Here is a 144,179-nt window from a genome sequence, read left to right as displayed (position 1 = left end):
TCAGCTGTTACCACCACAGAAACGTAAAACTGGGGGAATCCGACGCAGTCTGCGGTTTGTGCAACAACAAAAAGGATATCTGGAAAAGGTGTGCAAATAAATGGTGCAAACAGAATATCGCTGTCACTATTTAATACAGCTTATTACAAGTGGTAAGACATTTAAATCAAATTATAGACCATTAACCCCAAAGCACGTTCATGTGATAGCAAGGCGCACTCAATCTCATCTGCAGTTAGCGGTTCAACTACTAGGCTCACAGTATAGCTGCAGTTCAGGGATAAAGAATCCTCAGGGTAGCATACGTAGAACACATGGTGTACCATCATTTTCAGGAAGACCGAGCATTGTAGGGCCTGATTCAGGCCCCATCGCTAAGCTGCAAATTCACCACCCTAGTGATAATCGAACTACCGCGCATGCGCACGGTTGACAGTGTGCATGTGCGAGCCATCCATGCGAACAAAGCCAGCCATGGATACCCATGGCTGGCCTTTCGCAAGTTGAATGACAGGCGACAGACTTATGGAAGCGGCACGTCGGCGGTTTCTGAGAGCGCCCCAGAAAACACAGACGTTGCCTGGCTGTTGACGTCAGCAGTGGCTTTTTTCTCCCCACAACCATTGCAGTGCAATTTAAATTTAGACTTGGTGCTGCGAACAGGGCAGAAACCATTTGTTGGTGACTGATTGCGAATTGTTTTCCCCGTGTGCATGGCTGGGGGGGGGGGGATGGACACTCAATGCCAATCTCCTTACAGTGCCATCTACAACCCCTCTCCCAGCAGCCCCCTTCCCCTTTGTTTGTAGTGTCCCCCAGACCAAAGGTTCAAATTTCTATACTAGGATGCCGCTCTCTACACGAGTGGTTCTAGCACATGCTGATCTGTAGCTCAGCCAGAACCAGACCAGAGTGTGCAAGAATAACTCAAACAGCGAACAAACCAGGCAGGAAAGAGATCCTGCACAGTATGTGACAGGTACAGGTTGCTAGGATGAACATCACTCCACTTACAAGAAGACTGTATGGAGTACATATAGAGATACTGCACAGTATGTGACAGGGACAGGTTGCTAGGATGAACATCACTCCACTTACAAGCAGACTGTATGGAGTACATATACAGAGAGAGAATCAGCTGTAAAACCTACCGGATTCCTCAAAATGTCGTCATCCACATCAAAGTTGGATGTGTCGGAAGGACTGCTGACATCGGGAATATAAGGAGCTTCCATATTCCTGATGTTCTCCCAGTTGATTCCTTCAAAAAACGTGTGTGTTTTAAAGTCATCTATCCCATTCTGTCCGAGCCTGCGCTCTCTGCTGCAGATCAGCCGCTGGATCAGATCCTTCGCCGATTCCGATACATCAACGATGTGCGAGGGGAACTGGAACCTCTCCTACAAAAGGGATTGTACACAGGAGACCTATCGGTGAGTGTCAGCTCTTCAGGTGTGCGTGGTGGGGGTTATTTAAAAACAAAATATTTCCTATGGATGCATTTGTGTCCTTGTTTTAATACTAGTGAATTAAGAAATAGACTGTCTAAAAGAAGCTTGCAAACAGAAGTGTTAATAAGTTCATCAATGCAAAATGAATGGACAGAAGAGAAATGGTCGCTGGTCACCTTGTGATTCATGATCTTCCCATAGGTTTCCACCAGAGACTCTGCGTAGAAGGGGGTCTCGCCGTACATCATTTCATACATGCAGACGCCCAGAGACCACCAGTCGCACTCTGGGCCGTATTTCCCCATTCCGTCTTCCATGGCTTGCAAGATTTCAGGGGAAATGTAGTCAGGGGTCCCCACGGCCACTGAGGACTGCACCTAAAAAGAAGCAGGTGATTGGATAAACGGAGACGGTAACCTTGTAAGATCTGCAGTGAGCCAGTAAGACAAATATTGACCAGTAAGATTAGTTTCGCAAGAATGACTTATTGGTTTCCGAGTGTAATTGGATACAAACGGGGGTACTTGTGTACAATCACGGCTCCCACGATGTGCATCGTACAGGGAAAAATCGCATCGCATGCGATCTGATGCGATGCAATGTCATTTTTCACACTGTACCACCCCCACTATCAACGCCAACCCGAAGCGTGGCGAGCGCAGCGAGCCTGCGTGGGGCAGCGGTACGCGTCCTACAACCTTTTCATACCCCCACTATCCACGTCGGCGTGGAGTTGAGAATAGAAAGTGTGGCGAGCTCAGCGAGCCACCGAGCCCCGCGAGGGGACACGGATACCTGTGAAGCCCGCAAGGGGACACGGATACCTGTGAAGGTATCCGCGTACGCTCACCACGCTTCGGGCTCGGTGGCTCGCTGCACTCGCCACACTTTCTATTCTCAACTCCACGCCGACGTGGATAGTGGGGGTATGAAAAGGTTGTAGGACGCGTACCGCCGCCGCTCGCCACGCTTCGGGTTGGCGTTGATAGTGGGGGTGGTACAGTGTGAAAAATGACATTTGGGGTGCATTTTACATGATTTCAACTCATGTCCATAATTTCAGTGAAAAATGACATTGCATGCGATGCGATTGCATGCGATTTTTACCAAAAATGCATAAAACCACGGTAAAATCGCATTGCATCGCATGCCACTACATATGGCATGCGATGGGAGCCGTGAAAGTACACAAGTACCCAAACGGGTTCAGAAACTAGGGTGACAGTAATTGCCAAATGTCTTTAAATGATAACATTTCTGCATTTGAGCATGCTACACGGCAGGATATCTCTGCATATCCAGGAACACAAACTTACAGTTCCGTCGTCGTTCATCTTCAGACACGACCCGAAGTCTGCTAGGCGGATGTGACCGTTCATGTCCAGGAGGACATTATCCGGTTTAATATCCCTAAAAGGAGCAAGAGGGAGACATATTGGTGGAATGATAGCCATACAGTACAAAATGCATTAGGAAAATGGGGCAGATGGAAGTGATAAAGTTGTTGGTGATAACGCAGAAGCCACTTTATCACTTGACCAGGCTTAATAAATATACCCATTAATAAATCTGCCCCTTCATAGTACTGGGGCATTACAGGAGGATGCTGAAGATCAGTAGCAAAGCAAATACATGCTTCCACATTTCAGACCTTCCGAGGCTACACCAGGGGGACTGGCCAGTCCCGGGTGCTTGTGCGAATCATTGTAATCAGTATATGATGCCCAATAAAAAGGGCTCACCCCTTATCGGCTCTGACATGGGCCGGGTCAGTATCTCCACTTGCCTTGCGGGTATTCCTGGAATGCAGTGGTTAGTACCGACCAAGGATGGACAACGGGAACCGGCACTAGAGTCATAGGCAGCCAAGGCTCACTGCTGAGCAGAAGAAGCAAAGGCTAGCCTCTCTGGTCCTATACCATAGAAGTATTACAACTTGTTGAAAGTTAACGCTGGGTATGAGGGAAAGACATCAGAACACATCGTGTATCCCGGCTTGTTGCGTATGGGGCTGCAATGCAACAGACCAGTCAGAGTACCCATGCGGACCACTGTCCAACACTGAAAGCACCTACAATGGGCCCATGAGCATCAGAACGGATCATAGAGCAAAGGTGGTTTGGTCTGGTGGTGGTTTTTCTTTTTACATCAAGTGGACAACCAGGTGCATGTGCGTTGTTTACATGTGGTAGAGATGGCACTGTGATGCACTATGTGGAGAAGACCAGCTGGAGGAGGCTGTGTGATGCCCTGGCCAATGTTCTGCTGGAAAGCCTTGGCATGTGGATGTTACTAGGACATCCCTTCATGGCAACAGAATTCCCTGATGGCCGTGGCCTCTTTCAGCAGGATAATGCACCTTGCTACACCAATAACATTGGTCAGAAATGGTCTGATTAACATTACAAACATCTCAAGGTGTTCACTTGGCCTCCAAACCTCTCAGATCTCAATCAGACAGTGGACGTGCTGGAGAAACCATGAATACATGGAGGCACCACCACAGGACCTAGAATATCTGCTGCTACCAACTTGGTGGCGGATACCACAGGCCACCTTCAGAAGTCTTGTGGCACCTAAATCTAACAGGCCCAGGTTTCAAGTCCCAGCATACTTGGATATAGCATAGTGAAAGTTGTGGTGCCACAACGGTGCTACCGATAAGACATAACGCTGCCTGTTAGATGCCAATAATGACCACTGCTGTATTTGGCTTAAGGGTGCCCAGGATGGATGGCGAACATTAGGTCTCAGTCTGACAGGATGACTGAGCCCGGGCTGCATTTACTGCTTCCCAAAGCCTTGAACTCATGTCAAAAACAAAACTGTACAGAGTGTTCTTTTCTTTCCGCTGTAATTTCCTAACATGAAACAATAGGAAGGTTTAAAGTCAAAGAAGAGTGTACCCAAAAGTGGAAATGCCACCAGCACCTTATTACTCCTTACAGTTACAGCACAGACCCCCCCCCCCCCCATCAGTCGTAATCCCATCCCAGCTCTCTGTAAAGAATAATTATGGGTGCAGTGATCAGAGAGCTGGAATGGTATTGCAACTGGAGGGGACTGTGCTGTAACTGTAAAGAATAATTATGGGGTGCAGTGATCAGTTACAGCACAGTCCCCTCCAGTTGCAATACCATTCCAGCTCTCTGATCACTGCACCCAGGGCTATTTTTGTGCAGGCTCCAGCAGGAACTGTGGCCCTTATTCTAGTTCACTCTTTCTGACAAAATATTTCTTAGATGGACAAAACCATGTGCACTGCAGGTGAGGCAGATGCAAAACCCCACCCAAATCTAATTATCTCTGCACAAGTAACACCTGCCTCACCTGCAGTGCACATGGTTTTGTCCATCTAAGAAATATTTTGTCAGAAAGAGTGAACTAGAATAAGGGCCACAGTTCCTGCTGGAGCCTGCACAAAAATAGCCCTGACTGCACCCATAATTATTCCTTACAGTTGTAGCACAGTTGTCCCCCCACCAGTGGTAATACCATCCCAGCTCTCTGATCACTGCACCCATGATTATTCCTTAAGCCCCGTACACACGGGGGGAGATATATTGCTCAGCAATATATTGCCCAGTGTCTCCTTTGCATCAGCAACTAGATCTGGTCGCTGATGAAAAGGAACCTCTGCTGGCGGTGCCGCAGAGGTAATTAGCTGGTTAGAAAGGGGCTGAAAACGGGAGCGCGCATCCGGCGATTTATCGCCAGGGCACACTCCCAATCACTGGCAATATGGTCACCAGCGATCATATTCCCAGCGATTATAGCCCCTATCGCCCCCGTGTGTACCCAGCATTACAGTTATAGCACAGTTGTCCCCCCACCAGTGGTAATACCATCCCAGCTCTCTGATCACTGCACCCATGATTATGCCTTACAGTTACAGCACAGTCATCATCCCCACACCAGTGGTAATTCCACCCCAGCTCTCTGATCACTGCACCCATGATTATGCCTTACAGTTACAGCACAGTCATCATCCCCACACCAGTGGTAATTCCACCCCAGCTCTCTGATCATTGCACCCCATAATTATTCCTTACAGTTACAGCAGTCTGTCCCCCCCCCCCCCCCCCACCAGTAGTAATGCCATCCCAGCTTTCTGATCATTGCACCCCATTATTATTACTTACAGTTACAGCACAGTCGTCATCCCCACACCATTGGTAATCCCATCCCAGCTCTATGTAAGGAATAATTAGGGGTGCAGTGATCAGAGCGCTGGGATGGGATTACCACTGGTGTGGGGATGATGACTGTGCTGTAACTGTAAGGAATAATTAGGGGTGCAGTGATCAGTTACAGCACAGTCGTCATCCCCATACCAGTGGTAATTCCATACCAGCTCTCTGTACACTGCACCCATAATTATTCCTTACAGTTACAGCAGTCTCCCCCCCCACCAGTAGTAATGCCATCCCAGCTTTCTGATCATTGCACCCCATAATTATTCCTTACAGTTACAGCACAGTCCCCCCACACCAGTGGTAATTCCATCCCAGCTCTCGGATCATTGCACCCATAATTATTCCTTACAGTTACAGCATAGTACCCCCCTACACACGGTTCGAAGGTGGCCTGTGCATTTTGATTACCCTACGATTTGAGTTTCAAGTATATGAAAAATAACCGGAATGTTTTGATAGCTGGACTGTTTGAAATTGTATTTCTCCCAGTCACTCCAGGATAACAACCTCTCTCAGAGAGGACATCCATGACGGGAGACCCACGGTCAGACACCTAACACGTACAACCAATAGTTCTCCCACATCAGAACAAACATACAATTAAAGTTTTAATTCTAGCTCGGCAAATAATCATGAAGGACACCTATCTCTCCTCCATACAGGAGCAGACTGTCTGTGTAATGAAGTGCTAAGTAAGCCTAGGCCAGGAGCAGGCAAAGTGTTAAATAAGTCCATGAGGAATGCAGTCCTGGCAGGGACGAAGCCGTCTCAACTGCTTCTGACATTGCACAATAATAACAGCTAGTGCAAATATTGATGGTAAGGTCTACAAGCGGAGGCTCCAGCGTAAGCAGACGTGGGTGTTACGGTGACACAGCGCACTGCTGTAATAAGGAATGGCAGGATTCTGTTTACCATCAATATGAAAACCCTGTGGGGGTCATTGTTTTCTCTTTCGCTAGTGGAAAGAGAAAAAAAACAACCGCTGGTTTACCCTGAAGCGCTGGTTCGTCCTGGCGTCATGAATGGGAGTATAGGGGAAGGCACTAGACTATGCACCCTAACTACAAGCAATACGAGATGCTGCTCTGCTGAGGCTTGTAGTGCCACACACAAAGAAGGAATGCAAGTGCGTTACTCAAACATTACTACAGGTTGAGTGTCCCTTATACGAAATGCTCGGGATCAGTAGTATTCCGGATTTCTGAATATCTTTATTTTATTTTTTACTCACCTGGTCCTCAGCCGTCCCCTAGCGTATACGCCAACAACCGTGACTACCTTTTGAGGCATCCCCGGTCCCAATAATGCAGTGTGTGGGTGCGCTGGTGACGTCATCATTGGAACCGGGGATGCCTCTGAAGACAGAAGCTGGGGGACCCGGGGAGTATGAAAAAAAAACAACAACTGTTTTTGGATATCAGGATAAGGGATACCTTATTTGGATCTTGCCCAAGGTTCTAAGCTTACACCCCACATACAGGTAACCTCCTCATCGGGGAAGTCCCTAACATTCTAATGGTTCAAGTCTAGGGTGTGGGGCTCACCCGAGGCCAGTTCAACCAAACAACCCCAAAGCTGCATAGATAGCAAATAAAGTGTTAAATAGTGTTAGATAAGGGAGAGCAGCTATTGTGTGTCAGGAGTTATATATCCCTTTCACACCACACCTCGGACTCCGGTAATTGCCGGGTTGGTGTCGTGCCGACTCGTTGAGGTGCGATGTGAAAGAACCAAAGCTTATAACCTGGGTAGACCAACCTGGCAATTTGAGGCAGGTTATAAGAAGGGTTAAACGAAGGTCACCCTTTGTATAACGGGCGACTCGGACCCGGCATTGCGATCTGTAAGCGGTATTACAGGGGTGGAAATGTTACATGGATAAAAACCAAACAATCTTGAAAGGAATAGGTAGACACCAAAAGGCACATTCATGCACTAAGTCGACCTTATGTCGATGGTGAGCTACTGCATGTCGAACCAATGACATGATCAACCAAGGGTTGACCCCCCATAAGTACTCAGATAAGTTGTAGGACAGTTTGGAGAAGAAGTTGGTTGGATACCTGTGCACATAGTGTAGCTGATGTATAGAGTGTATGGCCAACACCATCTCCGCGAGGTAAAACCTGGCCATGTCTTCCGGGAGCCGGTCTTCAAACTTACTGAGCAGCGTCAAGAGGTCCCCTCCCACGTAATAATCCATGACCAAATACTGCAAAATACAGGTGCAAGGGGGTGGGAGAGTTATTACTAAAATCAGGCCCATAGCAACAAAAAAATTACATTTACTTAAAATAAAGTTGAAATTGACAACCAATACAACAAATGGCTGGACAATATCAGGGACCAGTTCTGCTGTCAATAGGCCTAGGATACATGGTGAGCAGGAAACTAATATACCATAGTGTCCAGACCATCATCTACCACACGGGGTGTGAAGATATGACCAAATCTACGTTACAGAACTGAATGTTGTGTGATTCTTCTGTTCTAGCAATTAAGATTAATTTTCATTGCTGTATTAAAACGGAAAACGATTTTCTAACAAAGAGATATGGGGGCAGATGTTATAAGCCTGGAGAAGTAGTCATTAAGTGGCGGATGATAACGCAGCAGCCATCCAGCTCTCATATGTCATTTTTCAAACCCAGCCTATTACTTGATCATTAGGAGCTGATCAGCTGCTGCATTATCCCCGATCCACTTTATCACCAGACATGATAAATCTACCCCAGAGTTTTAAAACTGTGACCTTTGTGAGCCGGTTGGAGCTGAAAATTGCTGCGATTTACGGTAATTTTGGGCAACCTATAGACTTGTCCCATAAACCTCTGATCAGGTTCTGTAAAACAAAAAATGGCTGCATGGATGAAGGGGTTAAACAGAACATAAATAAACTGGAAAATATACCAAATAGTTTTCATCCTGAAAGGCGTAGTGTAATGTAGTGATCCACTGGCAATCCCCATTCACCAGGACGTTCCGTTCTTCTCGGAAACAGGCAGTCTGGGGATTGGAGAGGAAGGCATTAAGTACACGCAAACGCCAGAAGACATTGTTTCGCCAGTAGAACAGTTTCCCCATTACACACATATGAACGTACAATTCTGCTGTTTACCCCACTTTCCAGATAAGCTGAAACTGTGCATCAAATCTAGGGCGGGAAGGGAAATGATGGACCTGGTGAGATATATGCCCAGTGGGGTCTGTCACACTTCGCTTCATCAAGCGTGCTGGCTGCTTTCAAGTAAAACCCCCCTAACGTTGGTTATAAAGGGGAGGGGGTGGGGTGGGGTGACTTACTTCTGCTCTCTTAAGCATTTCCCACTTGTTTAGGATTTTCATGGCATAAATGCGTTCAGTGCTCTTCATTCGGACAACAGCCACCTGAAAAGACAATGAAACCGTTCGGGAAACAAACATATTACAGAGATTCTGCTGGCCGCAAATACTACAGCTGGGGTCTAGCTAAAAATCGACCCAGTGTTTGGCTGCCGTGACCGCGCGAGAGATCCGTATGGGATGGTTACGATGAGGAACATAAATGGCCCTCTTGATTACATTGGCATTATAAGTCGACTTCGTTGGTCATTAAATCTGACACAAAGGGGACAAACGGAACAATTCTACACAGCAACAGAAACAGAGCTGCCAAAACCATTGTGACGGAGCGCCTGTTTACAAAAGGCCAAGCTTCAAAAAGTGACAACGTGGAGAGAGATAAAGTACCAGCCAATCTAGCTACCATGTTACAGGCTGCGTTTGAAAAATGATAGTACGGAGCTGGATGGATGGTACGTTATCTGGGTATTGGTAATAGGGTGGACACTATGAAGGCTGACATACTTACTATAAAAGTCGACATGGCCAACACAACAGTGTACCGCTGCGCTCGCCATGCTTCGGGCATGGCGCCTCGCTGCGCTTGGCACACTATTATACAGTATAGAGTTTTCCCCTCTGCACTATCCCACATCACTTGTTTGAAGCTTAGTACATCTAGATCCTTGACACTCCAGCTGTTGTTAAACTACACATCCCAGCATGCTCTGTATCAGATTTAGCATGGCCACATAGAAAAACTGAAGCAAAGCATGCTGGGATGTGTAGGCCAAAAACAGCTGGAGTGTCAAGGTTAGCCATCAAGGATCTAGTCCAAAGTAGGGAAACCAGTCACAATGCAGAACATGAATGCAGTATGGACTATGGTTATAGTGTATTAGATCTACAATGTCTAGGTCTACAGTCATATGGTCAACCACTAATGTTAGACAGTCACAAGGTCGACAGGCTTAAAAGTAGAGATGTGCGGTTTGGATTTGGCTCGGATTTCAAATCCGACTCTTATTCGCTATCGGCTGTCACATGTTGTGGATAGCCAATAAAATATTGGGTTCTTGTGTATTATCACGGTGCCCATCCCCGCGGATCGCATGTCATATCGTATAGCAAATCGTATGAGATTTAAAAACGATTCGATCTGCGATGCGATTTAGCACACCACCACTATCCACGTCAGCCCGAAGCGTGGCGAGCGCAGCAAGGCCCGCGAGGGGACACGTTATGCATCCTCCCAACCTGTTCATACCCCCACTATTCACGTCTGTGTGGAGTTGATTTTATTAAGTGTGGTGAGCGCAGTGAGGGGCCACGTAAAACGAGTCCGAAGCGTGGCAAGCGCAGCGGATTACTTGCCGTGTATTCTGCGTCCGCTCGCCAAGATTGTGCTCGTTGTACGCATCCCCTTCGGGCTCGCCACACTTTATAATAATAACTCCACGCTGACATGGACAGTGGGGGTATGAACAGGTCGGGAGGACGTGTGCTGCGTGCGCTCGCCACGCTTCGGGCCATGACGCGGATAGCGGTGGTGTGCTAAATCGAATCGTATGCGATATTACATGCGATTTGCATACGATTCGATCTGTGATCATGGGCGCCGTGATAATACACCAAATATAGCTTTGAAATCCGAGCCAAATCCTAACCGCACATCTCTAGTTAGAAGGTCTACAGGCTCCAATGGTCGACACTGAAAAGGTAGACAGGGTTTAAAGGCCGACAGTGAATGGAGTTTTCCCATTTTTTTGGTGTCAACAGAGCTCTAAGTGTACCGCTGCACTCGTCATGCTTCTATTATATTCTCCCACCGCGCCGTAGTGGACAGTAGGGCATGAAAAACCGCCTGTCGGCTCAAAATTTTGTACAAAATTGCATGCCGACCTACTGACCCTGTCGACTTATTTTCTGTCGACCTTTAGATCCTGTCGACCTAGTGTCAATCTATGATCAGTCCGGATACAATGGACTATACAGTCCGCCCAATGAGCCTCAGAATAAGGCCGTCCAGTAACACTCCTTGCCTGGGCATCCTCATCTGCACAAGTACTGCGCCCATATTCCGTGTGTTACGTTAGCTGCCTCCGTACATTCATACACGTGAGACTGCGGGAAACAATGCCCTTTGGAAAGTTGGCAAGACCAACACGTTTGTGGGTGTATTATCGAGCTAAGTGATAAGGAACAAGAACAAACTTTTTATGCATGTTGCAATTACCAGAGTTTACAGTAAGTGTCGCCTGGAACCATCCTCACGTCGGACAGGCGTAGACTACAAGTGTTTGTTTTCCTTTTCCACTTGCATTCCTACTTTCTAATACATACACGACTGAGGTTCCCTATCACCGTAAATGCCAAAGTAGCCAGCGGTTAACTTTTCATAACGCGAATGGGGACGTGTGCGATGGGTGGTGCAGAGGCAAACTGGTATTTGAACTCAGCAACCAATCAAAATGTATCACTGGACAAAGAATACACATGGCAGGATTCTAATGGGTCACAGTGCCGATTCCGTAACCGCCAGCTACTATAAATACGTGATCTCATCTCATTGACCTTCCTGCCTTGTTCTACACAAATCAAGATGGAATACAAGTGATCAATAAAGAGCCGGGATGTCTGCAACTAGCACACCAACGGGGTTGTACAACATGTTGCAAGGTGGTGATTTGGGTAGTTAAATCTACAATGGATCAGTCACCTACATCAGAGTTAACAGTAAAATTCCATTAAATGCACCAGGACAGTGATGCCAGGGTCCACGTAAAAGGGAAAGATCTATATTCTCTTACCTCTCCAAATGCTCCCCGTCCTATGACTTTAATAATCTCAAAGTCCTCACGGTGTAGCTGCATTCCCTTCAGCAGCTGAGTGAAAGGCTTTGCTGTAACAGAAGGAGAAACGATATCAATGAACAGAAGGACTCAGTCGCCAATTCAGCAACAAACCAACTTTGGATATTATGAAGGTCTGGATTTTAGGCCCGGGCAGGGCACAGTGGTCATTAGCACAGCAATCAGTATATTCCTGCAGCTACATGCGGACTGTTAATAAAACAAAAAAGACCAAGTAACCGAGCACCTGGGTGAAACCACGCTGTGCTGCAGGTGGGGTAGATGCAAGATGTGCAGAAAGTTAGATTTTGGGGGAGGTCCGAACTGAAATCTAAATTGAAACATAACAGTACAGCTGTGGCTACATGCACAAGCAGCCAGACCATCGAATGATGTGGCCGTTCCCCTGCATGCTGTGAATGGATGTCTATGCAAAACATCCATTCGCAGCCAGGGTGAAGGAACGCACCTTGCAAATGGTGGGCCGGCGTACCAAGGTGGGGTTAGGTGGACCCACAAGAATGCGAATCAAACAAAGATACGCTTGGGGTGTTAATGCTGTGCCTAATGGGGCCTACACACATAGCGAGTTGCTGAGCGTTCTGAGCGCTGCTGGATTGTTGAGCACGCAACGATGTGTCAGCGCTGAGCGATCTGTTGGGGCCTGTGTTCTCCGGTGAGAACCCCGACGACTAACTACATTTATCCAGCATGCTGGGTATTAATTGACCGGCGATAGTGATGTGCGGGGGCCACACATCGCTATGGCCTCTACACACGGAGCAATGTAGGGACATATTCTAAGTGATCTAGTGAGATTGCTTAGAAAATGCCCCTAAATCACTGTGTGTGTGGGGGCCATTACACTGGCAATTTTATCACTATGATGCGATCGCTTCTGAAATGGAAACCACGGCGCAATGACATCATGCTGAATCCTGTCGCCACATCGGGAAACGTTGGATTCCGGAAATCTGTGGCAACTGAAGAAAATGGCACTGGGCACCAATCCCTAAAAATAAAACGTGATTCCACTTTATACAGACTCCGGGAACGTTTATGGTTCTCTTTACTAGTACAGGGAGATAAAGTGAATGAGGAGGGTAAAGGTTTGTGAATAAATGGAAGTAAATTAGAACTGGTTCTCGTTATATTTGATGACTGTCCGTAAACCCTTCTGACTGATGATGCATGTGGACTGGAAGGTGCTTCTCATTGTTTTACACGGTGCTGTGCAATGAGCAGTAACTGGACCACTGAGTTTAGATCGGACTCGAGCGAAATCTGTGGGCCAAAAATCCACCAATCAGGTTGAAAGAAAAGTTAGCCAATTGGCTGCTAGAAATTAGCCTCCATTACGAATACCGCTTTCCAAAATAAAATCCCGTCTTCCACCCGGCACGTACCTGGGAAACAGATAAAGGGTTGTAGCCAGGAACTATCGTTTTCATAAAACGGTGACACTGATACCAGGGTCGTACCCCTTTCACACCAGATAGCGCCTGGTGATGATCTCATCTCTCATTGTACGGATGTAGACCTGTTTGCAAGGCTGACATTTTTTGTAGATGGACAAAACTATGCTGCGCTGCAGGTGGGGCAAATGTAACAGGTGCAGAGAGTTACAATTTGGGTGGGGTGTATTCAAACTGATATCTAAACTGTAAAAATAAAGCAGCCAATATTTACCCTGCACAGAAACAAAATAACTCCCCCAAATCTAACACTCTGCACATGTTACATCTGCCCCACCTGCATGGTTTTGTCCATCTGCAAAAATTGCAGATTTGCCGACAGGTCTGCTTTAAATGCTGGAAATCCCGGGTCGCTGGATAACCCAGGTTTTCCAGCATTCAGATGAGATCAACACCCACTGCTGCTTTCCCCAGCCTATCAATTTTAAGTGTTATCCGGGTCATCAAGACCCAGGTTGCACCTTCTGAGACCCAATCTGGGTAATCTACTGGTTTGATAACTCCGGGAAAAACTATGCTTGCTAGCAGAGTCATGGACCCGAGACTCTCAACCCTCGGATTTGGGCTGATGTCCGAAAGGGGAGTCACTGTACCCCATAGCATATAATGCTCCATTTGGAACGTCTGGGTGGGTCTCAATTGGCCAATGCTTTGTGGACAGCTCAGTGCGTGTCATAGGCAGCCAGAGGCGCTGGTGTAGGGTGAGCCACACTGATCAAACGTCACCCACGGACACCCTGCAGAACAGCTAAATGCATTGCCAACAGACAGATTTGTTTTAGTAAATGCATGAAAACAAATAAAACACTGTATCATATCAGATCCTAAGAGGGACTGGGTTAGCCTTAAATGATGGATTTAATAGTGTAAAATAGTTCCCTCAGAACACAATGTTCCCGTCGCCCAATGACCATACAGGGCAGGATGGAGCAGTTATCAGATTTGCAGGATGTTATGCAATGTGTAGAACTGGACATCACAATCCCGTGTGTTGTGCTGCAGAGCTCTGCAGTTTTCCTGTGCAGAGCAGGTCGGGGAAAGAAACGCTGCTCTGCTGCCAGTGAGAGCGGCACACAAGCCCCTGCACGAGGCAGCGGGTCACAAGCTCTGCCAGCCCTGGCATTAATAAGGACTGCGATCACTCAAGTGTCACAGCCGATAAGGCACGGCACAAACCGGGCAAACCACGATGTGACTTCTGCACGAGACAGCGACGGAAAACAGACAACTTGCCCAAAAAAATGTAAAGTTCCTTAAGATAACATACAAATAAGCTACAGAGAAGGGAGATGTATTCAACACTTTGCTTACTAGTGCAGGACCCTTACAAGGTTCCCTCCTGCCCTCAATCACAAAAGCTCTAACTATTAAAAAGTTTTACCACCCAGGACAAAAAGCTGAAACAACAAAGCTACGCACAACTGCAATGCTCGTTAGAACATCACTGCCCCAAATCCGCAGTATGGATCCGCCAATCCTCTTTGTACAAAACATTAAATAAACGGATTACAGTGCCCAGTGTGATGTAGGATAGAGGAGCGCCACCCCGAGAACACAGAGTATACAGGGTCACTACTCAATATTGGACGCAGAGACTATTCTTAAGACAAATAACTAAATCTGGGTAGGCACTATACGATTTTCCCGAACGAAACGCAGGATTATGATGCCGTTAACAATGTCATTGTGCATATCGTTCATTGTATGCCCAGTAGATCGATAACGATGCAAGCAACAGCAGATTGTTAACGATATACCCAATCCTGCGAACATCAAGGGCAATCCGACAATGTAGTCACTCAGTGACTGCATACTAGGTGGGGGTACGGAAGATGGCACAGAGAGATATAGTCGTTAACGATATTGATTAGTCCTGAAAATTTGCATATATGTTTGCAATTTAGATATAATAAAAAAATAAACTGTATTGCGTGTTTTATGAGTGAAGAAGGCCCACGTGCAGGCTCCATGCAAGCCCCTCTTCACTAGTGGTTTTATAGCACAGTCTACAGTGTAGGTCTCCAGGAACATGGCACCACTGCCTTTCTCCCCTAGGACATCTCTATTGCACATATGCAAATCACAGAGAAAACGGTTGCTGCAGCCATTTTACCTTAGATTCCTGTCTGAGGGCTTGCCTCCGCGGGACTCCAGAGGGCTAAGTATAATTATATGGGTGCAAGGTGTGCTGTGTGGGCCCCTCTGGACCAGATGCCCGTGTGCACCGCACATTTTGTGCCCATTACAGATAGGACTATGGATGGAACCCTTATTATCCTAAAATCCAATTGTTTTGTCTTGAGCAATCTTATTTGCAGATTATTATTCAGTGGGAGATTGTAACCGCCTATGCAAAGAGGATGAGCTTGAAACACAATTCTAAGTTCAGACACCTACCATCCCCTAAAGTGGTTAGCCAATGTGCACTGCTCAAAAAAATAAGGGAACACTTAAACAACACAATGTAACTCCAAGTCAATCACACTTCTGTGAAAAACGGTCGGCGTAGTGGCCAGTGCATGGAGGCGCTACCAGGAGACAGGCCAGTACATCAGGAGATGTGGAGGAGGCTGTAGGAGGGCAACAACCCAGCAACACTACCTCCGCCTTTGTGCAAGGAGGAACAGGAGGAGCCCTGCAAAATGACCTCCAGCAGGCCACAAATGTGCATGTGTCTACTCAAACGTTCAGAAACAGACTCCATGAGAGTGGTATGAGGGCACAACGTCCACAGGTGGGGGTTGTGCTTACAGCCCAACACCGTGCAGGATGTTAGACATTTGCCAGAGAACACCAAGATTGGCAAATTCGCCGCTGGCGCCCTGTGCTCTTCATAGATGAAAGCAGGTTCACACTGAGCACATGACAGACGTGACAGTCTGGAGACGCCAAGGAGATCGTTCGAATAACACAAGGAGAACGTTGCTGCCTGCAAAATCCTCCAGCATGACCGGTTTGGCAGTGGGTCAGTAATGGTGTGGGGTAGCATTTCTTTGGGGGGCCGCACAGCCCTCCATGTGCTCGCCAGAGGTAGCCTGACTGACATTAGGTACCAAGATGAGATCCTCAGATCCCTTGTTAGACCATATGCAAGACAATGCTAGACCTCATGTGGCTGGAGTGTTCCTGCAAGATGAAGGCCTTGATGCTATGGACTGGCCTGCCCGTTCCCCAGACCTGAATCCAATTAAGAACACACTATTGAGCCACAATATGACTTGTTTTAAGGACATTTCATCAAAGTTGGATCAGCCTGTAGTGTGTTTTTCCACTTTAATTTTGAGTGTGACTCCAAATCCAGACCTCCATGGGTAAATAAATGTAATTTCAATTGATAATTTTTGTTGTCAGCACATTCAACTATGTAAAGAACAAAGTATTTAATAAGAACATTTCATTCATTCAGATCTAGGATGTGCAGTGTAATTATCCACCTTCTGCCCAGAATGACCCAATTCTATGGGGGTACCCAGGAAATTTTAAGTATTCCTCGATGTATCATGTATCAGTTTTAGGAACGTACGTAATCTGGGTATTTGGAGGCATACCTGATAGCTACTAGGAATTCAGGAACTAGGAACACGTTCATGTTGGAACAAGGTTCTAAGCATTTTCTTTTTTATATATATATATTTGCAAAATGACTCAGCCAGTAATAAAGTTCAGTGCCGATTCGCCGAGACAGATTCCACATCTATAGCCGCTACCGAAAGGGGCAGTCATGCAAAAATATGGGTGGATTTAGAGGAGCCAGAAATATATATAATAAAGCTTACAACATGTACAAGACCCAAACCTCATTTATACGATCGCTGACATAAAAGACGGAGCAACAGCGCAGACTTTGACTCCCTCGCAGCCTAGGTGTGTCTGCACCGGCTGGTCAACCTGCTCTGTAAATGTCAATATATGACATGCACACACCCAGTTATAGTATAAAGCCATTTTCAGGGAACAAAGAGGGTGGCAAGGCCTTCATTGTGTACAGATGTGTGACAAACATGTTTGCCGACAAGGTAAGGGGAGCTGACTGCTCTTTATACCAATAGAATTATGTCAGAGGACATTCCCGCTGGCAACAATGTAACTATGAAGGAGAAAAGGATTGCGATAATATATATATATATTTTAACGTGCTTTCCCTACGTCAACAGACAGGAAATAGGTTGTAATATTGGAACAACATGTTAAAAGGATCCCATAAAAAAAAAAAAAAACGGTACTTGTTTCCTAGCACGGCCACATATCTTATGGATCGTGTACCTTTAGTTAAGGTACACGATCCATAAGATGGACCCGATTTCCTTTGAAATCAGGTCCATTTGGCCGGCTAGGATAAAATATCGGGGGCATCGCGTCGGTCGGGACCGTTAACAATGGTCCCGACGCGACCGACGCGATGCCCGCGATTTCCCCATAGGCTTCAATGTTAAAAAATATTTTAACATTGAAATCGTGTCGGGAAAGGTAAAACATCGGGGGCATCGCGTCGGTCGGGACCATTAACATAGGTCCCGACGCGATGCCCCCGATTTTTACATAGGCTTCAATGTTAAAAGATTTTTTAACATTGAAATCCTGAAAAAATGTGAAAAATGTGAAATGGGCCAATATGACCCATTTCACATTTTAGATGTCCCCGTCGTCACCCCACGATAGACGCCAACCCGAAGCGTGGCGAGCGCAGCGAGCCCGCGAGGGGCGGCGGTGCGCGTCCTCCGACCTTTTCATTCCCCTACTATCCACGTCGGCGTGGAGTTGAGAATAGAATAGTGTGGCGAGCGCAGCGAGCCACCGAGCCCGAAGCGTGGCGAGCGCAGCAAGCCCCGCGAGGGGACGCGGATACCTTTACAGTTATACGCGTCCCCTCGCGGGCTTCACAGGTGTCCGTGGCGACGCGGACACCTGTGAAGTCCGCGAAGGGACGCGTTTACCTGTGAAGGTATCCGCTGCGCTCGCCACGCTTCGGGCTCGGTGGCTCGCTGCGCTCGCCACACTATTCTATTCTCAACTCCACGCCGACGTGGATAGTAGGGGAATGAAAAGGTCGGAGGACGCGCACCGCCGCCCCTCGCGGGCTCGCTGCGCTCGCCACGCTTCGGGTTGGCGTCTATCGTGGGGTGGGGTGTACGCCGTGACATTTGGGGGGGTTGGGAATATTTTACATTGAATCCAATGTAAAATCGGGTCCCAGGGACCCGATTTACATTTAATAAAAAAAAAAAAAAATCGGGTCCAAAATCGGTCGGTCGCGACGATCGCATCGCATGCGACCAAATCGCATGCGATGCGATCGACCCGATTTTTCCGACACGACCACCCCGATGTAAATCGGTGTGGCCGTGCTAGGAAACAAGTACCAAAAAAACACACAGATCTATATATTACGTCAAACGTGGTCTTCAAGGCAACTGTGCAGGTTTAAAGACTATCCATGCTTAAGCAGGGATGATTTAACTTAAGCTGGCCATACACTAGAGCGAGATCATGTACAAATGCACGATTTTTACGGGCCATGTGCACATCGAGGTGTGTGCGCTTGGGGGGGGTGCAACAGAGGTGGAAAGGTACGTGTTACAGTTGTGTCCAAGCTGCCAACGTGTGGGGCTGTTGCATGGCCTGCAATTGGATATGGATATTCCCAGGCTCTAAAAGCAGCAAGTTTATCATTTAGTTAAAATCCCCTTCCAAATGACGGTTTAGTCCATATCTGCCCCTCCCTCCAAACTCTGTTTTCCTCTCTCATTATACAGCAAGTTTGAAACAGAGCGTTTGGTATTACTTTCTGTTAAGGTATAATTTGGCCCATCGAGTGGCCTCTAGTGGCAACTGGTGGTACTTCACCTCAAAAAGGTAAGGAGAATTTGGCCTTCTACAATAGTCATTAGACACTGCCACTGTAGTATTTACAGTACAGAAAATGAAAACAAACATCTTATTGGTTAATGGGAACTTAGCACCTTTTTGCCACAGTCATCTATGGAAGTGTTTTCATAAAAGTGGCAAAATGATCTCTTATATAATAGCCCAGAACTGTCAATATGTGAGTGTGTGTGTATAACGCTGGGTGGAGTCACTCAATGACTCCGCCCAGCAATTGTCACAGAGTGACAGATCTGGCCAGTGCACTCGCTTCCCCAAAACATTACAGAGTGGCTACCTGAAGGAGCAGAGGTGGGACGACACCCTGCTGCTGCAAACTTGTAAGATTAATAAAATGGAAAATGAAATATTCATTTTCAGTTATTTATGTAGCGCACACATATTCCGCAGCTCTTTACAGAGAATATTTAGCCATTCACATCAGTCCCTGCCCCAGTGGAGCTTACGATCTATATTCCGACCAATTTTTGTTGGGAGCCAATTAACCCACCAGTATAGAATTTTGGAGTGTGAGAGGAAACAGTAGTGCCCTGTGGAAACCCATGCAAACACTGGGAGAATATACAAACTACACACAGATAGGGTCATGGTGGGAATCGAACCAGTCACCTCAGAAAATATTCAAATTGCCAATCTCTATGGTTAAGTCCAGTGAAAACTTCAGCACAAGCCTCAAGTGACTTTCCACAGATGACCATAACTTGTATGCAGGTGAGATGTACTACTTGCTCTTCCTGTACAATATTCAAATGGAGCACAGTACCCAACATATGAAGGGTTAAATCTCCACGTGAGTCACGTCCAATGCACAATCACACCCTAGCTATGTGCCCGGCTCCCTATCTGATGCATTTCTGGAAAGATATATAGCTACTTCCTTGCAACACATGTCCGCATCCTGTTTGCTCCCTGGTCCGCAGCTGTACGTTGCGTTGCACAGAGGTCTCGGCTTCCTCTCCTTCCTGGCTATTATGCCACGGCACAGATCAGGAATTTCCTCCCCTGAATACGACACCCCCATCTAGATGAGATATAAAACGTCTGCAGATCTAGCGCTGCTCTTTAAACTGGCCGAGCAGCAGTAATGACCCGCCGCAGCCTATCTCAGCCGCAAACCATTAAATAAAGTTATTTTTCGCCCTGTTATACTAATATCCGCCGCACGCATGCCAGGAATCCACTCAAAAATAAACTACATCTCCAAATTAAAACAAAGACAGAACACTTATTTTCTCAAGAGATCAGCAGTTGGTGACTAACCCATACCATATTTCCATGAATGTCTGACCCTTACAGGAATACACTGGGGTTTATGTGTGAACAGCTCAGCATATCAGGCATAGGAAGTGCTGCAACATTCCAAAATTAGATTTGGGTTCCTGGGTGGCATCTGCTTATTGAACATGGACTTTACACCCCTCCCGCGCACAGATGTAAGAAATCCATCATTTTTCCATTCATTTCAAATAAATGTCTTGCTCAATCTCAGAGTAAATGAATCAATCATGTCCGGAGGGAACGGTATATGTGCAGACATGTATAATTACACATGTGTACACTTTATAAATGACACAATAAACTGGATTAGTAGCCTTTCAGACAGGTAATGTACTGTAACGTTAAATCTGCTTTGCTTAACACTGCCAATTATACCCCTTTTACACCCAAAATCCCGGTTCTAACCCAGCATGGGACCGCTGATCGCCGTGCTGGGGGGCAGCCCAGCACCAAGGTAAGCTGCTGGGCTACCCGCAGTAGTCATCTGTGAGGTGAATTGTTGCCGCACACAGGCATCCATTCACCTCCTCCGCTGCTGCCACTGCTGTCTGCAGACCACAGCGGAGGCGGTGTGCGCCCCTCCATACAACCTGCGGACGCTGCGGTCCGCAGGTTCGGCTTCCCCCGTTGATGTAAACGGGAGCCAGGTCGGATGACCAGGCATACAAGTTTACACTGCCCTCTACCCAGGTCAGGACCTGGGTAGAAGTCCTGTGTAAAGGGACAAGGGGTGACCCATTTTACACCGCCGCTGACCCGGGTTTTTGGGGCGGTGGAAAAGGAGACAGTTTAAGGTTAATAATATTATAAACAAAATGAATGAGCCATATCCCACAGTCCTTTGCAGACCTAGTCATGCCCCCAGACAGCAGACCCAAAGCATACCACCTGCCCTGTAGGCTTATCATACTTGAATTAGATGGTTAGAAGGATCTCTAGGATGAGAAAAAAGGCAACTGTACTGAGGTGTTGGGGAGGTAGACTTACCAGCATAATTATGGAAACTAGGGTGATGTCCTACACATTTTTAATTATTTCGCTGGGGGACACAGCACTAAAAAAACTCTGATCGTGCGGAATCAGGTGTCAGCCACAATCAAATCCTCATTCTATCGTCTAAGGAACATAGCCAGAATCAAGCACTTAATTCCCTCAGAAGACCTGCCTAAAGTCATACATGTATTTATATCATCATGCCTAGACTACTTCATTGCTCTCTACCTTGGTCTCCCAGCAAAATAATTGCACCGCTTGTAGCTGGTACAAAATGCAGCCGCCAGACTATTAACTAACCAGCCCCGCTCCAGCCACATAACTCCCATTCTCTACGCCCTTGACTGGCTACCTGTAAAATGGCAAATCGTTTTCAAGATTGGCTTACTCACTTTCAAGGCCCTACATGACCAGGGCCCAAGGTACCTGCAGATTCCTTACTTTCGTACTCGATTACTACGATCCGTTGAAGGACTAGTAACAGTACCTAGAATCTCCCTGAATTCATCTGGGGGTCGAGCTTTCAACTTTATTGCTCCAACTCCATGGAACTCTCTTCCTCGCACAGTGCGAGAAGCCCCCACCGTAGAATCCTTTAAAAATAGACTAAAGACGTTCCTATTTACTCAGGCATTTCACTGACATCTACTGTTAAGCTTGTTGATTTGAGTTGTAAAGACAATGGTGAAGCACTTTGAGTCCTATTGGGAGAAAAGTGCTATATAAATATCATTATTATTATTATTTCAAAATGTAATTACATCTCTAGTTAAATGCTTTAGAAAAACAAAAACATTTTCAATCATTTCAATACAAAGTTTTTGTAAAAAAAAAAAATCAGCGTATGTCGCATGGATTGTTTGCTCATACTTTTAATAAATCATATACTTTAATAAGCAAAAAAAAAAAAATTCCCTTATGTCAATCACACAAAAAAAAAAAGAAAAAAGAAGAACTTTGCCAGTCTGAAGCTGTAGTAGGCTGCAGTTGCGGATGGAGGGGTACATTTACTTAAGGTACCCATACACTGTGCGATGAACTCCGTGCTTTTAGTACTAGATTGCATAGCATCTAATACAAAAAGCATACAATGTGCTACAGCACCGTGCTTTTTGTACTAGATAAGATGCAATCTAGTACTCAAGTGCACAGGCAGCACAGACTTTATGTGCTGTGTGATGGGATGTGCACGGGAACTGCCCTGTCGCACCTTGTATGGGAACCTTTAGATGGGAGTTCAGCTAAACATGGGATGTTACCCATAGCAACTAGATTCCATTTCTTATTTAGCACCTTCTACACCAGACCTGGGCCAAACTGTGGCACTCCAGCTGTTGTGACACTACACATCCCAGCATGCCTTGCCATAGCTTTAGCATTCCCTAGTAGCAAAACTGTGTGCAAGGCATGATGGGACTTGTAGTTTCACAGCAGCTGGAGGGCCATAGTTTGGCCATGCCTGTTCGAGAAGATACAAATATAGCAGTGCTCATCTACAATGAAAACATACTACACAACAATGTGGTAATAAAGATTTTATATCTAAGAACATATACATAAATATTACAATAAAGATAATAAAAACTGATCAGCTCACTCCCAGGACTGGATGAAATCGTGGAAGTTAATTGCTTAATAAAGAATAAATTGAAGGTAAGAGCACAGTGTCCTGAATAGGTGCCGCTGGAGGAATCTGTGGAGGGTGTACCCCAAAAATGGGCACCCTCCTACCACATCGCCCAACCACATCTCCTCCAGCTGTTTTTGGGGTACACTGCGTCACCAGTGAGGTCATTTGGGCAAAGTTGGGGTCTCAAACATCCTGATCCCTCCACAGATTCCTCCAGCGGCACCAATTCAGGACCTTTTGGTAAAGTGCACTTACCTTCAATTTATTCTTTATTAACCAATCCTGGGAGTGAGCTTATCAATCAGTTTTTATTATCTTTATTGTAATATTTATGTATATGTTCTTAGTAATTTTTTATACATAAAATCTTTATTACCACATTGTTGTGTAGTAAGTTTTCATTGTAGATAAGCGCTGCTATATTTGTATTTTTTCTTTGTTCAATCTCATACCTAGCAGCTGCTTTGGAGAACCAACACATATCACAGGCTCCTTTGTCTTTTTCTTTAACCCTTTGAGGTCTGCACCACAAAAAAACTGAGGGTAATATTAACAACAACCAACAACAATCAATAGTTTTTTTAAAATGAGACTCCACAGTTTATGAGATATAGGCCTCTACCAAACGGATGAGAAATCCGTTTATGATACTTTTTTTGGTGCGGACCTCAAAGGGTTAATAGATTGAGATCTTTCCTTTTTCTGTTCTAGAAGCTAATAGAATCTGATTGGTTGGTATACAGAAGATTTAGGAAAATGTAAAGAAACAAACAGCACTAATAACAATCTGCAATGTTTGTTAGAAACCTGCAAAAGTTGGCTTGTTATCAGTTATAAAGCATACACCGGGGTGGTCAAAGCTGTCCTCAAGATCTACCGACAGTTCATGTATATCAGACAACCTGGGAATCTATAGTTGGAATGATTTCAGCAAGTGTGAAAATGTGACCATTGGTAATGACTGCACCTGTGCAACAGCTAGGTGATTTGGAAAAGGTGGACCGTTTGTAGACCTCGAGGACCGGATTGGCCACCCCTGGTATACACATATTATACAGATCGTATTTGGCGTTCATACCAGAACCTGCCCCTATAGATCTTATACACCTATATTTCTTAGAACATGGGTCTTCAAACTGTGGCCCCCCAGATGTTGTGAAACTACAAATCCCAGCATGCCTTGCCACAGTTTTGCTATAAGGGAGTGTTAAAACTGTGGCAAGGCATGCTGGGATTTGTAGTTTCACAACATCTGGAGGGCTTGCAGTTTGAAGACCCATGTCCTAGAAAATGTACACACACACACACACACACACACACACACACAAATTAAATTAACCTGACAGTACTTATTTTTGGGGATTAGGGTTAGAAATTAAGGACCCCGTGGGAACCCATGCACACACAACATGGAAACTCCAGATGGTTAGGGTCAGTGTGGAAACAAACCTCATTTCTGTGATGCTGTAATACTAAAGGTGCCCATACACGTTACAATTATTGTATATAATATCGCATCTTAGTTTTGCGATGAGATCTAGTACAAAAAGTTTGTGCTGCAGATCCTTTTGTAATAGAACTCATCTCACAGCAAAACCGAGATGCGATATTGTATACAATATTGTATAGAATAATTGCAACGTGTATGTGCACCTTAACCACTACACCATAGGTCTTCAACCTGTGGCACTCCAGATGTTGTGAAACGACATGTTCCAATATGCATTGCCACATTTTTCCTATAAAAGAATGCCAAAACTGTCAGGGCATGCTGGGACATGTAGTTCTACAACATCTGGAGGGCCCCAGGTTAAAGACCCATGCACTACACCAACCATGCCTTCCAATGTCTACTTCAGTTCACCAATGATGTGAAATGGTTACAGACTTCTAGAGTGTACTCACAGTTTTCTGAGCATTAGGTATGATACTAAGTAAGCAGAAGGTATCTGGAGGGTAGACAGACAGTATATACACCGATGGTCAATACAGTATCAACCTATTGACGTTTGTTGGTAGATAGATCGACAAAAAAGTCAACAGTTAAATGATTTTAATGGACTTATGCGGACATGTGGTTTATACAAGTTTTGGGATTAGGTGACCGGGGTTAGGCAATTGGCAGAGGTTTAGGCGGTGGAAGGGCACAGATAGGGTTAGGAACTAGGAAAGGGTTACACATCGCGGGGAGGGGTTAGGGTTGGGCACTATGGAAGGGTTAGGCTGTGGAAGGGCACAGATAGGGTTAGGAACTAGGAAAGGGTTACACATCGCGGGGAGGGGTTAGGGTTGGGCACTATGGAAGGGTTAGGCGGTGGAAGGGCACAGATAGGGTTAGGAACTAGGGAAGGGTTACACATCGCGGGGAGGGGTTAGGCATTATGGAAGGGTTATGCATCAGGGAGAGAGCTAGGCTGTGGCAGGGAAAAGTTAGGGTTACACATTAGAGGAGGGTTAGGTTCAGAGTTAAAAGAACAAAAAGTGTCACCCTTCTCTGTGTCGATCATTTGCAAGACCCTTTGGTCCGGTCGACATTTTGACCATGTTGACCTAAGTCCATGTTGACCATTTAACGGTCAACCATCTGTTGTCAACCCATTTACTGACTACGTATGATCGATCTTTTAATCCGCACCCGTTAGCAAAGTTCACTCTGTCAGAAACCAACTTGAGTTTGTGGGATGGCTGTACTTAGGAAGCACCGTATTGTAAGCAGCCCTTGCCATGTAGGTTACAGCTGAAAGCACGCCGGGCGTTACACAGGACCCCAGCGCCGCGTTCACTATTCAGCTCCAATCTAGCAAGAAGCGGCACAAAACTCTACTTCCCCAAGCTCAGCTACCGAGGTGCTGCAACCATCAGTATAGAATGAAAACGGGTTCCCAGCGCGTCAGGCAGGAGAAGCCCTGGACAGGGGAACAGCAAGGTGGCAGCTGGGAAGGACGTAGAAATCATTTCCGGCCTTAACTGATATAATACCCCCGGGTTCTTGTGTATTATCACGGCGCCCATACCCGCGGATCGCATGCCATATCGTATACCAAATCGTATGCAATTTGCATACGATTTGATCTGCGATGCAATTTAGCACACCACCACTATCTACGTCAGCCTGCAGCGTGGCGAGTGCAGCTAGAACCGCGAGGGGACGCGGGACGCGTCCTCCCGACGTGTTCATACCCCCACTATCCACGTCGGCATGGAGTTGATTTTAGTGTGGCGAGCGGATGCATAAAACGTGGCCAAAGCGTGGCTAGCGCAGTGGATTACTTGACGTGCATTCCACGTCCGCACGTCAAGCTTTGGGCTCGTTGTACGTGTCCGCTCGCCACGCTTCGGGCTCGGTGGCTCGCCGCGCTCGCCACACTTAATGCAACTCCACGCCAGCGTGGATAGTGGGTGTATGAACAGGTCAGGAGGACGCGTCCCCTCGCCACGCTTCGGACTGACGTGGAAAGTGGTGGTGTGCTAAATCGCATCGCATTGTATGCAAATCATTTGCGATTTTACATGCGATTTGCATACGATTCGATCAGCGATCATGGGCGCCGTGATAATACACATGTACCATACCCCCTTATTTCAGAGATAATAGCCAACTCTCACAGGCACTTTACTATGGCAACAAAACAGACGGAAATCTAAAGTCTATTTAATGCAAGAAAATAAACATGTCTGCAAACCAGTGTTCCTAGGCAAGCATTGTGTTCTGCCTCGGTTACACCACTGCTCAGTCTGCCATATAAATTATAGGGACACCTGTCTAGACAATGACAGCGACAGAATAAAATCAGCCTCCACAGGCGGCTATCAGAAAGGCTGAGAACCGCGCTACAAAATATGCAAAAATAAAATCTCATTTTCTGACATTTTAATTTGTTTTAGAGATATAGATCATCTCCAGGATAATTGCACATTTGAATAGCTGACAGTACTTGTATTATCTGAGATTTTTCACACTTTTCTATTACAGCTTTCAGCAGCTCTGTACTTGATGCATCTGCTAGATGTTCCATACGTAGCTTACAGGCAAGAATTCGCTATACCCCATTGGATGATCATCTATAGAACATTCTGGGTAATAAACGCACCACCCATTCACCAATACCCTTTTCAGTCTTACAACCCGGGAAATTGCCAGGTCTATTAGCTGTTAAATAAGAGTCTAACACCCCTTTCACACCAGAAGCAAATTCCCGGATTTTCAACCTAGAAATTTGCTGAAAAACTCTGGTTATTCTGTGGTGTGAAAGGGTCAACACAGGTCTTTAATCCCGGCACTCTGACCTTGGTCAAGAGCAGGGCCGGAGTGCCGGGATTTAAGACCCGTGTTGACCCTTTTCACACCACAGAAAAACCAGAGTTTTTCAGCAAATTCCAGGGTTGAAAAGCTTTAACCCGGTAATTTGCAGATGGTGCCAATTGGGGACAGGCTGAAGCCGGCAAAATGACCTGGCGCTCAAAAATGCCGGATAATTGCCAGGGGGCCGGTGTGAAAGGGGTATAAGTCAACCCTGGTTAAGAGCAGGATCGGGGACTGGGAATTAGGGGGTTATCAAGAACGGATCGCACGGCTGTGAATTTGCTGTGGCGATAGACTGCACATGGGTAAAGCACAGAGTACGCATACACTAGGCCATCCTGCGATAAAATCCTAATGCTTAATCACCAGTGGATTGGATGGGCATGTACTCAGGTCGAGGGATGTTTAGTGCCATGATACCCTCTTTTTAGTCATTTTGGGGGCGTGCTCGGCAGCGGGGCAGACCTCCCTACTCCACTCACCCCACTTAATAGATGCCATGTGCATGTGTAGAGCATCTGTTCACTGACCACCAGTTGATCTGCATGGCAGCAGTGACCATTGGCTCTCCCAACTGTCCCCCCGCCCACTGCGACCCATGGGTGGGACAGTGTGCAAATAGCGGGGCTGCTTCGCTGTAATTGGACAGCTAGGAGGTAGGTCTAGGGGTAGAGGCATGATCAATTCTCCATGACATAATTAGTTTTCATGCATTTAAGCCCTAACCATAAAATGAGATGTTGTAAATGTCAACTTTTTTCCACCAGGGATGGGCACGCACCACTGCGTTTTGTCAAAACCAACTTCAAAAATTTGATCGGTAAAATAAATACCAAATTCATAATTTTTCAAAATGAAAACAGAACGGATGAGAGATGAGGGATCATCACTGAAAGATACAGGACGTCTCTCGCTTCTGTCCTCATCCATTCCATAAATCATCTCCGCCCCATGACAGTCAATGCGACAGGACTGAACTTAATCCTGGGGTCACATGCGGCAGCTAATTCATGGCAGCGGTCCTGCATTCTTGGCACGGAACAATGTTTAGAGAGTGAAAATAAAAATAATTCTGCTTTGCAACGGTTTTTTTTCTTACAAGCCTCCCACGGAGCCACAAGTATGGCAGCTAACCTCCTTATTCCAACACATGTCCTACCCACAAGGGCTTTGTGGCTTGTTATAACAATAGAGGTGAAAGGTCGTCAGCTGCCAAAGTGATTCCTTCCTTTTCCTGATCTTCCTACTTCACGGGAAGCCACGGTTAACCCCTTGATAGCCAGTGGAGATTTCTAATGCACCGGCAGGCCCATCAAATGCAGGCACCTAGAACATGAATGATTTAGTGGGTTCCGATGGGAGGTGGAGGATCCGCTGGGACATCTGGCAGGCAGGTCGCAGGCCTTGCCCAATCTCTTTAATCCATTAAGTCAGGCCAGCTGTCAGCAATCTCAGCGTTTTATGATTCTACAGCAAGGGGGGGGGGGGGGGGGGTCTTGGACATGAGCTGGACTCTAGTAATGATTTTCCACACAATTATAAGACTCCATTAAATGTATTTGGAAAGTACAAGAGAAGGGATTAATGCCAAGGCCGGTCTAATGGAAGGCAGATAGCTGTAGTACAGCGTATAGGTGCTCCTGGGATTATATAGATGCTCCTATGCATTAAGGTTTTTCCATCGCAGACATCCAGTCATTGGCCCTTGGCGTGATCCATGACTTCCAGCACAGTGAACAACCCCTCCCATCACAGTGATATTCCCTGCTACCCAGCAATCACCTCTCCTGCGCACAGCGACATCCCCTGCCGCCCAGCACTGCTAATCACCTCTCCCAGAATAGTCACATCCACTGCCGCCCAGCACTGGCAATCACCTCTCCCAGAACAGTCACATCCACTGCCACCCAGCACTGGCAATCACCTCTCCCAGAACAGTCACATCCACTGCCGCCCAGCACTGGCACAGTGACATCAGCACATAATGGTTATTGGTGTGCCCCAGTGCAGCTCACAGCTACCACTTTTTGGTGTTGCTTATCCTTAAACAAGGCACAGAGTTAACCAAAAAGCACTGGCTCATTGCCAGATTGTATACAGAAAACATGCAGTCACCTGGGACTCTGGCTCCCATGACACTCATGAGAGATAGGTTGGGTTCATCTTAAACATAAACTATATAATCTCTTTTTAAAAATCTCATTGGAAACTGCAACACATAGCGGCCAGTCACAGACCCACACCACTTGTGAATGCAAAATCGGGAAAAGGAGGGTAAAGAATTTTATGGTGCTCAAAGGAGACCAATCTCAGAGAGGTTTTCCAAAGCCTCTCTGCTCACAATGTGTCACTTGACTGTGGTTGCTAGGTCAAAACCGATACTGCAGATTGTGACCCTTCCCATAGAGTACAACATGCTCTGCAACTTGATGTAGCACTTCATTTATAACCGCATTCATCTGTGTTGGAATATTTCTAACCATTTTAAACCAAAGGCCCACACCTGACCCTGGATTTGTAACAATTCCAAACTGGGTCAGACCCTTTTTAAACTGTGGTGCTTATCTAGGTTAAGCCCAGTACACACGGGGGAGATATATTGCTCAGCAATATATTGCTAGTAATATATTGCTCATTTTCTCCTTTTCATCAGCGACCAGAGATGGTCGCTGATGAAAGGGAACCTCTGCCGGCGGTGCCACAGAGGTAATCAGCTGGTCGCAGGAGCAAGCTCCTGCGACCAGCGATTAGAATGGGGCTGAAAACGGTAGGGCGCCCCCGGCGATTTATCGCCGGGACACACTCCCATCACTGGCAATATGGTCGCCAGGGACCATATTTCCAGCGATTTCAGCCCCTATCGCCCCCATGTGTACACAGCTTAAGTCCCAGGTTGGTGGAGCGCACACTGTACACAGGTGCAGTGCCAGTAATGCATCTCTTCCGATGCTTTGAATGGGACCTGGGTCGGGTGAGATGGGTGGCTTGTTCACACTGCCACCAAATGTGGCTGCTTTTCAGAACCAAATTTGCAAGCTACCAAGACCACTTGACCCGGTGTCAACCCTTATACACTGATGCGGGAGCCATGTTAACCTGGGTCAAAAGCTTGATGTAAAAGGGGTATTATACTGGATAGATATCAGCACTTGTGACTGAAATGATATATTAATTGGGAAGCCCAGGAGTACTTTGTACTTGGTTAGAGTGGTGACATTGGAGGATACTGGATTGCAGAAAGAACACAGAGGATATCTGTATTACGCATTTATAAACTGGATCAGTTATATATGACAAACCCACTTGACCAGATCTGCTTTTTAGAAATAGATTTCATTATACTATACAACAAATGACTTAATTCTATATATAATGATCTAACAACCACAAACTCCTATTGCTGCAGTTAAGACATTTGTACAGAGCACAACTAGTTCAGTACTGTATAGAAGTATCCGGATGGCTAACATACAATGTTTAAGTCGACTTAAAAGGTCGACATGAACGGGGCCAACACTGACAAAACCAACAAGACAAGAGTGCCCTTAGGCAGCTTCCATAATAGAATATAATTTCTCAGGCCAGTAGAACACTCACACACAGTAATTTGGTCCGAGGAAACAGAATTCACCAATGCAGTTCATTAGTCTTTGTTATATATAGTTATTTGGTGTACGGTCATTAGGCCCATATTGGGACGGCATGCATTGGGTCGACAGTCAAAAGATAAACATGAGTTTCTCACAGGTTTTTTTTTTTTTCCTGAGTCGACATCTGCCGACAGGCAGTATTTACCATCCACTAGGGCAGCAAAACACCGTGCCCGAAGCATGGTGAGCGCAGCATGCTATGCGAGGGGACGCGGTACACTTTGACAGTGCCCATGTCAACATTCAGGACAAAACAACCATGAAAACCTTTAGACAGGTGACCTTGCCATTATCGACCTAATGCTTGCGTCAACCTTCCAACCCTGTCTATCTATTTCATGTGTCGACCTTCAGTGGTCGACCCAAATATAACGATATCAAATCTCCGCCTTCTTCTGGAGTCATCCAATAAAGTCCCACCAAAGTTGTAATTTAAATGACTTGTACTCGACAATTGTATGACCTCGTTACACTATCAGGTACCACGTAACGTCATGTTGCTGACCAATCTCCCTGCAATCTACCATCCATCCAGTCATTTTGTCAAGTCTGCTAATTAGAGCAGAATTAATTGGCTACAAATTACCGTGTACCTGTACACAGATTGATGGGTACAATGTGTTCTTGAGGATCAGGTATCAGGTTAGAAGAATTGGCATAAATCAAAGAAACGTGATTGATTATTAGGGGATTTCTGCTTCTGTTTTAGTAATATTGGTGGCAGTATATTCTATGACCTCATTTATCCCATAAAAAAGAAAAATGTAAACAGTCATTTTTTTTCTAGTTCTACAAATAATAATCTCCTTTTCAAGTACTCTCTGGAGAGAAGACAAACATGGCTGCCGAACAATCTGTTTGCTACACACTTTCAGACTCTCAGCATGCTATGTGATGCGGGGGGGGGGGGGTAGTACAGTGCAACAGGAGCTTAAGAGTGCTATTACAAAAGCTTTTCTTGCTCACTACATCATGTGCCACGTGACAGTGGTTGCCATGACGGTGAAAGATCACTTTGGAAAATCAGAATAGTCCATATTTGTTTTCTTCTTGGTAGTGCTGAGATGAGATCCTATTATTTTCACTAACTAGTTAAAGCCCATCAAAATGACAGCTTCTGCAATGTACTTTTCACTTTGAGCTGTAACAGTCAAGCCCACAAACTCTCTACCTCACCCCCAGTCCCTGCCTGCTCCTACCTCCAATCTCTGTTTTCACAGTACCATCTCTCCATATCCAGCATGTTTGAAGCAGATCAGTGTCCAGGCAAAAATTGCTTTCACTTTCTGATATGACACCTTTTACCACACAAAGGAGTAATTCGGTCTGTCGAGTGGCCTCTAGTGGTCAGTGGCTGTACTTCACCTCAGTAGTTAGACATATTTCAAGAAAATTAGGGGCATTCCTTTAAAAAGGTCAAGAGAAAAATACTGTATAGAAAAATATATAAACCAAAATAAAAAAAGGTCAGAGCTGAAAATAACTGACTGAATTTACAGCATTGTAAATAGCGCAGTGCACACCAGGCCTGCACTTGGCATAGTTACATCGCACTATTACCTGCTGTCTCACTTTTTGTTTTCATGAACAAAGACTACATAACCTTTGCAAATGTTGAGCTAGTCTGTAAGATAAGAGCTATCAGTGTTTCTGCAGGTTTGCCAGACTTTCCTGCACACCCCAATTTATAGGCGTGTTCCTAGATTGGCACCCGCCTGGTAACTAAATGTATGTACTTCATAAAATGTCTTTCATTAACGTATTGAAGAGCAACAAATGTTAATACAAAAACGTCCAAAGACATCCACAGGATCACTGCCAGGGATGGGGAACCTTTGGCTCTCCAGCTGTTGTTGAACTACACATCCAATACTGCCCTGCTACAGTTTTGCTGTTTGGCCATGCCAAAACTGTTGCAAGGCATGCTGGGATGCATAGATCAACTACAGCTGGAGGGCCGAAGGTTCCCCATGCCTGGCCTAAGCTGAAGTTATACCAGTTTGTACAGTACCTGGAATTTAAGTGTGGCGTACCGGTCATGCTAACGGGTATAACAAATTCCCTTTATTCTCATACAGGCCATGATAAAAGAGGAAATGGTCATCTTATTGATGTGATTAAAGATGAACAAGCTTGGACTCAATGGCACATTCAGGGCAGGCTACATGTGAGGAATATGTATTTTAAGCAGTAGCTAGAGACCCAGCCTGAACTCAGGAGCAATTTTGAGTTTACAGCGATAGACTTTTTTTTTTTTTACCTTTTAACCTCTAACCTCACATAAATGAAATAGTAATGAGGAAAAGGGAAAAAACTAATGTCATTCATTTAGTAAACTTGCATCAATTTTTCGAGAGAAACCGGAAACTAATGGGTATATTCAATTAGAGTCAAATCTGCAGTCTTTCCGACAAGACTGATTTAGGTCAGAAGGGGTTACGACCTATTCAATTAGGGCAGTTTTTTTATCGACCGGTCAGAATGCTCCGACCTGTCAGAAACCAGCTAAATTGGCGGAATAGCTGCAGATCCAAGTGCTTTTGTCGGAAACGGGCCAAATCCGACAGGCTTTGGCCCCGTTTCCAACAATCTTAATCCGATTTAAAAAAAAAAAGTCGGATTGAGGCAGGGAGCGGTGCCGGCCAGGTGAGCAGCAGCCAAATCTGAAAGTCGGATTTGGCCGCTGATTGAATAGGTAGTTTTGGATCCATTCCAACAAATTAATGTTGGAATGGATCTGACACTAATTGAATATACCCCTAAGTTTCAATCTCTACGTTGTAGGAAATAAAGTCCATCGTGATACATCTTTAACAGTTTAGGCAGCATAGGCCTTGAAAGTGCTCGGGTGGCAGTTTTTCTTTCACTAAAATCATCACTGATTGGCTCCCTTTTGTCACATGTTAATGCACCTACAAGGTGTAGCCTCCCTTGTCTAATGCTGGCCACACATCAGACCAACTTTCCTCCAACCATCCAACTAGTTGCTTGGATGGAATAAAAATATGGTACTGGATGGGAGCAAAAGACAATCAGAAATGTGCTCACAAACCCAGGAAAATGGACAAAAGCATTCAGTCAAATTGTTTAAATCAAACAGTTTCAACTACAGTCGGTGTCTGAGTGACAGTTTTTGTCATTTTTCCAGATTTTGGGAGATATTTTCTGAAGTTAATATTACATCTGCTCCCATCCAGTACCATGTTTTTATTCCATCCAAGCAACTAGTTGGATGGTTGGAGGAAAGTTGGTTTGATGTGTGGCCAGCATAAGAGACTGAATAAACTATATTCTGCTTTAAGATAGCTAAAACGTGCAATACACAATATGAGCTCAGATATGGATGACTTACACCTTCACTATTGAGCCACATAATTAGAATTCCTACAGAATTCTGGCCAGGAAGACTTAGTCATATAACTCTCAGAATCTCAAATATCGTATCCTACAATTCTACTCACCTTTTAATGGTGGAACCAAATGCCAGCCAGCCAGACCTCCCACTAAGTGACTATTAACCATTCCTGAACTAAGAGAACCTGAAACGCTCGTGTCCAGATGTCATTAGCACAGCAGTCAGATGATGGGTTACTTGTATACTACCATCATTCACCATCAAATGAATTTATAGGAGGCATAAACAGCAAACACACACACATACACACACACACACACAGGTGCGGTGTTAGGGTTTAGCCAGTGATCGTATGTCTAATTAGGTCGACATGCAATTGGTCGACAGGGCTTAAGTGACCATGGTTGGAAGGTAGACACAAGCATTTAGTTGACAAGGCTGATAATAAAATAGGGTACTTGTGAGTTATCTGGACGCCCGATTTTTTGATTGTATGCCTTAAGTTAAGGCATACAATCAGATGCGATGCGATGCGATATCGCATCGCATCGCATCGCATGCGACCATCGGATGCGATGCGATGACCCGATTTTTCCATAGGAATCAATGTTAAAATGGACTGAGTCCATTTTAACATGGAATTCAATGGGAAAAAGGGGTCCTTTTCATACCCCTACTATCCAAGTGGGCATGGAGTTGGATATAAACCTGTGGCGAGCGTAGCGAGCCACCGAGCCCGAAGCGTGGCGAGCGAAGCGAGCCCCGCGAGGGGACGGTATTCCGTGTCCGCTCGCCACGCTTCGGGCTCGGTGGCTCGCTACAGGTTTATATCCAACTCCATGCCCACTTGGATAGTAGGGGTATGAAAAGGACCCCTTTTTCCCATTGAATTCCATGTTAAAATGGACTCAGTCCATTTTAACATTGATTCCTATGGAAAAATCGGGTCATCGCATCGCATCCGATGGTCGCATGCGATGCGATGCGATGTCCCGATCCGACCCGATTTAGAAATCGGGCGTCCGGATAACTCACAAGTACCTAAAATAGTGTGCCAGACACTTGACATGCACCACATTTAGCCGGTGTCCATGTCGACTACATCGACATTCAGGACAAAAATTTGCAAAACCCATGTCAACCTTTTGACTGTCGACCTTGCCATTGTTAACCTAATGCTTGTGTCGACCTTCCAAACCTGTCAACCTTAGCCATGCTGACCTATTGCAGGTGTCCACCTTCAGTGACCTATTGCAGGTGTCGACCCAATGCATTTGGACCTAAATTGGGTCGACCCAATGACCCGTACCTGTGGTGTTAGGCTTAGATGACACTCCTGTACCACAAGACAACTATACTGTGCCATTCACCAAGTGCAAAACCAACTTTGGTCCTGCACCCAGATTCCAAAGGGCCGTGTGGGTGGGAGTGTAAATGGAGGAGTTGGTCGGAGTTATGGTGTTATATGCGAAGTGAGGACGAGGGTTTGCATAGTACTGAAAATAGGAGCGAGCATGGGGTCTAATGAGTCCTCTCCAGAGGGCACACTGCTACTTCTAGCTTTTAGATCCCAAAAACTTAATTTAGCAGCCCCCCCCCCCCCCCCCCCCCCCCCCCCAAGTTCACAATATGAAAAAACAGCACTGCAGAGGGTGACAGTGTCACAGGGAAAAACAGTGAGACAGGGACAGCAGTGGCCCCCTTAGTCCTCAGGGGCCCCAATGCGCTGCACCAATGGTAATTCCGCCTCTGATCCTTCCTGAGCTCACATTAACACTGCATGTAAAGCACCTGACATCCAGTGACAGGAGAAGGACTGAGCACTGTATGTGAAATGCAAAAAAATCCAGAACACATCCTCTATGACCAGAGAGTCTGCGCTGCTGCCCATCAGGAAGCCTGTGTTTTACATTACAGTATGTTCTCCCCATGGTAATGTAGGTTTACTGCCACCGCACATTAATTACAAGGTAGGTTATTTTGGGGGAGTTCAAACCCAGAAGAAGGCGGCTGTAAAATCGCCATTGCCGCAGCTACAGAATCACACATGTGCCCCAGGAGAGTCCTGAAAATCATCAGATCTGATTGGTTGACTATGTCTTAAGGGGCCTACAAATGGAGCAACACTGCAGAGTAATGGAGATCGCTGTGAAAGATCGCCCGGCACACAGCGCTGCACAGCCACGTGCCAGTGCTGTGTGCCGAGCAATCTGTCAGGGCCGGTGTCCTCTGGTGAGAACACTAGCCCTGAACAGCGATTCTAGATTTATCCAGCGTGCTGAATATTAGTAGCCGGGCACTAGTAACACACTATCACTATGGCCTCTACACATGGAGTGATGGCGGGGAACTTTCCATCTATATCATTAGGAGCGGGCAATCACTGTGCTTTGTAATGTGTACAAATTCATATGTTACATATACAACATAAGGGCTAGTCATTTCTCTGTCTGTACAAGGGATATTCACAGATTCTCATTGTAAAAACATGCTGCAGGCATTCTGGTAACTACAAACAGTATCCTGGAAAGTGCTTGGTCTAAATGTCCATACACACTGCGCAATTTTGCCCAGCATGTGTGGACAGAAGTAATCATTGCCATCGCTGGGGGGAATGTAGCTTAGTGCATACACTCTGAGCGGCTTTCCCCCTGCCCAGCGCTGTCATCAAGGGGAGGGGGGCAGCTTTCCAAAGCGCAGCGCTATGGAAAGCCGTCCACAAAACCGCTCACCTGCCGGTAATACCAGCAGGAGAGCAGCAGGTGTGCAGCGACCGACAGGGATGATGTGGGAGCGCGCAGCAGCGCTCATCACTGCCATGTACTTCACATGAATTGACGTTTATGTAATATCCTTTAGCCTGTAAGCTCTCACAAGCAGGGCCCTTCGCCCGCCTTGTTATCCCCATGCATTTTCTAGATCTCCACTTTCAGATGTACCAGCGATCGCATGTAATAGGATACAGGGGTAGTCAGTGACTTTGCCATCCCACAGCTCTGGCATGATGCCGTGATGCCGGATTGCTTCTTATTTTGTTCTATATTTTTCTGTTTGGCTTTTGTCCCTATAGGAGTTGTAGCCAGATCACATTTTTGATTTGTATTGTCATGTATCCTATTGTAATTATTGTACAGCCCTGCATAAACTATGTGGCAAGTCTTGTACCTTTTTAGGTAAACACCAAACTGCCAAGTTTTTAAATAAACTTTCAATATCAACAACCACAGTGGCCAGTTTATTTATGTACAGACATTTTGGGGCCAATTCAATTCACCACAAGTTGGCAGGCATCAGCATGGAAATGCCGGCAATGGTATCTCATCCTGGCCTCATTGGTTTCTGCACACAGCCATATGTGAAGAACACCTGCGTAGCTTACAACATAGGGGGTGATTCAGGTGGGTTTGCAAAAGCAAACTGCTTCTTTAACGGACAAAACCCATGCTGCACTGCAGGTGGGGCAGATGTAACATGTGCAGAGTGTGTTACATTTGGGCGAGTTATTTTGTTTCTGTGCAGGGTAAATACTGGCTGCTTTATTCTAACACTGCAATTTAGATTTCAGTTTGAACACACCTCACCCAAATCTATTTCTCTCTGCACCTGTTACATCTGCCCCACCTGCAGTGCACATGGTTTTGTCCATTAAAGGAGTGTGCTTTTGCAAACCAAATTGAATCACCCCCATAGGCTATGCAAAACTTTAGCACATTTCAGTTAAATGTGCAGATCACCTGGTGTGAAAGTGACAGGTTACATTTACTGCATTCAATTAGTTCCCTTTTAAAAGTGGAACCAGTGACAAGTTTTAAATACTTGTAATAAAATACAGCCCTGGAAATTGTCTTCACAAATCAAATAGATAAAGTGGCTGTTAATCTGGTGATAAATCCAGTTCCTGATAGGAAGACAGTCAGTCCACTACAGGTAGCCAAGATAGAAGAGGCCAGAGGATATAGTCTAATACCACTTTTACACCAAAACGCCGGGTCGCACCCAGCTTTTTGGACCCAGTATCAAGCCGGGTGCGACCCGGCGTTTTGTCCATTTTGTCCCACACCCAGCGCAGGCGCTTCTTGTGCCGCCGCCGCTTGGAGAGGACATCATCTCCAAGCGCCGATCGCCGCCACCGGGACCCGTACCGCTGCGCTGGGGGCAAGCCCAGCACTAAGGTAATCTGCTGGGCTGCCCCCAGCCCTCGTGCACTCCCCCAGCCGTCGTCCGGGAGGTGAATGGATGCCGCACACGGGCATCCATTCACCTCCTCCGCTGCTGTCTGCAGAGTCCAGAAGACAGCAGCACAGGCTGTCTGTGTCCCCCCCCCCCCCCCCGTCCAACCTGAGGACGCTATGTTCCGCAGGTTGCACATCCCCCATTAATGTAAATGGGAGCGGGGTCGGATGACCCGGTGTACCCATTTACACCGCCCTGTACCCAGGTCCTGGCCGTTTTCTACCCAGGAGAGGACCTGGGTAGAAGTCTCGTGTAAAGGGACACAGCTTGTCCCATTTACACTGCCGATGATTCGGGTCTGACCCGCCGCTGACCCGGATTTTTCGGCGGTGTAAAAGTGGTATAATATAGGGTCCTATTCTGGTTCTGAATTTGGCCCCTATCCTGATGGTCGGGATTTGCCCATGCGCATTTCTGAGCATGCGCTAACACCAACTGCCAACGGCTGTGGCGAATTGCTCACTCACCAGGCAGTTTGCAGTGGGGATGGAGGGACGGGGGCGGTAGCGATGGGTCATGGAAACACCCAGCTTTCATGTGCGTCCCCATAAAAATGCTGGACGTTCCAATGGATAAGCAGACGGGCCGATGGATGCCTGCTTGGGAGCAGGTGGCTGATGTCATATGACATTAGCCGCCTGCCCTGTCTTCGTCCTGGCGGCCGCAAAGATATGTCAGTCTCAACTTACTGACTTATATTTGCGAAGGGAGGAGAAATAATTTAATGGTTGGTGAGGGAATATGGCGGTGGGGGGGTATTTGGCGGGGCAGCATCACAAGGACTCCGTAAGCTGCGAGTCAATCAGAATGACCCCCACAGTCCCAAAGCAAACTTCTTTCCTATCTAGCCTTCAGCAAAGACGATGAGTGCCACTAAAGTAATGAGAGGGATTAGATGGAAAAATGTCCTTTATGGCTGCAGATTAAAATGTAGAGCAAAATGGAGAAAGTGCAAAGATCTCTGTCCAACATTCTCAGCCTATAAAACTTCTCGTTAAATTGTACGATTATAAGAACAAATAAGGAAATAAGAGTAACTGGTTACCTAGCTCTAAGGGGTATGGGGCATAGGGCCGACTGTATGAAGGGCGACATATTTTGGTCGACCACTAAAAATCGACACAAGCATTAGATAAACAATGGGAAGGTTGATTTCCTTTCATACCTTCTGAGGTAGAAGAAATCCAGATTAAGGACATTATTCAGGTCCATTCACACGGGTGTTCGTTCACATGGGGACCAATGCTTTGTTACTACGCATGTGCATATGCAGGGTGCGTGCAGCCACTGCGAATAGTCGGATCACTGGGTGCGTGCACCCAGGACAGCGGGCGGAGAGAGGCGGCCCCATCAGCATATGTCAACACCCTGTGTTTTATGGGGATTCTCATGCTAATGAGGCCGTGACCTGGGGCCGGGCAGCTGACATCACCGGATGTCAGCTGCCCGTCCACTTCCTTCCGAACGTGCACGCATATGTAAGGTTGCATCGATGGTCTGCGACCACCGAATGATGTGGGTGTTCCCCTGGATGCTGCGAATGGATGTTTATGAAAAGCATCCAGTGCGAAGGAACGCGGCTAGCGAATGGTGGGCCGGCGTACCACCATTCGCAAGGCGGGGGTTAGGTTGTCTCGCAATGATGCAAAATACACATGTGAGTGAATCAACCAGAAAACCCCCTAAACGCACCTTCAAGACTTACCGCATGCATTAATTACGGTAAAAGCTCCAAACCTAAACCCTAGGTGTGGGCTCTGATGAAATAGCTCTGGGCATTGAATCCAAGAGCTAAAGGCCACATTAAGTACCACGGCAAATTGATTTTCCTATAAACAGGAAATAAGACGTTTCGCGCTTCCAGCTAGTGCTTTGGTCAGAGCATCCGCATAACATCCAGTGTCCAAAACTACAAAGCGCTTCTCCCATCACTGGCCGACGGGAAAAGCCATACAGAAAACTGCTGCGTTAAGTCCCCATACGCCACAGACTAGTGCAGATGGATTAAGCCTGGTGAAGTGATAAATAGGCCGGTGATAAAGCACCAGCCAATCAGCTCCTAACTGCCACAGTACAGACTGATTGTAACAAATGTCAGTTGGGGACAATCGGTTGCTACGTTATCATCAAGTTCCACTTTATCACTTAATAAGTCTGCTCCTAGGTTCAAATAGCAGATACATTCAGAAGGGCTTCTTGAGAACTTTTATAAGTGCTCATACAAATATTTCCCAATCTGACCATCAGAAATGTCAACAATATAGAAGCGTGGGCTGACACCCAGAAATACTTGTATCCACACTGCTACATCCCAACCTAAATTCATACCAAGAAAAGGCCGAATATAAATACGCCAGATACAAATAACTGAGTAACTGCTGGACACAGACAGCAGGAAGATCCCTTCCTTTTCCTTTCTCCCTGGCTTCCTGTAATGGATTTGCTGGGATAAGCAGTGTGTGTATACAGTCGCTGCTATGCTCGTATACATTCCAGAGACTATAGGATGTTCTCCAGACCTGGGATGGGCAGGAAGGAGTACAGATAGGCTGCATGTGATCACAGACCACAGCGTTGAATTACCAGGGTTCAATCAATGTTCTCCGATACCAATGCTAACATTATAACCACAAGACAGTGAAAGTCACTCTCGCCATGTTAACCAAAGCAAATTGTGTCTAGAACATTGTAGGATCCAGCCCTGGGCATGGCACACAGCCTGTCACGGCTAGGCTGGCAGTTCCTGCTAGACTTCAGATAATTGACAGGTCACAAACATCGTTATCAACTGAGTCTGTGCCGGGCTAATACTCAGATCAACAGTAAGCAGAACTTCAGATATCAGTCTAGCACATTCATATTGTCCTCTGCAAGTATGTGCAGTATGGAGACCGTCACAGCCTAGGGTTTGTTATTCTTATTACTCACGGAGAATAAGAGCCACTCCTAGGAACCAAAGAGGATTCCCATCACCAACCTCAAAACATGCAAAAATATTAGTCATTGCCAGCAGGTTTGTTGCCTTGTTTTGCTGCCCACATTATGATTATCGGGCCTAACTAAACGCATCAGATCCTGATGGGGCGATGCACATGTACAGCACACAGATATTCCATACAGCATAAATAAAACAGAAAACTCAATACACAAGAACATTCTGCTCTGTGGCGTCACATTGGTTACATGATACTTAGCAGTGCACATCCTGTACCCCAATATCACCATGTCTCCAGGGTGTGCGCCCCATTGGGTAACATTGCTGGGCAGCACCCCTCACTGTGTTGGTAGATGCTGCACCCATCTCCGTAAAAGTAAAAACTCCCATTCAATGCACCACTGTGTAATGCCACCAACTACACCCCCTGTGCCCATGCATCCCGGTTTCCTGCCGCCAGCTATACCCCCTGTGCCCATGCATCCCTGTGTCCTGCCACCAGCTATACCCCCTGTGCCCATGCATCCCTGTGTCCTGCCACCAGCTATACCCCCTGTGCCCATCCATCCCTGTGTCCTGCCACCAGATAGAACTCCTGTGCCCATGCATCCCTGTGTCCTGCCACCAGATATACCTCCTGTGCCCATGCACACCTGTGTCCTGCCACCAGATATACCCTTGTACCCATGCATCACTATGTCCTGTCAACAACTATACCCCCTCTGCCCATGCATCCCTGTGTCCTGACACCAACTATACACCATGTGCCCGTGCATCCCTGTGTCCTGCCACCAGCTATACCCCATGTGCCAATGAATCCCTGTGTCCTACCCTCTGCCCATGCATCATTGTGTCCTGCCACCAACTATACCCCCTTTGCCCATGCATCACTGTGTCCTGCCACCAACTATATCCCCTGTACCCATGCATCTGTGTCCTGGCACCAGCTATACCTCCTGTGCCCATGCATCTCTGTGTCCTGCCACCAGATATACCCCCTGTACCCTTGCATTCCTTTGTAATGCCTCCAGCTATACCTACTGTGCCCATGCAGCCCTGTGTCCTGCCACCAGCTATAACCCCTGTGCCCATGCCACGGCTCTGCCCTGTGTTCCGCCCGCTGGGCACTCACCCCACTCCAGGAACTCGCTGACATACTTGTCCCTGCGCAGGGTGGAGCTGCTGCACTCCGTATACAGGCACAGAAGCACGTCCAGCAGGGTCTCCACGCTGAGGGCCCCTTCATTCTTCTGGGGCCCGTCCAGCAGCAGCTGCTCCAGCCGCTTCAGCCGCACCTTGGCCGACATGATGCCTACAGCGGCTGACACAACGTGTGATTCAGGCTACACCGGGCGCCGTACTCCCAGGCTGCTTCCCGGCTCTGACACTGCCAGGCCGGCGGAGATCATGGCCGAGCGCCCGCCCCACTGCCTGCTGGGATCCGGGATCACCGAGCCGCAGACCGGGAGCTCTGACCCCGCCCACCGGAAAGGGTAGGAACGTCCGAGGCAACGTCAGAGCGAGCGCTGCTGGGGAGCGCCCTCTGCCTGCTACTTGCGGCACCGCTTATCCCAGGGTAGAGACTAGATCAGATCCCCTTCAGTTTTGATTACAGGATGTGATGTTCAGTGAGGGCGGAAGTTGTTAGATTCCCTAACAACGTTTTTTATTTTATCTGTAAATCACTTAGGTGTAGGTTATTGTGTTTGATTTTAGCTGAATTGTACCCTCGCGGGCACGCTATGCTCGCACGCTTCGGGCACGGTGGCTCGCTTCGCTCGCCACAGATTTATATTCCCCCTCCAGGTATACCTGGACCCAGGGCATGTTGGGAAAATTGTCAAAACTGAAGGGGATCTAGGGGGTTATTCTAATCCATTCGGTCCTCTGTGGATTCGCACGGAGGGCCGATGGTGCACATCTACGCATGCACAGGCGCATTTCTGCGCATGTGCAGACGTAGGGTGCGTGCACCCACTGCAAACTTTTGGTTCGCCGGGTGCACGCACCCATGACGGCATGCGGGGGGGCGGGTTGCCCCATTACCATATGGGAACGCCCATCGTTCCATGGGCATTCCCATGAGAACGGGGTGACACGGGTGCGAGGGGCTTGCAGCTGAAATCACCAGATGTCAGCTGCCCGCCCATATCCGTGCCAGCGGTCACTTTTATATGCGTGCACGCACCACATCTTTTGATGGTCGGCGTCCATCGAAAGTTGTGGGCGGTTACTCGAGGCATGCGAATGGATGTTTATGCAAAACATCCATTCGCAGCCTGTGCGGGCGAACCCGCACTTCGAGGGGGGGAAGGGGGGTGCCACCCATTCACCAGGCGGGGTTTGGTGGACTCGCAAGGCTGCGAATTTGCAGCCTTGCGAATCAACCAGAATAACCCCCCTAGACATTACCCTTATTTTTCCCAGGGAGTACTAGCTAACGCTGGTGTACGGGGAGTGGGGAGGGACATAATACTGCAATGCACGATCACTCTCTTCCTATCACTTATACTAGAGTTCTTCTGGGATAAATGGTAGACAATGTCTAGGTCAACAGTCACTTTGTCGACCATTAATTGGCGACAGTGATTAGGTCGACACCTGAAAATGGTCGACATACACTAGGTAGACAATGACACAAGGTGGACACAAACAAATGGTCGACAAAGACACGGTAGACGGAAAAAAGGTCAAAATGGGTTTTTCAGGTTTTTTGTTGGCTATGTAGACATATGTCTGAGTGTACCACATCCCCTCGCATGGTGAATGGGCACGGTGCATCGCTGCGTTTGCTGCACTATTTTATTCTCTCTCAATTCCCACTGGGATGGTAAAGTATGAACAAGTTGGTTGATAAAAAAACCTGAAAAACTCAGGTCGACCTTTTTTCTGTGTTGACCATATCTATGTTGACATATACAGGGTTCCATGCATACCTACCCTCCAGGAATGTCCGAGAGCTGCCAAAAATCGTGTCCCTCTTGGAATGGTGGACAAGTACCCTGCAAGCCCTCTGGGGAGGGGTCTGTGGGAACCAGATGACATGTTTCATGCTGAAGCCTCACAACAACGGCCTCCATTGAGCCCTGCCCCACCCCACTCCCTAATCTGTCGTGTCCACTGGCTCCTCTCACTGCTTCACCAAGCTGGCATGCCCCATAGTAAAGCATTTAGGAGGCGTGGCTCACAATCGTGTCATTCCCAAGAAGATATACCAACCTTTTGGGCATACGGCACAAATACACTAACAAAAGCCATTAAATATCAGCATCCAGGATGCCTACCATGAGATTGCTGAGATTACCGGCCCCTTATGATGGCGGGAGGGTTGGGGCCAGGGTGCCAACCATCTGGGAGACTAGCCATCTTGGAGACTTGCTTGCTGTCCTGACTTTCCTCACGCACTCACAGAAGAGTGGCAAGATCAACAGTTTCCTAGTGAAGTGGGAAGGTTGGGGAGATATTACTGGAAATTGTGGGTCTGTGAGGTGGGGATGCAACTTATAATAATACAAGTCTGTGTTGCTTAAGATGCACCCCTAACAGACCCAATATTTAGGGGGGGGGGTGTGGCCTAGTGACTGACAGCCCTCCAGATAGGTGACCCATAGTAGGCAACTATGACTTAGCCTAATCTATCAAACTCATATTTGTGTTGGCCTCTCTGATTATCTATTCCCCACTGTGTAGCGCAGAGCAGGGGGGATTCCTAACTACTCCCCCAACAACCACCACCGCGGGACACTGTTGGGACGCAGGAATGTTCCAAAAAACCAGGAGAGTCCCGTGAAAAGCGGGACAGTTGGGAGGTATGATACCTCAATAAAAATAAAACAAACGATGAGACATATGTTTAACTGGTGTTTGGGAGGCTCTGTATTTTTAATACAGGAAAGCACTTGTGAAAGGGTCCATGTTACATGTATCTCATCACCTCTATTCATAAAGATGTGCGAGACATCTCTCACTCCTCCCTGTGTGTGTGGTATGTTGTACCTCACCCTCTCCGACTCACCCTCAGCCTCCAGCGTTTCCACACACTCCCTCCACATAGGACTCTGTAAGAGAGCATAACTACTAAAGGCCCATTCCTACTATAATAAAATATATGTACGCATATTCGTGTAGCGCCAGAATTCCACAGCACTATTTATAGAATGACTATTTAGCTGAGCAAAGGTAAAAATTCAAGTTGCTTCATAGAAAAGCAACTGATATAATTCACACTTATGTAAAAACATTATAGGAGCTTATGAGAAACAGATACGATTTTCACGCACTCAGGTGTTGACCTTCCAGAGGTTGACCCCAAAATGCCGTCTCCTTAGCAGTGATGGATCCTGGTGCTACTGTGTTACACGTTCCTGTAGCATTTGGCTCCTATCAATGATGTCACGTTTCGTGAAGCACCAGCTGGAGTGTAACGGAGGCTGGGTGCTTTAATGTAGGGCTGTTGCATGAACGACAGATTGTAGTGAAGCAATTGGATACAATTAAACCTTTTTTAATAAAGATACTGCGGTACAAGATATGAATGATGGCATAAAGAATAACTGTAGATATTGATAAACTGAAAGAAGGCAATAATAAACAATACTTATTGGAGAGCTTGAAGATGATTGGGAAGTTGAATGATTGGATGATTGCAGGATTAAATGATTGAAAGGAAGATTGAATGATTGGATGAAGGATTGGATGGTTGAATGATTGGATGAAGGACTGGATGGTTGAATGATTGGATGAAGGATTGGATAATTGGATGAAGGAGAAGATGAAGTCCAGTTGAATCTGTGCTGAGTGAGATCGTAGCTGCAGGACCAGGGATGCGAACACGGATAATGACCATCAGGAATGAAGGAAGAAGATGACACCCTTTGGGGGGTTAACCTTGTCCTATCCTAATAGGCGGCAGAGAGTTCCGTGATTATATGGTGGAGCAGTGGACGATCAGCAGGGATATCAGAGAAGACTTTCACCAGGATGCGAAGGAGAACTGTAGTGGATACTACAGGAATAGCCAGGAGTGATCAATGATGTTAGCGGGTAGACATCATTGTACTGACTGCCGGTCTGGCCCGGCTAGTCAGACTTTAAGGGTAGAGCTGAGCAGTGATTGGCTGCGCGTGTGACCTCACGCTTTGGAGCCGCGCAGTATAGGCTGTAGCAACCAAGAAGATGGCCGCCGCCAGATGCGGCAACAGAAACCAGCCGGCGGAGAGTATACGCAGAGGCGCTGCAGCCGGCGCTTCCCAGCCAGAGGCCCAACATGACACGGACACCATCATGGTGGCTCGTGCCCCACGCCACCCAGAACCTGCACAGCAGGAGACTGCACACCACAGCTGTCACCTGATGGTGACAAAGTGACGGAACGCAGACAGCCAGCATGGGTATCAGCAGCAGAGGTGAGCGCCAAGTCAGAGGGTAGCATATCAGACAGAGGCGTAACTACAACTTCCTGGGCCCCATAGCAAAATCCTGAAGGCCCCCCCCCCCCTCGATTGTCACTGCCACTCGGGGGGGGGGGGCAGAGTGAGATATAAAGGGTGCCGGGAAACAGAGAGCAGAAAAAGAGAAAGGGAGGAGTGTGAGCAGGAGAGAGGGAGAGAGGAAGCAGGGATTAAGAGTGTGAGAGTGTCAGGGAGAGAGAAGGAGAGACAGGTTGTCAGGTAGAGAGAGAGAGAGTTTGAAAAAGTTTGACTGGATTCCCCCTGGCAGTGGCAGATTTGCGAATGCACTCACTCACCAGCTGCTCTTCTGTGCTGGGCTGTACGGCTGCCCAGCACCGTGGTCCCCTGCTCCCCTCCGTGACTCTGAGGTGAGGCGTGCTTTACTGCTTTGCAAGTTCCTGGGCAGCGGCGGTGCCAGGATTTACTGCTCCCTTGAAGGCGCGGCCTTTAATGCCCCCCGGGTGGCGCCAGCTCCACGCACTGGTCCATGAGCAGTGCCATGCCATCCTGACCTTACTACTCCCGAGTCCCGTGCGCCGCCGTGCTCCGCTGCTGCCCGGGGGCCGCCAGGCTCCCCTACTTCTCTGGCGGCGCCGGGCTCCACTACTCCCTGGACGGAGCCAGGAGGTAATGCTACCTTGCTCTGTGCTCCACTGCTGCCGGGTGCCGCCGGGCTCCACTACTTCTCTGGCAGCGCCAGGCTCCACTATTCCCTGGATGGAGCCAGAAGGTAATGCTACCTCTGTGTTCCACTGCTGCCCGGCCCCTCTGAATTGTGTGCAATAGGGCAGCGCGGCAACATTAAAAAGAAAACTGGTGAAAAGAAGAAGATCCAAGGGGGTGCAGTGGATAGCCTGCTGGGGCCCCGGGCCCCCCCCAAGCCCCGGGCCCCATAGCAATTGTATCCCCTGCACCCTCTATAGTTACGCCACTGGTATCAGAGGTCTGTGGGACCGGGACAGCACAGGGAGCCAGGGTAGCTGAGATGGTGGTCGTGACAAATGAGAAGTAGCCGACAGTGAATCTGGGATCTCCAGGGGGAGCGCAGCATCACCTCTGCAGGTTGGTGCCGCATTGTGAAGATTATACAGTACTTGTTTAGGTCATTTTTGAAGAAAGCATGGCCACACCTCCTGTAATACCGGGACTTAGACAAGCTCTCTACGGCCATGGCCGCCACATGTATAGATTTTATTGTATGATATGTCGACATGGTCATAGGGCCAGATTCAACAGAATATGCTGGGGACCGATGGTGTGGCTCTGCGCATATTTGCACATGTGCAGGGCCGCTGTACGAACCCCTTTAGTGACGAACACAGTCACCGAGGTGTTCGTAGGATAGAGGAGAGTGCGGCCATAGTGTGTTCGCCGGGTGCATCCATAGGAAGCCAGTGCAGCCGAACACACGCTGCAAGAGGGGCAGACGGCCCAGCATTCGCCAGATGGGGTTTGGTGGACTCGCAAGGCTGCGAATTTGCGATTCAACCAGAATAGCCCCCTTGATGCCTGTCAACATTTTAGCAATGTTGACATAAAAACTGACTACATCTCAGGCTCTGAGGAAGGTGTATTCTGAAACCATTTTAAAATGTTGACAACTGTGATAATCTCATTTGAATAAATGTGGCCTGTATCATCGGTTTCCATGGATACAGATTTGCTAATGTAGGTCGGATATTTACAAAATATTTGTTAACTGGCAGCAGCAGTGTGTTTCTGGGTTTTTAACAGCTGATTCCTGGCGGGAGTATCAGACATCATTCCAGTAAGTGGAATCGCCAGGCCTAATGATCTTAACTTGGAAACATCCTTTTTAATGGATTTATCCTTTAAAGCTGCATTACTAAGTGGCAGAACATTTATGTGAGCAGGAGGGCCGGATAACCCATCCGTAGGGTCACACAGCCTTGGGGCTGTAAGACGAGTAAGAAGCACCGGCAGAATTGGCTTTTTCCTGAAGACTGTAGGAATCATGGGAGGGAAAGAGCATATTTGTAGTATTGCAGCTTAACAGAAATCTCCACCAACAGGCCCAGGATGGGGAGATTCGCCTTCAATGTCATTTTAACAGTGACTGCACCAGGGCCGGACTGGCCATCTGGCACTTCTGGCAAATGCCAGAAGGACCGATGGCCTTGTGGGCCGATTTTGTGCAGCTAGATTTAGTTGCATCCAGAAAAACCACTCTAAGCAAAACCCAGTGCTGCCGCAGCATAGGAGGTGAATGGATGCCGCACACAGGCATCCAATCACCTCCCGGACAAGGGTCAGGGGGGTGCATGGGGTCTGGGGGCAGCCCAGCAGATTACCTTAGTGCTGGGCTTGCCCCCAGCACAGCAGTCCAGGTCCTGGTGTAAAAAGGGGGGGCGCTGGTGTAAAAGGGACCAAACGCCGGGTCGCACCCGGCTTGAAGCTGGGTCCAAAAACCAGCGTTTTGGTATAAAAGGGGTATTAGTAACTGTTTTTTGGCTCATCTACATTTGTATATAAGTCATTTTAAAATATTCCTCTCAGATGTAGCAGTACCCACCCACACTTCTAGGTGCAACGTTCACAATCTCTTTTCACAATCTCTCCATACATGGAACTAGACACACCCTTTGGGAGGAGCATGACATGCTACCCTCAATGGGGTGCTTTGCAAAATTTGATTACTAACTATAATCTCCCTGAAACTAGTTTTCAAAAGTAGGCAAGTATGCCCCACAAAAGAGACAATGGGGGAGAAAGACGGAGATGGCCATTTTGGCACTAAAAAAGGAAAGCAGTAGTGACTGAGTGGGATTGGCCCATGTCTGCTTGCTCACGCTAATACGAGAACACATTGGAACCCTGTGTACCTACACAAATTCTGGATGGAAACAATCTGCCTGAGACAGGTGTCCCACCTCCATTCCCACGTTATCTTGGTGCACAAAAAGCGGCCTTCAAAACTTTCATCACCTTTACGATGGACAAAGTCAGTGTGTTTACAAGATCGCCACCTGGAAACGTCTATTTAGCAGATAGTTTGGTCTTTTGAGGTTGATCTGTACGCACTAGTGAACTCCATCCATGTGCTTAAGTCAGACTTCTTTCATTTTGGCACATACACAGAATCCTGTAAGGTATTTTCCTTCATGTCTTTGTCGTTTTTGTAATGTGAGTTTGCTGATTATACATTTTCTATGTGTGATTTTACAAATAAGTCATACTGCACCGTGTCGGCGCCTTGGCGGGAGCGGCTGCCGTTGGCCCCTCCTCTGCTGCTGCCGCTGACCAGTCCCTGCTGCCGCCACCCCCGCTTGTCCCGCACATGCACATTATCTTCCACAGCTAAATCACGGCACCTGTTCACTGCAGATGACAAGCACCGGGACCGGTGCCTTGGCCTCGGAACTGTACATGCACATACCATGGATTCTATTGGCTGTTGCTTTATATCCATTTAACCCTTGTTGTTCCAACATTTTACTCTTTTGTTTTTGCACAGAGAAGAGTCCTAACCTGAGGCTCTACATCTGCTAAATGGTCACCAGGATAAAAAACCCTTCAGGCACTGGCCAGCCTCAGGGCGCAGTACACAAGAAGGTGCACAGGAGGCGCTGTATAGCAGAGCTAGCCCTCTCTCCCGGGGGACTGCAGAGAGTAACCAGGATCTTCCACATCAGTGTATTAATGTAAGACTAATGGATGTACACTTTTTTATATGGATTTGGGCATCAAGCTTTCTGGTCACCGCTAATAATTAATGCATGCTTTTGCTTCTGTTGTCATGCTGCCTCTAAATGATATATGTACTGAGCAGCTAATGGGATGGGATTGTTCTCTTATAGGTCGCAAAAGATTGAAAACTGATTATATATAAGGACCTCTTAAATAAGTTGTGTTCCTGTGTGTATATAAATATATACCCGCTAAGAGTTTTTTGGGGAAATTTACTAACAAAAATCCACCACTATTTGGCGTTATTCGTACGCAGTCATATTCAAATGCGATTGCCTTCACGGTAAGATCCCACCCAGATCGCATTGAATATGCGATCCATAATTAATGAGCCCCTTAACCCTTTGAGTGTTGAGTGAATTTGGCAAAATAGGTGTAAATATGGGCAAGCAAACATTTGTGTTCGTCATAACGACCTGTAATGTTACCTTATGTAGGAAATAGAATCTTTTTTTACATTTTTTATTTGAATTTATATTACAAATGTGAGCGGTGCTGGCATTTTTATTGGATGTTTTGAACATCTCCCACAGAGACGTTGGCACTCAAACGGTTAATCAGTTCCTAGAGGACTTGTTCATATATTTCTACCCGCATTAAACTCAGGGTTGCCAACTTTTACAGTCTCCTCTCCGGGAGAACCCCGGAGAGGAGACTGTCAGCATCACTTCTGGGGGCGGGGCCTGATGGAGACATCATCAGTCCCTGCCCCCAGTGACGCAAATCCCGCAATATGCGGGTCCCCGACGAGGGGCGGGGCTAAATATGTCAAATTTGCATATTTAGCCCCACCCCTTCCGGCAAACCGCCGCAAATCGCGGCAATTTCAAGCTTCTGCCCCCAGGTAAATGAGGGGGGGGGGGAGGGGACCGCCGGAATCCGGGAGGGTTGCCCACCTTTCCGGGGGGCCGGGAGGGGGACCCGATTTTCGGGATCCTCCCGGCCATTCTGGGAGGGTTGGCAACCCTGGTTAAACTTTGCTCCGCAGGGGAAGTATTCCCAGACCCCTTCACTACTAGGCCACGTATAGGGGAGTGACAACTCTTGGTTAATTAAATTAAGCCCCTTGTTATGGTTAATTAAATCCTTTGAAATATGTTTACTTGACACTGTCTATGTTCTTAATCCTCCTATGTCCAGGGGAGCCGAGAGGGAGGTGGAGCAGGTACTAATTACCCGGGCCCGGGCTTGCTGGAGGGGCCCGGCAGGGGCCCTGGTCCAACCCCCCCCTCTTCCCCCTCCGTCCTTCCCAGCATCAGCAGCAGCACACATACAGCATGTGCTGTGCTGACAGCAGGCTCAGCATGTGTGTCTCACTGACAGCGTGAGAACTCATGTTGAGCCTGCTGTCAGCACAGTACTTGCTGTAGGAGTGTGCTGCTGCTGTGGAGTTTAGAGTTTTTTCACCCCATCTTAACATTTTGGGGGCGTAGCCTAAGCACAGGAGGTGGCCACACCTCCCACACTTAGGCCACGCCCCAAAATATTTACCGGGGCCCGGCATTCCTCTCGGCTGCCCTGCCTATGTCTCACAATTCATTTTTCCAAATGACAATTAGAGGAATTAGATGTTCTGCTGCCTCCGTACAGTAGGATATAGTTTATTTATTGTTGGGATGTACTTGGCATTTATATTGTTTAATATCTACAGTGACTCATATAATGAGAGTCGGTGTCTTCTTGTTAAATACCTAATAGTGGTACTTGGAAAAACAATCCATTAATTATTCTGTTTTTCACCATTCAGGAACGGTGTATGTGACTATTAGAGTGTAATTAACACCAATGATTAACCCATTCCTGGTAATTACCACTAATAACAGATACTAAAATATTCAAAACTAGTTAGTCAACAAAAGGTTTGCTTAATTATTATAGTTTGAGTTTAGTTGCATTTGAAACAATGGGCCCGATTCAGACACATTAGGAGGGCCCCGGATTCTATTGCAAAATCGATAGAACACGCATGCGCACGGTCCCCTTGCGCACAGACCATGCGAAGAGTAGAAACACTGGTGAACCCCATTGGACTTATTAATGACAATGCACTGTAGAAAATACACCATTATTCATATGTCCCTATAGATTGTAAGCTTGCAGCAGGGCCCTCTTACCCATACTTGTCTACTTTTAAAGTCTCCTCTCCGGGAGAACCTTAGGGCTGCGGTCAGTTGTGCAAGTAAGGGGGTACGGAGTGGTTCGGCGTACTTTTAAGAAATATGTTGCCGTACCACCCTGCATCCCCTGCTGCGCTTCTCCCACCCCTCTGGGGGCTGCTGCCGCTGAAAGAGCAGTGCCACAAGCTTCCCCTACCCCTCCCGCACCTCCGCCACTGAGAGACTAGAAGAGTGGATCGCAGCGCTGCAGGCTTCCCTCACCCCTCTAACAGCCCTCGGCCATATCAAATATGGCATGGCTCCTTAACCAATCAGAGCTTACATACAAGCAGCCACGGTGATTAGCTGCCTGGCCACGAGCTTCCATTGGCTCATCAATCTGCGCCATATTTAATTGGAAATGTCCGAGAGCCGCAGGAGGGGTGAAGGAAGCCTGTGGCGCTACACAGCTTGGGGTTGGGGCCCGGCAGTGACTGCCATTGGGACCTGCACATGACAGTGCTGCTGTCTTGGGAGAGGGGCATGAGCCGGCATGGTTGGAGGGATCCCCCTGGGTAATGAGCATGTAATCCCCCCCTTGGGCAACAAGCATGTAAAACCTTCCCACCCTATGGCAACAAGCATGAAACCTCCTCTGCCAACAAGCACAAAACTTCTAGCATCAAGCACGCAGCTCCTGGCAACTAGCATGTAGGTAAGCAGCACTTATGTGACATAATATGTCATATGCATTATGGTGTGTAACATAATATGTAATGGGCATTATGGCATAATAAGTAATGGGCATTACATTACGGTGTGGGGTATAATGTGTAATGGTCATTATTGTATGGGGCATAATGTGTAATGGGCATTACCCTGTGCGGCATAATGTGTAATGGGCATTACAGTGTGGGGCATAATGTGTAATGGGAATTACTGTGTGGGGCATAATGTGTAATGGGCATTGCGGCATGTGGTATAATGTGTAAGATTCATTAAGGTGTGTGGCATAATGTAGACATGCCCCTAATGTCATCTAACCACTTGTCTAGTGTCATATGACCATGCCCCCTCATGACACATACTTCCACATCCACTTTTGGCGCGCTCCTACGGCGCGCACTTATAGTACCACTAAGAAATCATTACTACTTGAGCCATTGACTGCGGTTTCTGGGAGTGTTTCCCACCTTTCCAGAGGGCCGGGATGGGGAGCCGATTTTTAGGAGCCTCCCGGCCATTCCGGGAGGGTAGGCAACCCTGCTTTTACCTCCAAGTCTGTCTGCTGCTACCCAGTTTGTTCTATTACTGTCTACAATTGTAAAGCGCAACGGAATCTGCTGCGCAATATAAGAAACTGTACATAAGTAAATAGTTCCAAGAGGAGGTGGGGCCCAGGCAGTGGGGTACTCAGTCAGTATAACTAGTGGTGGTGACACAGTGGCACGTACAGGGTCTGTGGCGTTACTACAGGAAGGAGGGACACACGTAGGCGAGGGACACATATTCTTCCAATATGGAGGACAGAGCTAGAGGACACATCATGATTGGCCGACTCGGAGGTTGCACTGTGATGGAACTCATGACATTTGATGGTCCCGGCAGCTGTCCTCCACCAGTGGGATCTGTTGCTTTAAATGCTAAGCAGCGTGACTGACAGGAGAGGCACTGCATTATAACCCATTTATCCGCTACAGCTTTCTGTGCAGTGATTGCTTTGAGGCAGTTCAATAAAAGCAACTGTCTGCTGTGAAAGTCTCAGCGTTCTACTGAGCCACTATGAGGGTCTAACAATAGATCTCAAGACTACACCTGACGGAATAACAGCCAGAACATCGCAGACCTCACAGCACAAGCAGCTACAAGATTGCGGTCAGTGGTCAGCTGGGGGTAAGTGCTGACCATACATGCACAGACCCCCCCCCCCCCCCCGGCACCCAGCAGAATAGATCGCAAGGATAGGTACCTTTCAGAGTTCCTGTCCCTGTGCGCAAAAAGGGCCTGATTCAGACCAGCTCGCTAGGCTGCATATATTCGCTGCCTAGAGAGCAGATAAACGCCGCCCTGCCGAAAGCACGCGCTCTTCCCGCCGAGCGAATGCCCCTTCTAGCATGCAAACGTATTAATACGCTTACGCATGCGGCCGCACAAGGAAAAATCATTAGATGGTCGATCATCATCAAATGATTTTTCCTCCCTAAGTCTATACTTACTTTTATCCTGGACGGAGATGGCCGAAATGGGAGTGGGTGCTGATGTCATGTGACCTCAGCTGCCCGTCCAAGGCAGGCATGGACAAGCTTGCTTTCGCAAGGATACGCCCAGCGTTTCTATAGATGGGTCCATAACAGGATGGGCGGTCCGGTGCTTCCGCCCCCTGACTGCCCACCATTGAGTGAACGCCCCATAAGCTGTCTTTGGATCTTGCGAAAGAGCCTATGGTATTAATGTTGCAAAACCAGGTATACGCTAACCAGTCAATATTAAAGGCCCTGCTTGTTATGGGGCAGTTGTACTAAGCCTTGATAAGTGATAAAGTAGACGGAGATAAAGTACCAGTAAATCAGCTCCCAATGGTCACTTTTCATGTTGTGTTTGAAAAATGGCAGTTAAGAGTTAATTGGTCTCTTTACGTTATCACTATCCAAGGCTTAGTACATCTGATGCTATGTAAAAATAAATAATATAAATAATAATGTAAAAGTAATAATAACTAACTCACAGACACATGACAACAAAAAAGGTTTATTTGAATACAGCTCTCACCATGTCATTAAAAAATAGAATTGTCTTCCTTTGTAGTTGATCAGTTGGACTCCACTAGGAAAGTCTTCTCAACTCGAACCCCTGCTTGTTACCAGCCAGAGGTGGAAGCTCATCCCGGGTACCCGGAGGTAGGCTTGACTCAGTAAGGCCCGCCTATTTAGCGATTTCCATTATTCTGCGCATGCTCTTCTTAAACTGCGGTCGCATTGGGAGGGTGGCAATGCGTTGTTCTCCCTGGGGGAGGGTTGGCTGATCATTTGCCTAGAAAGGGTGTGTACTGCTACATATGAGAGGATTCTTTTAAAATATCCAAATATAGATGAGCCCCAAAGCAGTTAGTAAGAGCTACTACTATACTTGGTAAAGTGCTGGGAAATGGTGCAGATGATTCAATGTAGATGCATACCTCCCAACTGTCACGATTACAGTGGGACAGTCCGGATTTTCGGGTCCTGTCCCGCTGTCTCACCCGCGGCAGGCATTGTCCCGCTGCGGGGGGGTGTCAGTTGGGAGACCCCCCAATGTAATAGAATAGACGCTGTGAAAATGAGGTCGCGGCTAATTAGCATAAGCAGCACCCTCATTTGCATACGCCCAACCCCTTTTCGGACGCCGAAGTGTCCCTATTTCATCAGCACAGAAGTTGGGAGGTATGTAGATGTATCTACAGTATCTCTCATTACTTTTTTCCCAAAAAATGTAACAGTGTAATGTGGGCAAGGTGAAATGAGGGAGATTGCTAGACTAATGAGGGAGAGAGGGGGATTGCTGCTATGTCAGGGAGTCTCCTGCAGAATGCAGGAGGGGAGGTCAGTAGCGCACGCAGGGGGGGTTTCTGAGTACCCAGAAACCCCCCAGGAGTCTAGGCTGAAAGCTGAGGGTCTCCTCTTTCCATGGGTACAAGAATTTTAAAAATCGGCCCTTGGGAACCGGAGATATCTGACTTCAAAGCAGTGGTCCCCATCCAAGCCTGTTAATTGCTCTTCCCAGTCAGATATTTAAGGTTCTGTCAGACTTAGAGTTTTTCTGAGGATATATTCCAAAAGTTGAGACTCTTCCCCTTTGATGGATACTAGTAGCTTGTCTCTACTGTTCCCAGAACCAGAGATATCAGCCTTCCAGCAGCTGGTTACTGCTCCAACTCCACACACCTGGTATGTAGTTTTATATACTTGTTGGCAGATTGCTCTGCCTCCTGAACTCTGATCCCCTAGTCCCCAACACCATTTGGTAGGTGGCATTCTCTCGTTTTTAATTCCATTAAAATCTAAGAAATCTATTTCTGGGAACTGGAGATATCTGCAGTCAAGCAAGCTGTCCTCCCACCAGAAAATTATGAATAATAAGCCCACTCCACTATACACCCCTCCTTTGCATATTAAACATCCTCTACCACCCTGGAAGAAATGTATTAGAGCCCCTTCATTCAGCCCAATGCCCCCTTCTCCCACCCCATCTCCCACCATCTGTGCAGTAAAGGGGCAATTAGTGGAAATTACTGATCCAGGCCCTACATGCTAAGCGGTTGATATAATACCCCCTACCAGTCGCGGGACATCAAAACTTCCCCCACCCCTACTGCTGGAGGATCGGTAGGGGCCCCAATACATTGCTATGCCCAGGGGTCTACACTGCTGTTATGTCTATCTATAATACTTTAACTGACCCGGCATATACTGGGTCACCTAAGTGTCCATCTCCGTCCCTCTGGAAACCCCCTTCTGAAAATCCTGCGTTTGCTACTGGAGGTAACTATGATGTAACAGTGTAATGTGGCTAGGTGACATGAGGGAGATTGGTAGACTAATGAGGGAGAGAGGGAGATTGCTGCTATGTCAGGGAGTCTCCTGCAGAATGCAGGAGGGGATGTAACTATGATGTAATAGTGTAATGTGGGCTACGTGACATGAGGGAGCTTGCTAGACAAATAAGGGAGATTGCTGCTATGTCAGGGAGTCTCCTGCAGAATGCAGGAGGGGAGGTTACTATGATGTAACAGTGTAATGTGACATGAGGGAGATTGCTAGACTAATGAGGGAGAGAGGGAGATTGCTGCTATGTCAGGAAGTCTCCTGCAGAATGCAGGAGGGGAGGTAACTATGATGTAACAGTCTAATGTGACATGAGGGAGATTGCTAGACTAATTAGGGAGAGAGTGAGATTGCTGCAATGTCAGGGAGTCTCATGCAGAATGCAGGAGGGTAGGCAAATATAAGTTTATCTCTCTCCAAGCTTTAGTACATATAGACCCCTAAGTATGATATGACTGGTGAATTGGAGTTGGCATATTCTGGGTCACCCTGATCTGCTATCCCTCACCAGGGGAAAGTGCCCATGGAATATCATTTTATTTAGTTACCATGGTAACATCACAATTAGTAGATGATTGGAGCTATTTTTGTGACTTCCCTGTTAGTAGGACAATAAAGTGTCCGATTAGAGGCACACGTCCCCCATTGTGTACATTATTCCACAGGAGTGAACATAATGCAGTTACTCATTCATTCTTTGAACTGTTCCTTATGACTGGATTAAATTACCCTCGCTAATCGGGAGTTATTCACATGCTTGGGTAGTTATTAAAGAGTCATTTAATGCGTTGATATTATAGTCATTCATTTTCTTGATGTGCGGCATTTGTGCTGTTATGAGTTTGTACTGTGATATACCAGGAAATAAACTTTTCTTATCAAACGTGTGCAATACAATCAAGGGTGTAACTGGATTTGTGTGAGCCCTATAGCAACATTTTTAAAGGGGCCTCCAGAACATCATCAGAATGAGGGGGGGGGGGGGGGGGGGGCAGTCCTGTAAAAACCTATGGATGAGCTTTGCGCCACACTGAGAGCAGAGGCTCTGTCGGAGCACCATTGCCCACCTCATTGCCCGTGCTTCTGGCTTGCAGGGTGCATGGAACCCTGCAGCCAGTGTCATGGCAGTAGTGCCCATAAGTGAGCACAAGGGCGGGTCGAGGTGCGCCAATTTGCCTAATGGCTGGGCGGCTACAGAATATCGGTTGGACCCCCATCCCCATGAAAGTAAGCAAAATTCCTGCAGCATGAGACTTGGAATCAGCCCCTTTATTTGCTCCTATTGGGTTGTGCTTGTTATAGTGCTTGATGTGGACAGGCCAGGTCAGTGATAATAGGAAGGTTTACAGGGGCCTGTGTGCTATAAAATATTTGCAGCTAATTCCCCCGAATGAAACCGTTTTGGGGGTTTGCCACAAATATTAAGTACCCCCGGAATGTATCAGAAGGAACCGCAGATCCCTTCTGCCCCGCCAACAGCCTCATCCCCCATAGGTTTCTACAGAGGATGCAATGCTGCCCGATGTATCAAGACATCAGGTAGCATCGCATCAGGTCCCTGGGCTACCACCATTCTGAGATGGCGGTAGCCCATTGTAATCTATGGGTTACAGATCGCACTGCCGGCGCGGCATTGTGGTCAGTGGGGTCGGCAGGGGATCAATGCTGACCATGCCCGTAGGCAAACACAGGGGGGTTCTGGTTGCCCAGAAACCCCCATCTTCTTATCAAGTAGTTCAAATGATGACAATAGCAGAGGAAAATACGGCCTGATTTTGGATGACGCGCTAAGCAGCAGTATTTTGCTTCCTAGTGAGCCATATAACACCACCCACTGGGAGTACGAATGCATAAACATCCATTCGCAGGCTAGCGTCTGGGCCCACATCATCCAGTGTAAGAGACAGAGCGGAGCTGCTGCACATGCCCAGTGGTAGTAGCTTCTTCTAACAAGTTTGCTGTGTGTGTCTGAGTCCTCAGTCATTTTGCTGGACCAGAGAGCAGCTGCCAGGAAGAAGAGACAGGAGCCTTTACAATGAGGTGGGAGAATGTGTGCTTTGAAACTGCAGTACTGGTTCTACTATGTTTGTGTATTTATTATGGTATGTTTAACCTTTTCCTGACAACTTATTTATATTATTTAAAAGTTTGATACAGCCTATAATACAGTATAGACATCTATAGTGTTAAATAGAGTATCCATTGTATATAAGACCAGTGTGTACAATAATGTCCAGCATTGTTAGTAGGTTCCTCTACTCCTGCTCTTGCTCCAATGTTCCACAGAGTGGTCATTTGTGTACTGCATCTTGCAATGTGATCCTGGGTGGAAAATCGCATTGCATAGTAAATGGGACTATCAGTGAGAAGGAGAAAGTGGTGAGATCTAAATGAATGCAATTGGAAAATAAGAAGCTGCACAGACCGTTATTCCATTAGTGAAATTGGTCAGATTTGATTTTATTACATTTACAATATGATAATATAATTACTGTCCATGCGCAGCTTGTTATACTTTCAGCTGCTGATGTAGTTACAGTGGCAGGAATGACTCAAATGTTATTTAGAAATCTCATTGCGCCCTCTTCTGGTTGTATTTAGAAACGTCACAAATTTCTAATACATTTTTTGTATTAGATTTTGCAACTATGCAACAGCTTCACTGTCCCTCATGTATGTCATTATTTGGTTGAATCATTTATACTGAAACATTTTATTGATTTACTTACATTTATTTCCTTCTAAGAAGGCCTGTGCTGCAAACCCATGTGTTTTTTTTTTCTGTGGGCTCATTCACAAACGGGTTCTTACTCAGGGTTACCTGTTTTAAAAGCCTCAGCACTTCAGGGGGTGCGGTCTGATGTAGATGTCACCAAGCCCCGCCCCCCAGTACGGCAAATCCTTTCTGGGGACCCGGGAGGGGGACCCAATTTTCAGGAGTCTCCCGGCCATTCCGGGTGGGTAGGCAACTCTGTTCTTAATAGATTTACAGGGGGGACACCCCTATTTTACATGGGGTGTTGCTATGGGCAACCAATCAGATACTATCTATTATCTTCCAGAAGGAGCGAAATAAATAAGAAGTAGATTCTGATTGGTTGCCCATAGCGATATCCCATGTGAAAGTGAATCATCCTAAATTTCACCCACAGTGTTTAGCTAGACAGTCAATAGATCAACCCAAAAGGTCATCATGCAATAGATTGACAAGGTCAATATGTCGACATAAAAAAGCATAGACACATGATAAGATCACCATCCGTTAGCCCGGAACCTCCTGACTATAGGGCCTATTCAGAACCGACATGGTTCTGAATAGGCCCTATAGTCAGGAGGTTCCGGGCTAACGTATAACGTGTATACAAGTTAAACCAAGATGAATAATACATCGGCACGAGTCAAACTGTCAACTAAGTAGCAAAACAAGACAGACTTGTACGAATGTTCCAGCTGACATAACATCTCTTATAGTAATTACGGTATATAGCAGCCAATGTTATTGCATGCCGCAGTCCTTACATAGAATGACACAATGCAGGCAGATGATTGATGATGCAATCAGGGAAGGAGAACCTGAGCCATGACTGTAAGAACGAAGATCCGTGCTGCTAACATGTGACAACAGATCTGTCAGACTCTCAGTAGCCATACTGACATGCGGACACAGGGACATGGCAGATGATTAGAAGTCCATTACAAAGACCCAATGACAGTCTCCCCCAAACTGAAGCCAGTTCTGCCGCCGAGACCCCGGGTACCACTGTACTGTACATTTTGGTTCCATAAATATTTTCCTATAGGTGGTCAGAGCTACACCTGTTTTGCCTAACCATGCTGGAAGGTTGTGGCATGATAACACTGGGGATTCATATGATATCCCGGCGGTAGGGATGGTGGCAGTAAAAAGACAGACCCGGCATCCCGATACGATGAATCCTGACCTTCTTCCCCTAACCATCTCTTGCAGCAGCCTGACCCTAATTCTCCCTGCTAGTGCCTAATCCTAAACCCTGCACCCCACTACCTAAACCTACCCCCTCCTAGCAGCCTAACCAGTGCTCAAAGTGGGCCGGTATACAACTGTATGACATACCGGCACTTCACTTCGAGCACTCGTTTTTTTGTTTTTTTTTCGGACAGTCACAGCAGTGCTCCTGCAGGAGTCCCCACCCGCCTGGCTGCTACAGAGCACAGGAGAGAGGGGCAGTGTGCTGTCACTCATCATGTGCCCTCCTGCTCCTCCTGTGACTCTGCATGATGACACCCGCGGGCGCGAGTGTGATAAGGACTATGGCGACGATCAGACTGATCCGGGAGCCGCTGGTGCCTGTCTACCGGGTGCCATGAGCCCCCTAGCCGGTGCCCAGAGCCGAGCCACACACCGCCGCACAGAAATCCCGCAATGGGGTATCTAGCCCGGCCTGGCCCCCGCCTGAGAGAAGAAGCAGAAGGTGGGCTTTGCTGGACCCCAAGGCCGCCCCCGGAACACAGCAGAGATGGGGCTCTCCTCATTGACGGCTGCCACTGCTGCCGATCACATAGTGTGACAAGCTGTGGCAGCCATCAATGAGGAGAGCCCCGTCCTTGCTGTGTTCCGAGAAGAGCGGGGAAGGGGGCCACCTCCCCCTTACTGGGACCAGCGTCCATTCTAATTACACTGAATAAAAGGACTACAGTAGCAGCCCCAGTAGCTGCCCCTGACTGGTGGCTGCTCAAAATGAAAGGTATTGTGCACAACAGCAGAGGCCTACACATGTGACAGCTGCTTTGCCCTGAAGAATAGAGGAGACACAGCTTAAGAAGATATCAGGCAAGTGACAGTCAGGGGGCTCTCTTTATAGCATAGTCTGCATCTGCACATAAAGTGTATTTGTTTTAACACACACATATAGTTGGTATGCCGGCGTTGGTATATTGAACACCGGCATCCTGACCACCGGGATGTTGACCTAACACTGGAATATACTTTTGTATGATGGTGAAATAAAAAGAACACCTATTTTTGGGATTAGGGAAAAGCCGTAATGGTCCGGACTCTGGAACGCTGGACTATACGAGCGACATCAGCTACTGTGGAACTCTCCGTGAACACCCCCTGCACCGTTTGCTGTGTGACAGCTGTCACTTACACATCGGCACAGGTCGCTGTAGAGAGCTGGTCCAGCGTTCCGGAGTACGGACTGTTACGGTTGCGATGCTCCCATTCCTTCTGCCCGAGTGCAGCAGCTGCCTGTAACATCTCCATGCACCATATGTTGCGTGTCATACCGGGGGACATGCACAAAGATCTCCACACTGCTCAGGTGGCTGCAGGAAGCCGGCGAATCAGACCGTTCCCCTGATTATATAAGTAATGAATCATTATAACACATCTCACACTGATTTTGGGAAGTGTTTATCAGCCTAGACATTAATTAGGCCTCACTCCTACAGTGTATGTCATGGCTAACAGGATCAGTCAGGAGCCGCCACAGTAATCAGGTTATCACCGAGGTGGAACCTGTTTGGACACGCTTCTTTCCATTGTGTTTTTCGTTCTTTTGTCTCTGGAAGAAAAAATGTCTTAGGTGTACAGGAATATACTGTTACACGCGGACTAAAGAAAAAAGGTTTTAACTGTTTCTAAACCACAGCTCATCATAGTAATCATTATTATGCCCAACCAGCAATCCACTGGGAGCTACCCACGCTGCCCTCAGACCTCAGCGTTCATCTGCCCGCGCTGACACGGGTGGGGGACGCAGCGGCATTATTCCTACAGGAGTTAGCACCGGGAACCCCGGAGACAGTACGCAGCCAGCAGCCAGACACAGAGGGGCCCGACTCCTGACCGCACACTACTCCTTAATATAAGGATACGCATACCACTCACTTCCACTCCACTCCTAAGTACTGTGGATATTTTAAATTGAGAGGAGGGCTACTCATAAATGAAAAACCTAATCAAGTGATACGGGAGAGAAAAAAGGTTGGGATCTGCTGCTCTAGATTGTAAGCTCCTTGCAGCAATTTGTTCCCTTAAGGAGGGATGGGACTATTGTGAGGGTCCTTAAAATACAAAGTCGGACACTCACATGTGGCTTTATGGAATGTTAATAATTGTGTACTAGCTGATGTGCTCAGTTTCCGTCGGGCAAAGATTTGCTTGGTGGAAAATGTTATCCTATTTTTTTAACCCACTTAGGAGTCGGATTTCAAAAAATCCCTGCTTAGTGGATGGCTGCACATTTTCCAGACTTCCCAGCAGGTCACATGTTCCAGGTCACCCAGTTGGTGCGAAGGGAGAATTCACCAACTGTCACGTTTTCCAGAGCACAATGGGGATGTAAATGGCAGGCGGACGTTTCGCCACATAACTCTAATACACAGCAGCTGATTGCAATCATAATAGAATTCTGCACCTCTATGGACCTAGTAGTCATTCTGCTAATACTATATAGATGAATGCTCAGTGCACTAATTGGTTTATGTCAGTCACATTGGGTAACATATCCACTAACGCGTTTTACCGAGTCACAGAACTTTGTCGCTCGAGGCAGATTTTCTATAGAAGAAGCGCTGGAACGTATGAATGTGAAACCCTAGAATCAGACGAGCGATCAGTGACACTACAAATATGTCGCTGGTTTAATTGTCAGGTTCATATGTGTACACAGAAGATGCTGTGAACATTCCAAACACAATAGAAGGGTGAAATATAAGAACTTGTAATTCACAGGGCAGATCATCTAATGAGGAGTAAAGAGCGCCGCATCAAAGTCACCTGCGCAGGGTTATTCTGGGACGCATGCTTTGTAAGCTGTAACTGAATGCTCACAGACAGCGCAATCTTCTGGCTGCAACGTGTGATATTGTCTGTGATAATGGGTAATTGTCCTGTTATTGCAGCTTGTAGTTCCAAGCCAGAATGAGGCTTTATAATAATCCCATTAAAATTGAATCATTGTCAGGTTTGTTTTAAAATGTGGCGGGACAATTGAGTGTTATAGGGGATATGGATCATTGGGTAGACACCATTAGGTCGACAAGCATTAAGGTCGAAATGTAGGAAAGTTGACATGACTGTAGGTCGACATTGTCATTGGGTCGATACAAGCATTAGGTCAACATGGCGTTTTTCACATTCTTTTTGTCCCGAATTTCGACACAATCGACATGGACACAGAAACATAGACCTCGCATGGCTCGCTGCTCTCCCCATGCTTGGGGCACTATTTTATTCTGGCACCATGCACTAGTGGGTGGTAGAGCATCACATATCACCTGTGGGCACATGTTGGCTCAAAAAAAATGTGAAAAACCCCATGTCGACCTTTTGACTGTTGACATAATGCTTGGTTCAACCTAATGACTATCGACCTAACCCATGTTGACCTAGTCATGTCAACCTTCCTGCATGTCGACCTTAATGCATGTTGACCCAATGGTGTCGACCTAATGCTTGTCAACCATCTGCTTGTAGGCCCAGTGACTGTATGCCATTATGGGTTTGCGTATTGTTTCCATAGCACACTATGGGGCTCATTTACTATGACATATTTGCGGCTAATTCCCCCAAAACACCCGCATTTATTATGGAAGGACCACCGCCACCGCAGCCACATCCCCCCATAGGTTTTAATATCGGGGAGCATATCGCATCAGGTCTCTGGGGTTCTGAGATATGGCGGTAGCCCATTGTATCTCATGGGCTACAAACCGCACTGCCGGTGTGTCAGCGTGGGGTGTGCAAACCCACGCGCAGGCAAATGTGTCTGCCCAGTTTTGATGTCAATCGCGACAGATAGGACATTGTGTTTGGAGAACGCGCTGCCTGATCCGTCCGTATGATGGATTGCATGCAAACAGCGGCGTAACTATCATTTCGGCGCCCCCCCGCCGATAATAAAACACGCCCCCCCCCCCGCCACCACTACTCCGGATGCCCATCCCCCCCCCCATCCCCCGCATATTTACCTGTATTCGCTGCGCTGGTCCCGGCTCCCATCATGGCTTCATTCTGATGCTATGAAACACGGACCATCACAAAATGGCCGCCCCCATACAGCAGACAGTTTTAGAGAACTGGCTGCTATATGGGGGTGGGCATTTTATGATAGCCTGTCGCAATAGCATCAGATTGAAGCCAGGACCACCGCAGCGAATATAGGTAACGCTGCGGGGGATGGGGCATTACAATAGCACCGCAGCCCCCCGGCGCCCGCACTTACCCAGTGCCTCCCCGCGACCGCAGGGGCTGCGGTGCTGTAGTTACGCCACTGCATGCAAATTATGTGCACAGAATCGTGCAATGCGCGGTTCTGCAGTCAATCAGTTGTGATTGGGACCAGATCGCATGTTCAACAGGTCCGCCGCCTTCCCCCTCCTTCTGCCACACTCCTCCACCCTCCGCCACCTTCCCCACACTCCTCCGCCTCGGAGGAGATGGATATTAGAGATCATATTTGACCTCTAGCTATACGCTTTCAGCACTTAAACAGGTAATGCTGTCAGACGCTAGAGGTCGAATAAGACCTTTAGCGTCTATCTCCTCTGAGGCTCCAAGACCCCTTGACAACAAGCATTAACCCCTTGACAATGACCATTAACCACTTGGCAATGAGCACTAACCCTTGGCAATGAGCACTGACCCCTTGGTTATATGCAGCAGCTGGATTGTATGACAGATTGTGCACATTGTGAGTATATTGTGTGACCAAAAAAAACACCTGTCGGGAATTTGAAGGGACACCATAATGATTGTGAGCAGGTCTTTCTGATGTAGGCCAGCATTACACTGACCATTAGAATAGGTTTTGGTCTCACCACACTCCATTTAAGACCTGGATTCCTTTCTGTAATTACATAGATGGAGACATACTACACTTGAGACGTGCGTGTTTTCCCTGACAGCTAATTGTTCTCCCAGTTACATATATGACAGCACAAACACAACTATTAAGCCATCAACTACACAGTAATGACACAATGCAAACCAGTTTTGCCGTCAATGTCATTTAATAGGAATGAATATAAATATGACGTCTGCTTAAAGGCAACATTGGCGCTCTGGGGAAGATTTAGTAGCCGACTATTTTGCAGGTTTGCCAGCACTTTGATGTGTGATTTATAAACCGCGCAATTATCAAAGAGTACACAGATCTCACATGTAAATTAGTGCAGGCCATATCTTATTTTAGTTCTCTTGTTTTTTTAATAAAGAGAAGCTATCATAGGTTCATAGGTGTGCAGCTGCAATGGGGCCCAGAGCAGAGAGGGGCCACCTTCCCTGGCACAGTTACATGTGTTATACACAGGGGTGTAGCTACTATAGGTGCAGGAAGTGCAGCTGTATGGGGGCCAGAACTGAGAGGGGCCACCTTCCCTGTCACAGTTACATGTGTTATATACAGGGTGTAGCTACCATAGGTTCAGAGGTGTGCAGCTGCTATGGGGCCAGAACTGAGAGGGGCCACCTTCCCTGTCACAGTTACATGTGTTATATACAGGGTGTAGCTACCATAGGTGTAGGGGGTGCAGCTGCTATGGGGCCCAGAGCTGAGAAGGGCCACCTTCCCTGCCACAGTTACATGTGTTATATAGAGGGGTGTAGCTACCATAGGTGCAGGGGGTGCAGCTGCTATAGGACCCAGAGCTGAGAGGCGCCACCTTCCCTATCACAGTTATATGTGTTATATACAGGGGTGTAGCTACCATAGGTGCAGGGGGTGCAGCTGCTATGGGACCAAGAGCTGAGAGGTGCCACCTTCCCTGTCACAGATACAGTACATGTGTTATATACAGAGTGTAGCTACCATGGGTGCAGGGAGTGCAGCTGTTATTGGACCCACAGCAGAGAGGGACCACCTTCCCTGTCACAGTTACATAAGTTATATACAGGGGTGCAACTACCATAGGTGCAGGGAATGCAGTTGCTATGGGGACAGAGCTGAGAGGGGCCACCTTCCCGGTCACAGTTACATGTGTTATATACAGGCTGTAGCCATAGGCGTGCGCAGCCCATTTTCTTAGGGGGTGCACCATTGGAGGGGCATGTCCATCACTGCCTACTGGGAGTGTCCATCACCGCCTACTGGGCGTGTCCATCACCGCCTACTGGGAGTGTCTATAAAAGCCTATGGGGCATCAATGCAAACTAAATAGAAGGTGACATGTATATGCACTTCAGAATTAATCCCCCCCCACACACACATACTAGACTAATGCCCATTAGATGTTGCACCTCACACCGTGATGCCCCTTACATGTTACGCCTCAGACCATGATGCCCATTACACATTACGCCTTATACCGTGATGCCCATTACACATTAATCCACACACTGTGATACTCATTGCGCATTATTTGACATGCGTGATGCCCATTAAACATTATGAACATGCCGTAATGCCCAGTACATAAAATAGCTGTTACATATGATGCCACATAAGTGTCGCTTACCTACATGATAATTGCTAGGGGTTTCATGCTTGATGCCATGGAGGCTTACATGCTCGGAGGGCTCAGGAGGACTCTGGGCAGGGCCGGCGCCACCACTAGGCAAATCTAGGCATTTGCCTAGGGCGCCGGCCTCTGGAGGGCGGCATTTTGCCTCCCCCGTGCCGCCCGGGTACCTGTCCTGCGGCGCTGTGTATTTAAAGCTGGCGGTGGAGGCAGCGGGGGTCCCTGCAGTCCATTAGAAATAACAAGCGCTATCCGCCGGGCTATGCGGAAGCGCTTCTGTTGTGAAAACACTGGCAGCACGGCGCACGCTGATCTCAGCCAATCAGCGTGCTGCCAGTGTTTTCACAACAGAAGCGCTTCCGCATAGCCCGGCGGATAGCACTTGTTATTTCTAATGGACTGCAGGGACCCCCGCTGCCTCCGCCGCCAGCTTTAAATACACAGCGCCGCAGGACAGGTACCCCCCTCCCCCAGCACCGGACAGCGCCGCAGGACAGGTACCCCCCTCCCCCGGCACCGGACAGCGCCGCAGGACAGGAACCCCCCCCTCCCCCGGCACCGGGGCGCCCCCACCCCGACTCGCCTAGGGCGCTCCTGTGCCTTGTACCAGCCCTGACTCTGGGACAGCACACATAAGGCTGGAGCACAGTAGTACTGCACTTGCCATGGACTTATTGGGGGCAGCGGACTGGGCACACTGGGACTGGCTGGACATCGACAGGCAGCAGCCAGCTGTCAGCCAGCCTTGTAAATTGAAATGGCGCTGGGTGCAGCCCCAGCATCCTTCAGTAGCTTCTGCACATGTGCGGAAATAGTGCGCTGCGCGTCCAGTGCTCTTCCAGTGACAGCAGAGCCGATTTAAGAGACCAGAGGGACTTAACACAGGGGGCCCCTAAGGACTAAATAAATGGGGGTGAGAGCAGGTGTGGTGTCGGGGGGGGGGGGGGGGGCAGGTGTAGTGATGGCGGTAGTGTGGTGACAGGGGGGTGTGAGAGCTGGTGTGGTGAGGGGCGGGAGGGGGTCAGTTGACGGCGGGTGAGAGGTGGTGAGGTTATGGTGGGTAAGAGGGGGTGAGGTGACAGGGCGAAAGGGGATGAGGTGATGTGGGGTGAGAGGAGGAAGAGGACAGGCTAGGGAGAGGAGGCAGGTCTATTTCTTTTACCAGCATTACACCCCCTGATATCACTGTGTCACCTACATGACATCTGTCACACCAGCCTGGCTGAGATGCACATCTATTGAACAGTGCTTCTCAGCAAGGCTAGTGTGGCAGATGTGATGGCTCTGATATTTGTATACTACCCCTCTTTGCACCAATGCCACTCTGACCTGTGTATGCTGCCTGCATCACCTGTTCTAGCAGCCGCAAGCAGGGGACAGATTCATCAGTGCCCGGCTGCTGAAATCACATGCCCCGGCTTTCCCCTCCGTACAGCAGCCATCCCTACTGCACATCTCCAAGGTAGCCAGCCCACCGCGGACTGTGAGGGTGGTTGTGGCTTCCAGCTTCTTGTCTCTCAGGAGAAGCGGGAGCCGGCGGTGGACCTGACCGCACACAGGAAAGGCTAGCAGCAGGCTGCAGGAGACCCCCTGTCTCGTCTCTTGCTAGCACTTCCTGTGCGTTGCGAGCGCTGGTCAGAAATGGTGTGGGAGGTGTCGGAGCAAGTGCACCGGGCGACCTAAAAAAAATATATATGTGTAGTGCTTGGCCGGTCATTAGGGGGTGCCTGTGCACCCACGGCACCCCCTGTGCGCATGCCTATGGCTGTAGCTACCATAGGTGCAGGGGGTGCAGCTGCTATAGTACCCAGAGCTGAGATCGGCCACCTTCCCTGTCACAGTTACAGGTGTTATATACAGGGGTGTAACTACCATAGGTGCAGGGGGTGCAGCTGCTATGGGGCCCAGAGCTGAGAGGGGCCACCTTCCCTGTCACAGTTACATGTGTTATATACAGGGGTGTAACTACCATAGGTGCAGGAGGAGCAGCTGCTATGGGGCCAGAGCTGAGAGGGGCCACCTTCCCTGTCACAGTTACATGTGTTATATACAGGGGTGTAACTACCATAGGTGCAGGAGGAGCAGCTGCTATGGGGCCAGAGCTGAGAGGGGCTACCTTTCCGGTCACAGTTACATGTGTTATATACAGGGGTGTAGCTGCCATAGGCATACCTCCCAACTGTCACGATTTTAGAGGGACAGTCCCGATTTTCGGGTCCTGTCCCGCTGTCCCACCCGCGGCAGGCATTGTCCCGCTGCGGGGGGTGGCAGTTGGGAGACCCCCCAATCTAGTAGAATAGACGCTGTGCGCATGCGCACAGCGTCTATTCTCGTATGAAAATGCGGTTACGGCTAATTAGCATAAGCCACACCCTCATTTGCATACGCTCCGCCCCTTTTCGGGCGCTCGCCCTATTTCTTCAGGTCAAGAGTTGGGAGGTATGCATAGGTACAGGGAGTGCAGCTGCTATGGGGCCCAGATCTGAGAGGGGACACCTTCCCTGACACAGTTACATGTGTTATATACAGGGTATAGCTGCCATAGGCATACCTCCCAACTTTTTACTTGAACAAATCGGGACACTCGCGCGGCGAAGCCGCGCGAGCGCCCGAAAAGGGGGCGGGGCGTATGCAAATGAGGGCGCGGCTTATGCTAATTAGCCGCGACCTCATTTTCATACGAGAATAGACGCTGTGCGCATGCGCACAGCGTCTATTCTACTAGATTGGGGGGTCTCCCAACTGCCACCCCCCGCAGCGGGACAATGCCTGCCGCGGGTGGGACGTCGGGACAGGACCCGAAAATCGGGACTGTCCCGACGGAATCGTGACAGTTGGGAGGTATGCATAGGTGCAGGGAGTGCAACTGCTATGGAGTCCAGAGCTGAGAGGGCACATCTTCCCTGATATGTGCAAAATGCGCGATAATCCTGGAGGACACTAATACTGTATGTTTGATCACTTGTTGACATCACAATTCACATCACTATTAACTCTCTGATACAACAGGCTCTGGAAGTTACTCTGTGGAACGTTGTAAAAATGTTGTTATCATGAAATTGCAAAAATGTACTAACATGTATAAGAGCCTCTGACAGGATTAATATGTAGGCGCTGTGCAGGCAAAGAACATTAAAAGCTGTTTTCTGTCGCCATCTTGTGGCAAGAGGCTCTACTACAGGGTGTATAAACTTCCTAATGACCATGTGCATGAATCAATACATAAACGCTATAACCTTAACTAAAATAAAGACACAAGACTTAGGTTTGGCAGAGAATATTAGCTGATTTATTTCTATAAACTCTAAACTTAAATATCTGTAAATAAAGGGATTAAATAATGGTGGCAAAGAAAGAACAGCTCAACTCCTACTCCACTCTACAGAACTACATCATTCAAAACAAACTAACCAAACAAATGGTATCCATTCAACCTTCTGCCTTGACTACCAACCCGATTTTTTCACCAAAAAAATCTAACCGTGTAATATGGGCTAGGTGAAATGAGGGAGATTGCTAGACTAATGAGGGAGAGAGGGTGATTGTTGTTATTTCAGGGAGTCTCCTGCAGAATGCAGGAGGGGAGGTAACTATGATGTAACAGTGTAATGTGGGCTAGGTGACATGAGGGAGACTGCTAGACTAATAAGGGAGAGAGGGAGATTGCTGCTATGTCAGGGAGTCTCCAGGGGAGGTAACTATGATGTAACAGTGTAATGTGGGCTGGGTGACATGAGGGAGATTGCTAGACTAATGAGGGAGAGAGTGAGATTGCTGCTATGTCAAGGAGTCTCCTGCAGAATGCAGGAGGGGAGGTAACTATGATGTAACAGTGTAATGTGGGCTAGGTGACATGAGGGAGATTGCTAGACTAATGAGGGAGAGAGGGAGATTGCTGCTATGTCAGGGAGTCTCCTGCAGAATGCTGGAGGGGAGGTAACTATGATGTAACGGTGTAATGTGGGCTAGGTGACATGAGGGAGATTGCTAGACTAATGAGGGAGAGAGGGAGATTGCTGCTATTTCAGGGAGTCTCCTGCAGAATGCAGGAGGGTAAGCAACTATGAGGTGAGTGCACCAAACCACAATGAATCAATCAATAAACATCTATAATTGACCTATAACAGGTAACCTGACATTGTTTCCCGCCACAAGAGAAGTTCTTAATCACAGAGACTTTGCGCCGCCACCATAAACCTACTTAACTGAGGAAACCATCAAACCTAATCCTTTCCTATCCAAATGTACACCATCAGGCCAAAAATATAACATAATCAGAATCTAATTTGCAGGTGCGACACCACAGTCCCACCTTGGACCCCAACCCACTCAGCCACAGCTGAGTTAAGTTTTGTCCTGGCCACCACAATTGCCCGACCATCGGCCACTCCACTCCAGAACAACCTGGGAACAATAAAAGACCATTTCAAAGAGCAGGATGGCCACACTTTTTACAGACAGGTGTCAAATCCTCCAAAATTTTGCAACATAACTGTAAGGCAGACCTCTTCTCAATATCATTCCCATCAAGATGCAAAACCAAAATCTCACATCGTCACATTTTCTAACGCTATTAATATCAGATACATGGCAGCTTGCTCTTCTTACTCTATCTCTCTGAATAAGACGCTGATAGATAAAAGCAGGCGGGGAAACGCGTTGGAGGTTTTCATATCACTTAGCTCTGCACAAGAAAGACTTTTCATTCACACCTACAGTGGGCACGGCAACCGTTCTAAACGCCTACTCCGGATAAAGTTGCACTTTAGGTTAATTGGCAACTGGGAGGCATGATGCTTTATATTGCCACTAACAAAAGTTTGAAAGAGATTACCAAATACTAACAAGTAGTAGCTACGACACAGGACTGTCCGTTATTAACAACTAATATGACATATTAGAAAAAGTTCCTGCTTGCCCATCTGCTTATAGCATTAATCAAGTCACTGGGGGGGAATTTTCTAAGATGTGGATTCTACTTCACATGTGCTGTTGCTCTCGGGGGTGGCGGGAGGGGGGGCGGGGGTGTTAACGCCACTTACCCGGTTTGAGGGGGTTGACACCACTTACCCAGCTTGGGAAGGGGGTAATGCCAATTACCCGGCTCTGTCAAGTCCGACCAACACCATGCTGCAGCCGCTCAGTCCCGGGTGTTCAGTTGCGCTGTGACGTCACACAAGATCAACCAGTGGCCATCTTTAATGCGGTCAAAGCTGCGGCCGGCCTTGGCCATATTTAGTTTGGGCAGGCAGGAGTCGGCCGCTGTGGCCCCAGCTGCTAACCGCTGTGGTAGCACGGTCCGCGGCCCAGCCAAGGGGGAAGCGTCCAGATCTGGACCCGCCCACTGGAAAATGGCCTGGTTTCCCGCCGGGCCAATCCGCCCCTGGAGAAAGGAAACAATTGAAAAACGATATTAGAGGTTCGCTAATGTACTGTATGTTGAAAGTGCCTTATATCCAAAGTAGAAAGTAGTCTGCCAAGCAGAGGAGGTTTGGGATATAAAACTAGACCAGGAAATATATGGAAGAGGAGTCTGTTGGGTGGGGGAGGGGGTGCTGGGATCCCGCCTCGTAAGGCCTATTTCTGAGATGGAAGATGTTGTAGCTTTCCTTGAGTCTTTTGCTGCAGGACTAAACACACAGATGCTGCAATCATACTTTGTATGTCTTTATACTTCTACCATACTCCCCCTTTGGTCGCACCATCGAAACTATCACTATGCACTATGCTTGTGTATATCACGGGTCGCACTACGGTCTTCAGTGTGAGTCTCTGTACGCAACCACTTTTGAGCAACACACATAGGTCCTAATTCGGACCTGATCAGAGGGCACATTCTGTTTGCAAATGAACAAAACCACACTGCACTGCAGTTGGGGCAGATGTAACATGTGCATAGAGATTTAGAGCTGGATTTGGGTGGGTTGTGTTCAAAATGAATTCTAAATTGCAGTGTTAAAATAAAGCAGCCAGTATTTACTCTGCACAGAAACATAATAACCCACCCAAATCAAACTCTCTCTGCACCTGTTACATCTGCCCCACCTGCAGTGCAGCATGGTTTTGTCCTTTTGCTAACAATATGCTCCTTGCAATCAGTTACCCTATGCATGGGCGTTTAAGAGAGGAGAGGGTCCGTGTGCAGCCTCTTTTGCTGTAAAATGTAAAGTGCAGAGCCTGGAATCTGCCCCCTAGAGGGGTGGGTGGGGCCCTCACACAGTGCAGACCCCTGGGGCCCTCACACAGTGCGGACCCCTAGGGATTTCCCCTGTGCTTCTGTTGGCCAATCCAACCCTGACTGTATTTATTTACTGTATTTATGAATATGGCAACGTAATAACGCGGCAAGATCACAAGTACCAGGACAATAGAGACATTTTTTATGACTCATTTTTGATTCTAGAATAATGGCAGATAACAGAATAAAAAAAACAGATGAATGGCGCCGATCGTCTTGGCATTTTCCAATTAACAACATTAGTACAATAAAATCTCCCGGTCTCCCGACACGTGCGCATCAGGCATCAGCAGATCGTTCCCTTCTCAAGGCCGAGCCCATTGTTATAATCCAGAATACACCCAGCTCTCTGCAAAAACAAAAGACAAACTGTGGCAGCGAGTACAGATATCATTTTATTTTCACAGTGAACATTATGATCATACTATGGGCCTGATTCAGACCTGATCGCTCAGCTGCAAATTCTCAGGCCGAGCGATTATCAAACGAGTCACCCTGGGAATGAATCCAGCGATGACATTCCCTCGCTGGGCTAGGTGATTGACAGCCGCCCATGTGTGGGTGGCATGCAGTGTTTGCTGGTAGTGCTCCGGAAACCACAGACATCGCCTGCCTGTTGGAAGGGAGAGCCGCTGACGTCATCTCCCCATGGCCTTTGCAGCGTAGAGTAAGCTATAAGTATCTGATGAAGCAGCCACTTCCTATTGCTGCACAGGTGCGATCATCTGTCTTTGTGAACCCCATTTACATTAATGACTAAGGGCCAGATTTATCAAGCTTCAAAAAGTGATCAAATGTAAAGATTTAAACACCCAGCGAATCTGCTCCTAACTGGCATTTTTCTAACCCAGCCTGTAACATGACAGGTAGAAGCTGATTGGCTGGTTGTTTATGACTCCCCATTTTATCACTATTTGAAGCTTGATACATCTGGCCCACAGCCTCACAAGATTCATTACCCCAGGGTCCAACTCCGCCCCCACCCCCCTCTGGAAAGGTGGGCAATCCACCCGGATTCCGCAGGACCCCCTGCATCTCCCCAGCTGTGGCTTTAAATTACCGTGATTCACCGCTTTCCATGGGGAGAGGGTGGGGCTAAATATGCAAATGGTGTCATTTTATCCCCATCCCCTCCTTGAGAACCCGTGAATTGCTGGGTTTGCAGTACTGGGCTTGATGACATCTTCATTAGACCACGCCCTCCAAAGTGCTACTGACAGTCTCCTCTCTGGGCTTCTCCTGCAGAGAAGACTTTGAAAGTAGACAAGTATGTAGCGTCTGCAGCCCGGCCTGTGCACATATTGGGCGAGAAGTATTAAGATAAAATCGAGAGTGAAAAACCACCAACCAATCAGCTCCTACCTGTCATGTGTCAAACCCAACCTGTGACATGACAGATAGGAGCTAATTGGCTGGTGGTTTATCACTTTCCATTTTATCACTTTTCAAGCTTAGTACATCAGGCCCATTGAGGCTATAACTGCTCACATGAAGCTCACAAAGAATTCTTTCAACAACGGTGGAGATGACTGAAGCGCGAGCTGCTTATCGATCACTGATGATGTACGTTTGTCATGTGACTGATAGAAGTGTCCTGGAGGCTGTTTGAACTGCGTGGGCACCCTTTGTGTCTTCCTATATATAAGTATATCATGTGTTTGCACTGTGATCTGAGCATCTGCTTTGTCATACGCAATCACAAGGATCCATTAGCAGACCCATTTCACCCTTCATTAGATAAACGTGGACTACAATAAACTCCTTTAATAGCAGATTTGCAGAAGCTTCAATGGGGGAAAAATGTATTTCTGTAGCTTTAGCTTTTCATGAACAAGATAGTGAGATAGGAAGAACATCCGGTATTTCCTGTACATACAGATAAAGGCAATGCTCTGATATATAGCAAATAACAGGGCATACAGCAGAACTACACTCACTGGGGGTGATTCAGGCCGGCTCAAAGTGGGCCGAATTCGGTCCCCCGGACAATGTTGCTTTGCGAAGGGGCCAGGTAGGGTGCTGGAGCACGGATATGCCCAGCATTTTATGGACGTCCCCATAAAAAAGCCGGGCATTCCCTTGCAAACTCAAGCGTGTCACTGCGTTCTTGTTGCGGGCGGCTGAAGCCAAGTTTATCACATTTGTTTAATTCAAATTCACATTAAAATAATATTTGATACACCAAAAACATACTTATATGGATGAATTCACACAAGGTCAAATTGCATTTGGAATTTATTGCATAGGCACCACATTGATCATGTATACTGTGCAGAGTGTGAAGAAAGCAAACATATAGGGGGACATTTACCAAAATGGATTCGTAGAAAAAAGGTGTATTCGTAGGGAGAAATACACCTTTTTTTTACGAATTTGTATTTTCGGGATTTACAATCCCAAAAATACAACAATTCGTAGTCCTAAAGATGGAACATTCGTATTTGTAGTTACAAATACGAATGCCCTACACCATTGATAGGATACGACAGAAATCACCATTCAAAAGAATGGTGGTTTCTGATTTACTAAGCAGCCGTACTGATAATACGGCTGCTTAGTGGTGTAAAACACCCACGCAAATACGACAGGAAAATAGAACACCATTTTCCTGTTCTATTTGCGTTTTAGTCTGCACGAATCAGTCAGATCCGTGCAGGCTGCAGTGTAAAAAAATACACCGTCCGGATCCGACGAAATCCATTTGGGAAGCTGTGGAAGGAAACCATACTCACCTGTCCCAGCGCGACATAGTCCAGGTAAGTGTCTTGGCAAAAAAAACAAACCGACAGCCCGAAACCAGACCGGACTCTGAGGGAGCCGCACGGTGTTTACATCGTGCGGCTCCGCCCCCGAATGCCGCTATTGGCCGCCTTGCGGCCTAGCGGCCAATCAGGAGCCGCTAGGCCGCAAGGCGGCCAATAGCGGCATTCGGGAGGCGGAGCCGCACGATGTAAACAAACACCGTGCGTCTCCGTGTCCGCTTGGTTTCGGGCTGTCGGTTTGTTTTTTTGCCAAGACACTTACCTGGACTACGTCGCGCTGGGACAGGTGAGTATGGTTTCCTTCCACAGCTTCCCAAATGGATTTCGTCGGATCCGGACGGCGACAGCGACGGTCGACATGGAGGAAGAAGACGACACAGGACCAGAAGACGACGACACAGGACCAGCGCTACCTACGGAAAGAAGATAGGTAAGTATTAGTATGTGTGGGCTTTGTATGTAATAAAATTTTATTTTAAAAGTGTGTCAGTGTGTTTTGTGCACTATTTTTTTAACTGTGGAACTACAAGTGCCAGCGGGCCCTTTAATGCCCAGCAGGCTGGGACTTGTGGTTCTCCAAGTCCCAGCTTGCTGGGGAGGCTTGCTGGCACTTGTAGTGCCACAGTAAAAAACAATAGGTTCATCTTTTTTTTTACACGATAATCAGCTCGATGCCCACCGCCCAGGGGCATCGAGGACAGCACCAGGCTTCAGCCTGGTCAGGTAAGTCCTGGAGGGGGGAGACCCCTTTATTGGGGGGGTCCCCACTCCCCCAGGGCCCCTGGCCAGGCTGACTGGTCGGTAGGGTTAATGCTTTGGCCGGGGGGACTTGCATAAAAAGTCTCCCCCCGGCTGTGGCATTACCCTGCTGGCTGGTTTGGCCTGGGGCTGGTTCTTGAAATACGGGGGACCCCTAGTCATTTTGTCCCCCGTATTTTGGGAACCAGCCCCAGAGCAGGAGCCTGGGGCTGGTTGTTAAAAATCGGGGAACCCCTATTTGTCGGGTTCCCTGATTTTTAATTACCGGCTCCAGGCTCTGTCAGCCTGGTGCTGGTTTCGGCTGTGGGGGGGACCCCACGCCGTTTTTTTTTTTTTTATTTATTTATTTTTTCTATTTTTTTTACACCTTGCAGCCTGCACGGATCTGACTGATCCGTGCAGACTGCTAGAAATAATTCGTATTAGCAGCCGTATATACGGCCGCTAATACGAATCATTACACCATCGGAGGGTTACAAAGCAGTCGTATCTGACTACTTTGTAACTGATCCTCCGGAACACGACTTTGCATACGACTTAAACAGTCGTATGCAGTCGTAGGGAAAATACCAATACGAAAAACTAGGTTTTTCATATTGGTAAATTTCCCCCATAGTTGCAAACAATAAACCCCTTATTTCAGGCAGCAATGTTAGTATCAATGGTACTTGTTTAGTTTCACGGCGGCAGCGCGAGGACGCTCTAGCTAGGAATATTGGCAGCTTGCCAGACTGCCTTAAGCTACGCTATTAGCGTAGCGCCTGTTTAAACAAGTAAGCAGCTGGCAAGCTGCCAGAATTCAGTTTCAGGGCGGCAGCGCATGCCGCTGTAGCTATGAATCTTGGCAGCTCGCCAGCCGCCTTACTTCTGTAATGCACGTTATCAGCGTCCTACGCTGACTCCTCCAAGGCAGCCCAGCGCTGCTACTCCTAAGCTCCTGTGAAGCCTAGTGAGCGCCTCTCTCACAGCGCTTGTGCCCCCATGATATCCTCTCTCCAGGGGAGAGGGGATCATGCGGGCACCGGTGGAGAGGTGCTCCATCTTTGTGATAGGTACAGGCAGCTGGTGAGCTGCCAAGATTCCTAGCTAGAGCGTCCTTGCGCTGCCGCCGTGAAACTAAACAAGTACCGTATCAATACTTAAAACACTTCCCAAGATGATATATTATTACTACAGTTATATAGAAATTTCTTGCAACAACAAGCATGTAAGCATAGACATGTCCATATACGGAGCTAGACACGCCCATATGCAGAGTGTGACACGCCCCCTCGACAGCGCGCCGACGTATCCTACTGTAATCTCCCTGATTCTAGTTTTCAAAAGTAGGAAAGTACAGTATGGCATGGTATAGATCTACAGTGTCTACTGTATGTAGACAGTAACTAGGTCAACACCATATGGCCGACATGCATTATGTCGAAAGGTACAAAAGGGTCAACAGGTCAATGGCGCTTGAGGTCCACAGGTTGCATACCAACAGTGATGACAAATGAGCAGAGGTCATAGGGAGGACATTATCACCAAGGCGATGTGGCGATGCAAATAAGGAGACCTTGTTCACATGTCAGCTTTCAACTGTGGTTATATGACAGTCAGGGCCTGATTAAGGGTTCCAGCCACCCTAGGCTAATACAGAAGTGTCCTCCATACATTAATTATGATCTTTTAACCTTATGTGCTCGTTTGCCAGGGATTTTGTGCTCGTTGCCAGGGGGTTATGTGCTCATTGTCAAGGGTTACGTGCTCAATGTCAAGGGATTATGTGTTTGTTACCATGGGTTACATGCCTGTTGCCAGGGGTAATATACTTGTTGCCAGGAGTTACTTGCTCATAACCTGGGGTTACATATGCTCATTGCCTCTGGTTACATGCTCATTGCATGGTTGCCTATCCTCCCTGAATGGCTGGGAGGCTCCTGAAAAATCAGGTATCCCTACTGTCCTCTTGGGAAGGTGGGCAAGTCACCCGCAGCCCCTGCACCCTCAGGAGCCATTGAAACAATGGCTCCTGAGGGTTCTTTGGGGAGAGGACGGGACTAAAATGATGTTAATTTTGCATCATCTTAGCATGGAATCTGCAGAAACCCGGCTCCCCCACACCGGCCGCATTGCGCACCCTCCAGGACCCAGAGCATCCTATTGGTCGATCAGGCCTGGTTCTAAGGACAAAGCTGCAGCTTTTAGAAGGGTTTGTTCTAACTTTAAATAAGGCCCTCTTTGTTCTATTAATGTATGTGAATATTTATGTGAATACGGCATGTACAGGGGTGGATTAAGGTCTGTGGGGGCCCTGGACAACAAAATTGTCCAGGGCCCCCCACAAACACATCCCCTCCCCCCCCCCAGGGAGGCTGGTATCTGGGCAGCGCAGGCGGTCCCTGCAGCAGATATGGAAACTAGTATTGGCTGCAGGAACCCCCTGCCCGCCTGTGCTGTGCCGCCCCCCTGCGCTGCCTGACCCTGCTGCCTGAGCATGGGAAGACAGGAGCCCCACACCGCCCCTGTCGCCCCATGCTTAATCCGCCACTGGGTATGTATGTATGTATGTATACGACGCTGTTCCTATGAGTCAACTTCTATTTAAGGCAGGCATGTCCAAACTGTGGCCCTCCAGTTGTTGTGAACTACACATCCCAGCATGCATTGCCATAGTTTTAACATTCCTTATTAGCAAAAACGTGGCAAGGCATGATGGGACTTGTAGTTTCACAACAGCTGGACATGCCTGATTTAAGGTGTAAATAGACAGAAACCGGCCTAATTTTATGACTGCAGCAAGTTTGCACAGTGGCAGAAGCTTACGAGTTAATGCCCATCCTGGTGACCAATACAAGCATGGGACATCTGTGTGGAGGAGGGACACTCCTATTGGCTCCTCCACCAACATTAAATGCTATTTTCAATCCTTCATACAATGCAAATATGGGCATTGGCTGAGAAAAATGAGGCAGCCTTCCTTTGTCGGACGCAGCTGCAAGCTCATATACAAGTGGGCTAAATAAAGACACTTAGATGGACCATTCGTTTCTAGGGATATGGTGATACATTTGTTCAATTAATCCCTCACAATGGCCACGCTAATAATAGATTTAATGCATTTACTTGCTGCTGGTGGGATGTGATAGCTAAATATATGGTGGATAATGACTGAGTGGGGGAAGTTCCCCTGATGCTACTGGGGCTGCTACTATCTCTGAGTCTAAGTTTATACGGCTCAGTCTATATAACATGCAATAAATTCCAAATGCAATTTGACCTTATGTGAATTCATCCCTAAGCATATGAGTATGTTTTCAGTGTATTAAATGTTATTTTATTGTGAACACTGGACTGTCTGCAACTTGTAGACAATACCTATATTTATTGGATGTGCTGTTTACCATACCATTATAGAATTAGCCAATAAACAATATTGACATCAGTAACTCTAATGAAATAAAGATTTCTAGCAAACAGTCTCATCCTAAGGCATGCACTAGAAGCAAAAGCAGCCGCATGCTATGGTTGAGTGCACACCAGCACAGAAGACCCTGTGTGATCATGCACTGTCTCATTCTCATGTCAGGGATTAAGACAAGAGGGATAATGAGAGTAATCAACGTAGTCTCTTGACCGACGCATCTACAGCAATTCCCGAGTGATTACAGCAAATCACTGTCCTTGCAAAGAAACTCCTTAGTGGCACCCCTGGCAGAATCTGAAGAATCGGGGAGATTAGGAGGTCAATGCAGGACAGCAGGAGATTTGTGGCAAAAAAGGGAGCCTCCTGCAGGATATATAGATATTAAATATGGAATCCTATTATAGTTAAGAGGCTGGGACTTGAAGTTCCACGTGCCTTTGAAAAATATACATTTGGTAAGGTTACTGGCTCCAGAGGATCTAGCAGCACAGTGAGGGAAAATATGGAAATAGAGAATATAAGTGTGGTTACACGGGATGTATCACTAACACTGTGTGTATCTTCAGATGCTCTTCTCTGTCTCTCCACTGCTGCTTTGCATTGCAAAACTCTGTTCTGACTGGTATTTCTCCTTCCAATACACAAATAAAGGGTGGCGCCGAGGCGGCTGACTGCGACGCACAGTGCTGAATATAACCTGACAGTGTGTACCCATGGATTTTCCTACCATTCACGAGAAAGCTTCAAACATCTTTATAACTTGCAGAGTCACACATTTGATGCTGGGTAATTATTACAGAAATGTTGGATTACATTTGACAAAAGGTCGACATGCACTAGACCAGGCATGGCCAAACTGTGGCCCTCCAGCTGTTGTGAAACTACAAGTCCCATCATGCCTTGCCACATTTTTGCTATTAGGCAATGCTAATACTATGGCAAAGCATGCTGGGATGTGTAGTTTTTGTACTTTTGGGATGCCAGTGTAGGTATTCCGAACGCCGGCATCCCAACAGCCGGTCATCCGTATGTATCACATGGCACAGTACCCATGGTTCCATTAAGATGGACCAGACCTTATCCAAAATGTAGTAAAAGAAAAAAAAAAAAATGATGTGCATCGAACGATGAGGCAAATGGAGCTTTGTTGTACAGAGCCAGGTACAGAACCCATTATATGGTCAATGCCTGTATACCGGGCTCCTCCTGTGTGCCCACTATTATGTTAAAGCTGCTATGGGTGTCAGACTTCTTTTTAGGAGCCCAGCAATCAGGCTATCGTGTCACAGTGAAATCCTCCCCCTGCAAGCCGGCGAATTGCATAGCACGGCATCCAAAAATAGTGCAGGCCTGCAAATCCATTCGCAGATGCTCACCATCTAAATACTTTCTCAGTGTGCGCAGTCTGTGCGTAGTCCAGGATTTACTCGATGGCTGCGATAGAAACAGTCTGTCCCGGGGATGAAGCTGATGTACCACACCCAGGGCTTTAAGTAGTCCTGGAGAGGTTGGGTGGAACTCAATTCCCCCCCCCTCCCCCCCCCCCCCCCCACACACACACACACCCAATTAGGTGAGACTGGCCCAGTTCCAGGAACATTGGTCACACAATAGTACCCCGAATTTAAATAATTCCACACAGTAGCACAATCTCATTTACAATACACCGCATGTAGTGCCCTGATTCATATTACACCACAAACTAGTGCCCCTTATTTCCACTACGTCACTCAGTAGTGACCTTATTCATGCTATGCTACGCAGTAGTACTCCTTATACTCTACATGTATGTGACATAGTAGTGTTGCTTCTGCCCATTACACATAATGCCCACAGCAGTAGTACCGTTTTCACAGCTTGACATGACAACGCCGTGCCAGAACAGCTGGCTTATATGTTGGAAATACTGTTCAGGGCTGTGGTAGAGGGGGGACTAGTTCCCCCTACCATTAGACATGGTGGAACTCAGTTCCACCCCGTTCCCCTTCCCACTTTAACCTCTGCTCACACCCGCCCACCAAAACGCCTGGGCACACCTGCGATTTCCCAGAAACTCACAGAAAACTGATTTCTGTTGCCGGCCCTTCGTGTTGGAGATGGGGCAGACCATTGCAAATTGTGGGATATACCTTCGACCAATATATAATTAAGCGGTAGAAGGCCACCTAAAATGTTAGAAATATACTTTATAATGTTGAAATTCAGATTTTTTTTCCTCCAAACTGTATTATAGCGAAGGAATCATGAGCGCCATGCTCTCCAGATGGCTAACATCAGCCCTTTCTGCCGCAAAAAAGGAAACGCGGCCCTGTTTCAGATCTACAACAATTACACAGATTGGCTCCCGGTTTAATCACAGCTTTGTTCCCCGACACGGACAATGTGTTTCCTTTCTTGGCGCTCTCAGTGTCGCTCAGAGCTGACACGTCCCTTTTGAAGGGAGATGATAATACCTGGCTACGCCATTCCCCGATGGTATTTTAAGCAGGGTGTTATTTTTCTGAGGTGAAAGTGTCAACAAATCGCACAGAACAATGAGAGTGTTCTGTGCCAGGATTCCAGATTTAAATTAGTCACCGAGGCTTGTGCTTTATAGAAAGTCCATCTGGATGCGAGACGGCAGCGGATGCTTTTTACCGCAAGATCTCGGCTTAGCTTTGTGCATGCCCGGAACAAAAGGTATATTATGCTGCGTATAAAGGCCGGCTGATTGTAACAATAATATAATGTTCCTGAAGGGCCTGTATCATTCATATATGAATAAAGATGAGCGGCTGCAGTGGTCGGGCCACTTGATTGCTCTCAGAGCCCTAGTAGGTCCTGGGAGAAGCAATGAACTGGGGCCCCTAGACACCTGTTAATGGGAACCAATTATAAAGAATCATAACATGTCCCTGCTGTCTTACCCCATGCAGTGAATGGCTGTGAGCACTTTGATTGGTGGATAGCTGCAGCCACTCACCAATAAGCATGCTGTCAGCCATTCACTGGTGAGTAAAAGAAGGGATTGGAGCTACTAGGTAGCTATATGGGCGCTGGCAAGGGGTGTTTTGTGAAGCAGCTACCAATGGGACTGAGTGGGTCCCAAAAAACAGAGAAGGAAAAAAGGTAGCGCTAAAACCAATGAGGTAAAAAAAAATTTATAAATAAAAATAACATTTATTGGTACACATACATAATGAATTCATATAAAAATGAAAATATTAAAAACAAATGCTCACTGCCCACAGGGCCACTTATTGTGGATGTTTTTTGGGGGATCCGCTCCTATTTATGCCGCCAGATGGTAACAAGCGGAGGACCAGTCAATATGGCAAGGGGTTGTAACTTCCCAAATCCTATAGGTATTAGATGATATGGATATAGTTACCGATGCAGTCCATTGGTGGGTTCCTGACACGTTTTTGCTGTCACCCAAGGACAGCTTTTTCAAAACCTTTGAAAAAGCTGTCCTTGGGTGACAGCGAAATGCGTCAGTAGCTGCTCTACTCATCTGCCCCCAACTGCCACTTCACGCATTTGCACTTTACTTTGGGATCCAGCCAGCCGCCTTCACCAGTGGACTGTGTTTTGCAACCCCAGTCTCACAGTGGATTCCTTCCTCATGTTCCATCAACAAGGGATGACACGGCTCTTATGCTATCCTAAAAGGATATAAAGATCGGTACTTGTTTCCTAGCACGGCCACAATCGCGGGCATCGTGTACCTTAAAGTTAAGGTACACGATGCCCGCGATGGACCCGATTTCCTTTGAAATCAGGTCCATTTGCCGGCAAAGGAAAAATCGCGGGCATCGCGTCGGTCGCGGCCATTAACATTGCCCCCGACGCGACCGACGCGATTTTGCCATAGGCTTCAATGTTAAAATAATTTTTAACATTGAAATCGGGAGCATCGCGTCGGTCTTGTGCCATTATAATGGCACAAGATGAGATGGACTTTAAGTCCATCTCACATAGGAAACAATGTGAAATGGGCCAATATGACCCATTTCACATTGTATATGGCCCCGTCGTTACCCCACGATTGACGCGAACCCGAAGCGTGGCGAGCGCAGCAAGCCCGCGAGGGGCGGCGGTGCGCGTCCTCCGACCTTTTCATTCCCCTACTATCCACGTCGGCGTGGAGTTGAGAATACGCGTCCCCTCGCGGGGCTCACTGCGTTCGCCACGCTTCGGGCTCAGTGGCTCGCTGCGCTCGCCACACTTTATATTCTCAACTCCACGCCGACGTGGATAGTAGGGGAATGAAATGGTCGGAAAACGCGCACCGCCGCCCCTCGCGGGCTCGCTGCGCTCTCCACGCTTCAGGTTCGCGTCAATCGTGGGGGTGGCGTTCAGGGTGTCAAATTGGGGGTGTAGGGAATATTTTACATTGAATCTAATGTAAAATCGGGTCCCAGGGACTCTGTTCACATTTGATTCAATTAAAAAATCGGGTCGGTCGCATCGCATGCGATTTGGTCGCATGCGATGTGACCGATGCGATTTTTCCGACACGACCACCCCGATGGAAATCGGTGTGGCCGTGCTAGGAAACAAGTACCTAAAGATCTCCCAGAAGAACCCACCAATGGACTGCATCGGTAACTATATCCATATCATCTAATACCTATCGGATTTGGGAAGTTACAATCCCTTGCCATATTGACTGGTCCTCCGCTTGTTACCATCTGGCAGCATAAATAGGAGCGGATCCCCCCAAAAACATCCACAATAAGTGGCCCTGTGGGCAGTGAGCATTTGTTTTTAATATGTTTATATTTATATGAATTCATTATGTATGTGTACCAATAAATGTTATTTTTATTTATAAAATCCTAATTGGTTTTAGCGCTACCTTTTTTTACTTTTTTCCTTGTCAGCCATTCACTGTCTGGCTGCAGGCTGGGAGGCAAGTAGAGAATGCTGGACTCTGATTAGTGGATAACTCCAACCATCCACCAATCAGCAGGCTGACAGCCATTCACTGTCTGGCTGCAGGATAGGAGGCAGGGAAAGAATGCAGGACTCTGATTGGTGGATAGCTGTAGCCGTTTTTGTGGCTGACGAAGCCTTTGCCTTGCATGCCAATGTTATGAAACCCTACCCCCAAAGGTCCCTTAACAGAGAATGTAGAATTTTCAACTACCGCCTGTCAAGAGCAAGGCGAGTGGTTGAAAATACATTTGGCATACTTAGCAATAAGTTTAGGATTTTTCATAGTGCCATAAATCTGCGACTAGATAAACTAGAACAGGTAGTTATGGCCTGTTGTGTGCTGCACAACTATCTACGCACAAAAACACTGTCTGCACACCCCAATGTTTCAACCATGGATGACAGTGGAACAGTTGAGGAGCCAGTAGGATTGACATGTTTGGAGACCAATCTAAACACAAGAAATGCTACTATGCGTGCAAAATTGACCAGGGAAGAGTACTTGCAGTCAGGGCCGGCTCTACCATTAGGCAGCTTTAGGCAGCTGCCTAGGGCGCCAGGATCTGGGGGGCGCCATAAAGTCTGTCTATCAAAAAATGAAGGATGTCTATGAGGATCCTTGTTGAACTTAATGTTGGTGGCTGCAGTGGTACTTTCCCTTGAGGTATACTTCCCTACTTTGCTGCACCCTCCTACTTGCACTCTGTTTTGGGTGGCAAAGGTAGGCCTCAAGGGAAAGCAGGGGGCTTGCCCACCTTCCCGGGGAGCGCTGGGAGGACCACCTGACTTTTGGGGGCATCCCTGCCATTCCGGAATGTTAGGCAAGTATGCATTAAGGGGTTGGAAATTGGGTATTGGTGGCAGTAGGGGGGGGGGGGGGGAGGGGAGTAGGTTGACATTTTGCCTAGGATGCTGAGAAGTCTTACACCGGCCCTGCTTGCAGTACTTTAATGGTGCAGGCACAGTGGATTGGCAGGATGACATGATCTGCTAAAAATTGCTATGACATGCTACCTTTGTACTGTACTTTCTTTGTACTTTTTATCTTAATTTTCAATAAATATTTCAAATATGTGTAATCTGTGTACTCACTGTGCCAGAGAGGGTTTCCTCAGGAACTTCAGGGGTGCATGGTGTGGCAGATTGGGCAGCCTGGGCCGCAGCAAAATTGCTGATGGAGTCCCTCGCCAGCTCTTGGTCCACCGTGAATGCCAGTAGATCGTAGTACCAGAGCCTGGGCACATAAACTTGGTCCGTACCAGCCCCTGATTTTTTGGATCCCTCAACCTTGTTCAGCACCTTTTTGAACACTGTCCTCATGTTGGCAATCCTTGTCCGCACCCATTCAATGTTCTCCGTGGGGTAATAAGGGAGGCTGACCTTCACCAACTCCTCCAGAGCTACAGCTCTCTTCTGCCTGTTGGAATAATCTCTGGATTTGCTATTCCAGAGACAATTCTGGTCTCTGTAGGCCTCAATGAACTCCTCCATGAACTCAACATTCTTCTCTGCCATTGTCGAAATGTCTGTTCAAAAATAAAACATAATGGACATTACTTTCATAATACACACAATACATCAATACAGCATTTGTCATAACTGTGGTTGAGTACTCACCAAAGTAAAAGCGTGAAAGGAAGAGTGTGTATTCTGCTGTTTACGTCCACGTCAGTGTTGCAAGTAAGGGGGTACTGTGTGGTATGGAGGACCTGTAAGAAATAGAGATGTGCGGCGGCCACTTTTTCGGGTTTTGGTTTTGGATCTGGATCTCCCTACGTGTTTTGGATCTGGATTGGTTTTGGCAAAACCACCCTTGTGGGTTTTGGTTTTGGATCTGGATTTTTATGAAAAAATGCAAAAAATGGCTTAAATAACAGAATTTGGGCCTGTTTTTGCCCCTAAAGTATTATTAACCTCAATAACATTAGTTTCCACTCATTTCTAGTCAATTTTGATCACTTCACAGCTTACAAAATTGTTTTCATTTACTGTAGTTGGGCCAAAAGGGTATACCGAGGTAGCTGGATGACTAAGCTAAGCGACAGCAGTCGGCATCACATACATGTGGACCTTACACTTCCAACCTGGCAGAGCGGCACTGCAGGGGCAGACAGGGTGGCAGTTTAATAAACTATCCCAAAAAAAGAGAAATGCTCCAAACAGCAAATACAAAGAGGTATCGGCCTTGTCATGACTGGTGGTAGCAGCTTCAGCACTTCTATCAGGTTGCTGATCTCCCACTATTTCCTCCTCCATCATCCTCCAAAAATGTGTTTTTATTTTATTTATTACTTTTATTTCTTTTTCTTACTTTACACTGGACACAGCCTGTCACACTGGACACAGCCCCTTGGACACTGGACACTGCCCCTGGACACTGGACACAGCCTGTCACCCTGGACACAGCCCCTGGACAATGGACACAGCCTCTGGACACAGCTCCTGTACACTGGACACAGCCGTCACACTGGACACAGCCCCTGGACAATGGACACAGCCGTCACACTGGACACAGCCTCTGGACACCGCCCCTGGACACAGCTCCTGTACACTGGACACTGGATATATGCCGTCACACTGGACAATGGATATATGTCACGCTGGACACAGGATATATGCCGGCACACATTACATGTCACACTGGACACAGGATATATGTTGTGACTTGTGACACTGGACACAGGATATATTGTCGTCACACTGGCCATTGGATATATGTCGTCACACTGGACACAGGATATATGTCGTCACACTGGACACTGGATATATGTCGTCACACTGGACACAGGATATATGTCGTCACACTGGACAATGGATATATGTCGTCACACTGGACACTGGATATATGTCGTCACACTGGACAATGGATATATGTCACGCTGGACACAGGATATATGCCGGCACACATTACATGTCACACTGGACACAGGATATATGTTGTGACTTGTGACACTGGACACAGGATATATTGTCGTCACACTGGCCACTGGATATATGTCGTCACACTGGACACAGGATATATGTCGTCACACTGGACACAGGATATATGTCGTCACACTGGACACAGGATATATGTCATCACACTGGACACTGGATATATGTCGTCACACTGGACAATGGATATATGTCACGCTGGACACAGGATATATGCCGGCACACATTACATGTCACACTGGACACAGGATATATGTTGTGACTTGTGACACTGGACACAGGATATATTATCGTCACACTGGACACTGGATAGATGTCATCACACTGGACACAGGATATATGTCGTCACACTGGACACAGGATATATGTCGTCACACTGGACACAGGATATATGTCATCACACTGGACACTGGATATATGTCGTCACACTGGACAATGGATATATGTCACGCTGGACACAGGATACATGCCGGCACACATTACATGTCACACTGGACACAGGATATATGTTGTGACTTGTGACACTGGACACAGGATATATTGTCGTCACACTGGACACTGGATAGATGTCATCACACTGGACACAGGATATATGTTGTGACTTGTGACACTGGACACAGGATATATTGTCGTCACACTGGACACTGGATAGATGTCATCACACTGGACACAGCATATATGTCGTCACACTGGACACAGGATATGTCGTCAGTCGTCACACAGGACAGGACACAGGATATATGTTGTGAGTGACTCGTGACACTGGACAATGGATAAGATATAGGCCGTCACACTGTACACAGCCCCTTGTATTACTGCAGCCCCTGTACACAGCGTACTACTCAGCAGCACTGCAGCCCCTGCGTGTGAGCACTGCAGCACTGAGTTAGTTAGTTAAATCACAAAAAAAACACAGGGTTCAGGGCTAAATAAATCACAACACAGGGTTTAGGGCTAAATAAATCACAACAGGGCACGGGCCACAGGACAGCCCCTGGACAGTGGACACTGCAGCCCCTGCGTGTGAGCACTGCAGCACCTAGTTAGTTAAATAACACTACAGGGCTCAGGCCTATAAACAGTCACTGACTCTCAAGTCTACAACACAGGGCAGTGAGGGCAGGTCACGGAGCACAGCACAGCACGGAGCACATGGCACGGAGCACAGCACAGGGCAGTGAGGGCAGGTCACGGAGCACAGCACAGCACGGAGCACATGGCACGGAGCACAGCACAGGGCAGTGAGGGCACAGGTCAGGTCACGGAGCACATGGCACAGAGCACAGCACGGAGCACACGGAGCTTCCCAACCACCCTCTTCCCTCTCCAAGATTGGAGTGAAGATGGCGGGGCGCGCGTGCGTCTTTTATAGGATCCCGCTCCCGCGAGAATCCGACAGCGCGATGATGACGTACGGCCTCGTTATTGGTCCGGAATTCAGGGAACTCCCAAGCCGGCTCGGATCTGGCCCGGATCCCCGATATTCGGATCTGTCGGATCTCGGGAATCCGGACCCGCTCATCTCTAGTAAGAAATATGTTGCAGGTACGCAGTACCACTTACCCCCTGACCCACTGTCAATTCTATTTTTATTTTAAGTCTAAATATAATGCATCTGCAGCCTGCCCACCCAGCGTTATGATTGGTGCTGTATGCAGCTACCGGTTACTGCTGATTTAGCCTGTCACACTGACAGGCATCAGCGGCACCGGCAGCATGAAGAGCAGGCTCCACAATTGTAAGCACAAGCTGCCCGGCTCTCCCCCAAGCAAGAGCCAACCCACCCCCAGCCATTCCCTGTTTCTCATTCCCTGTCTCCTGATGCCACGCCACTATTGTCATTTAGTCACTCCTCTAGCTTTGTGTGACTACGCCCCCCTCATGACACATGGCCACGCCCATTTTTGGTGGAGGCTATCAGTACCACCAAGAAAAAAATTCTACTTGCACCACTGATCCACGTATTCCATCAGAATGAAGATTCTTTTGTGTCACACGCATAGAAAACCTGTTGCACGCGTGCAGAGAAAACTGTGTGATTGGTTAATAGCGTTAGCCGGCAGGGTGACTATGGACATATATGGCAAACTGACTATAGTCTTTATAGCAGATTGCCGTATCTGTCCATACACCCTATCGGCTGACTGAAGACACTTTCCCCCGTCTTTATAGCAGCCGGCAGGGTGACTAGGGACAGATACGGCGACCTGCTATAAAGATGGGGTGCATGTATATTATGATTATTTATTTAATTATACATGGGGAGAGGTGAACGCTTCTTGTGCTGTAGGAGAGATGATGCAGCTATGGAACGCCCACATAGGCGATCCAGCTTTGGTAGTATAGTCGCAAGAACGGGCAGCGTATCGATCAAATGTACGTACACACTGCACTTTTGTTCTGATACGGATGAAAATGAAACAGCAAAGAACCTTCGACCGACCGAGTATGGATGGACAAGACCGTTTTTGGCCGTTTACCACTCGTACGGGACAGCGTACACAGCAATAAATGTGTTGGGGGGCTCAGGCAAGGGTGTAGGGAGGGCGTAGAATGTCAAAGGGGAAGCAGACCACCTGTCCACCAAATGCCTAATAAAATGTTAAAATATAAGGGTTGCGCAGAAATAAACTATAAAATATAACGGGGGGGGGGGGGGGCACAAAAGTAATGCAGGGGCCACAGAAATAGTTTAAAATATAATGGGGGGCAATCCATATTTTTGCACCTGTGCCCACAACTCGCTAGTTCTGCCTCTGATAGCATACTCATTGATGCTTTATGCTGCTATCACCATCGATGGCAACCATCAATGGCGCTGACACAGATGGCCACCCATAGTATGTTGTGCTGGTCTCAAGCACAGATGAGAGCCCCCATATAGTTTAAGCAAAGTTTGCATCCTGACCAGTGGCGTAACTATATATCTTGCGCCCCCCCCCGCCAAACTTTTTCGGCACCCCCCCCCATACCCATACCTGACAGCCGCATCTGCGGTCACTGTCCCGTCCAGACTCCCTCAGTCACCGCTGCGCTGCTCCAGTCTTCGCTGCGCTGCTTCCCGGCCGCATCTGCGGTCACTGTCCCGTCACTCGCTCCCGGCGCCGGCTCCTGCTGATAATGAAAAGTGACTCTTAGAAAATGGCTGCCAAAACTGTCTGCAATACGGGGGCAGCCATTTTCTAAGTGTCACTTTTCATTATCAGCAGGAGCCGGCGCCGGGAGCGAGTGACGGGACAGTGACCGCAGATGCGGCCGGGCAGCAGCGCAGCGGGTAACTATAGCACCGCAGCCCTCCCGGCGCCCATAGTTACTCTGCGCCTCCCCGCGACGGCGGGGGCTGCGGAGGCTTAGTTACGCCACTGATCCTGACTTTCAGCTCCTGGAAAACAGAAGCCAGAACCAAACAGCCCTCTCTGTATTACCTAAAGCGTTCCGCTATGTTGTAAGTGTTCAGACTTGCTCATGTCTATCAATAAACAATTCAATAACTGTGAAAAAGTCCCCACACATCTGGCGGCATCTGGAATGAAATGACGTCATAATTACACTATATTTACTGGATGAAATATATCTGGGGGGGGGGGGGGGGGGTGTTTAGCTGCAGCCTCCCGGGTAACGCTGGAATATTTGCTAACTGTTCCGTAGTCATTAGTAGGTGATGAAACAGAGAGCTAAAGGCTGGATGATTTCAGGGGGACGGTCCAGGCATGTCTCACGTGTAATTGCACAGACAAGGCCTGCCAATGTACAGTTATGAAATGGAACAGAGAGATTTTTTTGATTTTTGTTGCTGTGTTAAAAAGGTCTAATGCTGCGTTCTCATTGCTGCCCCTGCAAAATCCCGTGTTTTTGTTCCCATGCTTTTGGCGGGGCACAGAGCAACTCAGCTCTACAGACCCCATTCATACTGCACCTTAGACCTGGGAAATTCCCATGTCTGCCCCATTTACACTGCTTCCCCTGGTACAGTATGCCTGTCATCAAGTATGTGGCATCTAAGAGCAGCTTTGATTGGATGTTTAAAAAGTATCTTTGATTGGCTGTTTAAAAAGCAGCTTTGAGCAATGCAATGAACTTGCTTTTTTGCATTTTGTGTGAAAAACCCGGGTCTAGCCTGTTCATACTGCCATACACCCGTGTATTACCCAGGAAAAACCCTGCAAAAAACACGTGTGTAATTCCCGGGACATAACACTCGGGAATTTCACAAAGACCCTTTCACACTGAGACAGGACACAGGAAATTACTGCTCGCCCTGGCAAAAACCCGGGTTTTTGCAGCAGTGAGAACGGGGTATAAATGGTTTATTCTATAAATGATTACACTTCAGAGCCACAATGCTTGCTGATATTCTATATGCATTATGTAATTTGGCCCCACCCTTGTTCACCATGTCACATGACTCTTTGGAGTTATTTACAATGGAGATCTGGGCATGACATTAGGGCCTGATTCAGCAAGGCTTGCTGCTTAGGGAGCACTGAAACGCCACCCGGCCGAACGTCCGACTCCCCTCCCGCCCCCAATTCCCTCTCGTTAACATGCGAGAGGATGTACAGGAACAAATCCCCTCCCATGGGGGTTAAGGGGAGAGAAATCATTTGATGGTCGCCAACCATCGAATTACTTCTCTCCCCGTCAGATAGCAAAGTCTAAACTGACTTTTATTTCCGTTGGATTCCGCCGAAGAGGGGACGGGCACTGAAGTCATGTGACGTCAGCCACGTGCCCCCCCCCCGGCATCCATCGGTCCACCAGCATGAGTATGCGCAAACCATGACTATCTGGGCTGGGTCCAAATTCACATCCTGAATCGGGCCCCTAGCACCCAAGATTGCATTGCAGAATGCGATAACATTGGATGAATCTATCACCCGGCACAGGCAGGGACAGGGGCTCTGTGATGCAGCAAGTGTGGTGCCGGTTAGCCTGACCACCATGCACAGGAGCAGTTTCCAGAGGAGGGTTCCTGGGAAACATCACCGGAACTACATCTAGCCTGCGATCTGTAGCCCGTAGGATGGAATGAGTCTGATTGAGGCCGGAGCTGACGTCACCCGACTTTTCCCTTAATTGCTTGGACAGCCTGCGGTTTCCCTAACAATCCCCAAAAAATTGCCGGTTACCGCCCAGTAACATTGGCTTTCTGTCAATCAACTTACGAACGGCCCACAATAAAAATAAGTAGCAGGAATTCATCGCACTGTGACCTTGCCATTTCAACATTTTGCATGTGTCGATCTTGTGCATATGAAACTTTTGGGGTCAACCTAGAAACTGTCTACTTAATTACTGTCGACTCTATGATCCACCGCCGGAGCAGACAAGAGCTCAGTGTAAATGGAGCTAACACAGAAATAACTTGGGTCCAAGGTGCAGTGCAAATGGGGGTCTGACCTGGGCCTAGCCTGGGTCAAACCTGGGGTTTTTTGTGGAAAAGTACTATACCCCTTTTCCACTGCAACTCCAGGTCAAGGCTCAGGGGCAAGAACCTGGGTTAAGGGGCATTGTAAATGGCATGGGGAGAATGGCGACACACCAGTTTGCTTCCTGTAGTGATGACACTTCCAGTGGTCTCAGGGGGTGGAACAGGAGTCTACTGCAGCTGAGATTTCTGGCTGCTACTGTACTTGTGTGCAGTGAATGTGGATGTCCCGGGCCTGACCCAGTTTTGAACTGTCGGGTACCAAATATCGGGTCAGAACCGGGACTTCAGTCAGTAGAAAAACGGAATAAATCTTCCTCCTTGTGTTCCTCTCATTTCAACACAAGCAATTCCGTTTTTCAATTTTTTTTTTTAAAGCGGCAAGCATTTGCATGCAACTATCAACCTGTTTTTTTTTCAGTGTAAATGATTGTCGCTTTAAAAAAAAAGGAGGGAAAACTCTCCCAAAAACTCTCACTTTCTGATTTGGCTCTTTGTATCTGCATACAAGACGTTTCCTGAGAACAACCTAAAGACTTATCGCCTTTAATTGCACAAAAATCAGATTTTCTAATAATTGTACGAATTAGAATTATACACCGCACGATAGAGGAATGGTTACACAGCAAACACTGTATATATTAGTAATTAACAAATAATTAACTACATACTTATGTAGGGTACACACCAGGACGACCCGCTCACGATGTGCACCGTGAGCGGGTCCGATCCGATGGCGACCCGCACCCGGCTGTATGGTCGTCATTGAGATCCTACCTGCAGCAGGTAGGATCTCAATAACGACCGACCCGCGGGACCGCGCATCGGATCGGTATCGGTCCACACCAGGTCAGAAAAGGGCCCAATCAGCACACAATCTACATCCAATTGATCGGAATTGGATCTAGATTGTGGGGATCGGGCCCTAGTCGTCCTGGAGTGTACCCAGCATTAGAGAAGCAGCTCGTTTATGGCAAAAATAGATGGACTAATTAAAATGAGTTTATTAATGGGTCATTTCTTCAGTAATTATAACGTGTATTTTTAATTATAATTCTACAGGAATGTAACAAAAGAAAAAGAGAGGCGAGAGAAGAATTGTGTTATATAGTACAGCTCGTCCTTTTATTTCTGTAACCTCATTTGCCACCTTGAGTAGATTCAATTTATGACCTCACTTATGACTTCACTCACTCACGCCTTGTGAGTATTTGGAGCCCGGTGAGCAGTTAAACGCTGCCCTACGGAGCCCCTCCCCCCGGCCCTGGGCACAGCTGCGAACGCATAAGCATCCGCGCACACAAGGGGAAAATCACCCCCATCAAATGATTTCCCCCCTGCTCGCAGCGCTGAGTTAGTCTACACTTACTGCTGCGTTTTCTGGGACACTCCCCCAAAATCCCTGGTGTTACGCCCCCAAATGCCCGGCTCCTGTGAATCCCCTTGCGAGCGGCTAGCAAAGTCAAACCTTGTCATGGGTGGTTCTCAAGGGGACACCGAACATGCGCACAGTGATAGCGGCCTGTTCCTAGTCACCACCCATACAGGCCTGGTGTATGCAGATCCCATACTTGGTCCCACAACAGGAGTTATCTACCTATGTGTCATGCTAAGAGAATACGCCGCTTTCAATTTGCAACATCATCACTCGTGTTCTCATCATTCGATGGTGGTTTTCCAACTGTAGCCACCATGGACGCAATGGATGGAATTATTTTGATATGATGGTTACCTACTATTGCATCTAAAGCTTTGATGACAGGGGTGCATCTGCCACTCGAGGTAATTGCTTAACACGCCGGTGCGTCCTGCCAGACATCGCATTCAAATGAATCGACTGTGCACTAACATATGCGATTAGTAACGCAAAGGGCGGAGCTTCCGATAAGAGCTGTGCATTGTGATGCTCTCCCGTCACTGTAATTCTGGGTCTGAGAGCAGGGAGGCACTCTGAACATGCGCAGTGATGATGGCATACGTAAGGCATGCTAAGGGGGATCCACGAGGGATCCCTCAACCAACACCGCAGAGGCTTCTATTATCTATTATCCACAACGAAGCCTCGACGTGCAGACAGAAATGTGGTAAAAAAGCCTTGAAAATGGGAGATTTACGGCATTTCTGCTTTAGTGCATCTCACCCAATGACAAGCATACTGTGCCACTGGAAAGACCCCGGCATTGATAGATTAATGCTTCTCAAGAGGTTCTGCATCAGCTTTAAATAAAGAAAATTCTTATGAAAAAGAAAATATTTATTATTATTATTATTATTATTATTGTTACTACAGCACATACATGGATACACAGGACTATACAATGTATACAAAATAAATACAAACCTGCAAACGATTTTGGGGAACTGCTTTCTCCGTGGCATTGATCTGGACAGACTGTCCCACTCACTGCCTCCACCACCTGTGCCCCTGGATGATGGTGTGGCTCAGGCTGACCCCCATTAGGCTGCTGCACCTCCTCTGCTTGTGACAACTCCTGTACATGCTTTGGAATGAGAGAGTGCTCACAGGCTCCCCCTGCCGGTGCTACAGGGTACACACACCTACTACTCCACTCTGCCTCTCGCTGCTTGTAGTGCAGCCACGGTCTCTGTCACTCGCTCTGTCACTCACTCTCCAGTTCTCTTCCACTCCTGACCCAGCAGCATCGTGGCAAGTTGCGGAACCACAAGCAGCACAGTGCCTACAGGTGAAGAAGACGGAACCCACTGACCCAGAGAGAGGCAGCAGCAAGCCCAGGATCTCCCCCTCCCGAATACAGGTGAGCACAGGGGCTGCCCCCCTGCACCCACTGCCACCCCCTACCCTATATTATATGTATGTATTTCTGGCTTATACTGTACATACATAATGCAAATAGCTGCTCTGCGCATGCTGAGCCCCAGTCATCTGAGCTTTTATCTGGCATGCATTGAGTTTCAGGAGGAAGGAAGGAAGGAAATGAGAGTTATAAATACAAATTGAAAAATAAAATAAAGAACTTTGACTTTCTCTGTAGACAACTTGCAGGCTTGCTCAGTCTGCCTGCTGCTCTCTGTAGCTTCCGTGCACTGGCAGTGAAGGGGTTACCTGACAGCAAAGTGCATGTAAGTACTTAGCATGACCCAGTTGGAATCTCTTTTTGGTTGCTAGTTATTTGTGTTTAGGGGCTGTTACATGTTGCTGGGGTAGTAAGTGCTGTTATAGGTATTTACTGTGCATTTCATGTCAATTGGGATAATAAGGGTTAACAGTTGGAACTGAGTTGCTGTACCCAGTTCTGCCACTAGAGGGCGATCAGTTGTCAGCTGTTGCTGGACTGGTGTGGGTAACTAAAGTGTAGGGTGTATTTAAGGCTGACAGCAGAAGAGACCCCGACTGCTCCTTGGATGAATGGTAAGGGACATGCATACTGCAAATATATTTCATTTCCCAAATATATTCCCCTTATAATACATCAGGCAAAGTACTGACTCACTGGCTTCCATGCCCTGGGTGTGCTTATATGGTCCTTGTAATCCAGGACTACCTGCACCTTTATATCCAGCCAGTGTTAGTGGGCACACACATCTGTTTACTAATTAGCACAGAGACTCCCTCCTGGCCGGTCACTTTGCAGCACAAGCGCAGTGCGACTTATACGCAGTAACGCAAAAGTGCTCCACTGCTTACAACGTCGCCATTGCGTCCATGTCTGAATCGGTACGCACACGGGTCAGTGCAAGGGTAATTTCATATAGAGACTGTGTAACTTAATTAAGCTTGCAGTAATATATAATATTATATATATATATATATATATATATACGCCGTGATATAGTCCTCGCAGGACGCTTCAAGGGAGCAGTGAGTTCTGTGCAATGATCAAATATTTGCTTCCTTCCTCCTATCTCCTGCTGATACAAAATGCCACATTGTAACTTTTGCCCCAATGATGGGCTCCTATGCGATACATACAGGCAACCAGATGTGTTATATGCTGAATCCTGTGTCTGCAAAAGGGTGACTCCAGTAACATGGAGTACCATTCATTAAATGTTCTCCTACTATGCCCTTTTACGCCTCTCTTCAGTCAATTGTTTAGCAGCACTCCTCAGAATGGCTCTGAAATCAGTGGGTCCGAGTGGGAATTTTTTTTTTTGGGGGGGTGGGTGTGCAATTGAGTCATCGAGCTGCGGTCCAACCGACTTACTGTGGAAGTGCCTGTGTTATTGGAGGTGGGTCTACTTTAGGAGTCTGGGTGAACTCCCCAAACTGTGGGGGTTATTTTGGTTCACTCTTAATGACAAATTCCTTCTTAGATGGACAAAACCATGTGCACTGCAGGTGGGGCAGATGTAAAATGTGCAGGGAGAATTAGATTTGGGTGAGTAATTTTGTTTACTGTGCGGTGAAAATACAGACTGCTTTATTTTTACACTGCAATATAGATCTCACTTTGAAGTAAAACCACACCCAAATCTAATTCTCTCTGCACAAGTAACATCTGCCCCACCTGCAGTGCACATGGTTTTGTCCAAGAAGGAATTTGTCAGAAAGAGTGAACCAAAATAACCCCCTGAGTGAGTAGGGCAAGTGTAGGTTTTGTGACTGCCGCTGACAGCAACCAACCATCCTCCTGACAGTATTGGTGTTTGGTGATGGTCAGGGCTTGGAGATACAATGTCAGGTTGCCCCTAATTGTCAGGCTAAAGCAGTGGTTCCCAAACTTTTTTGAATCACGGCACCCTAGAGTATCAGAGTATTTTTCAGGGCACCCCTAGGCCAAAAGTTTGTTACCAAGAATAAAAAATAATAATTAAATTAAATAAGTTGTGCTTAAATGTTATCCTTAGGTCCAGTTATGTGGTCAAGAACATGATTCACTTCTGTTTATCCACATATTTTATAACTGAAAGCCACAAGCACTGATTTTGCCCATTACATTGACCATAAACAATTTGAATTGGTTATGGACCACCAACCTGAGGCACCCCTGCATGTGCTCCGAGGCACCCCAGGGAGCCACGGCACACAGTTTGGGAACCACTGGGCTAAAGCATAATAGTAGCAATGTAAGAAGAGATTTCCATCCTGCCTCACTGTCAGCAGCACATCCCCGCCTCACTGACAGCAGCACATCCCATCCTGCCTTACTGACAGCAGCACATCCCATCCTGCCTCACTGACAGCAGCACATCCCATCCTGCCTCACTGGCAGCAGCACATTCCTGCCTCACTGGGATTGCCTCATGGAAAGCATCACCACTCAGCATTGTTCAGCCCACTTGCAGACCACGGGGGATTAATAATTGTGACCAGCGATGTATGGCACAAATTGTCACTGGTAACAAACAAGCAACACTAGCTAAATTTGCATCTACATTCAATGCAGGATGTACCAGATGCATATCCAGCAGGTCAGTGCAGCATTCTGTAGCTTGCAATATGGTCACATAAGACGGCTTGAGGCCATGAACACTAGTTTCCAACAAGGCACTGGGCAGGCTGGTGGTGGTTCCATAACTGTGTTGGGTCCACTGGTCCGTTTGAACAAGTCATTGATCGGTTGACACTTTGTTGCATCGCATGATGACCACTTGCAGCCCTACATGGACTTCATGTACCCTTACAATGATGGACTTTTCCAGCAGGATAATGCACTGTGTCATCAGTCCCAAGTTGTCCAGAACTGGTCAGAGGAGCATTCTGGAGAGTTCCAAAGAATGCTGTGGCCACCACGTTCACCCAACATGACTCAAATTGAGCATTTATGGGTGGAGAGATCCATTTTCACCCAAGATCCTGTAGCTTCAAACATAAGGTACGGGGGAAAGCTATCAGGATGACATGGTTTAACATCTCTCCAGAGGTCTTCAGTGCAAGAGTGGTATCAATGCCATGTTGATTTGCTGTCGGTGAGGCTAGAGGGGGTCCTACATGATGATAGGCACCAATTCCAGGACTTTTGGCACTTCAGCGCATAAGAGAGTTTGCAAACAGAGAAAATATAGAAAGCTTATATTTTTCACATTATTCCTATGGGTGAGTGCAAACAACTGCATAACGGTGCTGTAACCGTAAGCAACCACTGTACTGTTTTCTTTAATTGTTTATATTGAGCTACAAAACTGACAACTTGCGTGGGATGGGTTCCAGAACCTTTTGCAGTTACCTGTGGACTGGGTTTCTGAAATGTCCTCTATTATGTTAAACTGGCATTCTGTTACATCCAGTAAATATGACCGTCTATATCGGTTTGAACTTTGGTGAGAAAGAAGCTTCTACGCATTATTAAGATAATTGAAACTTGCAGAGATAAGGTTTGTTCTGCAGGAAGTGTGGTTTGCTGAGCAAGTAGTACACAAGTTGAATCTATATAATCACTGGCGCCGAGAGAGGGGGGTACTAATTACCGGACCCAGTGGGGCCCTCGATACCTGGCAATAGAATCTGAATCAGCTCTTCTCAATCCAGCATATAGCGCTATGTGCTGGGCAGCCGAGTGGCCAGGGAGGTGCCATTTTTTTTGTATTTTATTCTAAGGGTGCCACACCTCCCACAATTAGACCACACCCCCTGCAAAGTACTCTACCAGGCTACTCTCTACTGCCCTGTATATAAGAATTGTTGTTTCATAAGGTTGTTGCTTCTTGTAGTTTGTTCCTTTGACATTTGTCACATAAATACTCTGACTGGCTAATGTTCGGTTGAGCCTCGTAGCTCTTCATGTGCTCTTTATAGGTTAAAGCTTGGACTATGGGTGTCTTGATGCTTTGATTGGCTAGTGTGGCCAGTCCCTTAGATATTTAAATGTCCTTATTGGCTTCAGGTTGATTGCGAGCTGTTGATATTCTAATGCTTTAAGGCCCCCATACACTTATGCGATTCTGGCCGATTTCACTCTTTTCAGATCAGCCGAGAAATTGGGTGAAATCGGCCAAAATCTGTTTGTCATCCAATCCGAATTGTGGCCCTGTGCCCATCGGATCAGAGCCGGGGGGGTGCTCTAACATCCAAGCCCTCTTACCGCCGCAGATCGCATACATAATTATCGCATATGCTCTAACATATGCTATATTTATGGCGTTAAGAGCTGACCCGGCAGCTCTCCCCTCCCTCCCTTACCCGGCGCTGCTGCTCCTGGGCTCTCCTCCTCCCTGCACCTTGAAGAGGATCATAGTGCAGGGAGGAGGAGGAGGTCACAGGTCCGGGCAGCACAGCACTGTGCTGCCCGGGCACAGGTGAGGGGGGGTCGATGCGAGGCGGCGGGGGTCGATGTGGGGCGGCGAAGGTTGGTCCGGGGCGGTGGTGGGTCGCGGTACAAGCCCATAGGCTTCTATGGCGATGCCCCCCATCGTGATAAGCCGGCGGGGGATGCTTAGCACATCCCAAAATGCGGTAAAAGCCCTGATAACGGGGTTTTTACAGCATTTTTAGTTTAGAGAATCCCCCCCCCCCCCGGAGGTCAGATGTGCTTGTATAGTTAATTGGTTACACCTACTGTATATATATTTGTATAGTAAACAGTAGTCTGTTACCAGTAGTAGTACCAGTAGTCTTGGTAAAATAGGAATAGTAGCGCAAATATTTCCAAATTGCAACGTTGTCACTAAACTTTTTTCTTTGACATATTAGATTTGTTAGAGGGAATTATTGTCTGTGTTATTTACATTTGTGATGAACTGAAAAATAATCTTTTATCTTGTATTATGTCATGTTCAACAAACATCTGATGATAGAGATTGTGAGCACAGATATGAGACTGCTTGTTCTTATTACAATATTAACTCATCTCATACCCCCCCCCCCCCCCCCCCCCAAAAAAAAAAGTTTGGTGGTTACTGCGCTAGGTGTGAAGCAGTATAGAAGCAGAAACAACAAGCGGCTGCTTCTACACTGGACCCCACCTCTACTCTACACTAAACAGAAACGCAACACATCGGAGGCAAGGCAGGGTAAGGCAGGGACAGCGATCTGGTAAATCCAACCATTTAAAAAAAAACATTCCCCAAAAGGGTGTAAACATTGCGACCTGCTAACTTGTTTATTCCACAGGTACCACTCAAACCTTTTTATCTATAAAACATTTCTTATACTTTCACATTTTTTATTTATATTTTTTAGCGCTCTTTACAAAATACTCATCTCATACCCCAACAGTCCCGCTTCCCGTGGGAACGTACCGGTTTTCGGGGACGTTCCTGCATCCCGCGGCAGTGTCCTGCGGCGGGAGGGAGCTGTCGGGAGTCCTCCCTGTCAGCTGCTGAGCAGCACTAAATAGACGCACACATCGTCTATTCCCACAGCTAGAGGCTCTCAGAGCCTCTGGGCCATGCCCCCACAGCTTCAAAACGGGGGCGTGGCCTCATGGGAAAACATGATTTCGGGAGAGCGGCTTCGGCGCGAGCATGCATTAAAAGGGGCATGGAAACTAGGGACTCAAAAGTAATTATGCCACTGTATAGAGCAGGGGTGGGGAACCTTTTTTGTGCCAATGGCCGTTTGTATGGGGAAAAAATCCATTGGGGGCCATATGTAAAAATATCTCTTACAAATTGTCCTGCTGCAGCCGTCCCACACTCTGGCGGCTGCAGCTGAATAGGGCTGACAGTCTCCGGCTGCTGTTGATTAAGAGGAATCTCGCGAGAACTACCGACCTCTCAGGAGAATTCCCCTGTACTTGACTCCCGGCAAAGCCGCCGGGTGGGTAGGCGGGCCACTCAGACCGGCTACGGGGGCCGTATACGGCTCCCGGGCCTGAGGTTCCCCACCCCTGGTATAGAGCATTGGTGAGACCTCACCTCGAATACGGAGTACAATTCTTGGCCTCATACTATAAAAAGGACATCATAGATTAGAAAAAAATCCAAAGAAGAGCAACAAAGCTTATTAGGGGAATGGAGAATTTAAGCTACGAGGAAAGAGTTAGCATTTTGGGACTATTTACATTAGAGAAGAGACGTTTAAGGGGGGACATGCTCAACATGTACAAATATATTAGGGGCCAATATAAGGAACTGTCAGACACCCTTTTTTCTACTAGAAAGAAATCTAGGAGGCGAGGGCACGAGTTTAGATTAGAAGAAAAAAGATTTTGTTCAACTAGAAGGAAAAATTTCTTTACAGTCAGAACAGTCAAACTTTGGAACTCTCTTCCTGGAGAAGTGGTGTCGGCAGACACTATAAATACGTTTAAAATAAGGTTGGATAAACATTTATTGGTTAAAAACATCCATGGGTACAAATAAGTAACATAATCTGTCTTTAAAATATCAGAACATACTATACAGCAGCCGGGGATAATGTATAAAAACATAGCTTGAACTGGATGGACGCAAGTCTTTTTCAGCCTTACCTACTACGTTACTATGTAACTATGTAATGTGTCCCTCTTCAAGGAGCCTTGAAGTTGGGAGGTATGGAATATAATGAGTTTCTGCATGTGAACGCGCATCGACCCGAATCCTGGTTATGGGCCTGATTCAGATCCTAACGCAGCTCTGTGAAAGTCGCCGAATATCGTGTATGTGCCAGCCCTGAAACTGCAATCACAGGAGATCGCTGGGGGAGGCGGATGGATGGTGTTACGGTTACTGGACGCTGCATTTTGTGGGAGCAGTCTGGGCAATGCAGGGGTGACGTCACATGCTGCCAATGTGACCCGGAACACGGGTGGACGGTGCCTAGCTTTGAATCTAGGCTGCTCGACCAGAGGGCAGCCGGTCATGTGTGATCCCTATTATGTGGAGCAAAGCATTCATATTTTAGAGATGTGCCCGGACACTTAGCGGGGTGGGACCAAGTTTTGCCCTGGGCTGGTCACCCCCAGCAGCCTACTGTATGTACCTTCTGTTTTGCAAAGTTTTTTATTCTTTAATACTTAATGATATCTGTGCGGGCCATACTTTGCTTCCCAGTGATATTCAGTTGTCCCCAGGCTTTATGTACAGTATGCGTCAGAGATGTACCCGGCAAAGAACAGGATAAACAAGATTTACGTTCAGAGTCACAGAATTGAGTCTGTGTTATTGTCCCCTAGACTGTAAGCTGTCACAGGCAGGGCCCTCCGCCCTCATGCTACACACCCTGCTGTCACCCGTATGCCCCAGCTGACTCAGCTGCTGTGATGCTTTATGTCAGCCCTCCCAGGGCACTGGGCTATTGATCGCTATTGAATCTTCATTTGAAATCTCACCACTTCATTATCTAATGCAGTGGTTCCCAACCCTGGTCCTCAAGTACCCCCAACAGTACATGTTTTGCAGGTCTCCACACAGAATCGCAAGTGCTATAATTAGCTCCACCTGTGGATCTTTTAAAATGTGCCTGAATAATGAGTGCACCTGCTGGGTGACCTGGAAAACGTGCACTGTTGGGGGTACATGAGGACCAGGGTTGGGAACCACTGATCTAATGTAACCGCTGCAGCATCTGGGGTTCTACCTCTTCACATAACAAATACGCATAAAAATACAGATGTCGGTAGAATTAATGCGCTATTGCGTCCCCATAAAAACACTGGGCGTTCCCCTGTAGAAGCAGGTGTTGCGATGCCTGCTTGAGGCGGGTGGTTGACGTACATGATGTCAGCGCCCAACACGTCTACGCCAAACATCGACGGAAATAAAAGTTAGAAGAGACTAAGGGGTGAGAGAATGATTCGATGGTCAACGACTATCGATGGTCAGCGTTCAGCCGGGTTGCGGGCGGTGTTAGTTAGACCACTCACTAAGCAGCAGACGGCCGCTGCTTAATGAGTGAACCAGAATCAGGCCCTATATGTCACTTAAATAGTGGTAACAAAAGGTATAACTTTAATATAGCCACAATACTAATGAATTAAGCTTTGGATGGATCTTTAAGTAATCAGCCAATCAGAATCATCTGTCAACTACGGTATGGAATATAATGAGTTTCTGCATGTGAACGCGCATCGACCCGAATCCTGGTTATGGGCCTGATTCAGATCCTAATGCAGCTCTGTGAAAGTCGCCGAATATCGTGCATGTGCCAGCCCTGAAACTGCAATTACAGGAGATCGCTGGGGGAGGCGGATGGGTGGTGTTACGGTTACTGGACGCTGCATTTTGTGGGAGCAGTCTGGGCAATGCAGGGGTGACGTCACATGCTGCCAATGTGACCCGGAACACGGGTGGACGGTGCCTAGCTTGGAATCTAGGCTGCTCGTCCAGAGGGCAGCCGGTCATGTGTCAGCCCTGTTATGTGCAGCAAAGCATTCATATTTTAGAGATGTGCCCGGACACTTAGCGGGGTGGGACCAAGTTTTGCCCTGGGCTGGTCACCCCCAGCAGCCTACTGTATGTACCTTCTGTTTTGCAAAGTTTTTTATTCTTTAATACTTAATGATATCTGTGCGGGCCATACTTTGCTTCCCAGTGATATTCAGTTGTCCCCAGGCTTTATGTACAGTATGCGTCAGAGATGTACCCGGCAAAGAACAGGATAAACAAGATTTACGTTCAGAGTCACAGAAAGGAGTCTGTGTTATTGTCCCCTAGACTGTAAGCTGTCACAGGCAGGGCCCTCCGCCCTCATGCTACACACCCTGCTGTCACCCGTATGCCCCAGCTGACTCAGCTGCTGTGATGCTTTATGTCAGCCCTCCCAGGGCACTGGGCTATTGATCGCTATTGAATCTTCATTCGAAATCTCACCACTTCATTATCTAATGCAGTGGTTCCCAACCCTGGTCCTCAAGTACCCCCAACAGTACATGTTTTGCAGGTCTCCACACAGAATCACAAGTGCTATAATTAGCTCCACCTGTGGATCTTTTAAAATGTGCCTGAATAATGAGTGCACCTGCTGGGTGACCTGGAAAACGTGCACTGTTGGGGGTACATGAGGACCAGGGTTGGGAACCACTGATCTAATGTAACCGCTGCAGCATCTGGGGTTCTACCTCTTCACATAACTCATAACATAACTCATAACACATAACAAATAGGCATAAAAATACAGATGTCGGTAGAATTAATGCGCTATTGCGTCCCCATAAAAACACTGGGCGTTCCCCTGTAGAAGCAGGTGTTGCGATGCCTGCTTGAGGCGGGTGGTTGACGTACATGATGTCAGCGCCCAACACGTCTACGCCAAACATCAACGGAAATAAAAGTTAGAAGAGACTTAGGGGTGAGAGAATGATTCGATGGTCAGCGTTCAGCCGGGTTACGGGCGTTGTTAGTTAGACCACTCGATAAGCAGCAGACGGCCGCTGCTTAATGAGTGAACCAGAATCAGGCCCTATATGTCACTTAAATAGTGGTAACAAAAGGTATAACTTTAATATAGCCACAATACTAATGAATGAAGCTTTGGATGGATCTTTAAGTAATCAGCCAATCAGAATCATCTGTCAACTACGGTGATCATCCTTGCTCTCAGCAGGTATGGTTGCATCAGTGCCCCCAGGAGAGGGCGCCACTATGCAATTGTGGGCAATGCAGAGTTGGATGTAAGCAACATCTCCTTGTTCCCAGGTGTATCTTTTACTCCTGGTTTTAGTGATGGATTCTCAAGCTTTACGATCCACGTGGACTACAATTTGGAATGTGCCGGAAGCTCGCGAGCCATGCGAATTTACGCTGTACTATCTGGGGGTCCATGCCGAGACATGTCGACGGTGAAAACTCAGACTGACCTTTGCTTGAGTCAACCATTGTTATGTCGTCATTTTGCTTGTGTCAACCTTGCACATGGTGACCTTTTTCACGCGTCGACCCTTTGATCCATTGCCACCTGTAAGATGGCAGTTAGGTGCTGATTAGCTGATACTTTATCACTGTCCACTCTATCACTCTCCAAGGCTCAGTACATAGACTACTATGTATGCTAATGTAGCATCGGACCTGCATGGTTGCTTGGTACAGGTTGGGGATCCGAAATGTTTGGGACCAGGAGCATTTCCGATAGAGGATTACTCTGGATTTCAGGAATATCTTTTTTTTTCATACTCGCCTGGTCCTCATGGTGTCCATCTTTTGAGGCAACCCCACCCCCATTGGTGCTTTGCGCCAGTGTGCCGGTGACATCATGATGTCACCGATGCACCCGCGCAATGCATCATTGGGACTGTGATGCCTCTGAAGACTGACACCGCCTACGCCGGGGGACCAGGTGAGTATGAAAAACAAAAAGTTTAGGTGCACGGGGGTTAAAAAAAACCCTGGGATTTTATGAAAACCTGCTGTACGTTTTTTTTTCTATATTTCAGTTTTTGGATATCCGGATACCCCACCTGTATAGCTAGTCCACCTGTCCAACCTTGAACCTGGGTAGTCACAGAGACCATCGGATTGGCTTTTTATCTCTGCCTGATACAGTGTTAGCTGACGCTTGCATGTAGCGAGTACCTCATTAATATACACATCAGAGAATGAGCCTATTGATGAGATCAGGGTTATTATGCGTCTAATTACACTGAATGTGACATATTGTTCTGTCAGATCTGGAAGGCAGGGAGTGAGATGTCTGTGTGCTTTGCCTGATAATAAGTACATTGCAGATAAAAATAATGATTTGTGGGTGCAGAGGGGGGGTGTAGCATGACTGACAGCTGCCGGAGTGTATTGGGGCCTACACACATCGCTGTAACACGGCGATTAAGATTCAGCATGTTGGATAAATCTAGTTAATCGCCGGTCAGGGCTAGTGTTCACACCGAAGAACACAGTCGCTGACAGATCGCTCAGCACACAGCGCTAACACATAGCTGTGCAGCGCTGACACATCGCTGTACAGCGATCTTGCTGAGTGATCCTGAGCAATCTACATTGCCCAGAAGGCTTCAGCATCTCCCCGTGTGTAGGCCTTTTAAGGCATCTCTTACAATATATGATTTTTCCTGGCTCTTCATCTGTCTCAAGGTCACAAGCTGGGAGGAGGGGGGGGGGTTTACATTTTGTGCTATGCATACATTATAGTCAGGGCACAATGATCTGAGATCCGTGGTTCGGTTCTGTACCTCACATGCCGTACAATGTAATATGGCTGCCATACCCACCATTGACTTCCAGCAATATTTCCTCCAGGATAGCAAGGAGGTTGCAGTTTCATGTACAGAAGGGGAAAGTTTGCCACTTCCTGTAAATACGTCGCTGTTTGCTCTATGGGTGTGAGAGGGTTTTTCACCAACCCGCAGGTTGCCAAAATTAAATCCCACAAAAATGCAGATTTCATCTGCTACAGACGTGTTTTGTACAGTGTTTTCCTCAGCGGTGCAGCTGGCTGTAAGGGGAGGGGGGGTTTGGCATGGAAGCCATCACCTCAAATCGGGAACGGAGCCAAATTCAACAAAAAGGTCTCAGCTTTACCTGGTCCTAGACACTTGGGGGTAAACTTATGAAGTAAGACGTTCTATTGAACATGGGATGGACAACCAATCAGATTCTGACTATTATCTTGTAGAGAGTGCTGAGTAAATAAGAAGTAAAATCTGATTGGTTGCTATGGGCAACATCCCATCTTCAATAGAACTCCCATCTTAGTAGATATACCCCTTGGTCTGTGCATGGCCTGCCACTGAACCTCAGTTTGTGCAACTGGTCATCCTTGTAGCAGTATGCTTGATGGAGTGTGGATGCAAACCTCTATCGTTACAGGTCAACAGTCTAGGGCCCTTATTCTGGGTGACTCGCAAAGGCAAAGTCCTTCTCAAATGGACAAAACCATGTGCACTGCAGGTGGGGCAGATGTAACATGTGCAGAGAGAATTAGATTTGGGTGAGTTCTGTTGTTTCTGTGCAGGGTAAATACTGGCTGCTTTATTTTTACACTGCAATATAGATGTCGCTTTGAAGTAAAACCCCACCCAAATCTAACTCTCTCCACACAAGTTACATCTGCCCCACCTGCAGTGCACATGGGTTTGTCCATTTGAGAAGGAATTTGCATTTGCGAGTGAACCATAATAAGGGGCAATAGGTCGACACGTAAAAAGTCAACATTAACAAAATATCGACACACCGCAATATGTCTACAAGGAAAAGGTTACCACATGAAAAGTTCAACATGTGTTTTTTGGGAGGTCAATATCGACACCTGTCATCACCGACCCCCAATTAGTGTAGCCAGGGCCACCAATAGGGGGGTGCTTTGGGTACACCTATCCCGGGCCCTGGCAGCTCATTTTGCCCACCGCAACACCCCCCTGACTGCCTTTGCTTTGCTGCGCTCATTGCTACAAGTACAAGAGCTCTGACTGGCTCACCAGCTGGTGCTGCATTTTAATTGGCCGCCGGCATCCTGAGTTGAAGAAGCCTGCACTCCGAGACATCCGGGCTGCAGCTCAGCGGAAGAGGAGATGGGCGAGCAGGAGATTTACTAAGCGGTGGCGTGTGGATGCAGACGGTTTTCTGTGGTTTTCACTTCTACATTTTAAAGGAAATAATCCTAAATGCAAAGTATTATGTCTTTTGGAAAACCAAATGTGGGTGTAAAACTAAACCGGGTGCATAAGCAACATGCATACAGTAATGCAGCAGTCCGCCTAGTTCCCCGATTACAAGATGGAAATGGTTTCCTATTTTACACTGCATTCCTGATCTCCGCACTGCATTTTAGATAAATGCACTGCACTCCTGTTCTGTGCAGTGCATAACCGATTTATATGCTGCGTTCCTAATCTGCGCACTGCATTCATGATTTATGCACCACATTCCCGATCTACGTACTGCATTCTCGATTTGCGCTATACATTCCTGGTCTACATATTACTGAGTTATGCACTGTATTCTTGTACGATGCACTGCATTCCTGATTTATGCTCTGCATTCCTGATCTACTTTCTCATTAGATGAACTGCATTCCCAATCTCTCTCTCTCTCTCTTTCATTCTTTCTTTCTCTCTCTCTCTCTCTATTTACTGTCTTTAGTTTTTATTTTTCTATTGGGCATCCAGTGAGACGGAATCTACTCAGTCTCCATCGATTTCTCTCTACATTTTCTAATTCTTGCATTTCGCCAATTTCCAGGATCTGAGCAATGAATAACTCAATCTGTTCCGACTTCCGCTTCCTCTGCTCTTTCCAATTAACAACAGTTTTGCCCAGAATAACTATCATCTGTGTGGATGTGAGATCACAGGGAGACTATAGGTCTTATTACTGAGCTCAGACACCCACGTGTTCCTCCATTAGATTAGCGCTACAGCCTTGGGTTCACCATCGCCGTGTTATACACAAGAGATTGTAAATATGTATTAACCCTTCATTGAATGAAAACTATTTCACGTTTTTTGTGGTGATAGAAATCTCAGTGACATCAGGGCCGACTCAGAATATATATTGCAGGTCCGTGAATTTGCAGACCTTCCGATTATCGAATGACCGTGCATGCGCAGGTGCCTGGCGCGGGTGAACCGCTGGTTCCTGAGACCATCTGCTAAAGTCAGGCGTCTTTGCCAAAAATACATCTTGTTCACACTCAGATTGTCAGCGCAGTGTCACTTTCGCACACATCAGTGCATGCCATTGCTAACTTGCTGGCTGTCCTGGGACCGACTCTACGCAGATTACTGGTTTTTCTAGTGCTGCACCTATTTCAGGAAATTCCATGCCTTGCAAAATTTGTTTTTCACCTCTTCAAAAATATTTTAAATTGGGGGCAGAGAAGCCTGTCTGAGATCTCCACATTAGTACATGAGAGAACTTATTGCAGTTATTCACAAAGGGTAAAAAGCCCTAGTATAACTGTACATTCTCAGTGACTGCTGCAGGGAAGCTTACAAACTGTGGGCTGTAGTTATCATTCTGCATACTCCCCAATTCCAGGAGGGACAAAATGCTCTGTTCCTGCAGGTCAGTTGTCCCTGGATGAATATGGCCTTTGTGTCTGTGGAGGTTATTCTGATCGGTGCGGCCAAACGTGCGTACGTTCGCTATTAACGTACGCTAGCCGCACGCGGCCGTTGGGGTTAAGTCCACCCACAACTCTGCCGCATACGTACGGGCATAAACAACGTAGAAGGGGAGTGGCGTACAAATGAGCGTACGCCAACGTACACGGACGGGCCAGCCCTTACACTCCGACAACTGGCGTACAATTGAGCGTACACCACCGTTTACGGACGTCTCTCGGCCGTCTTCCCACCGACTTCTTGCGGCTATCTGAGCGTACGCCAGCTTGCACGGACGGGTCCCTATTGTTTTCAATAGAAAAGTCAGCTTATGGCACCGCTCGTGAGAGTGAGCGTACGTCCGTGTACGCTGACATACCCTTCATATAGGGACCAGCATATCTTCCCTTTCAACTATAATTATGAAAATTAATTAATTGATTGATTTAATTAATGTGCAAAATAGTGGCCATGGGATTAAAACATTGCTGAAACATCCTTTGTAGGTGTTAGATGTGGTTTATGTTATTGTATCATAAATACAAAACCTATGTTTGTATTAGAGTGAACACGTTGACACATGTCGACTTGTGTTGATTGAGTGTGCTACTGTGTAAAGTCTATGAAAGCACGTAGTGAATGTGTATAACTGTTTAACAAATACCTACCTTTGCATATATAAGCAGGTCTTACAAAGATTCTTACCTTAAATTAAACAAACCTTTAAATGTAGAGAAGTATAGAAAGATAAGCTTCCAATGTGTTAGAGTGATGTGTGTGGCTTGCAGGTAGTGAAATCATGGTTTGGACTTAATAGACTGCAGTATTGCTTATTACATTCAGGTGTATGTGTTTGGTAGTAATCCGCGTAAATTAGCTAACCCAGGCGCACGCTGGCATGCGGTATCTGTAGGGGTGGTTTGAGATGGCGGTTGGCGGCCGCCTGTTTTGTGTCCGAAATGAACGGTGCTTTAGTCGATCGTGCGGTAGTAGCACCGCTCATTTTTGGTGCACACCCCCGTGCACGCCCATATTTACGCCCATTTTCCCTCATTATTTCGGCCGCTCCCCTCATCACGCCCCTATGCCGCCCCCAATGCCCGTACACTCGCGTACAGGTTTTTTCGCACGTAGAGACCCGTCCGTAAGCGTTGTGGAGTGTTCGCGCCTGCGCATTAGCGAATGTACGCATGCGCAGATCATTAAAAACCCCGGGACGTGCGCGTACGGCCCGGCCGCTCCAACCAGAATAAGGCCCTGTATGTGGTAGGACATGTGTGCTTCAAAGCTCTGGGCCCCATAGCAGCTGCAGCCCCTGAACCTATGGTAGCTACACCCCTGTATCTATGGTAGTTACACCCCTGTATATAACACATGTAACTGTGACAGGGGAGATGGCTCCTCTCAGCTCTGGGTCTCAAAGCAGCTGCAACCCCTGCACCTATGATAGCTACACCCCTGTATATAACACATGTAACTGTGACAGGGGAGGTGGCCCCTCTCAGCCCTGGGTCCCATAGCAACTGCAACCCACGCACCTATGGTAGCTACATCCTGTATATAACACAAGTAACTGTGACAGGGAAGGTGGCCCCTCTCAGCTCTGGGCCCCATAGCAGCTGCACCCCCTGCACCTATTGTAGCTACACCCCTGTATATAATACATGTAACTGTGACAGGGAAGGTGGCTCTTCTCAACTCTGGGCCCCATAGCAGCTACTCCCCCTGCCCCTATGGTAGCTACACCCCTGTATATAACATATAATATAACTGTGACAGGGAAGGTGGCCTCTCTCAGCTCTGGGCCACATAGCAGCTGCACTCCCTGCACCTATGGTAGCTACATCCTGTATATAACACATGTAACTGTGACAGGGAAGGTGGCCCCTCTCAGCTCTGGCCCCATAGCAGCTGCACCCCCTGCACCTATGGTAGCCACATCCTGTTTATAACACATGTAACTGTGACAGGGAAGGTGGCCCCTCTCAGCTCTGGCCCCATAGCAGCTGCACCCCCTGCTCATATGGTAGCTACACCCCTGAATATAACACAAGTGACTCAAGTAACTGTGACAGGGAAGGTGGCCCCTCTCAGCTCTGGGCCCCATATCAGCTGCACCCACTGCACCTATGGTAGCTACACCCTCTATATAACACATGTAACTGTTACAGGGAAGGTGGCCCCTCTCAGCTCTAGGCCCCATAGCAGCTGCACCCCCTGCACCTATGGTAGCTACACCCTGTATATAACACATGTAACTGTGACAGGGAAGGTGGCCCCTCTCAGCTCTGGGCCCCATATCAGCTGCACCCACTGCACCTATGGTAGCTACACCCTGTATATAACACATGTAACTGTGACAGGGAAGGTGGCCCCTCTCAGCTCTGGGCCCCATAGCAGCTGCACCCCCTGCACCTATGGTAGCTACACAACTGTATATATCATATGTAACTGTGACAGGGAAGGTGGCCCTCTCAGCTCTGGGCCCCATAGCAGCTGCACCCCCTGCACCTATGGTAGCTACACCCTGTATATAACACATGTAACTGTGACAGGGGAGGTGGCCCCTCTCAGCTCTGGGCCCCATAGCAGCTGCACCCCCTGCACCTATGGTAGCTACACCCCTGTATATAACACATGTAACTGTGACAGGGAAGGTGACTCCTCTCAGCTCTGGGCACCATAGCAGCTGCACTCCCTGCACCTATGGTAGCTACACCCTGTATATAATACATGTAACTGTGACAGGGAAGGTGGCCCCTCTCAGCTCTGGGCCCCATAGCAGCTGCACTCCCTGCACCTATGGATCCATGAGTATAACCTGGAGCCCCCTGGAATTCAAAATGATCCTGTTTGGCCTGATTGTTGAATGCCCGGATATGAGAGATCCAATTCAGGTCTATTGATGTACAGGTGGCAGACAGAGCTTATATGCCCTTTGGGTTTATGAGCATGGACAAAACATTTTTTTTTCACAGACATGCTGATCATTGTAAGCTTACACATATCAGCAGCTTCAGCTTGGTTTGCAAAATGTGTAGACTGTTCAGAGTGGCACATGGCCTTCGCCTGGAACTGAGTAGGTAGAGAACAGGGCAACAGTGCTGTGTAAGATACACAGAGTGGCATGGGGGCATCTCAAATTAGCATTGCTTGGCATGGGGCAGGCTATTAGCATGGGACATACAGGTCAGAGGAATGTGGCACATGTTGGCAAATGATGCCACATGGTACTCATAGTGGCACAAAGGGTGTTATTCTGAGTCGCCTGTAGCAGCTTCTATTGGTGGTCTGGGGGTGCATCTAGCACAGTCTGGGGTGCATCTAGCACAGTCTGGTCTGCATATCAGTGCTGAAGTACAGACCACACTTGGCTAGAAGCACCACAGTAGAGAGTGACACCCCAGACAGGAAAGAGGAACTGGTCAAGCTGTGGAAGATGCAGGGTTCTAGAAATAACACTAGTTTATACACAGAGAAAACAGCCGCACTCTTGTACTTATATCTCCTACTTATGGTAAATGCACACTTGGCTTTTCCATACGGGGTTAAGATTAATATCCCACTTAACCCTGTGCTGTCCGTTTCTGGGTACCCTGAATAATATCAGGTTCTGCGTTACCTCCAGCAGCAGAGACTCATCTCTCTGCTGCAGAATCTGATTTTGACTGATGGATCCATCTGATATGAGACCATAATTATTGTGACAAAGGATCAGAATGCACAGCCCACACCTTCCGCAGGATAAAGGAAGCTCCTGTGTAATAGTGGAAACACTGTATGATAATGCAGAGATGTCTGATGCTGCACAGAACTATAATCATATATTCACAGCCGCCAGCCAACTTGGCTCCCATAGCCTATATCTGTATACCCACTTGCATTTACGCTGTACTATACGCATTTGGATTGAGACCTTAATCTGTTTTACATTTGATTTCATTGGGTTTTTTTTTTCGTTTTTTATTTTTTTAAGTCTTGGGCCAGTTGTACTAAATCAGGGTTTCTCAAACTCTGTCCTCAGAACCCCACACAGTTCCCATTTTCCAGGCCACCCGGCAGGTGCCCAGGTGCACTCATTACTCACTGACACATTTTAAAAGATCCACAGGTGGAGCTAATTATTTCACTTGGGGTTCTGTGAGGAGATCTGCAATACATGCGTTCAATAGGGGAGTTCCAGTGAGTCCGTTTGGAATGGCAGTTGGTGGCAGTGGAGTGACTCCCCCTATTTGAATTTTGAACCTCCTATGGTGCTGCCACTGGATGCCAGCACCGGTATTCTGACCGCCAACATCCCCACTGCCAGTCAGCCATATGTATCCCCCCCAGAGACTTGCACATGCACAGTGCCAGCATTTACTTATTACTGCGCTGCAAGAGAGGAGGGGCCACAGAGAAACTGGAAAGTCTCTTACACTGCCCCTTTTGTAACAGTCTAGGACATTGGTGGTGGCAAGGCCTTTGTTGGTATAGGTTCCAAGTTCCTTAAATTATATTTTTGACATAGAACAGGGTTGGTTACCTGACCCTCTACTTCAGGGGTAAAATGCTCTGTTCCTGGCCTTCCCTGGCAATGTAAGATTGCCATCAGGTAGGCAAAGATGACATAGACGCTAAATTTACAATGCCGATTTGTTTTAAGCCAAAACCAGGTTGGTTTCTGGAAATTGGAACCTGTTACCTGGGATGGGTAGAAGGAATCCCTATACACCAATCAATCATCTCAGGGCGCATAAGATTCCTTATTGTCGTCTGTGAATCTCTGTAAGGACATGTGTTCTGTGTGGGATGTCATATTCCTGACAGACTGTGTTAGAGAACAGGGAGTCCTCGCAATGATGGACATTACTTGAAGCAGTGTAATATACAGTACAAGAGTGTCAGAGGTATATATGCTGCAACAAATAAGATCTTTCCCCAGTGCGAGAGATCATTGCTGAACTTACTTGATCTATTTTTATAGCCACTGCACGCTCGTGTTCAAGCGGGATAGGGTCGTATTGTCGACAGCATTTAGGTCGACAGTCATTAAGTCGACACCATTGGGTCTACAGGTGTCTAGGTCGACATGGGTGAAGGTCGACAGGGGACAAGGTCAACATGGATTTATGTTGACACAGCGTTAGGTCGACATGGGTTAGGTTGGAAGGTCAACATGTTTTGTTTTTTACTGCTTTTGAGCCAACAGTATTTCATGCCCTACCATCCATTTGGGCGTGGTGGGAGCATAAAATAGTGTGCCCGAATCATTGCAAGCGTAGCGAGCGGTGCGAGGGGCTGCGGTTGACTTCCAACTGTGTCCATGTCGACTGTGTTGACATTCAGATCAAAAACCAGTAAAAAAAAAAAACATGTCGACCTAACGCTGTGTCGACATAAACCCATGTCGACCTTGACACTGTCGACCTTCACCCATGTCGACCTAGACACCTGTCGACCTAGACACCAGTCGACCCAACGGTGTCGACCTAAATGCTGTCGACAATATGATCCACACCCCTTCTTTCAGCTTCACTGCTTTTGTACAAAACTGGAAATAATTTGGACCCACACTTCTTTATTTGCACAAGTGCGGCTATATTTCACCAAGCGTACTACAAAGTGCATGCGCTCAGCAGTGGTTGGAACTGGGGTCACTCAGCAGCTGGGTTTGGAGAGCCCCCAGGAAAAGGCACAGTAAAAACTAACTTTATTATTTTATGGATTTACTTATCAACTAGTTAAAAGCCCGTCAAAATGACAGCTTCTGCAATTTACTTTCACTTTGAGCTGTGACCGTTTTTACTTTCGCTTTGAGCAGTGCATTCTGCAGGAGAGTCCCTGACATAGCAGCAATCTCCCTCTCTCCCTCATTAGTCTACCAATCTCCCTCATGTCACCTATCCCACATTACACTGTTACATCATAGTTACCTCCCCTCCTGCATTCTGCAGGAGACTCCCTGACATAGCAGCAATCTCCCTCTCTCCATCATTAGTCTATCACCTAGCCCATATTACACTGTTACATCATAGTTACCTCCCCTCCTGCATTCTGCAAGAGACTCCCTGACAGAGCAGCAATCTCCCTCTCTCCATCATTAGTCTAGCAATCTCCCTCATGTCACCTAGCCCACATTACCCTGTTACATCATAGTTACCTCCCATCCTGCATTCTGCAGGAAACTCCCTGACATAGCAGCAATCTTCCCCTCTCCCTCATTAGTCTACCAATTTCCCTCATGTCACCTAGCCCAAATTACACTGTTTTGGGAAAAAAGGAATGAGAGACAGATACATTTACAGTGAATCATCAGCACCATTTCCCAGCACTTTACCAAGTATAGTAGCTCTTACTAACTGCTTTGGGGTCATCTACATTCAGGGCCGCCACTAGAAATTTTGGGACCCGGGACTGACCTACAGTCCGGGCCCCCAGCGGCACAGCGTCATGCCTCGCACCCTCGCATGACACGCACCCTCAATGGGGCGCTTTGCAAGATTCTATTTCCAACTATAATCTCCCTGAAACTAGTTTTCAAAAGTTGGTAATTATGAGCAGTACTTCATCTCATAGAGGTGAGGAGTGGTTCGCCTTTTATATGTAAAGAAAATCATGTATTAGCAACAGGGTCCTTGCTGCTTCCCCTGTCTGTAAAAAGAGGTCAGGGCGGCAACCCCCCCCCTCCCTTTCCCCCAAAAAAGAAATTAAAACATTTCTTAAAAATGTATTTATTTATTTAAGAAAAAATACTAATAATCCTGCTTTTTATATTAATACTGCAAAAAATGTTAAATGCCTCAATTTCACCAAATCATCATAGGGAACAATGGTAAATGGGCCAGAAACCCCCCCAAAACACCCCTGAACAGTGAAATGTCCCCACAAAAGGTACGTGTCCTCCGACCTTTTCATACCCCCACTATCCACGTCGGCGTGGAGTTGAGAATAGAATAGTGTGGCGAGCCACCGAGCCCGAAGCGTGGCGAGCGCGGCGGATACCTGTGAAGCCCGCGAAGGGACGCGTTTACCTGTGAAGGTATCCGCGTCCCCTCGCGGGGCTCGCCACGCTTCGGGCTCGGTGGCTCGCTGCGCTCGCCACACTATTCTATTCTCAACTCCACGCCGACGTGGATAGTGGGGGTATGAAAAGGTCGGAGGACGCGTACCGCCGCCCCTCGCCACGCTTTGGGTTCGCGTTGATCGTGGGGTGGCGTAAACTACTTTTGGGGGGACATTTCACTGTTCAGGGGTGTTTTGGGGGGTTTCTGGCCCATTTACCATTGTTCCCTATGATGATTTGGGTAAATTGAGCCATTTAACATTGTTTCCTATATGAAATCGGGGGCATCGCGGGTAAATTGAGGCATTTAACATTGTTCCCTATGGGAAATCGCGATGCCCCCGATTTTTACTCACGATGCCCACGATCATGATCGTTGTGGCCGTGCTAGGAAACAAGTACCAAAAATAGCTATATATAGGGAACCTTGATTATCCATGTTCTTTTACAATCCAAGGTTAATTTTACCTGTTGTCATAAAAACAATTTTTACAGCTTATTATTCCTATTACTTCTGAATTTTTGTAGATAGACTAAACATATTAAACATATTAAAATATACAAAGTTCAATGAGAAACATCTCAATAGGATCGAAGCTTTTAAACTGAAATAAACATGAAGGAGAATAAACCATGAGGTGTTTCTCTGTTCGTTGCCTCTTTAGTGTGTTGGAGTTTAAAGCCCCATACACACTAGAGGATATTGTATAAGATATCACTCACAAAGGACTTTCTGATTGATATCTTATAATCGGCCACCTGCGGCCGATATCGTTAACTATGTAGTCTGCGGTCAGAATCACCTAGTGTGTACGGGGCTTAAGATTGAGAACGTTAGTTGTGGTGCAGGTAACTTTTGAATGTAATTATACTTACCCTCTGCCTGCACTACCTACCCCGCCCCCTCTAGCAGCCTAACCTTGACCCTTTCCCCACTCTGTGCATATCTAATGAGCGGGGACCCAGCGCAATGCATAATTAATGAGCGGGTCCCCACCTCATGCATATGTAATGAGCGCTCATTACATATGCACGGAGAGGGGACCCGCTCATTAAATATGTACTGCACTGGGTCCCCGCTCATTAGATATGTACAGGGCGGGACCAGCCCAGCGCTCACTGCTGACTGGGTCGCCTGTCAGTTCAGCCAGCCTCGCCCACCTCAGACCTGCTGGCGCTGCTCCCCCAAGCCATCACAGGGTCTGCCAAATATGTAGCTACACTACTGCCCCCCCTGCAGCCTAATCCTAACCATCCCCTTTCCGCAGCCTAACCCTAACTTTAACTAGTGCCTAAACCTAACCCTCAATCCCCAGCCGCACAATACCCCAGGCCAACTGTCAATAATCCGACGTCAGCATCTTGACGAGTTCATTGTTTCAGCTCCAGTCGTTGGCTGTTGGGATTCCGGCTTTGGTACATCTGAGTGCTGACTGCATCCCAACCATAGGCGCCAATTCTGTGGGTACTAATGGAAATTAATGAGCACCCACAGCCCTGAGTCCCTCTGCTGAGCCGCCGTATTAACTTGCTCATTTGCCGCACCCTCATTGCCGGACCCGCCGCCTGGGAAACAGTATGCCGGGACGGCGGGAAGAGTGTATTCAGTCCGCAGAGTAATACGTGGACATGGGGCGGGTCAGCCTGTGTGTGCTCTGCGGTGCTGGCGTCTGACATCAGATGCTGGCACCGCATAGCGCACACTGACTGAGTAGCTCAGCAGTGGCCCACCCACCCATGTCCCACCACGCTCCCCCTCCATCGACGCCGGCACAGGTACTGTGAGGGCAGTTATGTACCTTCACTATGGGGGCATTTATGTACCTGCACTGTGTGGGCATTTATGTATTTATGTATTTGGCACTGTGGGGGCATTTATGTACCTGCACTGTGGGGGCATTTATGTACCTGCACTGTGGGGGCATTTATGTATTTGGCACTGTGGGGGCATTTATGTACTTGGCACTGTGGGGGCATTAAACATTAATGTATTTGGCCGTAATGTGTAAAAAGGGGGACTCTGCTGCTGTAATTTGAATATTGGAGACTGTCCTGCATAATACAAATTGATATTATTGTGTGGCCACGCCCCTTCCCAATGAAGCCACTCCCCTATAGTTTTGGCTTGAGCACCCACCAGAAAAAAACATAAATCACTACCTATGGTCCCAACAACCTAATATTTGTCCAGACCCCAACACAACTAAGTTAAGCTCGGATACTGTGCCCGTCAATGCCAAAATGTATCTTCCTTGGCTTTTGAAAAGATTCCGCTGGTTTCTGGATCTGACTGACTGGCTCCTGAATTATACATTATTTCATCTGCACACCTGACGTGTCATATTTTTTATTTTTGTGGCGAGTACAGTTTTCAGGCTATATATATATATATATATATATATATATATATATATATATATATATATATATATTTTTAATACCCTTCAGCACATTTTAAAACAGCTTCTCTTCCTCTCTAAAACCAACCGGCTACACATTTCTAAACCTATAAATGACATTTGGACGTGCGCTCGTCTGCTGGGAAGCTGTTGTCAGATATACATCTGGCGCGCCGAACCAACAGATGATCAGCTGTTTTTTCCGAGCGGGGAGCAACTATACCAAATGAGATCTAATTGGCTGAGACGGAATCTAAATTAGTCATAAGAGGAGTGAGGAATGATATAGTGTCACAAGCACCAGCTTCCAGTCTGTGCCAGTTGTAGAACTTCTGCGTTGACCTATATACATTCTAAAATAATCAGGAGGAATGTACACTTAATGCAGCAGCTCTGTCTTAAAGGAGAGCGCTCACAAATCCGAAGCCCAGATCTATTGCAGCAACTATAACGGAACATTCTCTGTAAGCATTAATATTGGAGTCATTTCTAGCAATCTTGTTTTTAGTTGCAACGTATAAAACCACCAGCTACATTCTCCCCTTGGTTAGGTTTGGTGGACTACATAGAATTTAAATGTCTGTTTGACGTTTTTAGCCATGGAATGTTGACCCTCTGTGGTCGACCCAATGACTCACACCCCATGGCAGTTGAATGATTGGCTGGTACTTTGGGGGAGATGTATGAAGCAGTGATAAGAGTAGAGCCAGTAGAGAAGTTGCCCAAGACAACCAATTAGCTTCTTCCTATAATTTTATAGAATGCACATGAGAATTGTTACCTCAATGCTGATTGGCTGCTGGGGGCAACTTCTCCACCGGCTCACTTTTTCATGTTTCCCCCGGGTGTGGTTTAGCTCACAGAATATGTCTAGGTCGACAATCAACAGGTCTGCCCCAAGAGGTCGACATGCATGATGTCGACACTGGAAAAAGGTCAACACAAGCAATTGGTCAACAAGGAAAAGGTCAACACGTGAAACGTTTGACATGTGTTTTTGCTTTGGCGTTCACAGCCCTTCTCGTCATGCCATCATAGTACTGGGCGTCTTTTTTACAACTTTTCCCATTACATAAGAGTTTTATTTGCAATATTGAGCATATAGGACTCGCTCACAGCTTCTGCTGAGTAAAATGATATGCAGCATGCCTACAGTATATGCACACACTGAACATCATTTTACACAGCAGAAGCTGCTTGTGCATGCTATTCGTCCCGTTCTGCAAATAAGATGCAATTTTCGAAAAAGTTGCAGAAAAGAAGCTGTGTTGCATGGAGGATAGATGTATGTGGACATATCTGTATACTGTTAGGGCTATAGCTTTACAGAGGCTGGCTGGTGCCTGTAACTGTAATTGATGGTCACAGTGGTGATCCAAGGCTGAGTTCTCAGATGCTGCATTCGGCTGTGGCAAATGTTAAAAGGAGGCGTCTCTCTTTTACAGATGCCTCTTGTTGCCTTTCAATGTTAAAGTGACTGCACAATTCCTTCCCACCATGAATCAGACCCTAATTGCAGAGCCACTTCCTTGCTTATTTTAACCAGAAATTTAAAAGGACAATGCATTTAATAGCAAATGATCCCGTGTTTTGCTAAATGTTGGGCTTAAACACTCCGGGAAGTGACGCCGCTGAATAAATAGACTTCTTTGTGCAATTTTATTGATACATGCAAACTATTGTATACTTTTGCCTGATAATTTAGATGAGATTTATCTCTGGTTTGGATGACGAGCACAGAAGAACCCACAATATTTGATCAGTGCTATTATGGTATTAATTACATTCTAGCCAATATTGCCCGGGATATGGTCGCTGAAGGGCCATATCCCTGTGTGTACCGGGCGATGGTCGCCAGGAGTGTGCTCCCGCAACCAGCCCTGAAGTGTGTCTCGTTTTCATCAGCTGGTCACTAGCGAGCATATCGCCGTGTATGGGGGGGGGGGGGTAAATGTGTCCCAGGCAGGCGAGGGTGGGTAAGTGCACACCATTAAGAGGTGGGTAACTCTATCGTGGTGAGGCTCGTTATGGGTAAGGGACATTATTTTGGACATTATGCACAAGCAGCATTACTGAGAATTGTGCATAGGCAGCAATACTGTGGCCATCGTGTGTAAGCGCCATTACTGTGGGCCACAGGGTAAGGGAGTGCATCAGTGTGATAGAACAAAGACCGCAGGGTGAGGGAGCATGTCAGTGTGATAGAACTCAGACCGCAGGGTGAGGGACTCAGACCGCAGGGTGAGAGACTCAGACCGCAGGGTGAGGGAGTGTGTCAGTGTGATAGAGCGCAAGCGGCAGGCAAGGGAGCATGTCAGTGTCATAGAACTCAGACCGCAGGGTGAGGGAGTGTGTCAGTGTGATAAAGCGCAAGCGGCAGACAAGGGAGCGTGTCAGTGTGATAGAAATCAGACCGCAGGGTGAGGGAGCGTGTTAGCGTTATAGGATGCAGGTCACAGGGCATCCAGTTTAAGTTCCAGCATATGGGTAAGGAGCGATATCGTTTGAGGGGGTAGGGGGGCCACGAGATATCAGTGTATGGGGCCTCAAGATTTCTGTTGCCGGCCCTGGCTATACCACCCCAACAGGGGACAGTATCATCTTCCAAACTGGTGAGTAGTCAAGGTAAAGAGTGAGTGGATACCTTTTGTTGTATAAAACAGTTTTATGGTTGCGTTTGCACTCAGTGAGATATCTGCCTTCAATGCCTCCTTGGGCATCGCAGAATTGACTGATTCTGGCCATAAACCTTACACAGCCAGATGCATCCACACTTCATTCATGCCAACTTATCTAAAATAATGATTCGGACAACTGAATTGGCATGAAAGGGGTCAGCTTTTTATTATTAGGAGGGAGGCCTTTTTGAGTTAACGCTGATCAAACATACCGTTTATAAATAAGAATAAAATAAAATCAGCAAAGGGCCATCTGCCCTGATAGCCAAGGATCGACCTTCTGCCACTACCCTTGACCGTAACTCAACTCGCTAGGGTAGAGTTTATCACCCCAACTAAAAATAAATCAAAAGAGGCCTGACTCATCTCAGCTTGAGTGGTCTCAACTAAACTAAACTAAAGTGGTGTGAGGGCTTACCTGGACCAGAGAGGCCCGCCCAAACGAAAAACTGTTCCCATGCCTTGCCACTTTCTTCAACGGAGCTGTCCCTCAGGAAACAATATCGATCACACAAATAACCAAAAAACATTCTGAAACCGGCCACTATAACAGCTGACACAACACACAAGAAAAGACTAAATAACCAATAGGGCAGGAGGGCGGGTAACAACAAGCGGGAAAGTGGCTGTATAATTCCAGAATTTTCCCTAAACCTTCTACTACCACTCCCCTTTTCTAGAATCAACTAATCACACTTAAGTAACTAGCCAAAAGCGTTTGTCCTCATTTCAAAAGCTTTACACCATGTTGTTCTTGAAAACAAGTGTGTCAGCACTAGGCTGGAAAGTTTATGTCATTTAATAAATTAGCTAACAGTTTCTCCGCCAAATCTGTGTCTTATACCCCTTTCAGACTGCACTTTTTACCCGTTATTTTGCCATTTTTTTACCGTTTTAAAACGGTAATTTGTGCAGTCTGAAAGGTGCAGAGTGAATTTACCGGTTCTATTGAACTGGTATTTCTAAATGGTAGTAAAGCAGGGTCCTACCCGTTTCAGACCCGTTTTTTTTCATCCACTGTTTTCTATGGGTTAAAATGGGTTCAGTGTTGTGAAGGAACAAAAACTGCATTGAAATACCGTTTAAAGACATGCGGTGTGAAAGGTGTTTTACCTGGCAGACCCGTTTTTAGAAACGTTTTAAAATACCTGGTCAAAGCCAATTTTGCGGTCTGAAAGCAGCATTAGTGTCTTTATTGATTAGAGTATTATTTAAATATTATTGGCAATTTTTGGGGGTTACCTGACACACCTCATCCGATTGAAGGTTTATTTCAGGCGGCAGTTGGCTAGTATAGACGGCATCTCAATGTGTTCCTTCAGCAACAGCGTATAACTCATTAAAGGTTTCAGTACGTTGACATTAGCTTTACATGAGCGGTAATGAGGGAAACGCCAAAACTAACCAGCTTATAAATTCAGTCCCGAAATTTACCACAAGAAGTAATGACCTTCAGAAGGACAAGTACGACGTCAGGTGGTATCAGCCATTTGGCACAATTCCTCATTGTTTTCATGGTCCTTTGCACCTATTGACTTCTGGGTGCGATAACATCTTTGTATTGTTTTGCAGAATGACAGAAGTGATGAACACTTGTGAACCGGCGATGGAAGAATTCACACTAAGTGCCACGTCGGGGGCAGAGGGACTCTCTGTTCAAGTACGTCGCTTGTTTGTACTGACCTTGCTTTCATTGTAACGACAAGGCTGCAATTTTTGCAGATGGACAAAACCATGCTGCGCTGCAGGTGGGGCAGATGTAACATGTGCAGAGAGAGTTAAATTTGGGTGGGGTGTGTTTAAACCTAAATCTAAATTGCAGTTTAAAGAATAACGCAGCCAGCATTTACCCTGCACAGAAATAAAATAACTCACCCAAATCTAACTCTCTCTGCACCTGTTACATCTGCCCCACCTGCAGCTTAGCATGGTTTTATTCCATCTGCAAAAATTGCAGCCTTATCAAGGGTCTGAATCAGGCTCTTTGTCTACACTATCATTATGGGGAAACTTTATCTATGATCATGCCATTCATGGCTGAATTGGTCAATGACCTGAGCAATATGTATTAAAAGTGCGGAATATATTCCGCCAAACATCGCAATGATAATAATCGCACATGTATGAGCATTGCAAAGGACAACTCTTGCGAAAAGAGCTGCCCTTTGCAATGCCAGCGGAGCTGGGTAAGTCTACAGATCAGTGAATAAACTCACCAATTAAGAGTCATTTACATATAAACTATCACCAGTAGTACATTGGGTTCCATATACTACGTCATAAGGACACCCAGATATACAGTAATCAATTGCATCTCACCCTAGATCTTCCCAGACTCCCATGACAAGCACCCCAAGCTGACCAAGCGGTTACCGTCAATAGTGGTGGAGCCCACTGAATCTGGGGACGTGGAGAGCGGAGAATTGCGTTGGCCTCCGGAGGACATCTCGCCCACAGATGACAAGAGAGAGGCAAAGTCCTGCAAAGGGTGCTCAGATGCTGAAGGTATGGAGAGGCTCTTCTCATTACCAAACCTTGGAAAGTGATAAAGTAGAGGGAGCGATAAAGTACAAGCCAATATGCTCATAAATGTCATTTTTCAAACCCAGTTATGGCAGTTAGGGGTTTATTGGTTGGTACTTTATCTCTCTCCATTTATCACTATCCAAGCCTTAGTACATCTGCCGCTCTTTACTGAGTGTTTGTTATAAGTTTGGTGACAGTTGCCTGAAATCTTCAGAAACCAACTAAAGTGCATCCGCGGGGAATGGGGACCAGCTTATTTTCGCCATGGGGAACCGGTTTCTGAATAAACTGAATGGCTTAATTTTCTTTTCTATTTTTGAGTTGGTCGACCACCATTTAATTTTTTGGAAATTAGCCCAGGTTTTTAAATTTAATATAAAACTAAAGGTTCTTTCTATAGAATCGAAGAACCATTTGACAGCTAGGATAAGCATGTATACTTATCGGAATGTGACAATTACATTTTTCCCCTCCTTACATCATGTCACTGCCCCACTTACTGTACATGCAGCTGTCTCCTCACTGACATATCACTCATCTCCTGATATACTCTGTGCTGCTGGGGACCCAGCTCCTCCCACTATATAACTCTCAGTCTGTGGCTTCCTACTGCCTCCATTCCCCTCCTCACATCATGTCACTGCCCCTATCACATGCAGCCCTGTCCTCACTGACACATCACTCATCTCCTGATATACTCTGTGCTGCTGGGGACCCAGCTCCTCCCACTATATAACTCTCAGTCTGTGGCTTCCTGCTGCCTCCATTCCCCTCCTCACATCATGTCACGGTACTTGTTTCCTATCTGGGCGCCCAGGTTTTCTACGTACGGCACCGTAATGAAATCGGATCGCATCGCATCGGATTCGGTACTCGATGATGTACGATGGCATACGATGCTATCCGATCCGATTTCATTTTAAATCGGATCGTATCGCATGCGGTGACGCGATCAACCTGATTTTTACATTGGAATCAATGTTAAATGGTCCCTGAGACCCGATTTTACATTGATTTCAATGTAATAACCCCGCAAACCCACGATTTGTAAAGGAAACCCCCCCTGATGGTTTAAAATGCGCCTCCATTGTTAACACCACCCCAGTATTGACGTCAACCCGAAGCGTGGCGAGCGCAGCGAGCCCGGCGAGGGGCGGCGGTACGCGTCCTCCGACTTTTTCATACCCCCACTATCCACGTCGCCGTGGAGTTGAGAATAGAATAGTGTGGCGAGCGCAGCGAGCCACCGAGCCCGAAGCGCGGCGAGCGCAGCGGATACCTGTGAAGCCCGCGAGGGGACACGGATACCTGTGAAGTATCCGCGTGCGCTCGCCACGCTTCGGGCACGGTGGCTCGCTGCGCTCGCCACACTATTCTATTCTCAACTCCACGCCGACGTGGATAGTGGGGGTATGAAAAAGTCGGAGGACGCGTACCGCCGCCGCTCGCCACGCTTCGGGTTGACGTCAATACTGTGTTTCTGTGCAGATGTGACAAGGGGAGGGCTTTCAAGGGTAAATAAATACAGTAGTGTTACTGATGGACCATCCTATGGGCCAACCATAAAAGCGGGAACGAAATCGGATCGCATCGCGTCGTTCAATATCGTGTATGTGCATTTGTGGTATCCGATGCGATGCGATCCGATTTTTATACGGAGAATAGCATGGTGCGCAATTAACGTAGCGGGCGCCCAGATAGGAAACAAGTACCCATGTCACTGCCCCTGTCACATGCAGCTCTGTCCTCACTGACACATCACTCATCTCCTGATATACTCTGTGCTGCTGGGGACCCAGCTCCTCCCACTATATAACTCTCAGTCTGTGGCTTCCTGCTGCCTCCATTCCCCTCCTCACATCATGTCACTGCCCCTGTCACATGCAGCTCTGTCTTCACTGACACATCGCTCATCTCCTGATATACTCTGTGCTGCTGGGGACCCTGCTCCTCCCACTATATAACTCTCAGTCTGTGGCTTTCTGCTGCCTCCATTCCCCTCCTCACATCATGTCACTGCCCCTGTCACATGCAGCCTTGTCCTCACTGACACATCACTTATCTCCTGATATACTCTGTGCTGCTGGGGACCCTGCTCCTCCCACTATATAACTCTCAGTCTGTGGCTTTCTGCTGCCTCCATTCCCCTCCTCACATCATGTCACTGCCCCTGTCACATGCAGCCTTGTCCTCACTGACACATCACTTATCTCCTGATATACTCTGTGCTGCTGGGGACTCTGCTCCTCCCACTATATAACTATCAGTCTGTGGCTTCCTGCTGCCTCCATTCCCCTCCTCACATCATGTCACTGCCCCACTTACTGTACATGCAGCTGTCTCCTCACTGACATATCACTCATCTCCTGATATACTCTGTGCTGCTGGGGACCCAGCTCCTCCCACTATATAACTCTCAGTCTGTGGCTTCCTACTGCCTCCATTCCCCTCCTCACATCATGTCACTGCCCCTATCACATGCAGCCCTGTCCTCACTGACACATCACTCATCTCCTGATATACTCTGTGCTGCTGGGGACCCAGCTCCTCCCACTATATAACTCTCAGTCTGTGGCTTCCTGCTGCCTCCATTCCCCTCCTCACATCATGTCACTGCCCCTGTCACATGCAGCTCTGTCTTCACTGACACATCGCTCATCTCCTGATATACTCTGTGCTGCTGGGGACCCTGCTCCTCCCACTATATAACTCTCAGTCTGTGGCTTTCTGCTGCCTCCATTCCCCTCCTCACATCATGTCACTGCCCCTGTCACATGCAGCCTTGTCCTCACTGACACATCACTTATCTCCTGATATACTCTGTGCTGCTGGGGACCCTGCTCCTCCCACTATATAACTCTCAGTCTGTGGCTTTCTGCTGCCTCCATTCCCCTCCTCACATCATGTCACTGCCCCTGTCACATGCAGCCTTGTCCTCACTGACACATCACTTATCTCCTGATATACTCTGTGCTGCTGGGGACTCTGCTCCTCCCACTATATAACTATCAGTCTGTGGCTTCCTGCTGCCTCCATTCCCCTCCTCACATCATGTCACTGCCCCACTTACTGTACATGCAGCTGTCTCCTCACTGACATATCACTCATCTCCTGATATACTCTGTGCTGCTGGGGACCCAGCTCCTCCCACTATATAACTCTCAGTCTGTGGCTTCCTACTGCCTCCATTCCCCTCCTCACATCATGTCACTGCCCCTATCACATGCAGCCCTGTCCTCACTGACACATCACTCATCTCCTGATATACTCTGTGCTGCTGGGGACCCAGCTCCTCCCACTATATAACTCTCAGTCTGTGGCTTCCTGCTGCCTCCATTCCCCTCCTCACATCATGTCACGGTACTTGTTTCCTATCTGGGCGCCCAGGTTTTCTACGTACGGCACCGTAATGAAATCGGATCGCATCGCATCGGATTCGGTACTCGATGATGTACGATGGCATACGATGCTATCCGATCCGATTTCATTTTAAATCGGATCGTATCGCATGCGGTGACGCGATCAACCTGATTTTTACATTGGAATCAATGTTAAATGGTCCCTGAGACCCGATTTTACATTGATTTCAATGTAATAACCCCGCAAACCCACGATTTGTAAAGGAAACCCCCCCTGATGGTTTAAAATGCGCCTCCATTGTTAACGCCACCCCAGTATTGACGTCAACCCGAAGCGTGGCGAGCGCAGCGAGCCCCGCGAGGGGCGGCGGTACGCGTCCTCCGACTTTTTCATACCCCCACTATCCACGTCGGCGTGGAGTTGAGAATAGAATAGTGTGGCGAGCCACCGAGCCCGAAGCGTGGCGAGCGCAGCGGATACCTGTGAAGCCCGCGAGGGGACACGGATACCTGTGAAGTATCCGCGTCCCCTCGCCACGCTTCGGGCACGGTGGCTCGCCACACTATTCTATTCTCAACTCCACGCCGACGTGGATAGTGGGGGTATGAAAAAGTCGGAGGACGCGTACCGCCGCCGCTCGCCACGCTTCGGGTTGACGTCAATACTGTGTTTCTGTGCAGATGTGACAAGGGGAGGGCTTTCAAGGGTAAATAAATACAGTAGTGTTACTGATGGGCCATCCTATGGGCCAACCATAAAAGCGGGAACGAAATCGGATCGCATCGCATCGCGTCGTTCAATATCGTGTATGTGCATTTGTGGTATCCGATGCGATGCGATCCGATTTTTATACGGAGAATAGCATGGTGCGCAATTAACGTAGCGGGCGCCCAGATAGGAAACAAGTACCCATGTCACTGCCCCTGTCACATGCAGCTCTGTCCTCACTGAAACATCACTCATCTCCTGATATACTCTGTGCTGCTGGGGACCCAGCTCCTCCCACTATATAACTCTCAGTCTGTGGCTTCCTGCTGCCTCCATTCCCCTCCTCACATCATGTCACTGCCCCTGTCACATGCAGCTCTGTCTTCACTGACACATCGCTCATCTCCTGATATACTCTGTGCTGCTGGGGACCCTGCTCCTCCCACTATATAACTCTCAGTCTGTGGCTTTCTGCTGCCTCCATTCCCCTCCTCACATCATGTCACTGCCCCTGTCACATGCAGCTCTGTCCTCACTGACACATCACTTATCTCCTGATATACTCTGTGCTGCTGGAGTCCCTGCTCCTCCCACTATATAACTCTCAGCCTGTGGCTTACTATTGCCTCCATTCCCCTCCTCACATCATGTCACTGCCCCTGTGACATGCAGCCTTGTCCTCACTGACACATCACTTATCTCCTGATATACTCTGTGCTGCTGGGGACCCTGCTCCTCCCACTATATAACTCTCAGTCTGTGGCTTCCTGCTGCCTCCATTCCCCTCCTCACATCCTGTCACTTCCACTGTCACATGCAGCCCTGTCCTCACTGACACATCATTCAGTCTCTGATATACTTTGTGCTGCTTGAGGACCTTGGTCCTCCCACTATATAACTTATGTCACTGCCGCTGTCACATACAGTATACTAGCTAGGAGTGGACAGGTCACTTTCTCCCATGAAATCACCATCTTCAGCTTAAATACCTGTCACCCCAAATTAGCATTTTATTATTTTGGGGCAGAGGTAAGGTGGAAAAACACCAATTTGCTCCAAACACAGCCTGTAATATGGCAGTTAGGGGCTGATTGACTGGCACTTTATTTACTTTACTAGGCTTAGTACATAGACCCCCATAAATCCCCCTGTAAGTAATAATATCTTAGTTGTATAGTACCTTCCCTGCTGTACTGTCAGTGGCCCTAGGGTGTAATTGTGGGGATTGATCTGCAGTATATTATTTTGTTCCGAGCAGCAATCACATTTTCCTTGCTTAATGCTTTGTACATACAGAGATGAGAACAAGGGAATCCAAGAAATTATCCATTTGTCGCCTATAAATACAGACGCGTCGCCACAACAGGGGTCTTTAAACATGTTAATTTGTTGGCGTACATTGTGCTACCCTGACAGTAGCAGAATGTTGCGGATATACACATCAGTTGGGGGCTTCGGGAATAAATAATTGTGATTTAAAATAATTGATTTTCATTGTAATAATTAAATCAGCTTAAAAACAAATGTAACTGCGGCAGCGGCCGGGCCCCGGGTAACTGCACAAGATCTCTGCCCTATATCGGAGGGATCTTACAATCCTCTCTTGACCTCTTTATTTTGCCAAGAAGACAGATGTGGCTTTTCCGGCAGTTCCACATTTGTGACATTGCTAAATCCTGTAATCAGTTGTTCTGTAAAACCTCACTTTTGTCTGTCATCTCAGTCTGGAATGTCAGTCTCCTCATGGGGGCTCGATTCAAACCTGTTTGCACAGGTCCAAATTGGTCCCCGATGGTGGTGATCTGCGCAAATCCCCCGCAGCGAACGCCTTCAGTGAATTTTTCACTTGCCGGGGAGCTTGCTGTCTGATTGGTTTCCCGGTGATCACCCCGCATTTCATTGTTATGCCCACAAAAACAATGGTTGCGCCATAGGAACACTGGACGGACCCCAGTAAACACAGGCAAACAGATGATGTCACATGACCTCAGCGCCCGTTTTCAGTTCGGCCATCGCTGGCGACTAAAAGGTACAGTCCAGGTACTTTTTATAGCGAACAGAGGAAAAAGCATGCGTTAGTGAGTAACCATGGAATTATTTTTTCCTCTGTGCGGGCGCATGCAATGGGATCCGGGCGGTGGTGGGGGCGTGTGTTTGGCAGGGTGGCGTTACTCTGCTCACTAGGCAGCAAATTTTCGCAGCCTAGTTTGCAGGTCTGAATTACCCCTCACACTAGAGTTATGCCACCTAACGGCCAGGAGACCGGCGCCGGAATGCCGATGTCAGAATACGGACTGCCAGCATTCCAAACTTACATTTCCAGGGCAGGTTAGCATTAGGTTGGGGGGTGTTAGGTTTATATGCACTAGCATGGAATGAGGAGGGGCCCAGCAGCACAGAGTATATACGAGATGAGTGATGTGTTAGTGAGGACAGGGCTGCATGTGACAGGGGCAGTGACATGATGTGAGGAGGGGAATGGAGGCAGCAGGAAGCCACAGAGTGAGAGTTATATAGTGGGAGGAGCAGGGTCCCCAGCAGCACAGAGTATATCAGGAGATGAGTGATGTGTCAGTGAGGACAGGGCTGCATGTGACAGGGGCAGTGACAAGATGTGAGGAGGAGAATGGAGGCAGCAGGAAGCCACAGAGTTATATAGTGGGAGGAGGAGAGTCCCCAGCAGCACAGAGTATATACAAGGTGAGTGATGTGTCAGTGAGGACAAGGCTGCCTGCATGTGACAGGGGCAGTGACATGATGTGAGGAGGGGAATAGAGGCAGCAGGAAGCCACAGACTGAGAGTTATATAGTGGGATGAGCAGGGTCCCCAGCAGCACAGAGTCTTTCAAGAGATGAGTGATATGTCAGCGAGGACGAGGCTGATCGAGGTCCACAAAAACTGTTCTTGTTTCTGGAGCAAGGTCCCCAGTGTCTTCCTGTCTGTGTGAATGCCTCTTCTGGAAATCTATTATTCTTTGATAAAATATAAGCTCTACTGCTCAAATTGAGGAGCTTTTGGAGGGGGGCTTTATATTGCACTGCACTGAAGATTACTGTGTGTTCTCCGTCCCTCTGCGGATACAGCGAGAGAACAAGCAACAACTTCCCGTGCATTTATCAGTGTACTTTAGCTGTGGCCAGTTACATTACTTCCTGCAGTTATTCATTTGTCCATGCAAATCAGTGTGTCCTTGTAATTAGTTCAGGCTGTTCAGGGAGGTAAATACAGTATTGTCATTTTATTATGCATGTATACCTCCGGCTTTCCTGGGTGCCTTCATTACAGCCTGAACATACAGTGGCGTTCACTCCACAAGATCTGGGAAGTGCGGCACAAGTATTGTGGACAAGGCTATCACCACTGTGGTCCGCACTGAAATGACTGCCGGGATGTTGCTGAGTTGGGGGATGTAGGTCACACAGGAGGAGGTTGTAGTAGCCAAGATGGCAAATAATGAGATACTTGCAGAGAGTTCTGAAGAACAGATAAATGTCTTGATGTGGATTATAAATAGACACATCAGGGGTCAAAAAGACAAAAAAGAGGTGATTCAGGTTGACTTGCAAACTCTTTCTTTAATGGACAAAACCATGCTGTACTGCAGGTGGGGCAGATGTAACATGTGCAGAGAGAGTTAGATTTGGGTGGGGGGGGGGGGTGTACTTCAAACTGAAATCTATATTGCAGTGTAATAATAAAGCAGCCAGTATTTACGGATGCAGTTACAATCCCGGCGGTCGGGATCCCGGCGTTCAGAATCCCGACGCCGGAATCCCGACCGCCGAAATGCCGACACATTCTCCCTCTGTGGGTGTCCACGACACCCCTGGAGGGAGAATAAATTAGTGTGCCGAGTGTAGCGAGGCACCGGGCCCGCTGCGTGGCGAGCGCAGCGAGTCCGCAAGGGGGGGCGATCCACGTCCCCCCCTTGTCGGCATTTCGGCTGTCGGGATTCCGGCGTCGGGATTCTGAACGCCGGGATCCCGACCGCCAGGATTCAATACTGAATCCAGTATTTACCCTGCAAAGAAACAAAATAACTCACCCAAATCTATCTCTCTGCACATGTTACATCTGCCCCACCTGCAGTGCAGTACGGTTTTAAAAGACAACCTGTATTAGGCATAGAGATGACTTGAAGTTTTATTGCATCTACCCTCTGGATAGTTTTACAGGAGATCTCAAATATTAGTATTTATTTTGTTATGATAGCTTGTGGTATGTGTTTCGTGATAAAAAAAAAAAAAGAAGAAAAAAAATAAACCCCACGATTTGCATGATCATTATTTGCAAAGACTAAACCTTGATTGTAGTGTGTGGGTGACATTGTACGGTTTTGTTTGAGTAGAGTTGAATCATCACTGCTCCAAATATATGTCTTGAAACACATGTTCGTGCCGGCTGGCTTTTGCTCCTAAAGCATTGAGTACAGAGAGGTTTCTGTAGGGATTGTACGCCCACTCTCCTGTGCCAATAACCTCTCCCAATGCCCCTCCTCAAATGACCCCTAACCTGCAATCACCAATGTACAGATGTGTCCGCAGGCCGTCCGCAATCCTTCAAATTTTTTGTCACTGGCCATACGCAAGGTGATTGACAGGAAGCCGGCGTTTAGGGTTGTAACCATCTATTTTACGGGTGTGTCAGAAAAACCGCATGCCCAGGCGTTTGTGGGGAAGTCATGTGATGTCAGCTCCGGCCCATATCAGCCTGTTTTTGTCACTGAGTAAGTCCTGGGATACGCACAGACTGCGCACACTGGGGAAAGCATTCGATGGTGAGGGGCTTGTGAATGGATTTGCAGCTATTTGCAGGTCTGCGCTATTTTCGCGAGCTGTGCTAAACAATTTGCAGGCTTGCACAGGGCAGGATTGCACTCAGCGGGATGGCGTAAACCCGATTTCAGGAGTCAGAGCGGGATGTACTAAAGGAAAAATGGGGGGCCGGGAGGGGGTCCCGATTTCCGGGAGACTCCCGGAAATTCCGGGAGGGTCGGCAACCCTGGGGTATCGCCATACTTGGATAGCAGTACCCTATGGAAGCATATGGGCTTGTTAATACCACCCGCTGCTGCACGCACTCCCGGCCTCCCGGCCATACCTCCTAAAAACACAGCCAAGGTCCTTACGGCTCAGGATGGAGGAGGAGGGGCAAAGGGCTTTTACTTCCCGGCCAGAGAGAGCCCGGGGGTGTGACGGAGACCCCAGCACACCACATCACAGGTATCGTGGAGGCCTCCGTCACCGCACTGCGATGTTGATCGCATATGTTAGTACATATGTGATCAACATCGGTGCAAGGGGCGGCAATGTATTTTAATACATCCCACCCCCAGGGTGCCAGGCTTCCGTCTAATGTAATGGTAATGGTGGGCGGGTGCGCTACAGACGCATGGTTATGCTGGTGCGCGTGCGCTTGGCGGGATATGAGTCGCACCCTCCGGAATGTCAGGATGGTTACATCTCTATAGCAAAGCCTTAATCAGTGGTGTAACTAACATTTTTGCGCCCCACCCCCCATAGCCCGCCCGGCCAAGTAAAGTTAAGCACCCCCCTTACCCCTCCGCATTCCTGGTCCAGCACCGCATATATCCTCCTGGCTCCGTCTCCTGCAGTTCTAATGAAAAATTACATGACAAAATGCCTAATAGCATAGGCCGTCGCCTCCTCTAACAAAAACTGTCTGCTGTATGGGGGCAGCCATTTTGTCATGTAATTTTTCATTAGAACTGCAGGAGACGGAGCCAGGAGGATATCTGCAGTGCCGGACCAGGAATGTGGCGGCGGCGGCGGCAGCACGGGTGGCTCTCCCGCCACCCTCTCTGCTTCTGCCACCTGCTGAGTACCGGCGGCGTCCCGCTCACGCTTGCTCCCCCAAGCAGCCGCGGTGGCTGCAGTACGGTAGCTACGCCACTGGCCTTAATACAGAAGGATGTGCTTGCTGTTACCTTTCATTAGACTACATCTGTGCTGTGAGTATTTTTCTTTATTCATTATTAATTCGTAGCTTGTGTTTATAAATGTGTTTTCTATGCTGTCCCTTTACATTAAGCTGATAGTAGGTGTTGTTGTTTTCTCAGTTTCATAGCATGTTGCAGCCTTGCCTAGAGCCCATTGCTAACCCGGAGGGCTGGCTCCCTAGGGCGAGCTGGAGATATATATATAGGACACTGGATGACAGATAGAGCCAGTTGTGTGGGACATATAACTGAAAATATAAACCAAGGAGACATTGGGGAACAAACACATTTCATGTCATCCCTCGATGTGACCTATATTTATATACACATGAGCCAATCATTGCTTCTATTCCTGTGGGATCCTATATATATAATCCCCTGTTAAAAGGGTGCAGACTGACCGGATGAGCTATTCATTCCCTTTAACCCTTTGAGTGCCAACGTTGCTGTGAGAGATCCTCAAAATATCGGCGGAAAATGCCAGCGCCGCTCACAGCGACCGTGCTTTTAGTATAAATAAATAAATACAAATACAGTCGAGTCATTTGGAGTTTAGTTAAATATTGGCCCCAAAAAGGGAACAGTCGCTGTGAGAGGCGCTGGCATTTTTATTTCAGGATATTTTGAGGCTCTCTCACAGCAATGTTGGCACTCAAAGGGTTAAAGGGATTTAACAGCTCCTCGAGAAAGATGCCGCTCCGGCTCAATAAACCACTTGGGGGAAAAGCTACTGCCCGTATGTACATACTACGTAGGGGACGCATGTTGGCGAAAGGAAGGACTTGGATGGACATCGCGCCAGGTTGCCTATACCGCAAAGTGATTGGGGAAACAGAAACTTTAGATCACAGGGCGGAGTTGAAAAGATTAAGGTTGCGGAATCGATTTTAAAATATGGCGGTAAAAAATATATATTTTGATGAATTTAAGTGCATCTCCCCCTAAGGCAGCCATGTCCAAACTATGGCCCTCCAGCTGTTGTGAAACTACACATCCCAGCATGCATTGCCATAGTTTTAGCATTCCATAATAGCAAAACTGTGGCAAGGCATTATGGGACTTGTAGTTTCACAACAGCTGGCCGGCCATAGTTTGGACATGCCTGATCTAAGGCCTTTAAATGCCTCAAGAAAGTTGAGTTGTGTTGTCCTATGTTTATCTATAGGGGTTCCATTAGTGTTAGATAGATCCCGTCTTTCTACTAAAACTTGTTGGTTCCAAAATAATCTCAAATTCTGTTTTGGGGACCGATTCAGACCCGATTGTTGAGCAGCGATTTTGGCCCGTCTACAATGGTGGCGGTGAGCGCATGTGTTTTGCACTCGCCAGGGCTTCGCAAAATGAGTGACAGACAGGCGGTGGCCGCTGGGGTCCGCCCATCGTTTCATGGGCGTGCCCAAAAAACCGGTGGGAGCGCCCATGGAAACACTGGGCAGACACCTGCAAATGCAGGAGCGTCCCCTGACTGCTCGGGGCGGGCGGTGCCTACCCATGATGTCGGGAACCGTCCATGACAAAAATAAGTACAGTCTTACTTTTCAAAAAGAGATCTTTTCGGTATGAAAAGTAACCATCAAATGATTTCTCTGCGTGGACGCATGTGAGCGGTTATTTAAGCATACACATCCGTTGGCATCGTAGAGCGGGGATTCGGGCGGCCAGTCTGAATAACCCCCCCTAGTGCTTGTTCTAATGTACCAGACTGACTTTACTGTGGGTCTCCGGGGTGGCTTTTAAATGTATCACTGGCATCTGTTATTGGAGGTTTGGCCGGTCAAGCAGCGCCTTAGATTTCTATCTAGAACTATATTAAAACCGTCCGTGTTCTGGTTGGTTTCACTTGTCAGGAAAGTAATGTAATGTCCTCTTTCATTATGAAGAGGGAAAGAAGGTGTGCGAAATATTCAGCACATTTATTACAGTTTACTGGATTGGGACGTACAGAGGTTTGTTTACTAACCTGGGAATTCTATGGCATATGAGATGTTGCTATGGGCAACCAACCAGAGTTTATCTATTATCTTATAGAAGGTGCTAAATAAATAAGAAGTAGATTCTGATTGGTTCCCCACAGAAACATCCCATCTTTACTAGAAATCCCATCTCAGTAAATAAACCCCAACATGTCTAGGCAAAAAGTCAAAAGGTTGAGATGTCGACAGTAACAAAAGGCTGACCTATTTAAAAGATCGACATGGAAATGGTCGATGTGAGTTTCTCGTAATTTTATTTTGTTTCACTTTTTAGTTTGCCTTATTCATGCTTTACCATTCACGTGGAATCTAAATGGGAACAGTAAAGTGTGCTGAGGGCAGTGGTAGCATTGACATAAAAAAAACATGAAAAACCATGTCAACCTTTCATTTAGTTATTTATTTATTTACAGTGTCTTATATAGCGCAGCAGATTCCGTTACAATTTCTTATATACTGTAGCGCAGCAGATTCCGTTACAGTGTCTTATATAGTGCAGCAGATTCCGTTACAGGGTCTTATAAAGTGCAGCAGATTCCGTTACAGTTTCTTATATACTGTAGTGCAGCAGATTCCGTTAGTGTCTTATATAGTGCAGCAGATTCCGTTACAGTTTCTTATATAGTGCAGCAGATTCCGTTACAGTGTCTTATATAGTGCAGCAGATTCCATTACAGTGTCTAATATAGCGCAGCAGATTCCGTTACAGTGTCTTATATAGCGCAGCAGATTCCGTTACAGTGTCTTATATAGCGCAGCAGATTCCGTTACAGTGTCTTATATAGCGCAGCAGATTCCGTTACAGTTTCTTATATACTGTAGCGCAGCAGATTCCGTTACAGTGTCTTATATAGTGCAGCAGATTCCGTTACAGTGTCTTATATAGTGCAGCAGATTCCGTTACAGTTTCTTATATACTGTAGCGCAGCAGATTCAGTTACAGTGTCTTATATAGTGCAGCAGATTCCGTTACAGTTTCTTATATAGTGCAGCAGATTCCGTTACAGTGTCTTATATAGTGCAGCAGATTCCATTACAGTGTCTAATATAGCGCAGCAGATTCCGTTACAGTGTCTTATATAGCACAGCAGATTCCGTTACAGTGTCTTATATAGCGCAGCAGATTCCGTTACAGTGTCTTATATAGCGCAGCAGATTCCGTTACAGTGTCTTATATAGCGCAGCAGATTCCGTTACAGTGTCTTATATATAGAGCAGCAGATTCCGTTACTGTGTCTTATATATAGAGCAGCAGATTCCGTTACTGTGTCTTATATAGCGCAGCAGATTCCGTTGCGCTTTACAATGGTAGACAGTGATAAAACAAACAGGGTAACAACAGACAGACTTGGAGGTAGGAGGGCCCTGCTGCAAGATTACAATCTATAGGGACATAGGAGGGAAACACAAGGACAGGCACCAGTAATAGCATAGCTTGTAGGTCCAGAAGGGAAGCAATATGATACATAAGTGCCTCAGAGGGTTATGTGTGTAGAACCTAAATATGATAGGCTTGCCTGAAGAGGTGAGTTTTCAGGGAACGCTTGAAAGTTTGGAGGCTAGTGGAGAGTTATTGTGCGTGGAAGGGCATTCCATAGGGTTGGAGCAGCACGATGAAAGTCCTGTAATAGTGAATGTGAGCTGGTGATCCATGCAGAAGCGGATTGGTCGAGATGGGAGATATTTTGTGATAAGTAAATAGATATAAGCTGGTGTAGAATGGTTAATAGCTTTTTTATGCGAGTAGAAGTGTTTTATATTGAATACGGTAAAATACAGGTAACCGATGGAGGGACTGGATCAGCAGACGATGAGCATCTTTCTAGGAAGATCAGCCTAGCAGCAGCATTTAAAATGGATTGCAGTGGCGAGAGTCTGTTCTTGGGAAGACCAGTTAGGAGACTACTGCAATTATCTGCAGTATATAATGAGTGCATAACCTTTTCATTGTTACTTTCAAACTTTTGTCAATGTTGACCTTTTGGTGTTGGCCTTTTGACTGTCTAACTAGACATTGTCTGTGATCTATGCCAGGGTTCCTCAAACTATTTTCTCTGGGACCCCATCAGACTAAATAATGACAGGACCCCAGCAAGTGACTGCAGAAGGTCATCACATGTGTAATCAGCAGACAGCACATACTGTACATGGCAGCACTGTGGAGGCACAAAATGATGGGAGGAGTCTAACATAACAAACAATTCAAAATATTTTTCAGACTCCTTGAATCACTGACTGAGATTAGAAAAGTCATCAGCCTGATAGTCAGCTACATGGAGTCGCGACCCCATGCTGAGAAGGTCGGGACCCACTTTGGGGTCAGGACCCACAGTTTGAGAACCGCTGATCTATGCCATACCCTCCCCATGCATTACATGCTCCCAGTCACGATTATAGGACTTTAGTCAGGCTGCAGCCACTCTAGAATCCCTCCCACGTGCAACAAGACTCTCCGCTATTCTCCAACCTTGTACAGGCAGCTTATCATATCCCACAACCACCCACATAACCTCAGTAAGCTATTCTGCCCAATCGCATCCTCTCTATGCAGTCCACACATTACCCTACATACGTTCCCGTTCTACACTCGCACATCCCACTGATTCCAGGCCAATACTACTTTGTGACTGGATCATAAGACTCACCAAGAACCTTCAATTGTAAAGTGCAATGGAATATGCTGTGCTACAGTATATAAGAAACTGTAAATAAATAAATAAATAAATAATCTTATCTGACTAAACCATGGGGTCTCAAACTCGGTCCCCAGGAGATGCCGTCCTGCAGAATAGCCCCCCCACACACACACCGCCGATACCACCTTGGTACCATGCAAGGGGATGTGTAACAAAAACACATCCCTTTGCTGCCTCCACGGCAGGAGAAATCATTTGATGGTCCCGACCTATTTCACCTGTCTCTGCAAACAGAAGTCATTGCAAACTAACTTTTATTTGCATGTGCCGGGACGAAGATGGGGCAGGTGGCTGACGTCCTGTGACGTCAACCTGTGATGCCAGCCACCTGCCCCTGACAGGCCTCGGGCGCGCACACATAGGAATGCCCTACAGTTTCATGGGGACTCCCTTAAAACGTTGAGTGTTCCCTCGGGCGAGCCCCATTCCCGCCACCGTCCGCCCCCAAACCGATGTTAGCGAAGGGCTCGGCGACTATGCAAGTCACCAAGGCCATTCGCAAAGGGGAGCTGTACATGCGCATCATAGACCATGCGCATCGGGACTGGGCCGAGCTCGCTATACAGCGAATTAATCAGAATGAGCCCCATTAGACAGTAGCCAATCAGTCCATAATGAGTATGAATCTGCCGGACCAGTCTGCTCTACATATCCTACGGGTTTAGGGATCATATGGTGTAAACCAACCACTGGTCCTGTCGGTTATTAAATTGTAAACATTTTGAAAAATATATATTTTGTGTTTCTTACATTTTGAAACTTAAAAAAAAAAAAAGAAATTAATAACAGAAATGTTTCTTACTTGAATGCGCATCGGCACGTTTAACCCTTTGAGTACCAACATCTCTGTGAGAGATGTGCAAAATACCCGCAAAAAATGCCGGCGTCGCTCACATTTGTTATATAAATTCAAATGTTGGGTTAAAAAAGATTATATATTTCCTACATAAGGTCACATTCCAGGACATTATGATGAATAAAAATGGTTGCTTGCCAATTTTAAACGACAACTTCACTTGGCGCTCAAAGGGTTAACCGACAATAACAACAGTAGTTTTCCTGAGATCACAAATCTAAAAATAAGATCTGTTTATAAATAACTAGTAATAAAGTTCTCCCCTTTGTGTCGCAGGTGCCGCGCGTTCTACCCATGGAGAGGAACATCATGCCGGATGCAGAGCGGGCGGAAACTCTACTAATTAAAAGCTTTAAATATTGTATGTAATTTTTTTTAACGTTCTCTTCCACATGAGAAAAATGCTTTTGCCGGGCACCGATAGAACAGAGAATCAGCCATTAAATATCAGTGGAGTAGTTAGCGCTTATTCTAAGCAACATTGAGGACTATACCGAACTGTTCCGTCAGCCTTCCCGGAGTCTGGCGCAGTCCATTCTGAGTACAGTAGTTCCTCCTTATTTAGGATTGGAGTTTTTAGCTAGCCGACTCGTGCGCAGGAGACGCAGGCTCTTACCGTCTCAGCCCAGTGCTGGTGAACAGGCAACAACTAATAAAAGGATTTGTGCAAGGCTTCACGCAGTGATTAAATCCTTCTCGGAATGGCAAATGCCTTGAATTTCCTGCTGCCTAAATGAAAGAAAAAAAAAAGTAATTTGAAATCTTATACATGTCGTCATAATATAATCTTCTAGGGTTCGGAATTCAGAACTATCCTGTTTGTAAATAGCTTTTCATTTTAGGAATCTATAGGGATAAAAAATGTATACTCTTTAAGATGTGACAATAATATTAACCCTTTGAGTGCCAGTTTCTCTGTGAGAGAGGTGTAAAATATCTCTGCTAAAAAAATGCCACATTTGTTATATAAATTCAAATAAAAAAAATTGCGTAAAAAAAGATGATATTTCCTATATAAGGTAAACATTACAGGTCATTATGAGGAACAAATATGTTTGCTTGCCAATTTTCACACCTATTTTGACAAATTCGCTTGGCACTCAAAGGGTTATCGCTGGTGGTGAAAAATCGTTAAAAAAATAAAGCCCCCTACCCCCAAATTGTACATCACACTTAAGGGCCTGATTCAGCTTTGTTGGCAAGGGGAAAAAAGCACCCAAACTATGCTGTACTCCAGGTGGGGCAGATGGAATAGGTGCAGAGAGAGTTAGATTTGGGTGGGGTGTGTTCAAACTGAAATCTAAATTGCAGAGTAAAAATTAAGCAGCCAGTATTTACCCTGCACAGAGAAAATATCACACACCCAAATGTACTGTAACTCTCTCTGCACATGTTCCATCTGCTATAGGATTGAGGGAGGGGGTGAATATTAGGGGGTGGTCATTGATACGTCACCACCATGCTCCCACGAAATAAATCCGCAAAGTCCAAAGACATTCAAAACAATACGAACTTCTCTACAAAATCAGTTGGACGAAAGCAAATTCAATTTCTACTGTATTTTTGTTTTCCTCTAATTATCAATAAAATTAGCACTGTGATGTATTATCTAACGATCTATAAATACACGTTTCTTTCTGTACAGCGATCAGCCAGCTACAGTATATATAGAGATGTTAGACTCGTATATGAAGCGGGGAGAGCCTTCATTGTACAGTCATCAGTCAGAGGAAAGACGCCGGCACTAACAATTATCTGTGTGCCTTTTCTTTGGGGCTAAATTTGGTTCCTTTAGTAAGATATATAGTCTTAACAAACAGCATCTAGTTCAGGGTCAGACGTTAAAAGGCTGACAGATTTATCACCAGCTGCACCGGGTTTTGCTCATGAATATTTGAAGTGAAGGCATTTCCAGCGTGTGGGAGGAGATGAAAACTGCTTAAATTAGGTTTTCTTTGCATGAAAAAGCCTTTGCCCTGGTTGAAAGACTCGCTTATGAAATGCCACAACAATTAATCCGTAATAAAGCAGAACAGCTTTGCCCTGCAGGATAACAAGGCATTTGTATCGTGTGGGAATCTGTGGGCTTACAGGACCTACACACCTGCTTATATTAAGGTATTTTCTTAGTTTGGCAAAGTCGCTTCGAAAATACCCCTACATCGGTGTGTAGGGGCTATAGCAACAGCTGTCGCTGGCTGCAGTGGCTTAACAATAGCACCGCAGACCCCGCGATGGTGGGAAGGTGCTAAGTGTGGGCGCCGGGGGTCTGCAGGGGCTATTGTTACGCTGCCACCAAATCTGTTGTGGCCAGAAGTCGGGAAATGCAGATTTACTAGCCTGCTTCCCGGCGCTCCTTCTGGCTGGCTCCTTATGTCGCTCACAAAATGGCCGCCCCCTTACAGCAGACCGTTTTTGAGGATGCTAAAGGAGGCCGGCGGCCGGGACGCAGCCTAGTAAATCTGCAGTTCCGACACCTGGCTACAGCAGATGCAGTGGCAGGCCAGTGTCCCAGCTACAGAACAGTCGTGGAGGGGTAAGGCAGGACAGGGAGGTATTAATGGGGGGGCCCCAAATTTTTCAAGGCGGGGCCGCAGATATTTTCTCAGCAGGGTGGCGCATAATTTGTCCTTACGCCCCAGGCTTGCCGAGGTTGATGGGCGGTGTCCATTAATCTCGCTGATCCCCAATGTTCTCCACCTCTGACAGCTCACGCTGTGTGTGGGCTATCAACGCTGTGTGCTGAGCGACAGCAGCGGAGCACTGCCCGACCGAGCATAGCTGGGTCACCCTACACCCATCACTATGGGTGTAGGGTGACATAAAATAACAGACCACAACCAGCCAAACGTTCGACAATTCGA

At 47.3% G+C, this 144,179-nt stretch overlaps 3 protein-coding genes across 5 annotated transcripts in view; 1 reads left to right on the top strand and 2 right to left on the bottom strand.

Annotated features, from left to right (window-relative positions):
- CDC42BPB (CDC42 binding protein kinase beta) overlaps positions 1-43,066 on the bottom strand; it is a 145,534-nt gene extending 102,468 nt beyond the window's left edge. Inside the window, exons 1-8 of the mRNA XM_083166071.1 lie at positions 42,691-43,066; positions 11,782-11,873; positions 8,954-9,037; positions 8,561-8,656; positions 7,714-7,862; positions 2,768-2,861; positions 1,628-1,828; positions 1,152-1,400 (exon numbers count right to left, since the gene is read on the bottom strand). Coding sequence (XP_083022197.1) covers positions 1,152-1,400; positions 1,628-1,828; positions 2,768-2,861; positions 7,714-7,862; positions 8,561-8,656; positions 8,954-9,037; positions 11,782-11,873; positions 42,691-42,865 — 1,140 coding nt within the window. The 5' untranslated portion in view covers positions 42,866-43,066. The remainder of the gene's footprint in view (positions 1-1,151; positions 1,401-1,627; positions 1,829-2,767; positions 2,862-7,713; positions 7,863-8,560; positions 8,657-8,953; positions 9,038-11,781; positions 11,874-42,690) is intronic.
- A 31,261-nt stretch (positions 43,067-74,327) lies between these two features.
- LOC146049385 (uncharacterized) lies at positions 74,328-97,053 on the bottom strand. The gene is made up of 3 exons (XM_083165897.1): positions 96,624-97,053; positions 87,013-87,446; positions 74,328-74,422 (listed from the first exon to the last, which is right to left on the bottom strand). The coding sequence occupies exons 2-3, from the start codon at positions 87,433-87,435 to the stop codon at positions 74,360-74,362; spliced, it is 486 nt and encodes a 161-aa protein (XP_083022023.1). The 5' UTR covers positions 87,436-87,446; positions 96,624-97,053; the 3' UTR covers positions 74,328-74,359.
- Positions 96,848-142,928, top strand: LBHD2 (LBH domain containing 2). Of its 3 annotated transcripts, none has more exons than XM_083165898.1 (4): positions 96,848-97,059; positions 124,809-124,896; positions 125,561-125,741; positions 141,592-142,928. In XM_083165898.1, exons 2-4 carry the CDS (start codon positions 124,810-124,812, stop codon positions 141,660-141,662), a joined length of 339 nt encoding a protein of 112 aa, XP_083022024.1. In that variant the 5' UTR covers positions 96,848-97,059; position 124,809; the 3' UTR covers positions 141,663-142,928. The 3 variants fall into 3 exon arrangements, with proteins under 3 accessions (XP_083022024.1, XP_083022026.1, XP_083022025.1); XM_083165900.1 differs by lacking the exon at positions 96,848-97,059 and adding an exon at positions 97,274-97,384; XM_083165899.1 differs by lacking the exon at positions 96,848-97,059 and adding an exon at positions 97,596-97,673.
- The last annotated feature ends 1,251 nt before the right edge of the window (positions 142,929-144,179 follow it).

The sequence above is a fragment of the Crinia signifera genome, chromosome 12, assembly GCF_055691185.1.
Source record: "Crinia signifera chromosome 12, ASM5569118v1, whole genome shotgun sequence".
NCBI lineage: Eukaryota > Metazoa > Chordata > Amphibia > Anura > Myobatrachidae > Crinia > Crinia signifera.
Note: the sequence above shows the minus strand (reverse complement) of the source record. Positions and strands in the feature narration are given on the sequence as shown.

Coding starts and splice junctions, on each gene's coding strand:
- LOC146049385 (XM_083165897.1), bottom strand. CDS start 87,435: ATGGCAGAGAAGAATGTTGAGTTCATGGAGGAGTTCATTGAGGCCTAC. Junction 74,423..87,012: donor AGGAAACCCTCTCTGGCACA/GTGAGTACACAG, acceptor TTGTTTTTGCAG/AGAGCTGGGTGTATTCTGGA.
- LBHD2 (XM_083165898.1), top strand. CDS start 124,810: ATGACAGAAGTGATGAACACTTGTGAACCGGCGATGGAAGAATTCACA. Junction 124,897..125,560: donor CAGAGGGACTCTCTGTTCAA/GTACGTCGCTTG, acceptor ATCTCACCCTAG/ATCTTCCCAGACTCCCATGA. Junction 125,742..141,591: donor AGGGTGCTCAGATGCTGAAG/GTATGGAGAGGC, acceptor TTTGTGTCGCAG/GTGCCGCGCGTTCTACCCAT.